At 36.5% G+C, this 106,752-nt stretch overlaps 2 protein-coding genes across 5 annotated transcripts; one reads left to right on the top strand and one right to left on the bottom strand.

Annotated features, from left to right (window-relative positions):
• Positions 1-26,670: 26,670 nt before the first annotated feature.
• LOC145675994 (uncharacterized) lies at positions 26,671-83,525 on the bottom strand. Of its 4 annotated transcripts, none has more exons than XM_081746829.1 (6): positions 83,377-83,525; positions 66,413-66,563; positions 62,492-62,703; positions 48,934-49,085; positions 39,095-39,282; positions 26,671-27,617 (listed from the first exon to the last, which is right to left on the bottom strand). In XM_081746829.1, the coding sequence occupies exons 2-6, from the start codon at positions 66,431-66,433 to the stop codon at positions 26,868-26,870; spliced, it is 1,323 nt and encodes a 440-aa protein (XP_081602955.1). In that variant the 5' UTR covers positions 66,434-66,563; positions 83,377-83,525; the 3' UTR covers positions 26,671-26,867. The 4 variants fall into 4 exon arrangements, with proteins under 4 accessions (XP_081602955.1, XP_081602954.1, XP_081602957.1 ...); XM_081746828.1 differs by having other exon boundaries at positions 83,312-83,467; XM_081746831.1 differs by lacking the exon at positions 66,413-66,563 and having other exon boundaries at positions 83,377-83,516.
• A 2,235-nt stretch (positions 83,526-85,760) lies between these two features.
• On the top strand, positions 85,761-105,345 carry LOC145675367 (uncharacterized). The gene is made up of 5 exons (XM_081745768.1): positions 85,761-85,901; positions 86,868-86,982; positions 96,336-96,390; positions 101,458-101,643; positions 103,508-105,345. Exons 1-5 carry the CDS (start codon positions 85,761-85,763, stop codon positions 103,740-103,742), a joined length of 732 nt encoding a protein of 243 aa, XP_081601894.1. The 3' UTR covers positions 103,743-105,345.
• Positions 105,346-106,752: the final 1,407 nt, after the last annotated feature.

Below are 106,752 nucleotides of genomic sequence, written 5' to 3'. Positions count from 1 at the left end.
GTATTCTTCAGTAAAATTTGGTTTTCCAACAACAACTGTTTAGTTCAGTCATTTGTTGCTACTCTTCAAATAAGCATTTTGTAGAATCAACACCAGCAATAGCGTAAACATTCTTGTCAAATTTAAGAAACTTAATGCTCGGAGTCCCGAAGACTATGTAACACTTACTATTTGAAGTGCTGAATTCAAACTTCCGTACTAATGGAAGTTTTGATGCACAATAAAGACGTCTTTTCAGGGAAAATCCGTCGAGAAAGAAGTGCTCGGGAAATCACCGCAGTTGAACACACAAAGCATCGGAAGTGAATAATTCAACAATAAAACTATTTATTTTACGCTGGAAGGCACTTAATTTCATTTCAGACATTTTGAAGCATTTACTTTGTAAAATATGAATTATATCTTTATTAATTGTTTTAAATTAATTTTAGGAAAAGAACCGTTTTGCAACAAGTACTCGGGAAATTTCCGTAATTGAACACACAAAGTATCGAAAGTGAACTTCAACAATAAAACCATTTATTTTATGTTGAAAAATATTTGTTTCATATCAAGACATTTTGATGAATTATGTCTTCGTTTTAAATGAATATAGCTATTTGGTATTCATATTTGGCGAACGTCACTGAGGCCCCTGGGATGAGTCGATCTACATTTGTTCGTTTGTCTGCCTGTACCACATATACTACAGGGTACCACTTTCGGTCTTTTAAGTTTAAATTTTCACGGTACAAGCCGGAGACTATAAATTTCCTGTATAGATTTTGGCGGCATAAAATTCAAAATAGCGGGTATTCATGCTACAGGGTGCAATTTTCGAACTTTTAAGTTGAAATTTTGAGGGTAGAAGCACGAGACATTTTAAATTTGCTGTATAGATTTTGTCGGCGATCCAATATAAAATTTCAAAATGGCGGCAATTTTTTCAAAACAACAGTGAATTGAAAATTGATGCAAGTTGCGACAATAACAATCTTGAAATGTAAATCATATTTTATCACTTTTACCCCAAAAACATTGAAATATTTCTTAAAAAAAAAAAAAAAAAAAAAAAAAAAAAAAACCCGAAGAACCCCATATGGGCGCAGGTGGGTTTTTTTTTTTTTTTTAAATACCCAGGTTTTTTCAAACCCTTGAAACACATGCTGGAGACATGTGAATGGTACCGTTTGAAAGGCTGAAATCTATAAATTTATTCTGCAGAGAAAGAGATCCTACTATAAATAGGGATGTCTCAAGGAATTTTTGGCTCAGATCCTGTCTCATACGGGAATCTGTGGTATTGTGGGGATAGTCTTAGCACATTTAGTAAATATTTTTTTCTTTACTTTTCAAGATAGAAGCCTGAAAATTTGAACACGCATTCAGTATACCTCTTAGTATTTTTTTTATTGATTTTGAGATCTATGCGTTAACACGGCGGTGGGGGAGGGGGGGGGGAATCCAGAAGCGCTCAAAATTTGAAAAAAAAATAATTCAGAAAACTCCAGATTTGTCTCAAAATTTTCCGCCTCAGGGAGATGATAGGGAAATGTGAATGGTACTGTTTGCAAAACTATTCTATTCTGAAGAGAATGAGGTACAAACCATGATCCTAGAATAAATAGGGATGATGCTGTGGCTGCTTGACTGAAAGTCTATAATTTACATTTAAAAAAGCCATAATTTATAAGGGTTAATCATCCGTCTCCTATAGCCTAAAGAACAGAAGCTTGAAAGGGAAAACTAAAGAAAAAAAAAACGCTTGGTATCGTTCAGGTAGTTGTTTAAAATATATGCATTACAAACAACTGTTTCATCTTAGAGTATGAATCTCAGTCACTCAAGAGTTTCTTCATTAATTTGGCCTTCCAACTTTAAATATATATACAGGGTGGTAGGTAACTCCACCGACAAACTTTGGGAGGCGGTTCCTTATACGAAATGAAAGAAAAAAGTTCTAATAAACATGGGTCGAAAAACGTCTCCTTTCAGAGTTATGAACTACCGAAAATTCGAAATATCACATTTCAAAACATCCTGGCTTAGAAACTATAGGGCCTATCCCAAGCGGTTTAAGGAATTACACAGGAAATGGTATACGCTTTATCTAAATATCCATGTTTCAGAATTCACCGGTACCAGCGAAACGAACGCACCATTAGTACTTAAGGAAGTATCCCTATACTTCAACTTCCTTTCACAGTTCCTTTCACCGATAACGGAAGATGGTAAAACATGGATATTTAGATAAAGAACATACTAGTTCCTGTGTAATTCCTTAAACCGCTTCGGATAGGTCCTATAGTTGCTAAGTTAGGGAGTTTTGAAAAATGATTTTTCGAATTTTCAATGGATCATAACTCTGAAAGGAGGCATTTTTCGGCCCATGTTTATTAGAACTTTTTTCTTTCTCCCCAAAAGTAGTAAGTAAAGAAGTAAGTAAAAACGCATTAACACGTTCGCTGTGGCTCGTGCAATATTTCATTTCTGTGCGATACCGTTTTATGCATTGTATTACCTCTATGCGTTTGTGGTATTTTCGTTTGTACAGATTTTTAACATTACCAGCATCGACGGATAAACGTTGAATCAGACACACGGTGACTCGTATAGCACTGAGATCCGAACTCAGTTTTACACTGCCGCAGAGAACGTGTTAAGAACAAATAATAAATAAACTAAGTCTATTTGATGGGTAACAATAAGAAATTATGTAAAATACAATGAGCTGATCAGTACGGTACTGTATACCTACTTTTGCGCCACCCTGTATATATAAAACCTTTGAAATGTGAAACGGGAAAGATCAACTTCTCTCTCACAATCTCAGAAGTTTTCAGTATCATCTATGAATGGCAGGGGCTGTGGCAAAAGACGCCACATGTTTTTTTTAAATAATAATACAAAAGTCCTTACATGTGCTTTACCAGCATGGAACTTCAAGATGCGAGGAGTTATATAATCATTGTAAATGTTTGTCAACATTATTAAATGGAAACAAGTTTCTCCTGAAACCAAAGATTATTCGTTTATTTTTACAAATCAATTTCGTACGTATTCATTTTGAATTTCTTTATTTGAGTTTAACGTTTCACAATTATGGTTCCAAGTTAAGGGAAACAGTGATTATAATAAATTAGGAAAGTGAGACGAAACGGGGAAACCCCAAGAAAACATACACACGATGTTTGCCCGCCACAAAGTCCATTTGCGAGAGTTGGGTTTGAACTTGAGACTATACACACAAGAAGTAAACACTCTACCACTGAGTCACCGCAGATCCTATTTATTTTGAAGTTACTGAATGAGGACAAGTTTCAACAATTGGTATAAATCTGGTTTATAGTAAAAAGAATTATCAAATGCTTAACAGTGCGTGGAATAATATCCTGTCGTCACAGAATATCTGCAGAAATATCGCGATTTTAGAAGCGACCCTCGTAGAAAGTTGTTTCCCGTGTTCTCAGTAAATCGCACGAATAGAATAAAGAGATCAAGAAATCTCGCATTGATAAAAACAGCAGAGATAGGCGATCAAGAACATCGATATTCCTGGTTCATAACTTTTCGTACCCTGACAACACTTCTCAATACCTTTCTCCCTCTGTGACTCTTCGTATCTCTCTTTCTGTTGTTACTTTGACGTCACACATTGAACACTTGGATTTTATTTATATTTCTGAGTATTATTGGTAATGCAGGGGAATATACCTACTTTTGGGCCACCCTGTACACAATGTTAGAAGAAAATGTACTCCAGCAGCGGTTGTTAGCAGGTCTGTAGCCAGAACACTAAAATAGAGGGCCCAAGAGACTAACTTAAGTTCACTTTACATTCACTCATTAATACATTGAAAAATTTAAGGGGTTATGGTGGTCGCAGGGGCTCAGTTTTTCTCCTGGCCACTTCCTAGCTATGGGATTTGTTTACAAAGACTGCACTGTTCCCAACCAGTGACGACGCCAGAGGGTCGGCAAGCTGCCGTCCCCGACCCCACCTCAGATATGTTGTATGTAATGCAGGTCAAGTAATATAAAAGTGTCCCTTTCCATATAGAGGAAAAAACTAGATGCCCCGAAAATTTATTTGCTTCTCTGTTTGCTCCCCCCTAACCCCAAGAAATTACAGCTGACGTCGTTACTGCTTCCAACACAACAAGAACACGAAGTGGAATCTTAACACTTACATCTATTTTTAGTTAATGCATTATAAAGCAACACATTTTGAACTTGGAATTAGAGATACATAGCCCCTTCTAAAAATTCCGAGGGAACAGATGCTGTGGCCGCGGTGGCAGTGGTAGAACACTGACCTTTGGTGTGTGGGCTTCCTGGTTCGATCCCAGCTCGTACCAAGTGGGTTTTATGGTGGACAAGCACCATGTGAGTGGGTTCTCCCGTTTTATCCCACTTACTTCATTCCACCATTTCATTCATTCTGATTATCACTGTCCTCTTAACCTACGAGGCACAACTGCAGAAGGTGAAACTTGAATTTTTTTGTCCCCTCATACTCTCTATTCTATTGTCTTATAAACAAAAGTTCGCATGTGCAAAAAAAAGTCCAAAATACGAAGGACCCTCTGTGTCCATCTCAAGTGTTCTCAATTCTGTTATCACATAATTAAGAGATATATTTAAAAAATCAACTTTGAAAATACTGGGAGTATTAATGTTTTTAGCAATGAATGTCAGACGAATGCATTCAGGATTCATCACGATGTGAAATGAGAGTCTACGAAGAAATGGGAGGCCCCAGATAAACCTACCACCTTGACAGAAACAACTGTCTTGAAAAATGGAAAACGTGAGATTCTAAAACAAATCAACTTCGTTCTATTATTGAAAGCTTGCATCAATTAATGTGTAGTGAGTGTTATTTGTGTATCATTGTAAAGTACTAATTCAGATATCTCATGAGAATTCTTGTAAATACTCACTTACCTTGTCGGAACATTATTTTTTATTATCTTCATTGGAAATACAATTGTGTTCTCCGATTGGAGGAATATCGTATATCGAATTTGGGAGAGGAATTCACTTTAAATATTTTAGTCCCTTATTTCTTCATTCTTATGTTGATCGAATTGGAGTTCAGCTCCATTCCGTTACAAGAACTATACAAAACATGAACTTTCAGTTTAAGGTGGAATCCGAACCAACTTTATAAGTTCAAATTTCACACCAGGATTCGAACCCGTCATCCCACTAAGAGAGGCGCATGCGTTAGCCACTAAACCTAAGACGACTCGCTGTTGCTATTAGAAACAAAACACCTGGTAAACCTATTTGTTACTCCAGGATAATGCACTGTCATACGGCCAGAATAACCACATATGTGATTCCTTAACTTGGCTGTGAACCACTTTCTGACCCTCCATATTCACCAGACCTTGCCTGTTCTGATTTTCATCATTTTCGCTGTCTCTTTAACAACATTCAGGTATAAGTTTCATGATGAAGCTGCTCTTAGCAACTGACTAACAGAAGCATTGAATCTCTACCTGAACGCTGGCAGTCGGTCATTGACAAAGATGGTGATTACACCATTGAGTGATTATTGATTTACGACGTAATTGTGTATTGTATTATGTTGTTTTGTTGTGTACTCTAGTGTATTTACTAAATAATAAATATATAAGTTAATACTACTTAATATCATAGCATTGTAAAAACAACATGGACTCGAGTTGAGTTTGGGGTTTACCAACCCTTTCACTAGCGAGGCTACAGAATGTGGGATTCGAACCACATGAGCTCACACCGGAAATTAAATATAATGAAAAGTGTTTTAGCTCATTTTAAACCAAAGCTTTTCATCCATACCAGTCATATCCACTACTGTTCCCTTTTAAGTGGGAATGAGAGGAATTGAAAAGCGGAAAATTTATTTCAATGAGGTAACGAGAAAGGCTAATTGTAATATTCAGGAAGTGATTTTGAGCACGCTACTGGAAGAGAACACGTGGTTCAACCAGAAAAGACAATCAACCTCGAAGTCTATGCGATGATTAGAAACTTCAAATACATTACACAATGATACACGATGGGTGTCGGAAAGATATAAATGAAACCCAAGGTGCAACATCCTCTTCACTCTTCTCTCTCCATCGAAATCTTAGTCTTTATTCGATGTCGTCAACATTTATAAATAATTACAACTAAGGGAAAGCTTGGATTAGAACAGAGTTCCTACTGATTTGGAGAAATCTATTTCCCTGACTTTCAGGACAGGTGTCGGATGACGTTGACATATAAATAAGGAAAGAGTAATGGTCAATAATTATATATAAGAACATTTATTCTATAGAGACAAATAATAACCAATTGCTCATGCGTACATTCCACTTACCTCCCATACTGTGATCATTTATGGTTGGCTAAGCTGAAATCGGTGTACAATTAATGTTAGAAAAAATATATTTTATAAAATTTCCCTGATTTCCCTGACCAGTAGGAACCCTGTAGAACAACGATAAAATAACTCATTACTCATAATTATCTGATTTCTCATAAGACAATAAGGGCACCTGATTAGCCTATACTTGTGTGCGACTGGCGTATCCCAAGTGGGTAGGCCAAAAATCATTAAATTATGAAAATTCAACAATTCTTCCTTGTAACAGGAGCTCATAGCTTAGAAGAATTTGTCAGTCAAAGGGTAGCAATGTGTACATCCAAATACCAATTCTAATGTTTTGTCTACTCAAGTGTTTGTGTAAAAAACCTGAAGCATATCGAGTTCGAAGTATCACTACGCATTCACACGGAGCACTGTAAAAAATTCCATCAATCGAATTTAACACTGTCCAGAATTTCCGTCTTTGTTGCAAATTTTACGATGACGCTATACATTCTCTAGAGGGCCGAAAAGACACTTGATGTGATCCTATCTTATCTTTTCTTCCTTGTTGGCTTCTAATAACGGTTTCCGGGAATTGTAGAACTGCTGGTAAACTGTGTAACACAAATACGAAGAGACCTGAGCCGCCAGCATCGAAGACACGATGTTTGATTATGAGAATCGCGTCCTCATTATCTCTTAAATTTGAGCGATTTCATTATGATTGAATTTGGAGAAACAAAGTCTATAAATTTGATGTAATAATCGAAGTAAAAGAATCCAGTTCGTTGTTATCAATGTAGCAAAGTTCTAACCTTTTGCGCACGCCTTCAATGAGTTTGCTCAAACGTACCGATCTACCGATCTCCACGCCGTTAGGGGTGCTAAGGTGATCTTTCATTCTTTCCTGTCTATGGAATACGTGAGTTGACCATCAGTTTTCAAAAGTTATCATAATTTTTACTATGCGTTTGTGTTACCAAGGCAAAAATAATATTTATTGGATCTTAATAGTCTGAACTTTTCGAACGAAAGTTTATTCCCGCCAGGTAGAATAAAACCCAGAAAAAATAAATATTCGGAAGGGTGGGAAGAAATGGCAACGCATAAATGCTTAATTTAAACACGTTTAGCCATGCTTCAGGTTTCTTACCTTTATTTATTCTTTTTCCAAAAATTGGAAAATACGGAGTTTTAATTTTTTCATTAATAGAAATTGGTGATTAGCGAAGTCCATGACATACTATATTGGTTTAAGTGAATATCCAACTAAGAAACTAAGTAAATATCCAACTAAAAGAAAATAAAAGAACAAGCTGAATATTGAATAACAGAACGATGGGGACTCTAAAATAAATTCGCTGGAAAAATTCAATTAACGTATTTAACATCAGGTGAAACAGAAACAAAGATTATCAGGAGCTAGAAGTACTTCAAAATGCAAGTACCTAACAAGTAACGGACCATATGGTTGTCACGCAAATCAGATGCAGACATACGCCATCTGATTGAGCATGAAAAGACACAAAGAACAGAGAAATTTAAGGTGCTAAGGGCCATAGGAAGCGGAGTGAGGAAAGAGGAAACATTGAATGTCGGCAATATTGAAGAAAGTCAGGAATGACGGGAAATGTTAATTTCGTATAAACAGGGAAAGAAAGTCCAACCAAAAGAACGAAGCTAAACATAACAAGGGCATCAAGGACGAAGAAAGATCATAATCAGGGTTGCCATCCGGACCGCAGTGTTGCCAGCGCTGCATAACATTGATATGGAAGATATAGCACAGTATAGCAATTCATGCACAAGGAAAAATATGAGTAATACAAAAGACAATTGAAAAGACTCTGTACACGTACGTAAAAAGGTTTAACAATAGTCGTGAGTGAATAATGTACATGAGGGAGGACAAATATAGACATGAAAGTGAAGGGGGTACACATGATAACACAGAAACGAAAGTGTTTGGGAGCATCGTTCCATGATGATGATGATGATGATCGGTGTTCTGCCCGAAGGCAGGTTTTGGCCTGAAGGTTCCTGGGCTGGATGAACCCATGGTGGTTTGCTATTGCCTTCCATGGGATGATAATGACGTATAAAGGATGGGAGCTACAGTTTAACGAGGGATCCGAACCTTTTGTGTCCCCACCGAGAATCGAACCCGGGACCCCTTGAATACAAAGCGAAGAGCTTAACCACTCATCCATCCGGGACACTATCGGTCCAGTATGGATATTAATAGAGAAAATATTTTGGCCGGCCATCTTGCATATTGTGCCTTATAAGCCGTCGTTGCACAAGGCGAATGTCGGGATGATATATGGTAGCACGGACCAAACCTGCTTGCCTCATCTGTCCTAGTCTCACCGAAAGTGCCGATGTGGCCTCGGAATTAAAGATGTAAACCCCTGATTGTATCCTTGACTAGAAAAAAAATAGACTGGACGAAGACCCGGGTAATTGACGATGCAGTGTATATAGCGTATTCGCTGATTCCGTAGACAAAACCGCAAACGCCGCCTCGCCGTAGGTAGGATATATGTGAGCCAAACTCGGTGGGAGACAAGTGTAGGGACGCCTCCAAAACACGGGGACATTTTTTGTTTCTGTTGTTTCCATGGCAATCGCTATAAGAGCTAACCGAACTTTTTTTTTTTTTTTTCATAAAATACAATGTGCACATTTTTTTCACATGTGTACTCATGGTTTCCCTTCGAGATTGTCCAAGCAGTGATCTTATGAGAGAAGACAAAATCAGATGGCGTGGAACTACAAAATGAAAGAGGTACGAAGTAATTTGTCATGCTATGGGCCACAGGCAACTACGTAGAGGAAGTGAGCAGAGAGTGTGGGACGTAAAAGCGCGAGACACAAGTAGTGTATGTTGTTGTAGAAGTACAAGTGTTGAGCGAAGATTATGTTCTTTGTGTGCCACCACAAACGGCAGTCAGGAAGTGGCATTGGACCGAGTGCGGGGATACTTTGGAAACTGATTTGTACACTTGTTGCGTGTGGTTTTGTTAATGATATATTAGAAAAATACCACACTAGATCAATATTGACCTGCTATTGGAATAGGAGAAGCGAGTGATTTCAACGTAGGTAGAGCACAAAGATTGTGAGACGTTGTCGTCATATATTGAAGCAATTCTGTTTATTATCCAGCACGCACGAGTGCGATTTACTAGGCGCGTCATATGTGTGCAAAATGCGACAATCTATAATTGTGAAGTTGTTAGCAGATGTGTTCGGCATTTCACAAGAAACACCAACGCGGGAGGAACTTATCGTTACAGAGCAGATTAAAACACAGTTGTGGAACGAAGAAAGTGTTGTAGAAGAGTTTAATACATTAGTGATGGATGAAGATAGGACAGATGTTGAGGACATTGAAAGTGATTTCGGTGATGATACAGCGTTAGCAGAAGAAACAATGTTGCAACCAGAACGAAGTCCACCAACCCACCACGAAAGCAGTGGGTCATCATCTTATGCTCCATCTCCACCAAAGAAACAGTTCACAAAATTCCCGGACAACTACTTGGCCGATGCATACAAGATCTGGACCAAGCAGCTGACAGGGCCGGAGCCCCCCCAGCTGTGTCCTCCTGGGTTAGCGATTGATATGTCACCGCGTCTAAAATTCACTAGCGTTATGGCACAAAAACGCAAAATAGAAAATAAAACCGTCTTACAAAAGTTTGAAAAGACACTCACAACACTTGCAAACGCCGGTACTCCTTACAGAAACGCTTAAATAATGCTGTACTCGAGCACTTCATCGCAATGAGACAATGCAATGCAATTATTCACGACCGCACAATACGTATCTGGGCCATGAATATTAAGAAAGAAATTGATCCACACAACACATTATCATTCACAGCGTCCAGATCATGGGTCATGCGCTTCAAACGAAAAAACAAACTGGTTTCGCGCAAGATTACACATTGAGTCGCCGTTGATACTTATGCAGTTCAAGCATCCGCCACAGACTTTGTTAACGAGATCAAGTCTTTCATTGTAGAGCACGAGTTGACTCGAGAGCAGGTCCTTAATACAGATCAGTCGAGATTTGCTAAAGAGTTGCATTCAGGCAGAACCCTTGTCATTAAAGGAAGCAACCCAATCTTTGGTGCCGTAGGTTCAGTTACCGCAACGACGCATTCCTATATGATTATGCCGGTGATTGGGATGGATGGTACATTGCTTCCACACATGTATGTTCTTGTTTCGGAACCCAGTGGTAACTTTCCAGCGCGCATGGTCGCTGAATTCCCCAGTGTGAAAGCATATGGAAGCAGATCAGCGAATATGACCAAAAGGGATTTGCAAATCTTCCTGGAAGAAGTTTTGTGGCCCGATCTTCAGGGCAAGGATCGTGTTTTGCTTTTGGTTGACTCCTGGACTCCAAACAAGGATGACACTCTTTACAACATGACAGTTCCTGACGGTGTTCAATTCTACAAAAAGCTGATTCCTCCGAAATGTACAGGCCTTATACAACCTGCTGATGTGTTCTTCTTTCGTCCATTCAAAAACATGGTGAAGTTAATCACAGATACGTTAGTGTTCTCGAGTATTAATGTGTGGCAACGCGAGAACTTTCTCCGCCTTCAGTCATTTGTTCATTACCAGTTTTCCTCTAGGCGATTCCAAAAGATGATACGCTTTGCGTTTTTCAAATGTGGCTACTCCAATGAACATCCTGGACAGTTTGAAACACCTTCCGCATATATATATATATATATATATATATATATATATATATATTTTAAAGGACTCACAGAGGAATGCTGCAGAGACGCGTGTGAACAGCTTGCTTTCATCCGCTGTGTTCACTGCGAGAAATGTTTGTGTGTTGACCACGCATTCATTCGTGATCTTCACGTCAACTGCAATTAAACTACAAATGGTGCGTACTGTTCTCTATTTTCCTCCATTTGTATTCACGCGGGTGTAATATTCACTCACGATTACGTTAAACCTTTTTACGCACGTTTACAGAGTCTTTTCAATTGTCTTTTGTGTTACTCATATTTTTCCTTGTGCATGAATTGCTTTACTGTGCTATATCTTCCATATCAATGTTATGCAGCGCTGGCAACACTGCGGTCCGGATGGCAACCCTGATTATGATCTTTCTTCGTCCTTGATGCCCTTGTTATGTTTAGCTTCGTTCTTTTGGTTGACTTTCTTTCCCTGTTTACACGAAATTAACATTTCCCGTCATTCCTGACTTTCTTCAATTTTGCCGACATTCAATGTTTCCTCACTCCGCTTCCTATGGCCCTTAGCACCTTAAATTTCTGTTCTTTATGTCCTTTCATGCTCAATCAGATGGCGTATGTCTGCATCTGATTTGCGCGACAACCATATGGTCCCTTACTTGTAAGGATGGAAAGGAACCAGTAAGGTATCACAAAGAGAACAGCGCCAAAAACCCATGGTTACTGAAGAAATATTGAAGAAAATGAGGAACTGTTAGTTGCACGGAAGAAAAAATGGAATGTGTTGTATAAAAATTAGGACAATAGTTTTATTCTTACACTATATCCTCTACTGAAGTCATCTTTTACTGAAATTAAAAACTGTTTATAATACAAATCTGAATGGCTGACTCGACAGCAATTTCAAAAGTGGATTGCGTACGGACTGTTACGTATTGTTTAGCATAATGGTTCTTAACGTGAGCGTTATCGTTTCCAAAGAGCGTGCAGGAGCAAACAGTGGCGATATACTATTTCGAGGGCGTTTGCATTTATATCCTGAGATTTATATCAATTGCGTAATGATGAAAGATATACAACCCACGTAAAAATTCGATTATTATAGCTTTAAAAAGAAGTCGGTCAAAGAAATGGCCGTTTATCTCTTTCTTTTGGAACCCGAGGAGGGCAATCGTATGATTTATAAAATGATATTATATATATATATGAGAAGGAGGGGGAGCGGAGCAATGAAACGGAAAAGATGGCTAATGTAAGACAAATTATTAAACAAAATCTTTTCACTTTATGTACAGGCTGTAACTTAATTCATATAACAAACGTCGGGAAGTGATTTCTGACACCGACATAAACAAAGCAGCTTCTATGAAGATAATATATTCGCACGGTTAGCGAGGACCGAAAGCGTGGGAACAGTTCGAAGCGGTAGATCGGCGTGCAGAGAGACAAACGTACGTTCGTCGGGCACATCACAGATGTTCAACGTGTCCGGCATACACGTGATCATGGATTGGCGAACCCGTTCGAAGATACCTGGGTCATGCGAACAGGTACAGAAGCGTTATGGATACGCTGTTCCAAGTCGTATACATCGTTGACATGACTAGCATAAACTTCAATTTAATGTGTCCTCACAGAAAAAAAAAATATCCAGTGTATTCAGGTCTGCAGACCGGGCAGGTCAATGCACTGAACCAGTACGCCTGATCCAACGTCTTGCGAACTTCTTGTTCAACCGCCGGCAGACATTTACACTGAACTGCACAGCAGCCCCATCATGCATATACCACATGTTCTGGCGAATCGTTACGGAAACATTTTCCAGTAATTCGGGCAATGTATCCTGCAAGAAGGTCAAACATTGTGCTCAAATTCACTCTTCGGGGTAGCATGTATGGGCCAATCAGTTGATGATGGACAATACTACACCATGCATTGAGTCCAAATCGGTGTTGATGATGAGTGACAACCGTTCGATGGGAATATGCATTTAGTCACGTGTGTGTGTTATGCTTGTTGACGATGCCATTCCTTCTAAACGTGGCCTCTTCAGTGAACAGAACTGATGCCTGAAACGGCACGATGGTAGTAGTCTGTTGAATAAACCACTGGAAGAATGCTTCACTGCCTGGAAATCCGCTTCTGTCAGTCCTTGTACCCTTTGTAGGTGGTATGGGTACAAACCATTTCCATTTAACGCACATCATATAGTCATGTGACTAATATGCATTTCACGGCCAAGTTCCCTTGTACTGATACATACCTAGCTCCTTGTCCACAGCTTCGACTATAACACGTGTTCGTACATGAAGGGTAGACCAACATCTATATGGGCAGGTAGTACGGTCGTTGTTTCACACACGCGTCGATAAATTACTGCAAACATCCTGTATGATGGTTGGCATCTCTTAAGAAAACGCTCCTGATAAGAGTCGTGCTGCTTCACATCCATTGCCATCTGCACGACTGTACATGAATAGCATGTCGGTCTGTTCGTGGTTTGAATAACTGACCATATTTTAGTCGAGGACTGACACTTGTCCTATTCAACATTCGCAGTACAATGACCGAACTCTTGTACTGTAGTGTCTTGAACACAAGCGCCACCTCTAGACTTCCTAGACCGCCATCTCTAAGCTTATTAGTTTTCAATATTTACCGCTTGAAACTTACTATTTTCACGCTTTCGGCCCACACTAACTCAGCCAATATGTGTAATATATGTTCATAGGACCTTATTTGCTTATGTCGGTGTCAGAATCACCTCCCGACGTTTGTTACATTGGTTAAATTACACGCTGTGTATTCTTCAAGGCTATTTTTAAGAACTGAAGTCTTTTTCGAGTTCTCAGACTGCTTCATCCAAGTCTTACATTCAGCCATGTGCATGGGTGGATTTGAGTAAGGATGACGAGGGCACTCAGGAGAATCGCATTCATGCAAGAGGGCGCTAGAATCGAGAAAGTTGAGACCCACTGGTTTAGCACATCGATTCAGTTAGTTAGAAAATCAAGTTAGATTCCAGGCCACTCCAGGATGAAAATGATTTGCTATTCTCGACTATTTATTGTTTCCAACTATGGTGATTTATACGAGGTTTGACAATGAGGATCCCGGATTGTTGCTGGTACTCTATAACTGTTAACAACAACAAATTGTTAATTATTTTTACCACGAGACTGCTCCATCTCGTTGTCGTGAGTTTGAATAGTAAGCCCAATTTTGTGACAAACGTAAAGACGTTTTTGATGTGTTTCAACCAGTCATCCAGAGGTGACATGCTGCAGTTAGACCGTCTACGTGATGAATATGCTGCACATCACTCGCGAAATCATCCGGTAGATCTTGATACGTAGATCTGGGGAATGGAAGATTTGTACCTCACTCTGTGACTGAAGAGCAAAAAGCTGTGAGTCGAGTGCCGCACAGATCCGTGGAATTGGATCCTTCTCATTCCTGGATTACATCGTCACAGGCGACGGAACCTGGTCTATCAGTAAAACAATCCATGATAATGTGAACCAGTGTATCTTCGAGGACCGATGTTTAAAAGAGTTCAGATTCTCTTGATCAACCTTCACGTCCTATCAAGCAAGAATATGACAGCATTATCTCACATAATTATCAATTCTGGAACTTCATTACCAAACCTTGTATAGACCGAAGTTATACTGCTAATGCTAGTTCGTAACATCCTAATATCAAAATAACTCAGTTTCATAATTTAAGTTAGGTGAATTTCTGAATTATTAAACACCATGGAAATGTTTATATAATCTGCATAACAACCATATTTTTCTTAAATATACCATTAACCCTTAACGTACCAAGCCCAAATCGTCAACGCTGTGTACCAAACTGGGGTCTTCTAGGGACCCCAAGCATTGTTTTAATTTCTCAACTTATTTTTTTTCTGTGCTTTTTTAGCGAACGTATCACTGATTTAATTATGTAGCAGATATCCCAAAGGGGTGCAGGACACACAAAAATCGAGAATAAATTGGTCCTTATAGTCCCAGAGGATTTCGCTTGGTGTGTTAAGGGTTAAGCTAGTTTCCCCTGAACCATGGAATATTATAGTAGTGTTTTCAGTAAGTTCTCATGGTAATATGAACTCATGGCGCTATGCAACTCATGACAATATGAAGTAGCAGTGTTTTGTCTGTTTCACATTGGATCAACATATATTCAATTCTTAAGATTGGGGTCCCGGGTTCGATCCCCGCCCCCGCCAAGTGAGCTTTGTGGTGGACAAACACCGTGTGCGTGGGTTTTCTCGGGGTTCTCCCGCTTCTTCCCACTTTCTTCATTCCACCATTTCATTCATTACTCATCATCACAGTCTCCTTTAGCCTAACCGGCATAACCGTGGGACGTAAAATTCAAAGATTTCATTTCATTTTTTTTTTCAATTCTTAAGATGTAGTTATGGGAAAGCATAGAAGTTTCTGCAGAGAAATCTGGTGCATAGGAATCTAGTATCATATGCCTCCGTGTCAAACTTAGACCAGAAAAACTGTAGTTGATTTATTGAGAAAAGGTAGTCCGAAACAATATTTACAGATCTGCAAGTAACGAATATTACTGAAGCAATGACTCTCAGTCCCAAGTATTCTCTCGCACCTAAATGGTGAGCGTATAAACTGTTTTTCTCTGTAAAGCAACGATTCCGGAATTGAGTTGTAGTCTTGGAAAAAAATGAAATGAAATGAAATGAAATCTTTGAGTTTTACGTCCCACGGTTATGCCGGTTAGGCTAAAGGAGACGGTGATGATGAGTAATGAAGGAAATAGTGGAATGAAGAAAGTGGGAGGAAACGGAAGAACTCCTAGAAAACCCACGCACACGGTGTTTGTCCACCACAAAGTTCACTTGGCGGGGGAGTTGTAGTCTTGGAAATCGCTAGATCTCTCCCGCGGACTCTTTATTGCAAAAGCATCTAAATCCTGTTGCTTATTTAACGCGTTGGTACATGCTAGTGGAAATCCAGGAAAACAAATTTGTATGACAATGATTTCTTTGATAGATGACTTGCAACATTTCTTCTAAACACTTGCTATGATTCCAATTCATCAAATAACTAATGAACACGTGCTTCTTTTCATATTTTTAGGATTTAATTTCTGGGCTTTTGGTATCCATGACCATTTAACCCGTCATGTTTGAGGGATGACGTTCCTTGGCGAGCACACTATCCGGGGAAAGGGAAGGAAGGAAGGAAGCGGCCTTGGACCTATAAGTTAGGTACCATCCCGACATTTGCCTGATATGAATGAGGAAAACCTCATTCAGGGTGGCTGGCCTGAAAAAGCGCTTTACATTGTTTCGACCAAGTGTCCGCACCGGAAATCGAACCCGGGATCGTCTTTTCACATTTTTGTATACAATGTTGTTTGCAGCAAAAACTGTACTACAAAGAAGGAATGGCGACAGTGCGTCCGAACTCAAACGAACGATTAGAATCTCAAAATAACGGCGCATGCTAGGCCCCAGCAGGGCTCTTGGTTCTGTACTCGGAGTAGTACTGAAAATATACTTTATGAACCACTCAGGTAGTGGAGCGTGGAGAAGTGCCACTATGCCTCGTCGACGTCAAAGGATGCAATATAAATAGACGACTGCGTTGGAATGGAGCTACATAATAGTCTTGGAGGAAACTAGTGAACGTACGGTGCATTTGTGATTGCAACGCCGTAAGCAGCAACGACCGGGAATAAAACGCACAATCAGACATCATGAGATGACATATTTTATGAGGTCGTGACAATCCTCCAGCGCCTTCTAGTCTAACAAGGTACTACCATGACCAAAATAAATGACGCGTCTCTTTATTTTGAAGTTTTTTGAAAATATCTCCGTTTTCTTTATATGTTCGAAATTTCGGAAGGTTTCCCCAGCAGGACAGGTTAATAGCAAACCCGTTTTTAATATTTGTGTTAGATATTAGCTTAAAATAAAGAAATTAGAAGCAAAAAACATTAAATCGACAGAAATCTCGAGAATTACCAACTCTGCTAAAGTGGGAAATTTTCAAGAACACGAGGGAATTCTGCATTTCAACACGAAGCAGCGACATCTATGTCATTGAGAGAAATCTGGATTAAATCTACAAACTAAACTTTTAACGAATATTTCTAGTATGTCTTATTATATGCATTATCTGCAAACTCCAAATATATGAATATATGCTAAGTATTAACATAAAGATAGAGCAAATAGTGGAAATTATCTATGGAAAAGGACGAATTGGTAGGACGATCGTAATGAAATATCGTCTTTACCGGAACAGGCTCAGTTCACGTAAAAAGCAAATAGCTCAGTTAGTTGAAGCAAGGAGTCTGTATGCTGAAGGTAGCGGGTTCGGTCCCCTGGAAATGCCGTTGTCATTTTTATCACTACACTACGGTTAATTTATTTATTTTTTTATGTGGGAAAGAATCAAATTGTAACGTATGTGTAAAACTCATGACGATACCAAAAAAAGAAAAAATGCCGTTGTCGCACTTGCACTAGCGTCCCTAATTTTGTTTGCAAACAGTTTCGTAATTATTTCCCCTGTGCTCACTGCTCACCATATGCTCGCTGGCGCATAACGAATGTTTCCCAGTAAATGTTAATTCTAATTTGGAGAATTTTATAAAGTTTCACAATATTTCTCACTAGATAGTCTTCTATTTACGTGTTTGGATATTTTGATAACAGATGTCCCTATTAAATGTTTAATTTTCCCTAGATGTTTAATTACGGAAAAGTTTTACAATGTATTTGTATTGAATTGAAATTGTTTTGAATTTACTACATAAGGTAAGTAGACCCAAGGAGGAGAACTCAAGTAATTGATATTCTACGTAAAAGCAACCTATTGTAGAATGATGATGCTTCTTACCTTCAGCACATAATCTTTACGTTAGAGAGTCAGACAGAGAAAAATCCTGTTTTTCCTCCTCTATGACCACCCATCTTAAACCTCTACATATCATTGTTCGTCTCACAAAATTTCGGTGCTCCAAAAACATTCATAATAATAATAATAATAATAATAATAATAATAATAATAATAATAATAATAATCCTCAATATGCCATCCTTACATAATGTAAGGATATCTTAGTTTCCTAGTTTAAATCTTAAATATCTTAGTTTAAAATGCTTTCTTTAGTACTTATTTGAGCAACCATGTAGGAGGGGGTACGACTTTTTATTTTGCCCCTCTCATTTCAGTACCCTTCCAACAGAAAGTAATTTTTGATAAGCAGGACAGACAAAATGAATAAGAAATATATTTACAGCATCCTCTCCCCTTTCATGATTGGAATATCACGTAATATTTTTTATTCTACGAAAGATGGCCCTGTGCGGTTAGGGGTAGGTAACTAAAAAAATACCTAATATATAGCGCCCCTTGATTGTAATATTACCGCTTCTTTATTTGTACGAGGGAGCCCCTACACAATCAAGGGTGACAAAAAGAATAGGAAGAGTGTCTATTGATTCCAGTGGTGGATCCAGCACGAACTCCTGGGGGAGGGGAGGGAAAGTGAAACATTCTTTTGATGATGTGAAGCTGTCACAAATTACCACTTAACTAAACTAAACAATAGTGGGGGGAACCGGAACCCAGTCAGTTTAAATTGATGTAAAAGTTTAATTTTTGGCTTCATATTAAAGTTTTGGTTTCAAACGAGAGTTTCAGTCCAAGTGTCAATGATCAAATCTCGTGGGGCTCTTCAGTGTAGGCTAATACGGCCCCCTTATGAGAAAAGGCAAAATTATTAACATGTTTATAACTTTCGAATTTTTCGTCTATTTTAAAGAAATATTTTGCTTCGTATTAAAGTGTTGGTTCCAAATGACAAATTCAGTCCGAGTGGACAATGATCAAATCTCCGGGGGGGGATCTTCAGTATAGGGGGCTACGGCTCCCTTATGGGAAAAGGTAAAAATATGAAAATGCTTATAACTTCCGAATTTTCCGTCTATTTTAAAGAAATTATTGGCTTCATGTTAAAGTCTTGGCTTCAAATGACAATTTCAGTCCGTGTGGACAATGATCAAATCTCGGAGGGCTCTTCCGTTTCGGCTTCTTTATGGGACAAGATTCACGTAGTTGATATTGCAAAATTGTTTTATATATATAAGTGGAAACTTGCACCATTTGGTTAATTTTACCTCTTATGTTTTGCAGATTCATATTCCAAGCAATAGTTACTCCGCAGAGCTAAAAGAAGGCACTTACTAGTTTCATTAAAATGAAATGTCTTTTATGAGAGGAGCAGACGAACGAACAGGCACCCAAACGTTGGTTGAGTCGTACGGTTGAAACTCGTTAAGCTCGCTTCAATTATTATTATTATTATTATTATTATTATTATTATTATTATTATTATTATTATTATTAAAGCTTTTTGCTCCTAATTTAGTTATTTTACTTAATTATTTAACGAATATATTGAAAATTGTCAGAGACACGTATGCAGTAATTTATTTCGGGAGGGGTCCGACTTCAATATTAGGATAAATTATAATAAAATTTTAAAAGATAATCCCCAAAATTAGGCTAAATTTACAGAAAAGTTGGGGTTTTAGAGGGGGTCCGGACCCCCTGGACCCACCCCTAAATGCGTCCTTGTTTGTCAGTAACATTTCCTCATTTTGAAACCCTCAAAAACTTCGGATAGACTATATAAAGGAAAACGAGTTATTTTCGATAAAATATCACTTCAAGGAGACGCGACAGTTTTATTGCACATGGTGGTATCCAACGTTCACAAGGGCAAGAATTCCTTCCCTTTTATTCTTTTGCTATTGTGCTGTATCGAAAGGTCAGGTTTGTAACATATTTGAGTTTGAGTTTTACGTCCCACGGTTATGCCGGTTAGGCTAAAGGAGATTGTAACATATTACTCCTACGAACAAACATGACTGGCAGATAGGAATATTGAATACAACTCCAGAGAAATGCATGCTGAACTTACGTTTATAGCTACGCTTTGGTGATTTGCCCTCAAGGTCAATCGAGTGGTAATTCAGTTCCGTCTCTGTTCTTAAGCCATGTTCGTATTACTTCGAACAGTTTTGATAATGAAAAGCATGCCTCTTAATATAACAGACTTCTTTCGCGTAACAAATCGAAACTCAGTTGGTCAGAGCAACTAGTCTGTAAGAATTAGGTTGTTAGTTAGTTAGGAGCCCAGTGCGAGTAAGGGTTTTTATTACTATTGTTTTTATCTTTTTTATGTGAGGAAAAATCAAATTGTGACATCCCGATATCAAATGTATTTGATTAGGTAACTTTGTCTTAGCTAAACTTTAAACATCAGTAACTGTAGAAATTATTTCACTAACCGATCACTTACTGAACATTTCAAACACGTCAAACCAGTGGCATAACATGAAGGTTAACCTCTCCTCCGCAGTCCTAAGTTATGCGTCCGTACTTTCAAGGGCGGACTAAGGGCCGGGCGACTGCCCGGGGCGCCAGAGAAAGAGGGGCACCAAAACGAGCCTCAAAAAGTAAATTTTATAATGTGCTTTCTACTGACATTTTTGGTTTATATTCTTGTAAAGTAGTGGCAATTATATGATCTTTTTCCATTTCACTATGGAAGAAGAGAGTTTCATAGTACTAAGGGGGCTGTATCGAAAAATTGAGAGATGGCATGTAGAATAAAGAGTGCCGGGAATTAAGTATTGTTTGTTTGTTTGCTTGAGTTTAGCGTTCCACGGTTATGCCTTAATGGGCAAGGGAGATGTGGATACTAATTATAGTGGAATCCGAACCACTTTTATCGTTCAACAGTAATCCACCGGGAATTGGACCCGGTACCACAGAAGGCAGGCGTGCTAGCCACTAGACCAGGGGGGGTGGAGTTGGTATTGTTTATAGCGGGTCATATTCTTTGTGAAGTTTTCCTAGGTAAGGATTTCTTTTTGAAAATGGGTTTAAAACAGGGGCGTCATTTAGGGAGGGCAGGGAGGGGCATTTGCCCCCCCCTGAGTTTGAGATGTATATAGATTTTATCATTAGAATAGTAGTAAATCAGTGAAAAACGCGAAATTTTACTTATATCAAGAGGTCTTGCCCCCCCCCCCCAAAGCAAAATCTGAAATGACGCTCCTGGTTTGAACTATTAAAAACACTATGATAAAATGTAAAATATAGGCTACTACTAGGGGAAGGGCGCCAAAAAGTCACTTTGCCCGTGTGAAAATTTGGCCTGCTCCGCCCCTGCGTACTTTTTGTATACTTTTTGGCCTTGCAGCTTGTGCGGTCCCCACGCCACATTGTTGCGGGGGCGCTATTTACGCCTACCTTTCGAACGTAATTCAATAACGGTTTAAGAAATTCTACCATCAGCGTGGAAACGGGAATATATTTTTCTAATAGTCCCATAGAACTTTCACTCAGAACGCCAGATGCAATTTTTCAGAGTGGGCTCTGGCTAAGTAGAAGGAAGATCTGTTTCCTAAGTAAGTTCCTTTCAGAAAGTTTGCTATTTCTTTAACAGTGATGTAAATAAACATACTCATCGTTATTAGCTCGACACCAAACCATCCTGGACAAATCCCTCTAGAACAATGATCGGCAAAAGTTATTCTGCCTAATTTTATAAGCGACTCAAGGGTGAAACACTTGTTAACGAAAGCAATGTTGTGTATATACTGCCTTGTTTCTGACAAAATATAAAGTCTTTTGTAATCTTTAGACACTTTTCCTATTCTTTTTGTCACCCTTGGTTGTGTAGGGAAGCCTCGAACAAATAAAGAAGAGGTAATATTACAGTTAAGGGGCGCTATAAATATATTAGGTATTTCTTTTGTTACCTAACCATAACGGCCTAGGGTCGTCTTCAGTAGACTAAAAAATGCTACGTGATATTACATTCACGAAGGAGGAAAGGATGCTCTAAATATATTTCTTATTCATTTTGTCTGCCCTGCTTCTCAGAAATTATATACCTTGTGTTGGAGGGTGCTGAAAAGAGAGGAGGGGAAATAAAACGTCGTGCCCCCTCATACATTTTAAATTTTGTGACGTGGTTGCTCAAATTATTACTAAAGAAAGCACATTAAACTAAGATGTCTAAAGTTACAACATTATGTAATGGTGGCATATTCAGGAATAATAATAATAATAATAAATATGAATGTCATTGGAGAGCCGAAATTATGTGACACGAATCATTATAGGTAGAGCTGAGTGGTCATAGGGGAGGAAAAACAGGATTTCTCTCTCTCTGACTCTCTAACGTTAAGATTATGTGCTGAAGGTAAGAAGCATCATCATTCTACAATAGGTTGCTTTTACGTAGAATATCTATTACTTGAGCTCTCCTCCTTCGGGCAACTTTGCTTATGTAGTAAATTCAAAACAATTTCAATTTAATACAAATATTTATAGAGAAAATTAAACATTTAATAGGGAAATCTGTTATCAAAATATCCAAACACGTAGATAGAAGACTATGTAGTGAGGAATTGTGAAACTATAAAATTCTCCAAATTAGAATTAACATTTACTGGAAAACATTCGTTATGCATCAGTGAGCACAGGGGAAATAATTACGAATCTGTTTGCAAACAAAAATTAGACACACTAATGCAAATGCGACGATATTTTCTCTTTTTTTTTTTTTTTTTTTTTTGGTATCGTCATGAGTTTTACACATATGTTACAATTTGATTCTTTCCCAAATAAAAAATAAATAAAATAACCTTAGTGATAAAAATGACAACAGTCCTTCACGGGATTCGAACCGTCTACCTTCGGTATACAAACTCGTTGCTTTATCTAACTGAGCTATTTGCTTTCTTACGTAAGCAAAACCTGTTCTACAGTAAAGACGATTTTTCATTACGATTGGGCTAACAATTCGTGTTTTTCCATAGGTAATTTCCACTATTTGCACTATCTATACGTTAATACTTCATATATTTGGAGTTCGCTGATAATGCATATAAGACATACTAGAAATATTTCGTTAAATTTTTCGTTTGTAGATCTAATCCACGCTTCTCTCACTGACATAGATGTCGCTGCTTCGTGTTGAACTGCAGAATTCCCTCGTGTTCTTGAAAATTTCCCACTTTAGCAGAGTTGGTAATTCTCGAGATTTCTGTCGATTTAATGTTTTTTGCTTCTAATTTCTTTATTTTAAGCTAATATCTAACACAAATATTAAAAACGGGTTTGTTATTAACCTGTCCTGCTGGGGAAACCTTCCGAGATTTCGAACATATAAAGAAAACGGAGATATTTTCAAAAAACTTCAAAATAAAGAGACGCGTCATTTATTTTGCTCATGGTAGTACATTCGCGAAGTGTCCCCTCGGGATTCATGTAAAACTGATTTAAATGCAAAGTTCTCCATGGCTCAATGTGTATTATACTAATTTTAGCGGCCCATATGGGTAATTTGCATATTTATGAGCCTTCATATACCTGCAATTCAATCATACACTACTATAACGCTCAGTCACAAATTTGCTTTTAGTTTCTTAAATGTAACTGAACATGAATGTAGGCATATGCAAAATAAACTGGATCAAGTACTGCTTCTCTGACACGTGTTATCCACACCGGCCGCCATCTTGGATCCACCATATTGCATTCAACTTTCGCTTTTTCAAATGGGAATAGGTGCATGTGATACATCAACTTCATATAAAATTTTCTCGGAAATTCATTGGTGTAGAGAGTTTTACGGTAGCTTGTACCATTTGCGAGATATTAAATGTTAAATCCCTCTAGGCACTTCGCGAATAGACATTGCAGAGTAATATCAGTTACGCTTACGTTTTTGATGTTGACAAATCAAAACAATTTCTAACGGGAAAAGTGCTGTAGGTATAAACAAACTCTCTACAACATTAGTGTCATAATCTTACAACATTTTTGTAAGTGATTGTTATTACTTTCATGTTATACTATAACAAGGAAGTATTGTATTACGAACAAAATGCCTAATCTAAATCTAGATACGACCAGATTTTGGTGAAAATCTACCATATCCTATTTATGTCTGTGTGTATGTACGTTCAGAAAACATTTCGTCAACAATAAATCACGTAAGAGATCACATATACATACGGGGCCCTGCACAACTTTTCAAATGGTTGAATTTGTGAAGTGCTTCACATTTAACATGCAATATCTTGCAAATGGTACAAGCTATCGTAAAATTTACTACACCAATGAATTTCCGAGAAAATTTTGTATGAATTTGATGCATCACATGCACCTATTCCCATTTGAAAAACAGAAAGTTGAATTCAATATGGCAGACCCAAGATGGCGGCTGGTGTGGATAACACGTGTCAGAGAAGCAGTACGTGATCCAATTTGTTTTGCATATGCCCACATTCATGTTCAGTTACATCAAAAGAAACTAAAAGCAATTTTGTGACCAAGCGTTATAGTAGTGTATGAATTCCGGATATATGAAGGCTCATAAATATGCAAATTACCCGTATGGGCCGCTAAAATTACTACAATACACTTTGGGCCGCGGAGAACTTTGCATTTAAATCAATTTTAGACGAATCCTGAGGGGACACTTCGCGAATGTACCTTGTTAGATCACCGCTCGTGGAGCACGGTGGGCTCATTTGCGTCGACTGCTGAACGCTGGACTGAAGGCTCACATTTATTTACGTTGGTTTCAATTGACTCAGAAGTACAAACGCGGCAGCGTATGTCTAGCATGTTTTCGTACAAGTCCCGTTCCAATCCGTACTAAAGTAATGACCGCATACGGATTGAGAGTACAATCTGTTGGGACGAACTGTAGAAAACACAGCGGCCGAACGATATGTGTGATGGTGAGGAGCGCCATTGAGTGGAATTTTTTTTTATAAACTAAAAATAGGAATTAGAAAGGAAGGTTTACGTGGATTGTGACGCCACTTAATGAAAGTCAAGGAATAATAAATACACATTCCTCCTATCACTATATTTCAGGGGGGGGGGGAGAAATTTTAGTTTTCTTTCCTAAAACAGGGTAAATGAAATTTCGTGACTTTTTCGTGACCTTTTCTTTACCAAACAATAACATTTCACATCATTTTCAAGATAAAATTTGGGTGTGAATTAGGCCGTATTTTCATGCATGCGATAGAAGCATGCTTTGCTTGCGATTTGATAGCGTCTAAAGCCGACCATACACGTTTTTGGTGGTGAATTTTGACGTTTTATGAAAGAAAATTTTCCAGTCTATACTTATATTTGTACAGATGAAAAAATCGTGACCCAAAAGCTAAATTTCGTGACTTTTACTTGACTTTCATGACCGTTTTCTCATTTCGTCTGAAAGGAAATTTACAATAACAATAATACTAATAATGCATAAAACAATAAAAATCACGTATGTGTCAATAACTGAAATTCAAGTAGAAATATTAAGTAACAAACGATTTTTTGTTTCATGTGTCTGCGGCAATTCCAAGTGATATTTTTACGTTTTTTTTTTTTTTTCAACCCTACGAAATCGGTTTGAATGGCGGCGTAGTTCACGAGGCGCTGGGTTTTAAAGAACCGTGACTTAAAGGGTTTACTAACTTACAGTATTTATTGAAGATTGCGAATATTAACAACAGGAAGTGCGGAAAGAAAGAGAAGAAGATCTAAATGAAAGATACCATTAACAGTACAGGGTGGATATAAAGTCTGTCCCTGATAACAAACATTAATAACAAGAAAACAAAGAATGATAGAAGCATGCTGTTAAAGTCTCTCCCTGATAACAAACATTAATAACAAGAAAACAAAGAATGATAGAAGCATGCGGTCTGAAAATATCGCTTGTATGATAAATCAAGATTTTATCACAGCTTGTGCTGCCATCTACTGCAGCTAACTGCAGCGCGACAGTCATTTGTTTAAAATTCGTCAGCACAACAGAAAGCGAAGTGTGTGTTGTGGTATTATAAAACAAAATCTCCCGTCACAGTTCAACGAACATTCAGGAGAGAGTATGGACAACAGCCACCAGATGTTAAAAGCATAAAGGGATGATGTAGCACGTTTATTGCAACAGGAAGTGTTTTAGATCGTGATAGAAGAGGTAGACCGAATGTTAGTGAGGAACATGTGGAAACTATGTTGCTTTAACCCCAAGCCCAGGGAAATCCTTGCGTTGTGCATCACGGGAAATGAATATCCCGAAATCAACTCCTGTTAAAAAACGTTACACAAACGCTGGAAGTTATACGCATATAAGGTGCAAATTGTTCATGTGTTAAGACAAGAAGACCGTTCCCGACGCGCAAGTTTCACATGTGACATCGCATGGGCAACTAATGGAGCACATGTGGAAATTCTCTAAATCAAGTTAAAAAAAAAAAAAAAAAAAAACTTTTCGAGTTTTCCTATTATTTGCCGCAAAACTGCAGGCTTCTATCATTCTTAGTTTTCTTTTTATTAAGGTTTGTTAACAGGGAGGGACTTTATATCCACCCTGTATTTACGTGATGAGACTAATGGAAACTCCTGGAAAGAGAACAATCACAATGGGCAACTGGAGGAATCCAACTCAGTATCTCTTGCAATATTTGTTTCTTTAAGAAAGGGAAATATCACATGGTTAATGCAAAAGAAAATTTACATTTACAAGTAACTTTCATTTTGTATTATGATTTAAAATGCTTTCCTTTTGCTCTTTTTTAGAAAATGTATTTGTGCTTCCTATAATACTAAAAATTTCATACACAACGTCAGAACAGAGAAAAAAATATCACAAATCGCCGGCTTTTTCCAATATTCAAAACCAAAACCGCAAGTATAAAGTTCATTCGTCGGTGACCAAGAAATTTAGTCCCAGCTTTCTTCTTCATCCAATGTCGCTGCAACTGTCACTTGCACAGGTGGAGGAGAGGCAGGCTTTGGAGGCGGCTTCGGATTCCTAGAAACCTGTTTGCTTCCCGTTTCGGTAACAGCAGTTCTTCCTCTCGAGTAGTCTCCACCGCCGCGCCTTTGGAATTGATTCGCTCCTCTTGGTTCTTGGCTACCGTAAAACGATTCATCTTTTTCAAACCTATCGTCATGCTCCGTTTCATACCGTCTTCGACCGGTATCATTTCTTGCTCTATCAAAATTCCTAGTTTCATTTCTCGCAGACATATCTGCTCTACTTTTAAACGATATTTTCCTACCCCTATGCTCACTTGTTTCAACAATCAGTGGTTCGGATCCAGCCAGAGAACCATTACCATCTGACACATTATGAGACTGTGGAATAACAGTTTGTATTTCATTGTTGCTTATGGGCTGTGTAGTCGGTGACACAAGTGTATCGTTTTGCTGAACTATATGTTCACCTCCACCCGAACACCTCTCGAGTTGTTTGAACACTGTTGACCCCAAATGGATTTCGTAAAAGCTTTTTAGTTCATTGGAAGATAGTTTTTGAAAATTATTGGCTGCGAAATCCAGGGCTAACAGCAACCAGCAACGACACTGACCACTTAAGTTTTTCGTCATAATCGTCGACCGCACTCGTCTCAGAAGGTCGTCCACTTTTTCCGGGGCACAATTCTTCAAATGAACACCGTTAACTGCCAACTGTAATAAAAGGATAACATAAATTAGACAAACACTATAGATTTCACATGAACTGCTAATAACAAATTATTTGCACAATACCTGACCTTTAATACTTTCACAAGATATTTACGTATGGTCAAATGACAAGTGTACGTGGTTTCGCGTTTAATTACTGGTGGGAATACAAATTTTGCGCTATTAATCAAGTAAGCAATTCAGGTGTTTGTGCTCTAAGAAAAACACAGACTGTGCGTCCAAAAATGACACTGAAAACCATCATTCAGTTAGAAATGTGCCCTATCTGGCCAGGCAATCCCTTCACGGGCTGAAAAACGAAAAAAAATACTATATATATATATATATGAGGCGATCAACTGAAACCTGTTTAGTGGTCATAATTCATTAAATAAATCTTTTATCTCGAGCGGAAACTTGTACACTATCTAGAGCGTCTATGGTTAGCGTGCAGTAAAAATATTGTTCAGAAGTCACCATGAGCGTTGAGACACTTGCCCCACCGTGTCACTAACTTACACATGCTGTCCATGTAAAATATGGACGGCTGACTATCAAACCAATCACGCACAGCATCCTGAATCTCTGACCCATAGATGTAAAAATCACAAGGTGAAAGGTCAGGGCTGTAAAACGGGTGTCGCAACATTTCCCACTTGAATCGTTGAAACAAATCCTGCACAGGACGGGGATAATCAGTGGGTTGTTCAGTGTTCACGCCCCTTTCGAAACATTCTGGCCCAGTCCACCACTGTTGTTTTGGAGACGCATGTATCACCGTACACGGTTGACAACCTTCGGCACTCAGAAACTGGATGACGGCACACTGGTCCTGTTTGGACGGATTGGGGATCTTGAACGCCAATATATATATATACACACAATAACAAAATGAAAAATACTTAATTCTCCTGACCAGATTTGTCTTTCACCAAATGTATAAAACGCTTGAAGTTCACAAGAGACACGTCTTTTATATACATCTGTATATACAGGGTGTTTCAAAACAACACCGACAACATCTGAGAGGTGATTGCTGACACCAAGCTAAGACAAAAAGTATAGACCAACCTGGATGTAGAATTCCGTCATTTCGAAGTTATAGGCTGCCGAAAACATGAAAAAATGAACTTTAAAGGTCTATAGCTCCTAAACTATGGGACCTACCATAGTCGGGTCAAGATTTCACTTAGGAACTAATATGTGCGATATCCAAAAATACATGTTTCAGAATCCTAAGGTACTCACGCTACAATTCTTATAGAAGGAGTTTGGCTACGGGCATATAATCTGATGTACTCGCCAACTACCTCTATAAAAATTGTTGTGGAAGTAGCGCACGATTCTGAAACATGGATTTTTGGATAGCACACATATTAGTTCCTAAGTGAAGTCTTGACCCGATTACGGTAGGTCCCATAATTTTGGAGCTAGGGACCTTTCAAAGTTCCTTTTTTAATTATCACTGTATTGCGAGCGCTGATAATAATTACAAATAATGTGGTTTGTTTCTTGCGGTGACTATTAGCCTTTTACTTACATTATTCCTTTTTTTAATGTTTTCGGCAGCCTATAACTGTAAAAGGAAGGATTTGTGCACCCAGGTTGGTTTATACTATTTGTCTTATCTTGATGTCAGGAATCAACTCCCAAACGTTGTCGGTGGTTTGAAACACCCTGTATATAGAGTGGACCATTATCTTGATACGCCCTTGCAACCTTTAAACTATTACACAAGAGAACTCTGAAATTTTGTACCATGCAAATACCACCAGGGGCACACTGTTTGACATACTCCACCAGGTTAATAATGTTGCCAATTCAACCAGTTATGTTATTACACATTTCAAAGCTACATAGTAAATGAAAAAACCTATAACATCGCATTTGTTATTCAGTGTATCAAACTAAGGATGTTACAGTATATAAGTGTTCAAATTTTTATGGCCTATATAGCAATATTGACGAAACGAAACGAAAGTGAGACGGACGGGGCAATGCACATCCGAAGGACCTTAGTGTGTAATACTATGATCAAAATATGAAGGATTAAGAATGAATAGAAACAAAGTTACAAGAGATTGAACGTTCGACATTTTTCTAAAGCCTTCATCTTGCAAAACTGCTTCCATAAGTACAGCATAGATACATCCAATTGCAAAAATTGTTTTCAATGGATGTGAAGATCATAAAACTATTTACAGCAATTAGATATCTCAAACTGTTCTGGAGTTAAGTAAACATTGGTAGAATTTCCAACACTGCTTAAACTTATGTAATTCCGACTACTTGTTCTAATTACACCTACCAAAAAGTATTGTTGTAATGTTAGAGAAGCGAAATGAATCAAGAATTGTTTTAAAAAGTCCCCGCAAATATGTCATTTTAAGTAATATATAGAATTTTACCATTTTTTTATATACTGTATATCTTCTGAATGATTTGAGATAGCGAATTGCTGTTAACGGCATTATGGTCTTTAGATCTATAGAAAACCACTTCCGTAATTGAATTTGAGACTTATCTAAGCACTTTTTCGAATTAAAGTCCTTTGAAAAACATATAATTTTCAATTTCCTGTAATTTTCGTTGTACTTCCTCTTCTTGTAACACCCTGTATATAAACACCTTACATGAGAAATTTGTAGTGAAAATTCAGCTAACACTTTAACAGCTTGTACCTTACTCTTTTCATCAGAGGTTAAGAATACAATCCACGACATTTCAGTTGAGCGTGCAAAACTTTTCTACGAAAATACACGTGCATAACAATAAAACAAAAATATGGAAGAGAGAAAATAAAAAAGAACACACTCTCTGCAGATCGCAAAATCAGCTTTTAACAACATGTGTCACGTAATCGTACCTTATAAAAACTGATAACGACAGATCAAAGTTCAGTCACTTGTAACTTACTTTTTAAAATCAAAGTCCTTCATAACTCATGAGAAAGAAAGCAAAAAACAGGAAGAAAGGAGAAAATAAGAAGAAACGCGTTTTTTATCAATGATAATATTTATTAACCCTGGGACACTCAAGTGGGTCCAATGGATCCGTAGAGATTTTCGATCCTTGTATTATGGCTATTCTTTTTTTCTAATGGGTATTGACGTTTAATGACGTTTATTTTCTTCTTTTCTGTATTCTTTTATCAATATTTCATCTATTTAAATCACGTGGTACATTTAAAATATATATATAGAATTATGTCCCAAGCGGGTCTACTGGACCTGCGATCACGTTTCATATCTTATATAGGAATAATTCACTTCTACTTGTAGGTGTATCATAAATGGCAGAACACACATCAATGTATTTGTCTGCCTGTTTTAATGAAATCAGGATTAAGAAGTTTGTAAAATTCATGACATTTTATTTATTTATTTATTTTTTAATCATATTGTTGTATTAGGTGTTTCATTTGGATATCAAATTGTTGTCATAATAGACGTTCTAGTCTATGAGATCACAGCAATAGCTATATATTCAGTAAATCCAAGGCTTCAAAGTTTGCTGTTCATTATCTGCCAATGTTTTCTTTGATAATGGCGGGTGGTGGTCTTTCTGAGAACGATATACGTGAGTTCCTATTGACAAAGGAGGAAGAGTTTTCTGGTGATTCGATAGATGGAGAAACTGACTCTGACATACCAGGTGAGTGTTCTACAAGTAAAAATGAATTATCTATTACTACTGATGATGAAATGGCTGCAGAAAATGTGTTCCACTCGAGATTCGAAACAAAAATCTGCCTCATTTATATTTCAAAGGCCAAGCCAGTGCCTTTATTAGCAAAGGTAATCGCTGCTGAATTTTGTAACTCGGAAGCGGTACTGTGGTAGACTACCTTCCAAAAGGGCAAATAGTAACTAGAGATTATTATACAGGCCTACTACGAAAACTGAATGGTAATATTCGACAAAAGCGTCGTTTGAAACTATCAAAAGGCGTCCTTTTCTATCAGGATAATACTCCCAACTACAAGTCGTCGTCGCCTTTACAGCAATTCACAATTGCGGCTTTGAATTGATTACCCAAGCTCTTTATTTGCCCAGTTTGGAAAATTTTGACTTCCATCTGTTCCCAAACCTTCAAATGAGGTTGAAGGATATTCATTTTGACCGATAATGGCCTCATGATGCCATTAGTAACCTTCTGAACACGTAGGACAAAATCTTTTTTACCAGCCGCATAAACGTATTTGAAGGTTGATGGGTAAAGCACATCAATTGCCTGGGGACAATGTTCAAAAGGAGAACTGTTTCTCTTCAGGGTCATTCCATATGAAGTGGTCCAAAAATGAGGAAAATGGTTGCTCGACCATCTCCAAAAATTATAAAACTTTGAGTGTAACGAACCTTGTGTATGAGAAGGTCAATAATGCTATTCACGTTGTCGTATGTACAAGTGTTCCTGAATGGCGGCCATATTTGTTGTCAGTGGAATGCCATTATTTGCATTTGCAAGCGTTTACGAAAACTACAGTTACTCAAGACGTACTTATCAGACTAACTTCAAACAAAAACGAATGTTTAGAGGAGAGACTGAGGTACACGGAGAACATATACTCTTGCTTCTAAATAAATATGCAGGGTTGCAAACCAATACATGAAATCACTAGAAAAAGTACAGAAAATTACACTTTTAAAGGGGCCGTACTTTGGAATGACATAAAGTAAGGGGTTCATAAATTTTGTGCTGAATACTATAGCTTGTAAAGAGTCTGTAGAAATATCCACACCTACGATACTACTGGCACCATAGATTTATGAGGGTCCGAAAGTTGAAGTTTGTGATTTTGATGCCATGTTTGGGGCATAATATCTCAGGAGGGGAAAATGCTGAAAATTGCTTTTTATGCCACAAAGTATTTCTGTATGCGAATAAGCTATTGCAAGAACATCATGACTGATATTACATGGAGAAAAAAGTGAGGACATGGTAAAAATGTGAAGAAAGCACGCGCGTGACGATGGTCGTAGCCTGGAAAAACATTAAATGTTTTGATATATTTCATGCTAGAGCTCAAAAACGCATGGTTCAGTAATTAGCTTGTTTTTTGTGTGTTCAGTTGCGCAAAAGCTTGCGAGTGGCGTTTGTTCCACCTTTCTAGCTCCATGATCATTGCCACGTCTATATCATAAGGGGGTTAGCTCCCCTTGCATCTACGACACCCATTGTCTAACTGGACCGCAGTATTAACTCACTTAGTGTATCAGCAAAGTATCACTGGAATCCAATCCCAGTTACGGAAGTTAATGTGCTCACAACGTTGCATTACACCTATCCTGCTGAAAATGGCTTATTGGTGGAAAATATTTAAAATGGTTGTTGTTTCCCTTCTTTTCTATAGCATTACAGCAATAGCTTTTAGTAGCTATAATTAGAAGTTCTCGCAATGAGACGATTTAAGCAGTGTTGCAAACTTCAGAAATGTTTATCGTATCTCCGAAACGGTTTGAGATATCGAAGTGCTGAAAACGGCAAAATAATTTACACAATTTACACATCTATCACAAACCATACAAGTAACTAGATATGATACTTATCTGAGTATTTTTTCTAAATAAATGCTATCGAAAAATTAAAATTTTCAAGTTCTAGTAACTTCGTTCCTATTCATTCGAAACAAGTTATACCATGACCGTGGTATCCAACACTAAAGTACTTTTGATGTGCATTATCCTGTGCATCTCCGTTATGCTGTATTTGCGTTAGAGGCTTCCGAACTTTGGATGTTTGTGATACTCTAACATCCTCAGTTTGCAATACTGAATAACAAACGTGGTATTTTACGGTTACGTTTGACACGTTGATTTGAAATATGTAGTAATCTGACGTAGTGCCATTTGAATAAATATATCTTTATATTGGGTTGGCAACACTGTTTGTTGAGTCTTTCTGTTTAATACATACAAAGATATCCCCCTTCTTATAGTTGTTTTTTGCAAAGTTGCACGTTTTTCTCTCTTTTGGTTTGTGTGTGGCCAAGATAAATTGTCCACTCTGTAGACGTGATGATGATAATGGAGGTAGAAAGACGGAACAAACGCCACTGAACACAAACAAAAGCGAGCCCAATTGCTGAACCATGCGTAGTTTTTGAGATTTAGCATGAAGCATATCAAAACATTTAAATTTTTCCGGGCTACGACCATCTTCACGCGCGCGCTTTGTTCGCATTTTTACCATGTCCTCACTTTTTTCTCCATGTAATATCTGTCATGATTTTTTTGCAATAGCTTATTTACATACAAAATTACTTAGTGGCCTGAGCAGCAATTTTTAGCACTTTGCCCTCCTGAGATATTACGCCCCAAACATGGCATCAAAATCAAAAATTTCAACTTTCGGACCCCCATAAATCTACGATGCCAGTAGTATTATAAGTGTGGATATTTATGCAGACTCTTTACATGCAATAGTATTCAGCACAAAATTTATGAACCCCTCACTTTATGCCATTCTAAAGTACAGCCCCTTTAAAAGTGTAATTTTCTGTACTTTTTCTAGTGATTTTATGTATTGGTTTGCAACCCTGCATATTTATTTAGAAGCATTAGTATATGTTTTCCGTGTACCTCAGTCTCTTCCTCTAAACATTCATTTTTGTTTCGAGTTCGTTTGATTCATATGTCCTGAGCAATTGTAGTTTTTCGTAAACGCTTGCAAACATATATATATATATATATATACAATTTTGTATAAATATAAAATTGTTGCCTTTGTATTTTAATAAGCCTTCTCTAAAATCAATGCATGTGAATTGTGCTTCCATCTTCCGAGTTCTTTTAAACTTATTTGTTGAGGACGTTTATGTTTGTGGTCAATCCTTTCGACAATGAGATCTCGGAAACTACATGCTCTAGGAAGATGACGTTTTCACTGATCGATTGGAAATTTTGCGTAGATTGTCCAGTTCTAATTGAATATTTAAAAAAAAAACATGGCCATTATTTCTTTATTACATTTTTTAGGGTACACTGGAAGCGTTGAAATTAAAAAAAAAAAAAAAAACTAAAGCATCATATCCTATGCATTATACATTGCAACACCAATTTTGTTGTATATTGGGGTTGTATATGTCTCAGGCGTTTGTTTCATGGCAAATAATAATGAAAAAGGAAGGATAACCATTTCTCGAGTCTAAGATAAATCTTTATTTTTTGGGTGTTTTGCCCAATGAACACCATATTTAACTGACATTATAATTAATTTATATGTAATGTATTTGCTTATTACATACTGCATGCAAGAAGAAAGAAAGAAAACACTGGTCATACATGAATTAGAAACTCCAACCGGAAGTAGGCTCAAATCTTGCAAACGGTACAAGATATTGAGATAAAATAATCGAAAAAATCTCCCCTTTATGATACCCCTTGCCGATTTTTTATCAAGACGTCTTTCACTTGTGTCTGTAAAGGGACATGCACATATATTGTGAGGAATGAGAAGGAGATTTATGCTCATATGCGAATGATGCGCTGTGTAGAGAGCGAAGGTTCAGCTAGTTTTATCTAAAACATTAAAAAAAGACTGCCAAAAATATTTTAGACTAAACTTTTACTGCTATTTACAGTAGCAATTTTTGTTATTATTTTCTATATTCAGTAGTTACTGTTTGTTACTAATGTAGATGTTTTTAAAAAGATTTAAATTAACTCAAATATTTTTGTCCTAAAAGAAACATACATAGGAATATCTTCACAAAAAGTTAACATTCTTTCTCTCACTTCTGATTCTAAATCAAGCATATTAGCCTTGGTCTCTTCACTGCATACACACCAATAGTTTAGTTTACGAAATCTTCAGTAGGATTAGTGCCGTTTTGTGGAAAATCAGCGATTGGGGCGAGAGTATACGACTGCACACCCGTACATATGAGTGAGGTCGACAGACCAGCCGCGAAAAGTGAGAAAATTTTAAAAAGTAAACCCTGCTTTCCCTTGATTTTGAGCAATTTTTATTGTTTTTTCCCTTTCATTTTATATATGTGCACATGCCCACATGTGCACATGTGTTTCATTCCTCTCTTTTTTCTTTCCTTCTTTTCTATTTCCCTTCCGAATTTTGCGTCCCTTACTTCGGCGCCCGGGGCCGTCGCCCGGCTTGCCCCTCCCCCATGGCACGGCACAGCAGGATCTTCGTCACCTTCAATAGCAATTTTTCACTTATATACTACTATTATATTGATAAATTATATATAAATATCTTAAAAACTATTCCTCCCTGATCCCTCTAAATGACGCCCTCTGAATCTCACCCTTTAACTGACTTAGCTTTATTTTTAGTTACTTTAACAATCGTAAAACACATTTACGTCTGTTACTTCCGATGCGAGAAATGGGATTTAGGCGCTCTATTCCAAATAATGCAAGAACTGTACATTTTCAAGAACTGAAGTCTCCTGACATCATAGATCATATGGAATGATCGAAAGATCTTCTCTATCTTTCCTTTTCTATCTCAATTTGTGCTAGTGCTGCCTACTAATATATAATATAAGGCGAGAGTATAGTAGCTACTAAAATACAAACCTTTCTTCAACAGTTGGCAATTTCATGTTTTGCCAAACTCGGTCATAGCGTTAAGAAACACAGGTTTTATTGATTATTGGTATTCTATCTTAGATGTTACATGTTTAATATTTATATAGAATGAGTCTGCGTCATTTATATGTATATTGAGAGATCGGATTTCGTCTGATCGTGCACGGAGAGAAAAGCAAATAAGGGGTGAAGTAATTTCTACATTTGGTGACGAAAATTTTGGGAGTTTCTCCGGAGGGAATGAATTTTCTTCGGGGGGGGGGGAGATTCCCCCCGGGCTACCCCCTGAATTCATCCTTGGATGAATTTAACCAGTGAATATAGTGAATATAGTCTCATAAATCTCCCACCCTTCCTTCATCATTTGCCATAATCGCATTAAAATCGGACTTCAGTTAGAAATTCTAGGCACAAATGAAATCCATGGGTTTTCAAAAATTCACCCTTTATATAAATACAATTGAGTTCAACTTAACGTCAGGTTGTCTAAGAAGTATTGAGACTTTAGAGATCAAAATTGAGTTGAGAGATTTATTGTTAGTTGATAATAACTTTTTAAACAATCACATACCTTCGCTACGCCTCGAAGAATCGCTGTGTGTTAAAAAAGCACAACTTTCACGAGAAGAAAAAAATTCAAACTTAAAATTTTGCTAAATACACGGAAACAATTTTAAAAAAATAATAAAATTGGTTCTGCGTATATTATGACTGGACATTGTTGTAGCTTGCTTCAACAACATTATATTACTAATTTTATATTACTATATATATGGACAACTTCAGCTTTATCATTGATTTTCCATTGACTTCAAATGTTTATGTTTCGTGATTTTTTATTATATTCCTTCCATTTTAGGACAATTTCTTTTTCGAATGTAGAAATGAAATACTTGAGTTTTACGTCCCACGGTTATGCCGGTTAGGCTAAAGGAGACGGTGATGATGAGAGATGAATGAAATGGTGGAATGAAGAAAGTGGGAGGAAACGGGAGAACCCCGAGAAAACCCACGCACACGGTGCTTGTCCACCACAAAGTTCACTTGGCGGGGGCAGGGATCGAACCCGGGACCCCAAGCACCAGAGGTGAACGCTCTACCACTGAGCCACCGCGGCCCCCTCGAATGTAGAATCTACATAGTCTGTTCTATCTTTCAGCTAAATTTCAGACATTTCCCTTTCTTGGCTTTCGAGGTAAGTGGAGGAATTATTCGTTTTTCATTTATTTTCCATTGACATAATTGTTAATGTTACGTGCTTCTTTTGACCACGCTCCATCCATGCATTTCACAGCAATTTGCTTTTGGAATATACAGGGTGGTCCAAAAGTAGGTACACAGTCTCGTATTGATCAACTCATTACTTTTTATATTATTTCTTATTGTTATCCATCAGGTAGACTTAGTTTCTTTATTATTTGTTCTTAATGTGTTTTTACTTACATCTTAAGCTCGGAAGAACCGAAGCAAATAAACATGTAAGCTAGAATATTATACTTGATCAATGCAGGGGTGTATATGTGCTTTTGGGCCACTCTTAATCTCCATAGTGTCTTCTATATTTAAGTTGAATTTCAGCCATCTCCTTCAAAGTCTATTCACATCATTGCAACTGGATAGCCCTTGCCATCTTTAGGCTAATGGTTTTAATAACGTATCTTGCCCATAAACAGTACAAATCTGTTCATGGGCTTGCGAAGCATTTTCACCTTTATTGAAATGAAACTGTAAAATGTAGTGCAGCTTCGCGAAAAGTTCATTTATCCTCATGGTGCAATACTTTACGCCTGATTATAACACTTTTAATCAGTGGTGTATTTAGGGGGACCTATCGGACTCAAGTACCCTTCCCCCTGAAATAAATTTGTTAGTTTTCGCATTCCACGTACAACAATAATCCTTCTTACCATTTCTAAAAATTTCATTCACTTTCCATTTTCTTATGCTCTTTTTTCAAAAATAATAATGTATTCGTCAAATTTCATTCCATGTAAGAACCGCGTTCTTTTTTTCTTCTTTCTTTCGTCCATTCTACTCTTCTGTTACTTTTTCCCAGTTGTTACTTTCTTTCGTTTTTCCTATCATACTTTCGACCGTTGTTAGTTGTGATTCAAGTCGGCCGTCGTTAGTAACACCAAAACTAAGAAGAACTGATATGCGAAACTGGTGTTCCACACCAACTAACACGGATATCAACATAAAGGAATATTTACATCATTTAGTTATAAAGAAAGGTAAATGTTTGAATTAAAGAAAATCAAGATGGAAAATACATAGCCTGGGAAATTAGATAGGCCAAGAGGATGCTTCCTTTCTCTTCTATGAATAGAATAAAAGGTTAGATTCACTACTAAATTTTTGTGTTTATCATATCATATATAAAATTCACCAGTCTGCAATTCCTGTCATTAAAGCTGCAATCAGTATCTTCAGCTTCAACTTATCAACGTTTTCTTTCAGGTAAAAACGGAATGGACTTTTTTCTACAATGAAATCAGTTAAATTGAAATGAGATTACAAATATTCAACGTAAGTTTGCATGAGCGTCATTTCAGATTTGTCTGTGAGGTTAAGATTCTCCACTGACATACGAGTTTCACATTTTTTTCCCTAGTATATTAGTAGACAATCCATTAAAATATATTTAACTCTTAAACTCAAATGAGCAATTGTCCCCGCCCCGTTTCCCCGTGTTGTGCACAGCCTCCTCCCCCCCCCCCCCCGAAACAAAATCTTACATACGCTACTGTTTCCAATACTTCTTGCACATCTACTAGCTTCAAATAGTGTGTCGTCTGTCAAACAGCATTAAGCCTTAAGCACTGTGACTCATATACCCTAAGATTTGGGGCACTAACACCATCTCGTGCGTAAAAGACTCAATACTCTTTTTAGACTACTAGATACATCATGTCACACTAAACATACCAGTGTTGTAAACAGCTCTAGTTCTTGTTCGTCTCCAGACAATAACTGATCCTGATAGTATAGAAGAGGAACAGAGAGTATGGATATCGGGGATCCATCAGCCGTTCGTACGTGATGAAACACTTCACCTAGGAAGGCCACTGCATTCAGGAACTTGGAAGGGTTACGAGCCTGGAGCTGTTCTCTTTCTGAAATAGAACAATAAAAACACAGGATCGATAATGATGCAACCATGTTATCTAGCGGGTAAGTGCGGAAGGAAAGAGAGCTTGCTATGCTAAGAACTACGCATGAACGCATAAACGTATTTTGAAGTAATAAATAAATATAAAAACAGTTTTTGGAGTAATCACTTAAGACAAAAAAAAAAAAAAAAACATTAATCTATGAGGTTTTTTTTTCAGATTGTTATAACCCCCTTCCTCCGCTCCCGATCAATCGGATTTTCCGTTTCAGTGACAGTTTTGAAACTTTCAGAAAGTTTATAAGATACTAATAATCAGTTAATTACTATAAACATATATAACGTAACTGTAATGATCCTCTTAACAACGACATAATTCAAATGTCATTTTCTACTCAATTTGAAAATAAATAAATACCACAGAAAAGAATTGTTAGTTTCTATTTATTCACCTTTTACTTTATTCAAGCAGCTTTCCTCCTAACTTCTTCATAGAACTTCCATTGTTATCATTATCTCTGTGTGTATTACTATATCTTAGATATCTCTGTATCTACACCCTCAGTTTACAGAGCTCCTTAGTTAATGTCTACTGCTTCAACAAATACAATCCATTAATAACGTTCGTTCCAAAGTTCACACAATAAACATTCATACCAAAACGAACGGTAAGGCGGAGACCTGCATTCGAATCCCACTTCAATCGTGCATTTTTTAGTCACTTCTGAATTCGCGCGCCTGACAATTGATTTGATGTAGAATCGGATCCTTTCTTTTTATTCTATGTTTGTCCTATCTGATGAAGTATTTAGCGAAAGAGTTTATATAGTATATTTTATTAGCAAGTGTGACTGTTTTTACTCTTCTTTGATAATAGAAAGATAGTTAACAAATGAAGGAGAACACGCAATAAAGAATATAAGATATAAATTATGTAGGAAATAATAATTAAAATACAAAGTAATGAAGTCTAAAATCGACATAAAATAATAGTAAAAATAGAAAACGGTATTATATAGGAAACTGAGAGAGTAATATAAAGTGTGGGTGTTATATATAATTAAAACCCAAGATACGGTTTTTATGATAGAACGATAATGTGTATGTCCTATTTCTTTCTGAGGAATCTGGAAAAGGTTGAATGTTTTTATACTTAGTGGATACACTATCCTGGAAAATTCTACACTATTCTCAGCAAAATAAAAATTTTGATAATCGTGTATCCAAGAAGAGACTAGTAGAAACTGTATTCAAACACATATATAAGAGAGAACTGTCCCCTAATCCCTGGGAGCAATACGCATGTTTTAAGAAACACATATGTTTTATTTATTTGAAAAAACAATTTTTTTTTCTTAGTTTAACGTCCCATGGTTATGCCGTTTAGGCTAAAGGAGACAGTATGATAAGAAATGGATGAAATGCTGAAAGAAAATGGGAGGAAACGGAAGAACCTCGAGAAAAACCATATACACGGTATTTGTCCACCACAAAGTTCACTTGGCGCGAGATGGGATTGAATCAAGGACCTCATGTACCAGAGGTGAACGCTCTACTACTGAACCACCGCGGCCCCCTTTAGGCTAAAGGAGACGTATTTATAGTTACATATAAAATAATGTGTCACCAACTTTTCCCATAGAAAGAAACGACCTACAGCCAGCTAATTTTATACAGATAGACCTTCACCAGATCTAACCATGTTCAAAGTCCATTTTCCGATTTTTGCCTCGGAGGGTCTAATTTAGGAGGATGTGAAAACGCATTCATAAAAGGAAAGCATATATACCCGGGACGAAGGTTTTAGTAGTGGTGTATCGGAGTTTAGTATTCTTTTCAGCAGCAAGAGCTATATAAGGCGTGCACCTACAGTTAACCGGAGATTCAAACCAACCTGCCGGGAATCGAACGAACCCGACTCTCCCGTTTCCAGTGTGCCTACGTTAATCTCAGCCACGAGGGAATTCCCGATGGATATTAAAAGTCAAATTCATAGTGTTTGGTGTCTTTGTGATTCTTCCGACGCCGTTCATGTTCAACTTCAGTCCACATCATCACCGAGGGTGACGGGAGAAGGGAAGTGGAAAACAACATACACAAAATGACCGATATTAGAGTCGAATCCGTAGTTTTGAAGGTTTCAGACATGAAAAATAGTAATGCTTTCGAGGTTATTTAAGTCCTATTTTAGACCCCATCATCATCGGGGGAAAGGGGTTGGAAATAATAACCAAAATCATCGATAGTAGTTTCGAATAAATAGTTTTTGGGATCGGCAAGCTGATTGGTGACCATCCTGATGACATTTAAGTTTTCGCAGTAGTAAAGCATACGTCAACTGGCTCGAGAACTAACAGGAGAACCGCCGAAGGCCTTGGTTTTTGTTAATTATTTATTTCAGTATTTCGTTATTTATTTATTCGATAGGCGATTATAGATAGATACATATACGACACATCACTGAATAGATGAAAGTTCAACGTTTTATTTTATGCATTAAACATGAGCACCCTTTGTTATGCAGCAAACGTCGAAACGGTAGTCCATTTCTTGTCACACATGAATTAACTCACTGGTCCCTAGTTATTGACTTAATACCGTACCAATTCGATCTCGCAGATGTTGAAGAGTAACGGGCATAGATGGTACATACACATTGTCTTCATGCAACACCACCTCCTCTTGCTCTGCACTACAACCACAGATCTATTGTTTGCATGCTACAGACAGCACACAAGAAGACTTCTCTTGCGGCGCCGCCATTTTGTCGTAAACAAATTACAGCGCCACTGTAGACATTGAATGGAACTACACTTCAAATTATGAAAATTGTAACACCAAGAACGAATGGCCCGAATGAATACAAACTTTACGAAAATGTGTAAACATGTTGTACAAGGAAGTGATTAATATTTCAAACAGATGGCGTCCACATATGGCTGGCAGCGCCCTCTCGTCTGTCATCGGAGTGGTACCACGCAAGGTCAGTGCATGTCGCAAGGAGGCAGTGGATACTGGCTAATCAAAGTGCAAACTCGTAGGCAAGTGTCACTACGCCTTGTCAACTTCAAAGGGCGTAATATACGGAGTTGACTGAGATCGAACGGGGTAGAATGATCGGTCAGCGGGAAGCGTGTTTGTCTAATCGCGAAATTGCTGCTCGTACAGGACATGCTGTGACGACAGTGATGCCTGGATGGAAGCAGTGGACAGAAGGTCATACAAAGCAACGAGCAGGGACTGGACTACGCAATTTGACACGGGATGACATATCTTGTCCGGATGGCCATAACGGACCGGACAAGGACATCTACCTGTTAGCTCAACGCTGGAGCACTGTCACTGGTATTGCCATGTCTGCGTCGACTGTTCGACGTCGTTTCCTGAAGACTGGACTGGTGCTCACATACTGTTGCAACTACTGGAAGTAATAAGGAAAAAAAGAAGGAAAAAGAGAGAAAAAGAGCAAAAGCTATTGATGGAGAAAAAAGGAGTGATTTGTAAAATTCAGTGCAGCGAGTGTGACATATGTTATATTGGGGAAATTGGAAAGAGACTAAGAGAGCGTATAAAACAACATAAGGATGACGTTAGGCTAGAGAGGGACAAAAATGCGGTCTACAAACACGTAAAGGACAAGGGACATTCAGTTAATTGGAATGAAGTAAAAACTCTAGGTCAAGAAGATAGAAGTATAGTTAGGAAATGGAAGGATGCACGGTTTATATAGAAATGGGGGGTAATAAAGCAATGAACTGGAACTCAGGACTGATTATCGACCAATAGGTTGTTACAAAAGCTTAAAGAATAAGATTTGAATACACATATCTATTATGGTTGTTGTATATATATTGCTTGTCTTACACGTGTTTATGTATTTATTAGTCAATATTAGTTATCTATATGTACAGTATGTGTGTATATATGTCTAATTGTATTTTTATATATATATATATATATATATATATATATTGTATATATTGACAACCCGGCTCAATTCGTGCCTGATTTGGGGATGCAAAAATGAATTGAGCTGAGCGCCTTCCACTCACCATCTAGAATGAGTGGGCAAGTTCTCGAATTTATATGCGAGAGGTTTATCATTTACACATACCAATTGGGGATTGAAGTCAAATAATAACACATTGATTTCAATGACTAGATAACATCTGTATTTCGTATTCAGTAAAATGTAATGAATGTGAGTGTCGTGAATTTTAGCACGGATAATCGGAAACTTTGCCAGACGAGTATCGCCTATCGAGCATTGAGCAATTGAATCCTGAATAGGAGAAACACATACCTTTCAGATCTCTTCCAAATGACGTTCGCTGATGGCCTTGGTGTTGACGAGTTGAATCCAGTGTCGCCAAGTTGACACTTCTATGGACAGGCGTTGCTGCTTAGCATTGAGTCTGGTCTCACTCCCAAATGCTCTGGATGAATCGTCGAACTTCTTTAATAAAATACTGGAGCTTCTCGAAAAGCTGAAGCTTCCCTCCAGATCGCGATGACTTCTCTTTTAATAGAACACCTTCATTAGAATTCTCTCAGTCGAATCCCGGTTCTCTGATCTCTCGAATACTCGGATCACTGTCCAGAAGACCTCCTGTCTCTTGGTTTTGTTCAACTCCTCCGTTCTGGAATTCTCTGGCGTCGTCTGCTGCTAGGCACGTGTGACCTCCTTTCGTTTGGAAAAACAACTTCTTTCCTCGTGTCAAGACTCAAAAACTGCAACACTCGACAAACTCCGATTTCCCGATTCTAGGCAATTTCCTCATATCCGTGAATGTGTGAAATGTTCACAAACAGATTACAATTACTTTTCATAATTTACAGAATGTCGCTTATGTACGAGTTAACGCATTACATAGATTGTCTTCCTGCATTCGCAGACTCTCCATTATGCATTTTTGTTTATTGAATTTTCGCTGACAATTAAATAACACATTTGCATCAACTTGCGTTAATCTCGATTCTTAATTGTTGTTTACCTTCACCTCATTATTTTATCAAATCCGATATCCATAAAATAAATAAAAATTGATCAATAAAAATAAAATTATTACACGTGAAATTCTGATTAAATACAGGTACTGCCACAATATGTATGTATATATATGTGTGTATGTGTCTACATTTTTAAGTGTATGCGTAATTATATGTTTATCTGTTTATATATATATTTATGTGTATGTTTATATATTTATATAATTATTTATGTTAATTAATTGTTAGTTTAGATTAGTTGTGCTAAGATCGTTATTTGTGTGTGTGTTATTGACAACAGATAGAAAGCTTCGGTATAGAAATATTCAAATCAGAATACTTGAAGGGGACTGGCCGCTGCCAGGAGCCAATCAGAAGCAGATGTCTCAGCTCTTGTTTGTACATAAGAATGTACATTTTTCCTGTATCTCATAGTGTCTGATGAAGCCAAAGTGTTAGTTGGTGAAACTGTAACACGTATTTTTTATTTGAATATATTGTTTTGCTCAGCAAATAGTTTGTTTGTGTTTAAGTATATACAAAGCAAAGCTTCTACTTACGGAAACTATTACGTTGCAACGGGTCCCCTTGACCAGAAACCACAAACGCAACAGACTAATATGGGCACGCGAACACCGTCACTGGTATGCTGTATGGCGGCAAAATGTTTTCGGACGAGTCAACCTATCCTACAGTGAAGGCCGCATACGCGTACGACGATACCATAGTAAGCGCAATCTGCCAGTTTGAGTTGTTGAGCGTCATAACGCCCAACAAATGCCCAATGCAATCGTGTGCGGCACCATTGCTTACAACACGCGATCACAGCTCATCTGTATTCAGGGTAATCTGAACAGCATCGGTATGTTGATGAAGTTTTAGAGCCCGGGGTGATGCCCTACATACAGGCAACTCCAGATGCTATATTTCAGCAGAACAATGCCAAGCATCATGTAGCGATGAATGCGCACGCTTTCTTCGCTGAACGCCAGGTATTCCTACTTCCCTGGTCTGCCCGGTCGCCTGACATGTTCCCCATCGAGCATGTATGGAATATCGTTGGGCGCAAACATTTCATCACGGTCCTCCACCGGCAAATGTGGATGGCTTGTTGACTCGAGTACAAACCGTGTGGCAGAATATCCTCCAAAAAGACATCCAGCAACTTCCTGATTTCATATCAGGACGTATAGAGGCGCTGATCTAAGCACATGGTGGATCCACACGATATTGATTTCTCAAAGTCACAGGTGATGTACAGTTCTATTATTCTAATCATTTGTGTCTTGTCATGTGCCTATAGCTGGAATAAATTTCGTTGATCTAGCATTTGTCTTTCTGGGTGTTGCAATTTTGTGTAATAGGTAAGGATTTAAAGCCTTGAATTTTCCTCTATCCAGTGGCACATCGTATCTGTGTTTATCTATTGTCGTTAATTAGAAACACAAATTATAGATCTGCTCTTTATTTTTAAGTAGCCCGGTATTTATTTTCACCCATACTGACAGAGGCAACACCGAAAGAACAGCTCTTCCTCATTTATTTCACCCTCTTCCTTACTTGTTTTTTTCGATTTTCAACTTGGGGGGGCGGGGGAGCGATCTTAAAGGAAGATTGAAATGTATAGACAAAAGGAAAGAACAAATACCCCGAGACAATGGATATTAGTATCAAATCCTTAGTTTTTAGAGTCGCTGAGATGAATAATAACATCCGTCGTTGAAGTCCAACTCAAGCGCACATCACCATTACAGATTGGGGTGAAAAATAGAATGACCAAAATGACTGGTACTGGTGTCGAATCCATATTTTCGGGTTGACGAGATGAATGGACATACTTCTGTTGTTGTTTAAGACCAACTTTAGCCCCATCGACATCGAGGAGAGGGTGAGTAAAAAGTAATATCGAATATATATATATATATAAATGAAAGTTATTTACTTTGTACCTTCATACTTTTTTGAACCACGCGACTGATCTCGATCCAATTTTCAACATAGATTAGGTTTGAACCTGGGATGGTTTTTATCATTTCACTTTAATGGTGCAACTCAGGGGAGGGGGAGATATTTGAAAATAATGGAAAATGACCGATATTAGTGTCGAATCCATAGTTTTGGGGGTCGCTGAGATGAACAGTGACACTTTCGATGCCGTTTAAATCCAAATTCACTCCTTTATGTCGAAAATGAAACATATTATCCCCGTACGAAGAATGGGTATTCTGCTAGTAAGAGATATTGGTGTGACATACATAGTTTTCGGGATCAGAAAGCTGACTGGTAGCCGTCCTGATGACATTTAAATATAAATTTAGGCAAAAGGCGGACATGTCATCTAACCCGGCAATTTACAAGGATAACGCAGAAAGTATTGGTTTACGTCATCGAGGTTGCTCTTCCATAATTATTTATTTCACTCATTTCTTTACTTTTCGAATCCACAAACTGTATCCTCCCTTACGAAGAACGGGTATTTCACTTAAGTACAGTAGAGCGTCGATTATCCGAACGTCGGTCAACCGAACGATCGCTTAACAGAACTGTGTACTCGCTCGCACCTGTTACTCTCCCACCCTACCGTCCATCATCCCCCTCACTCCCAAACCAAGTTTCCCACAGTAGTCGCCGCACTGAGCCACCGCTGGCGGAACATTGCTTCTAATGGGGCCTTCATAAGGCGCTGCTGACCGGCCAAGCCGCCAGTCGCTGTGTTTCAACAATCAGCACACTTCTGTCGGTTTGGCACTGGCTGTAGAAGTCCAGTACAGTGCAGTGCAGTGCAGTACAGTACAGTTCGATTATCCGAACAAACCAGTTTTCCGAACACCCATGTCCCCCAATTACTTCGGATAATCGACGCTCTACTGTAATTAAAGGGAATGATTTTGAGAAATCAAATGTTTTTATACTCTCCACCGACCCACACGCGCCAAAGGTACATGCTCTAGCCACTAGACCATCGGTGAGAGTATTCCACTAATCCGGGATATTAGACGCATAGTTATACAATTAACAAAAATATAACCACTTACTGCGTTAAAATACACTTTAGTTATACTAAACCAGAGTTTCTTAACCTGTGGTATGGGTATCACTGGTAATGGTATGTATGACTTACGGTTGTTAACAATTAATATGCTTTGATGGTGCACTACTGGAAAAAGTTGAGAACCCCTGCAGTAAAGTGTTTCAATAATCATTGTTGTTTTCGTCAATAGCTCAAGAAACGCCATTATTATTATTATTATTATTAATTATTATTATTATTATTATTATTATTATTATTATTATTATTATTATTATTATTATTATTATTATTATTATTATTATTATTATTATTATTATTTGGCACTTCTCAGAATTTTATTTTGCAATGAATTAGTAGAAAACAAATCAGATTAAAAGTTTTGTTGTGAGTTTCCGAGAGCAACTAACGAAGACACCAGAGATTGCTGAAACTGTTTATTGCAATTAAAGTGATAGAAATTGTTACACATATTTTTTTTTTATAATTATGAATGTTCTAGTATCGTTACTAATGCAATGTGTCAAAACGTTATCAAATTAAATTAACATTTATGTTTAAAATCTTGGCACTAAACTTCTCGATAGGAGAGTCCATATTCTCATTCACAACAGGATGTTTATCAAACGAAGCTCCGAGTTTTCCTTCTCTTCCCCTTACAAACTCTGAAAGTGAAAGATCGTCATATTTTCTTTCCCGCCGTAAGTAACGACGTAGAGAAATAGATTTCAGTTATGAATTTTAATTTGGTAACTCTAAATTTATCTTTTTGTACCCAGACTTTAATTCTTAACTGATTTTCTAATTCCATTGATGAAAACAACTAATATTTGAAATTTAGAAGGTTCACTATATCTGTGTAACTTTGTTGGAGGAATAGACATACAAAGTAACAAAGAGAAATGCACAGTTGGACCGAGAATCGAATGCAGATCTCGAGGCTACCGTGCCGATGTCTTAACCACTACACTAACTACTCCGCGCCCTCAACATCCATACTTTCTATCACTGATGAAGTCGGTACTGGGTCAATCAGACCTCACAGACTGTATCAGACCTCCATGGGCTTGGACAAAACAGTATCTGTATTATAGAATACCTCTGATGGTTGAATTATATATGATAACTGTAGGAAATAACACATTTTATACCAGAACAATTTCTCTATAAGTGCATACTCAAAAGATGCTGGGTTGTGCAAGGCTGTCCACTGGTAATCGAAATCGACACGTCGTGAACCAAAGGCGCACCGCCAGGCACTAGAACGGCAGGAAGGGCGCACGTACGGGATTTGGGATTTAAAATTTAAATTTCCGGGCTTTAGGCAGCTATGGACATGTTTGCCCGTCAAGTATGAGGGATAACGTCCCTCGGCGAGCACACTATCCGGGGAAAGGGAAGGAAGCGCCCTGGAACCTATATGTTAGGTACCACCCCGTCATTTGCCTGGTATGAATGAAGAAAACCTCATTCAGGATGGCTGGCCTAAAAACGCTTTTTACACCTTTTCGACCGAGTGCCCCCACCGGAAATCGAACCTTGGCGCACGTCCAGATTTGGTGTGATACACATACCTTATTTTTTCCATTTATGATTCGTTGGAACAAATAAATGTACTACTATTAACTGTGTAATTACCTTCGTAATCTTTCTGTAAACAACTTAGAATAACATTTCTAAATTTTATCCCATCAACTTCTAGAAAACCAAGGGCACCGCAGGCAACAGCTGCTCGTGTACCGAACTGACGATCTTCCAGACTTTTCTCATGAAGCTTCTCTGCAATACTTCTGCAAATGGAAGGATGCATTATTAAAGATTTCATATTTCTGGAAATTACTAGCTTACAATATTGTAAATACACAGAAAACACTTATTATCGGACTCCCAACAAATATCTCAAAAGGATACTTTACTACATCCTTTTAATTTGTGTGATTTACGTATAGAGAAAGATACTGCACGTTCAAAGCAGAAAAATGCTACTAAAACATGGCTAATTAAAAGAGAACCAAAGAAGACACTGATCATGTGACTGATAGCTCAAGTAGTGAAAAGGGTGTTTCCAATTTCAAGCAGCACTTACTTCAGGACACCACTACCGATCGCCCTTTATTTAGTGGCTCTGCATTCTGTACGGTTTACACTAAAATTCTGGTGTTGAAAACCCTGACTTTCCATGACTGCGTGAGCAAATTCTCCCTAACTCGTGACGCTGTAAGCACTATAATTCCATCGTTAGGACAAAGAAAGGGAACTTAGTCGGCCTCCATCATCCTCACAGCCGTCCAACGATGTTGTTTCTATTTTTTAAATGCATTACAAAGATGTTTTAATACTGTAAACAGTCCCTATGTGTCAAACTTCCTATATTTGAAATACAATAATCTATATATAAAAAATGAAAGTGACTATGTTTGTTCGTTCTTAACTATTAAACCACCGCACCGATCTCGCTCAAACCTTCGACACAGATGACAATTGGCCCTGGGATGGTTTCTATTATTTCACTTTGACGGTACAACGTACGAGAGGGGGAAGTATATAAAAATAAATAAAACTTAATAACTCTTGAATCACTCGACCCATCTTGATCAAATTTGCCACATAGATGAGGTTCGAGACTGGAAGTGTTTTTATCATTTCACTTTGACGGTGCAACTTAGGGAAGGGGAGAGAAATATATATATATAAAAATGATCCAAAATGACCGATATTAGTGTGGAACCCATAATCTTCTGGGTTGTTGACATTAACAGTGACACTTCCTATTGCAGTTTAAATTCAAATTCAGTCTTGCAACTTGGAGGACGGGGGATATATATAGGAGATCGAAAATGACCGATATTACTGTCGAATCCGGTTCTGGAACCGGGTTTTCGGATCCAGGTCCGACCCGGTTCTGAAAACCGGATCTCCGAGAACCGGTTCCGCCGGAACCGGAACTTTGTGGCCATCCCTATTCTGTACTTGGCAGTAAAATACAGTGTATCAAAAAGGATTTTACAACTTGGAAAACTGATATTGATTTATTTATTTAGCTTACAGGCATGATTTTGGTGTCATTTTGTAACAAAATACATGTTCTTTTCTAACCTTATACCTAAAGAGGTTTAATGTGGCTTCCATTGGTGATGCGGTACATCCCATCTGAAGTCGATTTCTCCTCTACAACGTCTTCAGACGTACAAAGACGACCAGAAGATTTGCTGTGTCGTACCGAACATCCATTTTCAATGAAACACTTATGGCACTGATGATAAATAGTAAGCCTACTGGGAAGATCTTTAGCATACTTTGTACAAAAATTACATTACACAGTTGTTGCAGACTTGGATTCTTCAAAGCAAAATACACAGCTAGCATACTCGGGACCAGTAAAGGCAGCCATCTTTGCTGTAACTGCCGCTAGCACTTGTAGTGGCTTGTTTCTGAACTAGTGTACTACGTGAGTCAAAACTTGGTGTATTTGGCTACAAAATGACAACAAAACCATGTCTGTAAGATTAAGTGAAAAAATCAATCTGAGTTTTCAAAGTTGTAAAATCCCTTTTCATTCAGTCTGTACTTTTCTGTGCTATAATTAAGAATAATCCATAACATTTTTTAAAAAAACATTTGATTTTGATTTGATTTTCAGTTCAGCATCGAGGCTATATGAGACGTGGACCTAGAGCTTAACATGGAATCCGAACCACATGAGCTCCCGCCGGGAATCGAACCTAGGTCTCCCACGCTAAAAGTGCGTACTTTTTTTAAAAAAAAGCTGAAAAATTAAACATATACAAAATTTCTTAGGTAATGAAATTAAATTTCTAGTTTTATGTCCCAAGCTTATGCCCTTTAGGCTAAAGAAAACAGATTATAAATCAAACTAAATCATTATGAAATTAGCGTCAATAACCCGCTTAGCTGGGTTAAAAGTAGAAAAATAGTAACATGTTCCGTTAGTTACTATTCTGAAGCGCTCTCTGATAGACGATACTTTTTGTCTTAAAAATTAAATATTACTATTGTGGCCTGAATTATGATTTAAACGTTATCAGAAGTGTCACTGTTCATCTCGGCGACCCCGAGAACTAACATTCGACACTAATATTGCCAATTTTCGATCATTTTTAAACATCTCCCTCCTCTCCTAAGTTGCACCGTCAAAGTAAAATAATAAAAAAAACATCCCAGGCCCGAACCTCATCTAAGTCACAGACATAGTCACTTTCATTTTTATATATTATATATAGACAATTGGTGGACTTACTTTTGTTGTTACCAAAGCTTAAAAGATCAACTTAAAAGGGCTAATACTTCATGTGATGAGGCTAGACATAAAGGAGAAAGAAAGGCAAAGAGAAGATTTATCATATAAAAGTGCAATGTTTACCAGACTTCTCTAATAGTAAATCTACCCGTTCACCTCTGGTGCTAGCGGTCTCGGGTTCAAAGCCTGCTCACATCAAGGGAACTTTGTGGTGGACAAACACCGTGGTCGTGGGTTTTCTCGGGGTTCTCCCGTTTCCTCCCACTTTCTTCATTCCACCATTTCATTCATCTCTCATCATCACCGTCTCCTTTAGCCTAACCGGCATAACCGTGGGACGTAAAACTCAAAAATTTCATTTCATTTTTAAATCTACCCGTGTCTTTTTTCAACCACTATTGTTATGTTTAATGTCACCAGAGAAAGCACAGGCTTTTAATGTTATTTTCAATTTCAACGAATTTAGAAAAAGCTCGTTAATGAATTCTCTACATCTGTGTATGTATGCGTGTCTGTTATTATCCTTTTTTTTTTTTTTTTCATTCATTTTGAGCCCTCCATTCGATAAAGCATCAAAAACTATCGAATCTGAAAAAAGTGATAGAATTTTCCTGAGATATTGGCCAAAAAAAAGTTCCAATTTCGAGAGATTTAAGGAACCATATCTCGAGAACCATAAGTCATAGATAGATAATATTGAAGTGTTGATCAATACCTAAGAGGATGATGAACGTTTTGATACCAAATAGTAACCGCTAGTCACTGATCATATCTGCATTCTCAGTATATATATATAGTGATAAAAAGTGACAGCTCAATATAGTTAATTCAATAGATCCCCTAATACGCAGGTTCCAAATATGTAAGTGTATTATCTATTAAATTTAATCAAATAAATATACTATACAACTTCATGTAAATTTCAAAAAGATTATTTCCTTTTAAGTTCTGGCAATGCTCTTCGAGTATTCTCAACTAGTTTAATTTTTTGTTTTAATTTTGGCAGAAATCAAGGTTGAAATTTCATTCAGTTTAAATTGCACTGGCTTCCGTTTGCATGATTACCTTATTTTATTCTTAGTATTATTAGCTTTAGCAAGAAGAAAGGTATGCTAAACAATGTTATGCTCTTTGTGAAGAAACATATTACTATCAGAAGACACGTTTGCAAAATTTCTTCCTTCCAGCCATACCTAGAGAAACTAGTCTTTTATTAAACCATCTTGACCAAAGGAAACGAGAATTAAAAGTAATAGTGGATATACTGTAAATGTATGTGCAATTAAGTTATTGTACATGGTTAAAAAAAAAATAGTAGTGGAATCAATGATTACTATTCGACAAAAACAATAATCATTGGAAAAATAAATAAACACAGGATGTTTCAAAATGAATAACGAGGTTTTATGGCTTTGTAGTATTTATTACAATTATAAATAATATATCAAGTGAAAAAACAAATCAAATAGTTCTTGCTACAAGTGTTCAATGTAAACACCATTCATCACACGGCACATATGGAGTCAACAGGCAAGAAAGGCCAATAAACTTTCCGCCGGGATATAGCACAAAACACATTCAATTTAGGGGGCCGCGGTGGCTCAGTGGTAGAGCGTTCACCTCTGGTGCACGAGGTCCTTGGTTCGATCTCAGCTCGCGCCAAGTGAGCTTTGTGGTGGACAAACGCCATGTGCGTGGGTTTTCTCGGGGTTCTCCCGTTTCCTCTCACTTTCTTCATTCCATCATTTCATTAATTTCTCATCTTCACCGTCTCCTTTAGCCTAGCCGTCATAACCGCGGGACCTAAAACTTGAAAGATTTCATTTCATTTTTCACATTCAATTTAAGTAAATCTCGTTGCAACTGTTATCATCTCGTGGGGACTTGCTGACCCCTTAATGCGAGCATTGAATGTTCACATCATTACTTAGGTGAAATGTCTTTTCATCACTGAAGACGATAGGATCCAGAAAATCTTCATCACCATGCAGAACATTTCATCTGCAAAGTTGGGACGTAAGCCGTAGTCTGTAGGCTTTAGACCTTGCAGCAACTGCAAACGATAAAGACGTAGTTGTAAGAGTCTCCTTAAAATGCTCAACAGAGACGGTTGCACTGTAACTACAGATCCACTCTTTACAAAATGTAAAACACAAAAGCTTTCGGCACACTAATAGCGCTTTCTAACGGCAGACAGAGGAAACAGTGAATGTGCATGCGTGCGTACAAAACTCTTTTGAGTTACTCTTTCATTTGAGGTATAATTTATAATTATACTAAATACTAGAAGGCTTTAAAACCCCGATATTCATTTTGAAACACCCGATATTTTAAGAACCCCTTGTGATGTATACAATAAAAAATAAATTACATTTTAAAAGAGCAGTTCACGCTAGAACAAATTAAAACTATTTGAAAACAATAAATATGAAAAAATAACATACCTTTGATTTTTTACAGTAAATAAAAATTCCAGTCAATCATTTTACAGCATAACAAGTTATCATTATCTTCAAAAGACAACAATTATTATGCAGTTAATTTTGAAGGAAACTGTAGACATGAGTCTCGGAACAAAATGGTGCCAGATGAAGAAAGAAAGAAAGAAAACGAGTGCAGGAACGAAGTTACTAATACAAAACGTCACAATATGTACTTCTCACTGAGTATGATGTAGGCATAAAAATAGTAATGTCTAGGATGGCCGGGAATCAAGATAGAAAAGTAATATTGCTTAATATACGTGTTAAAATTTTGATTTTTTAAAGAAACTATTATGTTCATATAAGACATTGAGAGCAGTTTATGCCTGTGCAACAAAAATTTGGAAGATTTGTAAGTGATTATTCTGCCCTTACTGATTACTGTTTACTTTAGTAAGGGTTTGGATCTTTTGTCATTGACGTTTTCGTGTTTTGCTCTAAGGAATTACTCACACTAATACACCAAAATCTTATAAATACAAGACGTAGAAAGTTAAGTGTACCTTTACCCATCTATGAATGTTAAAGATTGTTTCTTTTAGGATTGTATAGGAAACAATATTCAGCAAGAGTTTATTGCCACAGGAGTGATGTAGATGAAGGAACTGAAAGAAACTTTATTAGAAACATGGAGAGGAGGATAAAAATGATAGACAGTCATGATGAGAAGAAAAAAGACGACATAGAGCAGTTTCATAGTTTCTTAGTGCAGAATGGATATAGTGAGGATAGATTGAAGAAGAATAGCAAGAAAGAAGAGGGAAGAAGACAGAAGGAAGGGAGAGAAGACAGAAGAAGAAGAAAAGAAAAGATGGTTCGGGATAGAGAGCATTGACAAAAAGAGGAGTAAGAACATACAGAAGAGGAAGTAGAAGAATGTTAGATGCATTGAAAAGGAGGAAAAGGAAGGTGAGAGAGATTCCACTAAGTGATGAAAGGGTTGTATATTGAATTAAATGCATAGAATGTGATATGAGTTAGATAGGAGAAACAGGAAAGAGGTTAGAAGAAAGGATTAAACAGCACAATGACGACGTGAAATTGAAGAGGGATAGTAATGCTATATATAAACATGTGAAGGAGACAGGACATGAAATAGACTGGGAAGGTGTAGAGAGTCTGGAAAGGGAAAGAAGAAATATTGTAAGAAAATGGAAAGAGGAGAATGGATACGAAAGGAAGAAAGCGGGGAGCTTATGACTGGAATAGTGAACTATGGAAAAGGATACTGAATAAAGCACAGAAGAAAGAACAGGTAACACAGGTGTACTAAAATAGCAAATAGCCAACTAAAAGTTTAAGGTTTACAAAAAGAGAGAGTTGGACCGTAAAAGTTGTAAATATGAAATTAATTAAAAATTGTTAAAAATAAAAGGACGAACCTTATTAATTCCTAGATATGACGTCCTCTCATTTTCTGAGATATGTAAGCTGTAGTTTTAGAAATTGTATTCCAAAATGTGTTTGATGAAGGCAAAGATACTTTGCCGAAACGATAACGATATTATTTATTAGATAATACCAGGTAACCAAGAAAGTTCGTGCGGTTTCAGTACAAAAAAGAAAAGTTCCAGAAAAATGCATTTACCTTATGTTTATTCCACAAAATATCCACCATCCGCTTCTACAACCTTCTCCCATCGTTTTACAAGCCTGTAGATGCCATTTTTGAAGAAAGCTTTTTGCTGGGACTCGAAAAACTGCACCACCGCGTTTCCAATCTCTTCTCGAGTTCTGATTGTCGATTGCGCATATGGTTGTCCATAGACAAAAAAGACGGTAGCTTGATAGAGCAATGTCTAGTGAATACGCTGGATGTGGCAGAAGTTCCCAGCCGAGAGAAGAAATCACCTCCAGGGTCATCTTTGCTGTATAAAGTCTACCGTTGTCTTGCTGGACAAGAACACCCTTCCTATTCACTAGTGCAGGTTGTTTTTTGCAAGCTGTTCGGCTACTCTTTGCAATTGTGCTGAGTACACCTCTTTGATTATGGTTTTACCACTTCCCAAGAACTCATAACGCACAATCCCAGCAGTAGTCCACCATACACACAGCATCACCTTCCGCTGATGAAGAACAGGTTTTGCACATAAAGGCATGGAGTCATTTGACGATAGCCAATGGTTCGAGCGTTTTTTGGTCTCGTACATTGCCCACTTTTCATAACACGTCAAAATGTAGTCCAAAATTGGACTGTTGTTGTTCCTAGTAAGCAAGGAAGAGCAAATGTTCAGTCGTTGGAGACGGTTCGGAGCAGTAAGCACGTGAGGGACTCACTTACTCAGTTTCCACGATTTTCCAAGCTCATGCAAGTGCACACGAATGGTTTCATCGCTTACCCCAAATCGTTGAGCGAGTTCTTGAACGTTTGACTTGAATCCTCTTCAATTGCTGCCTTGAGTTGGTCCAAATCGAGAGATTTTGGTCTGACCGATCGAGGTTTGTCTTCAAGTGTCTCATCGCCGGTCGAAAAGGTCTGAAACCACTTTTGAGCTGTCCGTTCACTAATTTTATTTTCTTCAAACGCTGCATATATTTTCTTGCTACTTCCGCATCTTTTGTGCCCAACTTGAACTCATACAGTAAACAAGTCCTGATTACGACGTTCGACACAGACATGGTTCACAGCCAATACTTGATCTCGAACTGTCGAATGCGACCTGTTATCTAGTTATCCGACGTGCCAATGACTTAGCTTTCAGAAACTGTCACATACAGGTACCCCTGGCGGCAGAAATGATTACTACCCCACGAAAAATAGCGGCAGGTGTAAAAACCGCACGAACTTGCTTGGTTGCCTGGTTATATGCTTTAATCAGAATTTGTTTTTTATTTTATACTAAAAGTTCCAAAGGTAGAATGAATGGCATTCAGATTGTTTGTTATCGTTATGGCAGAGCAAATTAATATGCAACAACTTTACTTTAAGAATCAAAATAAGTACTAAAAAATCCAGAAAATACAAACACAAATTACATTTCTAGTATTGCATATCAATTGTATTTTCTATTTATTTTATTTTATTTTATTTTTATAACGATTCTGAGTTTAATCTCCCATGATTATTCTCTGAGGTTGAGAGAGAAGGTGATAATGAATGAAACGGTGGAATGAAGGAAGTGGAAGAAAGGGGAGAACCCCGAGAAGGTCCAGGAAGTGACGAGGGTTTGGATCGAACCAAGAATCCCACACACCAGAGGTGAGCGTTCTATTAATAAGCCACTGTGTTCCCTTCTATCTGGTTTGCTTTCTGTATCTAGTGACAAAAGAAAAAGCAAAAGGTACAGAATTCTGTAACAAAACTATAAATAACATTAAAACTAAATAGAGAAACAACCTGGCACATTTTTGTTTTTCTTAACTAAGTGATACAACTAATTACATACTATCAATGTGTTTATCCCACCTGAAGCTTGCTACTGCTCTTATCCTCGGTCGCTTTAAGTACAAAAATCATTAACTACGTGTAGTCTCGCATTGCATAGTCGCTAACGTTCTCGTCTTTGGTGTGAGTAGTTCCGGGTTCGATTCCCGGTAAGGACATTCAGTTGAAAAGTTGTAAGAGCGTTTTCAGGCCAGCTATCCTGACTGAGATTTTTTTTCTGAGTTTCTCTCATTCACACCACATAAATGATGAAATGATACTTGACATACAGGCCACTTCTTTACTCCCCCATTTCCTCCTTCCCCGGATAGTATTCTGGCCGAGGGATGCAATTTTTTTGTACCTGATGAACTTAAGCCGTAGATGACGGTAATGCAAAGAAATATGTATAAATAAATAAATAAATAAACTTAGAACTACGTATTTCTTAGTTACGGAATTTTGAATATTACATATTAAAATCAGTTACTTTGAATGCATCAGGAGAAAAATCATTCCGCCGTATGGAACAACTTGGTTCACTACTTTGAAAGCTTAGTGATTAGCACCTATTTAGGCGTTAAAATGTTATTTCTTTAATAAGACTTATTTTTAATGGCGGTCTAATGACAAAATTACACTTGGAACACGTCGCACGGTAAGGCATATGATTGAAAATACAGAGAAACATTACGAACGATATACTAAATACTAAGAAATCCAAATGATTAAAGCTGAGTTGCAGTTTCACTTCACCATTTACTACTTTTGCTGAAACAGAAATATTGCAAACTGGTCGATAAGAAGTTTTTTTTTTTTTTTTTTTTAATGAAACTTTTCCAATAGTATTCTTTTCTCTTAATGTGTGATTAGAATAAATACTTTGCTTTTATGGTCCCTAAACTACAAAAATGCATTTATTTGGTTTATTAAAATAGTAATAACATTATTTCTTATGTCACTCTAGCTATAAATATTACGTCCAATAGTAGAGGCCTGGATGGCTTTCTCCCACTCTTGTAAGCTAGTGTAACTTGCGTTACTTGTTTGTATTAGTTACGTGTAACTGCACAATAAGAGAAACTGTCGTATGTCTACCTGCGTTTGGGAAACTTACCGCAGAAATTGCTACTTTAATAATTCATATCCAAATTGTTTATTTGCCGAGCACATAAGAAGCCATTTTTTTGTTTTGAAACCTACTATTGCATATACAATTGGCCTCCTACATAATTTATCTGCCTGAGTTGAAGTGAGAATTATCTAATAAGTGCTCGGCACATATACGTAAGTTTAGTTTGCAATGTCGCCGAATATTTCAGTGCTGCATTTTATAAAAGAAGTTATTACTTGGGAAAGTCAGTGATTATATTTGGAATTGATATCTTCGACGCTATCTACAATATATATATATATCATTCTATGAACCTGGATTTTTATTGAGAACTGAAACATAAACCAATAAATATCATGAATTATTATGTTCAATTACTGAATTGCATTATGTTCAATCGTCTTCAATAAAAGCAATCCTGTTTGTTCGACTTTACGAGTAACATACAATGGGCGTTTAATACGTCTGTTGTCTGTTCTATGCGTATAATAAGAGAGAGTACAGGTAAGATGGCCGATACATTATAATGTTGATGCGATCTCATACTTTTGTGTTAAGATTCGACTAAACAACTGCAGTAATAAAACGTATAACCCTTTTCAAAATATTACTTTCATTTAATAAAATTATTCGATCTAAAGTAGTTAGTATTTAAGATTGGTTAAGCAGTAAGTGCTAGTGAGTGGTGGGTATTCGTTTTTGAAAAAAAAAAATGAATGATTCAGAGTTTCTTCTTTCTCTTTTCAGTTATCCCTCCCCCCACTACCAATAAAAGCTCTTCTGTGGCTAAATGGAGATAGTTCATTCTTTCCTTTGAAGTTTATTGTAATTTACAGTATATGCCGACGGAAAGGATGTTATTTGCTTATTTTATAGCAAAGTTAATTCGCAACCGTAGTAATTGTTCTTCGTCCACGCTCTTCCTAGCTCAGCCATATCTTTGCGGATCAGAGTGGGCGGTCGCACGAGGTATGAATATTTTACGATAATAATTGCCATCCCTATTTCCCCACTACGCATCCAATTTCAAAACATTCTGCCTTATTGTATTTTACGTCACAAATCTATGCCCTGTCCAAATTTCAAGTTTCTAGCTTAAGCAGTTTAGCCCAGGTGTTGATCAGTCACTCCCTCTCATTTGCCCACTCAAAACTTCTTTCATATTTACATATATTAGCCTTCGGCTAGCTGGGGACTTCAACTCCATACCCCCGCATTTGCTCGGCCTACGGCCTCGCACTTCTCATATCCCTAACACATATCTAACATAAAGCCCCAAAGGGGTATTCCCAGAGCTGGTAAAAATTTAAGCATCTTAGGAACCACTTTGACCTCCTCTTATCTTTATTCAGTTCTAAAAACCAATACATATATTTAAACTAACACACATAAACAATAGTACTTTGGGATAAAGCCATTAAGGGATTTCGGGATAAAGCCATTTTATTATAACAATTGCAACATCTACACTTTTTTCTTATCTTCTAAGGGAAACATCAGAAAACGCTGAAACACGTCTTTCATTACTTTAAATAAGCAGTCCAAGTACCAAACTTCATGTCTCTAACATTCAGAGATTCTAAAATATGGGCATTTTACGATAATCCTCACTCCACTTCTCTTCTCTTTCCCCGTCGAATTTCCAAACGTCCTTCAAAAGGAACCTTACACCACAGATCCTATGCCCTATCCAAATTTCAGGTATTGATGGTTCAGTCAATCAGTCAGGACTTCCTCTTTTATATATAGATTTCATAGTCACTTCAAATGAGTGTATCTCATTTTCTAATCGGTATAGACATACGAAACAAGCAGAATACTTACAATGGAACAGTGAATCAGATTATTTACGATTTATGACATTGAATGAAGCGCCGCTTCAGGGGACAGGAAGAAGGATATGCAAAATTACTAATATTTTCAAGAACGTGCTTTCTCATTTCCTCCGTTTTAACTTTTCCCCTCCTCTTTCACCCGATCCTGTAAAATCAGGGACGCATCGGTAATCCCACAGGCGTAACAAATTATCGAAAAACAAAATACATTCTGTAAAAATTGTGCATCTACAACTCTGCAAATATTATTCATTAGCATGGATTTTAGAAAAAGAAAACATCCATTTCCCCATGCATTTGTTTTACTATAAATATACAATGTCCATTCAACAAATAACCGGAAAAATTCCATAAAAAATACAAAACTTTGACAAAGTTTGTGCTAGAACTATTATCAGATGTGCCTGCCTCATGAACGGGATGTTAGGAATCAGTGAAAGAAGATAGTGGCAGCCTTGAACGTTTACACCAACATGGGGCAGCGGAGTGTCATTAGATTTCCGTTAGCTTAGGGAGTTGAAACCAATCGAAATTCACTGTCGGATGGCGTTGCAATATGGTGAAAGTTGTTTGAGTCGAACACAAGTGTACGAGTGGGCAGAAATTTCAGAGTGTAATAAATTTTGAAGATTCGCCACGCCCATGACGCTCTCTCTGTGCATTCACGGAGAACAACATTGCGAAAGTTGTGAAATCTTCAACACTTGTTACACTCCTGTTGGGAGATTAGAAAGATGTGTTAATTGGATTAATACTGTACGTACCAGATCATTGCAATGTAAAATTGTTGTTAAAAGAAGAGAACGAATGATATAGAGTGTGCTTGTTTATATTGAGTTTTTGAAGCTTTTACAAAGGTATAAAATGTATTGGTTCTTATATCTAAATTACACACACACACACACACATATATATATATATATATATATATATATATATATATATATATATATATATATATATATATATATATATATATATATATATATATATATATATATATATATATATATATATATATATATATATATATATATATATATATATATATATATATATGTGTGTGTGTGTGTGTGTGTGTGTTATAATTTATATCAGTATATGTGGGAATACAAAATGCTATTAAAGTACATGTCCACTGGTATATTTTGATAATGAATTGTTTGCAGTATGGATTTATAACTGATTTATATAAATATGAGAATGTTTATGTGTAGTTAGACGTACCTAGTAAGCCTAACGATAAATACAAAGTTCTTGTTGAATTATCTACTGCACCACGTATAAGAAATTTTGTACATATAACAACCCCGTTTGAACTTATCTCCCCACTCGTACACTTGTGTTCGACTCAACAACTTTCACCATATTGCACTGCCATCCGACGGTGAATTTCGATTGGTTTGAATTCTTCACCTAACAGAAACCTAGTGGTACTTCGCTACTTCACGTTGGTGTAAATCTGCAAGGGTGCCACCACCACAGCACTAGGAAATAAAGAAGCACAAACTTTGTCCAAGTTTTATATTCTTCATACAATCTTTTCGGCTGTTTATTAACTGGACTTTATATATATCTCGGAAAATAAATAAAAGCAGTAACAGGCATGTATTACTAGTAAATAAGAAAACATAAACGTTAATAGAAAAATATGAATAATATATCAATGCATTTCTACCAAAATAACTATCACTTTCTATATTGTTACATGGTTTTCAAAAGGGACAAAAAAAAAAGTGCTAGGAGAAACAGGATCATGACTAGGGATGGCCTTTTTCGAAAAATGTTTTTCGAATTTCGGAAATTTCATTTTTCATTTTTTCGTTTTTCGTTTTTTCGAAAAAAAATTCGATTTTCGTTTTTCGTTTTTTTGAAAAAAATTTTGGTTTTCGTTTTTCGAAAAAATTTTCGTTTATCGAAAAATTTTTGTTTTTCGTTTTTCGAAAAAATTTTCGTTTATCGAAAAAATTTTCGTTTTCCATTTTTCGAAAAATTTTTCATTTTTCGTTTATCGAAAAAATTTTCGTTTTTCGTTTATCGAAAAATTTTTCGTTTATCGTTTTCGAAAAAGCCATTTTCCGAAAAAGTATTTTTCGAAAAATGTGGCCATCCCTAATCATGACACAACTACCAAATACGTACTTCAAGCTTCTTCCATCTTCACATGAGTTCCTTATAAACTCTTCTAAATTCTTCACTTTTGAAAGCATACTATTTTTGTTTTCCAGCGACAAAGAATAAATTTCGGACACCACAAAGTCGAAGTCGCTGTCCCCGCCATATTCGCCTGGGCGCCGTAAACTTGAGTTGCTGTCGCCCGCCAGAAAACCTCGTCCTCTGCTTATTCCTGACATCTGTAATAAATCACAAGAAAATACATTAAAAAAAGATTCCGTTCCGTTGTTTCGCCAGCTTCACAACAATACTAGTTGTGATCCTTTCACTTCTCTATAATTTGACTGATTTGAATTTGAGTCTAGCGTCCCATTCAGCAGTGAGGCTATGTGAGACATGGACTTGTATTTTAACGTGGGATCCGAACTACGTGAGCTCCGCCGGGAATAGAACCCGGATCTTCCACGTCAAAGGCGGTACGATAACCAACAAATCCGAGATTCATGATCGCAGAAGACGCTATCCAATCAGGACTTTCATCAGCTACTTCTTCAAGATCCCGCATTGTATTATTCTCCCATTTTGTTCCCAACTTACCCAAAGGTGTTTTTCACCAGAAGATTTCCAACAAATATTATGCGCACATCATGTAATTCCCTATGAACGACATACAGTAAAACAGCAGCATAATTAGACTTTCGGAAGCTTCCTAATTAATATTGGGCGCCCATACTTGAAAAATGAATAAGAAGCGCTTAAATGATACGGTATATAACTTATTTAAACACATGACACGAAGAACAGTATAAAAGTTGTGCAATTGTTCACACACGTAAATAGCGTTATATTTTAGAAGTTGCGTTGGAAGAATAGATGTGTTTGAGCACTTGCACATATTTTCTATCGTTATTAGTGAAATGTTTTGTAAATAATAGTTACACCATTTAAGTGCTTAGAATTCAAGTATGTATGTCCAAAAGTGAAGACGTGTGAGATTACATTTCACTTTATTGTTTTTCTTCTCAAACTCTGGTGCTTCGAGAATTTTCCCTATGTGAGTAGATTATAAAGAAAAAGTATAGCAGTGGGAGAAGGGTTACTTATGAATACCCCACACAGGATCGAAATAATATAATACAAGATGGCGCACGAAATGTCATACCATTTATTTTGTTCATTACACTTATGTAATATTACAGATGGAATGTTCAAAACTCGTATTCGTATACTTTGGTTTATGGAAAATCCGGTAGATGTCACGAGAGTATCGAAAATTTACTTGGTGCCAAACAGCAGTGTTCAAGATGGCGCATAAGAGCACAGCAGATTGAGTGTTAAACAGAAGGTGAAAGAGGTTTTTTTTTTTTTTTTTTTTTTTTTTTTTTTTTTTTTTTACGAAAACGGTGTTTTTTAGCGACACAAATACTTTTTCGTGCACACTTTCGTACAAAATGAGCTCCACGTAAACAGACTGTTCAGAGATTGTATTGTCAATTTGAAACAACTTGCTCTGTGCTGGAGAAGAATCGGCGGCGCGAACCAACTGCCCGCACCCTTGAAAACATTGAAGCAGTTCGCGTTGCTTTGACACGGAAGTCCTAGCAAATCAACGAGGAGGACGGCTGCTGAGTTAGGAATAACTCGTCGGTCCATACAAAGGATTCTGCACTCTGATCTTCACATGTTCTCTTACAAGATAACACTTGTCATAAATTAACAGCAAAGGACAACCAACGAAGACATCAGTTCGCTTCATGGTTAGTGCAAGAGAATAACGTTCTGCATAACATATGGTTTATTGACGAGGCGTATTTTCGTTTAAATGGTGTACTGAAGAAGCAAAATGATCGTTTCTGGGCAAGTGAACATCCTCACATTCTGCAGGAAAGCGAAAATTATGGAGAGAAGATCAGTGTTGGGCAGCAACTTTATCCCATGGAATTATTGGACCATTTTTCTTTGATGAGACAATACAGAAACATAGATATAAGGACATGTTGGAAAACAGATTAATTCCAGATTAGCAACAGGCCTCTCATTACAAACTCAATGGTTCATGCAAGACGGAGCCCGCCCACACACTGCAAATGTTGTTCTTGATAACGTGTATGACATGTTTGATAGGCGGATAATGTCACATCGGTTTTCTGAGTCTGACGAAAGTGGGAGATAGTGGGCCTCGCATAACCCTGAGATCAATCCAAGTGATTTCTTCTTACAAGGAAGCCTGCAAGTGTAGCTCAACTCAGGGCTCCTATCATGCAGTTGTGCCATCTGATTTTGAGGGCAGGAAAGTTGTGACAACTGTAAAGGTTCGCTTGCAAGAAGTTGTGAAACAAAATGGTAATCACAACGAACACATACTACATTGAACTAAAGTTCCAACCTCATACAATTAATTCTGCATTAATTTTGTAATATTTTCATGATAAATACATGTGTAATGAAAAATAACAAATATGGCATGACATTTCGTGCGCCTCCTTCTATATAGAAATATTCTTTTGGGAATTCTACAAATAAATAGGAAATAGAAATATTGTATATAAGACATTATCTTCAGATAACTTCCGTTCTTTATTAAGTACTGGAACACATGGATTATTATAATTAATTCATACTACTGAAGTGCTATATGCCCGCGTATGTAGTTAGCCAAACATTTACGAAAGTTAACCTCAAAAACATCCTCAAGAAAGGAATAGATGGCTATTTAGAGGAAAACTGATTATAACAAGAACACAATAATGTAAGTTTTTAACTATTAGAAATCTACAGTAGAATGATTCATTACACTATATTATTATACGTTTCAGCTAGATTTCAGGTAATTCCCAATAAAACAGAAATGAAACACAATATAAGTCTTGTATTCATTATACTGACCTAACTGCCTGATCAAACGTTATCATGAAAGACTATCTATCGTGCGAACAATAAATACAGGGTGTTTCAAAACAACACCGACAACATTTGGGAGGTGATTCCTTACACCAAGATAAGACAAAAAGTATAGACCAACCTGGGTGCACAAATGCTTCCTTTCGGAGTTATAGGCTGCCAAAAACATGAAAAAAAGGAACTTTAAAGCTCCATAGCTCCAAAACTATGTGACCTAACGTAGTCAGGTCAAGACTTCACTTATGAACTAGTATGTGTCCTATTCAAATATCCAAGTTTCACAATCCTGCGGTACTTCTGCAACAATTTTTATAGAGGTAGTTCGTAAATATTTCAACTTGTATGCCAGTAGCCGAACTCCCTCTATAAAAATTGTTGCGTGAGTATTGCAGGATTCTAACACATTTATTTTTGGATACCGCACATAATAGTTCCTAAGTGAAGTCTTGACCTGACTACCGTAGGTCCCATAACTCCTTTTGGAGCTATGGACCTTTAAAATTCCTTTTTTGATGTTTTCGGCAGCCCATAACTTTGAAAGGAAGCATTTGTGCACCCAGTTCCTAAATGAAGTCTTAACCCGACTACGGTAGGTCTCCTAGTATTGGAGTTATGGACCTTTAAAATTCTTTATATATATTTTTTCGGCAGCCTATAACTCCGAAAGGAAGCATTTGTGCACCAGGTTGGTCTATACTTTTTGTCTTATCTTGATGTAAGGAATCACCTCTCAAATGTTGCCGGTGTTGTTTTAAAACACCCTGTACAAGTATTATCGGAATCAAGAGAACTAAGAACTTCGAAATGATTCTTCAATGAATGTACTTCATTACGAACTATCACATTCGGAAAAATACTCATGGAGAGTAAATTTAGAATTGACATTCATATTCACGTTTAGGATTACAAATGTCAAACACTTATAGGTAACAAAGTGCAAATTGAACTTTAAAAAAAAGGAAGAAAGAAAGAAAAAGAAAAGAAAGAAAGAAAGAAAAAGGTTTCATCTAAGAGTATCTCTCACCTGTATCTCAGTTAAACAATTACCTGATTCCTTAATAAACTCATACTTTTGACTTCTTAAAGTAACTGGATTTATGTGTTACACATTTTCAACTCATCTGAAAACTTCAGTATTGAAATATCGTACAACTCTTTGCTTCTATCAAGTTTATCCTTGATTCATAGATATATCAATCTACGAGATAAGATAAATAAGCGTTTTCTATATTATTCTAGGAAATCACAAATTTTAAATTACTACTACAAGTTACAGGATAATATCTTTAACTATTTATCAGTACGATAAGATAATTAAATATCAAACTATCAAAATAAAACAAAATTAGAATAAAACAAATATAATTTTATATAAAACTATTAACAGATAATTATTTCAACATAAATTAATGCGTAAAATTCAACAAAATGCAAAATCGTGCGTAAGATAATTAACTGAAATTAATACAATATATATAATACTACTGAAATAGCAGAGTTGACTTGGTCCTTTTTTTTTAATGGTCAAAGGTTAATTTGAGTGTGCTGATTAGATTCAGTTCGGTCTCGACCAGTGTTTCTTCCAGACATGTATTTTTTTGGAGGGAGACATTGCCCCACGGAGCTCTGAGAGTGCCACCCCCCTCCCGGAAGAGACTAAAATAGTACATGTGTAATATTATAATAAATAGAATACCAAAAGTGTGTCCCTCCGGAACATATTTTATGAAAGAATCTCGAAAAGTGACTGCAGCCCGGTCAACTCGAGATCAAAGTTCGATTAATTCTTTTTCCTAACAGAGTGAGAGGCGATGTTTACTGCCATACTAATACTGGAATAACTGACACCAAGAATGAATTTACTTGATTCAATCCAAATAGTGCCACCATCAACTCTGAGTTTGGCTTTTGTATAGTCTCCACATACCTCCAAGCCAACTGCTTCCGCCCCACCTTTTCAAACTTTTTGCCATCTTAGACTCAAGTTTAACCCATCTTCTAAGCATTTATTGAAAGAAACTTGGACTTGAGTTTTCCCGCGGAGCCGGCTTGGAAGTAAATGAAGACGACGCAAAGGCCAAAGACGCGTTTAGTGGTGGCACCATCTGGATTGCATCACACGGATTCATTCTGTCCATCACGTACTTCAGCATTACATCTATGACAGTGAATATCACGCTTCACTATGTGAGGACAAAGAGCTCGTTCGCCTTTGAACTCAAGTCTAACCGGGTTTCGGCCACTTTTCGAGGTCAAGCTCAATCGGATCAGTACCCTCAAATGACATTCGTTCATTAAAAATTGGGAGTTACAGTTGCTCCTTCTACTTTAACCGAAATAATGCACAGCAAGTTGAGCATTAAAAGGTGTTCTCAAAAATAACACAAAATGACCAAAACTCAGTAACTTCTTTTCTGTTTAATGTGCCCTGGGAATTCTTAAGAGATGTTTATTTTCCTGGAATGATTTTGAGGGACGAAGTGTTCTAAAACATTATTACACGTTATTTAATTTAATTCTTTTTCAAAAAAACTATTATCAACAATTACTTTTTTAAATATCGGTGAACACATGCATACTAGCTAAAAATCTGGAGGTAATAGTTACACATAATTAAAACAATCTTTTATCTTAAGATATATCTGTGTGTGTGTGTGTGTGTGTGTGTGTGTCTGTATCTGTGTAATGTATAGATCGGGAGAATACGTACTGAACCAGTCCTTTTTTGCTGATTTTTTAGTTCAAGCAGAGATGCCGCTAAATAATATGGGTCCAAGTATTTGCAAAGTTTGCAGGTGAAATATTTTGTAACACAAGGAAAGAGGATTGCATAAGTAGTTAATTTATGCAAGCGACATACTTCTAATAAGGACGAAATCACGTACAACCAAAATCCCTAAGAAAAGCATTGTGGAGTGTTTCACTTCCTTCTCTGAGGTTTCTTTCTGTAAATGTTAGGACTGTATTAGCGATCCTAGTATTTTTTCTAAATTTTACAGCTTAACCCCTTCAGTGTGGGTGGCGAGTTAACTCGTGTCTTCAAAACGCACCTGCTGTGCGGATGGCGTATATATACGTTTTCGTTTTGCTTTGGCTATTTTGTATTGCGTATGGCGAATATACTTGCCCATAGTATGAATAATGTTATTCCCGACAATATTTAGCGAGTTTGCGCTCACCTAGGAACCTTAAGAGACCACACAGAAAAATTGGGCTTGATCTGTTGAGGCATTCCCAAATTTTGTGTAACCTAACCATATGATGATGATGATGATGACCATAAATACGACAATGACAAGTTATAGTAGCTAATTAGAAGCAACAAAGATCATAATGCCGAAAATTTCATTGTGATTGCTTGAGAGGTTCAAAAGTTATTAAAAGGTAACAAATTCCAAAGTTCTAAAAAAACTACACTTTTTTACAGCGGTTCGCATCTGAAAATTACGCACTGAAGGGGTTAAATGTCTTATATGAGAGAAATAGGTAGTTGATTTATACAGAAGATGTATATACAGTAAAACCTGTCAACTTGGCCACCTCTCTAAGTTTGCCACCTGCTCATCTTGGCCTGGTTCGTCTTGAACTGCATTTTCCCATAAGACGTACTTATTACTCTGTAAATTGGCTACCTGTGTATCTTGGAAGTTGCCCGCGTTGAGGCAATGTTTGCCCTATGATGATAATGATAAATTTACCTGCGTATCCTGGCAATGCAAAATACCGTTTTGTTATGTTTCTTAACTCTTTCGTACTCCCATATGAGAGGCAGATGTTCTGTATTTGTGACTGAAGACAAAGAAGCATGCATTTCCACGATTTATTCTTGGAGGTCAATGGTCAGAACACTACCCTGATAAAGGGGTGGTAAATGAAGATGTGAATAAGAAAAAGCACTTATAGGTATTCAGGAAATGGTTGTATATTTGTTTATCCTGTCTGTTTTGGTAAAACCATTAGCTATATCAGCTCCTTTCACAAGTGGAAAGCTTTAGTAATTCCGGAAAGTTTTCAAGGTTAAAACCTAACCATCTCAATTGTCAATTATTAGCATATGACGGCTTGTCGAAAGGTAGCGGAGGTTTTGAGATATAAATTCCCTTAAGATTTTCTCGAAACATCTTTTCCTCCGAGGGAGACACTTGTAGCTAATTAACAAGCCAGAAAGAATAAAAGAAATACGTCTAGAACGAGTTTACAGATGGTATGTTTCGTCTGTACAACAGAATTGAAGTACATTGGATTTTATCCAATATGAAAACAAAGCAAACAATAATAGGGAACTGGCAATAGAAAAAGAACACTAACAACTGAAAGAAGTCATATGAATTACATATAAATTATTCCATTTATAATTTTGCTTTTCTAGGTTTCAATCTGAATAACTTGGTGTACCAGACTAGTTTTCAGGAAGAGAAAAGACATCTACATATATTAAACATACTGTAGTAGTGTATTGTTATGATTACTCTATATACAGTATTTAAAAGTAGGTGTCATGTCATAGTCAAAACAATACTAGAATCCTATTCTAAAAAATACACCAATCACACTTATTTTCTGTTAAGTTGGCCACTTTTGAATGGAACCGATGGTGGCCAACATACATAGGTTTCACTGTATAAGCAAGGTAACAGTCAAAAAATAATAAAAAGAAATAAATGGCATGTACGATGCAGCCCTCTGCAATAAAAGCATTGTGCAATGTGTTACTTCTTTCTATTCGCATGTGATTTCGACATTTAAATTCGTAAGATACAGTGTGTTAAAAAAAAAAAAAAAAAATGAAAGAAGAGTAACGTTGAAGGAAGTTGGGAACATGCAAGTCATCTGGAAACATCCAAACAGCATAAAAAAGTGCAATTCTACTTTAGATCTAGCTTGTACTGAGAACACAGAAAAAGCTGATTGTTTCCACCCTGCCTTCCTTTACGCACATACCCACCGTCGCTGACCCGCCTGCTCCTTACAGATCCACCCCTCCATCTCTAACCTAATCCAATTAGGTAGAAGGCTTGGTTGTAACAACAAGCTACCCCAAGTTTGTGGGTGCTTCCGCATGCATAGTACGCTATATTTATAGCCATGACAATTATGGTTTCCTAAAATTAACCTGCACTGATGAATGCGATGTCGCTTATAAAGAAAGATTGTTGAAAATATTAACATTATTTTGTGAAAAATACACACTTCCTCTTTTTTTAAAAAAAAAATCACACATTTCTGCATCTTTTTTGCAGTGACATTCTATCTGTAACACAACTGCATAAACTGTACCAATTTTGGCTGTTATCCTATTTTAAATGCACAAGAACTTGTGAAATTACGGAAAGAATATGTATTTTTTTTTTTCGCAAAAGCAATGTATTAATAATCAAAACATAGGAGAATCTAATGTTTTACATGCGTAATGGTGTTACATAACGTGAAGCAAACTCTACGTTACGTAATACGGCATAAGGAAGCCACGTGAACGCAATGTTCCACTGCTAAGCAACTTCTTAATTTCTTCTTACATGCGACAGTAGGTTTGTACCAGGGTTGGTTGGTTTAAACCAAGGTGGTTTAAGCCAGCTGGTTTTTTCAAAAAAACCAACTGGTTTAAACCAAAAAAAAAAAAAAACACAAACGAAAAATGCTTTAAATCGTGTGAACTTCATGGTAACGTCTCCACATATCAAACCATCTGCATTATGTTTATCTACTTTTCACCTTTTAATCAAGGAGTCCCGTGTTCAATTCTCGGTCGAACCACAACCCATGTTTCAAGTGTAAAACCAAGCAGCGATTCGAGGTATCCCTTTAAGCGAAAGTCTTCTCCGTGATAACCTTGGTATTTCATAAGGATGTTAAGCCTAATCATACGAAACGAAACCAAATTATATATTTCTACTTGCCTGAATGCCTGTTGTTTTATAAAGAAGCCAACGTTGCTTAAATATATTGATAGAAATTGGCAAAATTTATCAACTGCCTACGTAGCTTCCATCAGCTTGGATTCGACTTTGTTTTAATTTTATTGAATGATACCTACATACCAAATTTGTAATTTAATACCTCAGTTTTAGCGTAGTGATTATGATACGTTGACCTTAAAATTTTACATACAAATACATTTAAATAACAGGATTTTCCCAATGACTAAGGCGGAAATTTCCCGATTTATATGTAATTCTGCATAATGTTTTTACTTGTGTAACTGTTTATCTTTTTGTCCTTCTGTAATGACTCTTGACATTTATATTAACAACTAAGCCTATGTAAAGATCAGTACAACGTATTTTTATCAGGAGTCCTTCGTGAGTGAGTCGACAATTTCATTTGTGACCAATTAGTCCCGGTTTCGTGTCGAAATGGACAATTTCTATTGGATGTAAGCCGAGAAGAGGTTTCGATTCCGCTTTAAGCTTATATAACCCCTTCCAGCATAATCTTGTTGTTGCATAATAACATCAAGGTGAAACAAACTAATTTCTGCCCATATCTAATATAAATACATAGAGTAAATTATTTAAACAAAAAACCTGTTTTAAACCAAAAAAAAAAGTTTTTTTTTTTTTTTTTTTCAATAAAAACCATGGTTTTTGCCAAACCAGGTTTGTACAGAAGAAATATGATGTGTCTACCCCTTTTACGAATATATATTCACCGTTGCTTACCCGCCTGCTCCCTACGGACGCATCTCAGCGTGGGTCAACCTGGTATACTTCGTTCGCTATCCTCATGTACAGTTGCTGTCCGATGCAATCCGTAGGGGTGGAGGATGTCACCAAATTTACTATGAAGGTTTATTGATAGCTTGTCAAAGGAAAGAAGATGTGGATGACAATTTTCTTGTGCCCAGACTTTCCTTTTTTCGTTCTTTGTTGTTTTCTTTTTCCAAAAATAAACAAACAAACAAATAAATAAATAAATAAATAAAAATAAAAATAAAATAAAATTGAACATAATAGCTTGGAATTTTGTATACGAGCAAACGCTTGCAGAATTGCTAATGCGTATATATAAAAGAATCTTTTAGATTTTACGTTTTGAGAAACTACGAACCATAATTTTGTATAATATTTTCGCTATTATTATTATTATTATTATTAAAGTACTAACTTTGTGCTTTCATAAATCTTTAATTACGTTTTAAATGAGTACATATGAAACTTTTTTTAAATTAAGTACTGACTTTAGGAAACAACCAATTGGAATTATGAAGACCAGGAAGTGAACCTTCACAATTATGACAATGACACAATAAGATGATTTCACACAGATGTTTATTTTTAACTTATATTTTAGCTAAATGCTACTGGATTTTTAAATTTTATGTTGTTTTCATTAGATTCCAGAGTTTTTGCTATTGTTGCTTTAATTCTACAATTAAGCGTAATTTATTGATAAAATGTACAGCATTAGACTAGTGTAGCCCACGAGACGTGAAGTACGTTTTTTAAACTTGAAGACGACATGATAAACATAACAACCCTAATCTCGTTTTCGAGACTAGAATCGACATGAGACGAGACATATCACAAGTTTCGTGGGCAATAGATCTTAGCAAGTTTTTAGATCTCAAACTGTGTATCAGTGCTACTTGATTCACAGTATAAAACTATAAATTGATAAAGTAGTTGTACGAACACAAAGAAAAACATCATTTTTTACAGATAAGCAAGTCATTACACAATATCATTACTCAATCTTTGATAAATGTGTTCCATCAAAAAGATATTCTCGTAACAATCCCATATGGTTCACTAGTAATATAATTAAACTTGTGAAAAGTAAGAAATACCACCATAAAAAATGGAAACGTGGAGGAGTTTTTTCAGAATATCATCACGAAAAATTTTGTAGTATTAGAACTTGCCTTAATAGAGAAATCAACGAAGCTTATAAAAACTATGTACACAATTGTGAACAAAATATACTAGAAAATCCAAAAGCTTTCTGGTTGTATGTAAAAAACAAAACTAGAAAATCAGATCATAGCACTCTTCGATTTGAAAACAATATTTTAAAAGATAACTTAGAAATTGCAAATGCTTTTAAACAGCACTTTCAAAAAATCGTCAGCAACTCATCACCTACCTATGACATACAAAACACTTCAAATCTTGAAACCTCTGAAATAATTGACAACCTAAATTTTCACCCCATACATCTGACCGAAGTAGAAAATGCAATTAAAAATCTCAAGCCTAGAAGCTCCCCTGGCCCGGACGATGTACCTCCATATGTAATAAAAGGATGCGCTGAAATCCTAAAATATCCACTACTAGCTATATTTAATAAATAGCTATCATCATCCCTGTTCCCATCTAAGTGGAAAATTTCGAATATTTTACCAATACCAAAAAGCAACTGCGACAACCATGACGTTCAAAATTATCGGCCCATTGCCTTAATATCTGCCCCAGCTAAGATATTTGAATCTATCGTTTATCAAAGAATTTTTAACCATATTCGTCCTTTAATATCCTCATATCAGCATGGTTTTCTGCCGAAGAGATCTACAACAACTAATCTCGTTGAATTCATACACTTCATTGCGGAGCAAATTGACAGTAGAAATCAAGTTGATGCAATATATACGGATTTCAGTAAAGCTTTTGATACACTGGATCATGATATTTTATTGAACAAGCTTATTTCATTCAACTTCACTCTCGAAGCTAGACAATTCCTAATGTCATACCTCTTTCATCGCAGACAACATATAATTTATAAAAATATAACAACTCCAAGTTTCATTGTAACGTCAGGGGTCCCTCAGGGCTCAAACCTTGGTCCATTATTATTCTTAATCTTTATAAATGATCTCCCAAATGTGCTACCAAATTGTACTAAATTATTATTTGCTGATGATGTAAAACTCTATCGAAGAATTTCCCAGCCCTCCGATGCTCTTGCACTACAAGAAGATCTAAGCGCACTACATACTTGGTGTATATCGAACAAACTTAATCTTAACATTAAAAAATGTAACGTTATTACATTCACTTAGAAAACTAATAATCTCAAATTTAATTACAGTATAAACAACACTCCTGTACAAAGAGTGGACACTGTAACTGATTTAGGGGTCACTATTAGCTCCGACTTTTCCTTCAAAAAGCATATCAATCGCATTGTTAATGAAGCCTACAGAAACCTCGGCTTCGTAATCAGACTTGGCTTTGACTTTTCAAATACTAATGTTCTTAAAACCCTGTTCAATAGTTACGTTAGATCCAAACTTGAGTACTCTTCAATCATATGGCATCCCAACAGTCAGAAAAACAAAACACGTCTTGAAGCGATTCAATCTCGTTTTGTGAGGTACTTAACTTATAAGGAAACCGGACTATATCCTAAATTCGAAAAATATACCGACCTCCTTCGTAAGCACGATATCTCATCTCTCGAAGATAGACGCACCACCCAACTTTTGATTTTCTTAATGAAATTATTGCAAAATAATATAGACTCTGAGTATTTACTATCCCAGTTAGAATTACATGTTCCATGTAAACGCACGCGCCCTAGAAATATTACTTTTCATTTACCTACTGCTAGAACAAATACGCTATACATGTCACCTATTAGGAGAATGTGTTATATTTTTAACTCCTATGCTGAAAGTAATCCTGAACTTGATATATTTACCATAAATGACCGTTCTCTAAGAACTATTGTGCAATCCTATTGAAGATTCATTAATTAAAATGGCCATATCTATAACTGTGTATTTGTAATTATGTAAGTGAATTCATGTATGCTCTAACTATATACAAACTGACTAGGTCACTATCATTAGGTAATATACCTGTTGCGCTCTAACCATAAATAAATAAATAAATAAATGATAAATATGGTCTGAATGTTGTTATATCATTCCCTTCGTGAGCCTCTCGTTACGCTAAAGGGCTCTGATAACTTCTAGATAAAATTTAAAAAAAAAAAGAAAAGAAAAAGAAAACAGAGCATAGATTTTGTACGTTAATTTCCAAAACTAAACGAGATGTTTTCTCGATAATCGAAACAAAACAAGAAACAATTCTTCGAGAAGCTAGACGAGACAAGACGAGACGAGCAAACGTTATTTCTCGTCTCACGTTCTCTGTGGATAGCATTAGACTACACGTTTATTATTCTATTGGTAATAAGATTTGATCTGTGTTACCCAGTAAACTTCGCCGTTTATCATGGCGAATACATCTATTATACTGTAGCCAGGGTTATTGCAGTTTTTCCCATCCTCCCCCCCCCCCCCCCGCAAAAAATCTAGTAGGTATTTTTTGCTAAAACTCACCTATAAACATATAGTTCAAAACTTGGATTGAAATTATAAACCAACCATAATGTAACCATAGTTTTTCCGATAGCGTTTCTCAGTACAAGCCTAGTTTCAGAATTGGTTTTAACTGTGTGTTAACAAAAGATCTCCAGAACAGAATAAGATTTTAAAAAAAATGTGTTTCAGATTCGTGCATAATGACACACAGAGTAAAAAGTGACTGCCTCGACCGGGATCTCCAGCATACCGTGTACATACGTCACCCAGTCCGCTTCCCAGAACAACCAAACACTCTCTCACTCTCGAGGTCGGTGCTCTCATCTCGGATCACGTGTGTTATACCACAGACCCCTGCTGTGATTGGACAATCCTATGTCCATATACCGAGCACCTCACGACGGTTGTGATTTCATATATATTCTGGGAAGCGGGCTGGGTGGCGTAATAGTTAACGCGTCGATACGGTATGCCAAAGATTCCGGGTTCGAGTCTCGATCCAGTCACTTTATCACTGTGTGTTATAGAATTCGCACCTATAGAAGATTCTCGTGCGTGAAAAAATCGGTTGTTTCCTCCTTTCATTGTACCAAAGGGATTAATAAAGCCGGTTTCTGTCATGTCTGACTCCTAACTTGAGGTATTGTATTTGCCGGTATGTTTTGAGGAAAGTGAAAGAAATCACTTCAGTCAGGACGGTTGGCTCTTGAATCCTGAGAATAATAGGGGATTTTATTCCCATTTTATATTACATGGAATTACACTCCCACCCCCCTTTATTACAAAACTGTCTACTTGCTCCTTTCTAGAAATTGAAATATAAAGGAATCCGAAATTCAAAATATATCCCATGAAACGCAGATAGGTCTTCACGGATTCCTTTTATGTTACAAGGGAATTCCATACTTCTAATTCTAATATGTTTAACCCAGAATAGATTGATTTAAATCAGTCTGATTTAAATCACTTGATTTTTTAAAATAAAAATCATTGATTTAAATCAAATTCCGAAATAAATTAATTTAAAGTGGTAATAAGTAAAATTCCGTTTTTGTTCTGTTATTTCGATTATAGAAGATAATAATCATAATACAATGAGACTCAAATGTATGTAAGCATATTATGAAACCGAGTGTCATGCAGAGGATGATTAGGGAAAATCCCGTTTTGAATGGGTAACAGGGAAATCCTGCTTTCTTCACTTTGAACATAGGGTTTATTTTAACAAAAGAGACACTGACCAAAGCTTAAAACTTTACTTTATTTTAAATTATAATTTGTAACTGTTTCGGATATTTAGCATATCCTTCTTCAGACACGATCGAAATTAATGAAAATACAGACATATATATACAGACAGATATATATGTCTGTATTTTCATTAATTTCGATCGTGTCTGAAGAAGGATATGCTAAATATCCGAAACAGTTACAAATTATAATTTAAAATAAAGTAAAGTTTTAAGCTTTGGTCAGTGTCTCTTTTGTTAAAACAATTAATCCAAAGCCATGAATAGTCTTACTATAGGGTTTATATTGTAAATCATTAACTATTTCAACGGGGAAATCACAATCGACATTTAAGACGAAAATTCTTTTGTGTGCGCGTCTGTTTGTTTGTTCTCAGATAATAGGGGCGTATATAGAGGAGTCCGATATTCTCTCCGGACTTTTTTTTTTTTTTTAATAACCTTAAGATTTTGTGCCGCAAGCTAGTTCCGATCTTTTAAAGATATGCCCCTGCCAAATAGGGTTGTTGGGATTTTCCCCAGCCCAAAACTCCCGTGATTTTTTTGGAAGGGGGGGGGGTTAAACCTACAATAAAACCCAAAAGAGTCCACCTCAAAAAATACACTTCAAAACTTGGATTGAAATCATAATCTTAATACGATTATAATTACTTTCTTTAATCATACTTCTCAGTGTAAGCCTAGTTACAAAATTGGCTCAAAAAATGTATTTACCACCAGAACAGAATACTATTGAAAACAAAGAAGGTTTGGGAATCATTCATAATGAATTTTGTTTGTGCTCGATCAAATTCGCTGTAACATTGTTCAACTGTAATCTATTATATAAAAATGAAAAGAATCTTGTTTGTGTGCGCAACACGGGAAAACGGTTAAATCGTGTGGAATAAATTTCTGGATGCAGTTATCACGTACACTTATGTGCAAAATTATTGTCTCATGTCTATAAATACGTTGTTGTAGGAATATAATTTGATAACGAATTCGCCCGGTATTTCTTATAATGTTAGTATGTGTACAATCGGCAAAGACATGTATGTGGAAAATTTCATGTCAAAAGAGTAGTAAATAAGAACAATAAAACGAAACTAAAACGTTCATGTCCATTTAGCAACATTTTGTTTTACTCATTCTAATTTTCGTATTTATAATTCTTTTCCTATGAAATTTACCACAAATACATTTCCCGATTATACACATAATCGGTATTAAAAGTGCCCTGCAAAATCATTATCAAATCATATTCTTACAAGAAGACAATTATAGATATGCGACAATCATTTTGGACATGAGTGTACCTCGAACTAGGTTTTTAATCAATTACTTTGATTAAAATGGGGGAAGGGGGGGTAGAGCGGATGGTCAAAACCTATGCGAAAATCCTAGTACCTCACGATTATGTCAAGTTAGGAAGGTGACAATTTTCATGTAAAATTCCCATTAAAAGCAAGTGGATCCGTGCCCCAGTGTTTTTGAGAGTTTCCATTTTAAATAGGGATGGGGGAGCATTTTCTATAATTTGAAAGCGATTTTACCTGTTGTTTCTGATCGTATCACACGGGGAAACGTTAAGCAGTTTGAAATGAATTTTTGAACATACAATAGTTAGCACCTACCCCGAGCTGAGACTTTACGTAACTTATGTCACTTTGATTCATCGGCGTATCCTAGGAGAAGAAGTAGAGGAAGTTCAAAATTCATGTATATATATAAAAAAAAAAAAAGTATGTAACGGGCACGTCACGTTAGGAAGATGAAATTCGGTATATAAATACCTCATTAAAAATAAGGTGGCACATCACTTCCTGGTCTTGAAAGTTTCAACTTTAAAGGAAGAAAGAGGGTGTTTTCTTTAATTTCTTTCTTCACATTTGAATCGACGATGTCTGTTGCTTGTGGTCGCGTCACGGGAAATGGTTGAACAGTTTGAAATGACTTTTAGAACATAGTACCTATCTCAAGCTGGGATATTATCATATAACTTTCCTTTAAAAGCGTATCCTAAGGGAAAAGGAGGTTTAAAATTCATGCCAGAAATAGAATATTTTACTACATTTTAATTAATATGCGTGTCCTAAGGGGAAAAGGAGGCTCAAACATTTTCCTTGAACGTAATTCTCCCCATGCAAAGAACGGACACTTCAGCTAGTATGGAATCAAAAGTAATGCGGCTACATTTCCTTTGTTTTTGTAACATACTTAGGTATTAATATTAACAGATAAAATGTCTTTCTCTATGTGTCAGTTAATTACAAATCGAGAACGCTTCATCTGACAAAGAAAATTATTAAAGATCCACTTTTATCTTCTCAACACTAACGGTAATCAGATCGTTGAATTAACCATGTAGCAACAAGATCGTGGTTAATTCTTCTTGCATATTTGATGGAGTATGTGAAGAACAGTGATCCATGATTTTTTTTCCACCCTGGTTTAACCCTTAAAATCATAAGGCTTTTTGTAACACAAAATGATGAATCGAGTCCATTGGACGCAACTTGATTTTCCTGTACCATTTTGAATTTTAGGCTTATTTTTATGTAATAAACTTTCCACATGCATCAAGGACTGCACGTTTATTACCTTGACTTTTTCGATTATAGTAAACAAAAATGTACATGAGAGACAAAATATGTTCACCTATAATAGTGAGTCCGTTGGACTCACGTTCTCAGTTTGTGCTACATTTTTTGCAATATATCTATATCTATATATATCTATATATATATATATATATATATATATATATATATATATATATATATATATATATATATATATATATATATATATATAATTATTATTATTATTATTAAAAAAAAGAACTAAAGATACAATTAATCCGTAGTTCCATTCAATATATGCTAATGGGAGCATATGACAGTGGCATCTATAGTGCTTATAGTAAACTAATGAAACTGATTTATTTTCCGAGATGTGTCCAATGGATTCATGTTATCATTTTAAGGGTTAATATAACATGAAAGCAGTGTTATACGGCTTTAAAGTTAACCCAATTTTGCCCAATAAAACCCACTGCGCTGGGCTCTTTTTAAACTGGGTTTTTCACAATCCTGGTTATTCTGGTACTTTCCTGGTTTTGCTACAGTCAGTACTTACTAGCATAGCACTTATTATTGTATTGGCATAGTATTCAATCAGTGTTCAATGGAGACGTTTCTACTTGTTGTGTTACATTGTTGTGGTTACGCTGCAGAAATGTTTACTATATCTGAGTTAAGATGCCTGTTAAAACACTTTGCATTTCTAAATAATTGCTTAACTCCTATTCCATGCACTCTCGAAAGGAAAGAATGGAAAAAAGCTATTTCTTAGTGTGATGAGTTGTGCTATTGTCGAACGCATATTTAATAATAAATTCTTCTGTACATTCTAAAAAATAGTTCAAATTATTTCCTTGCAAATTCACATTCGCAACATAATGTACGATTAATGATACCCGAGTGTTTAGTTTGTAAAGTACCCTGCAAATATGAAACTTCAAAAATCATAGGGGCCGCGGTGACTCAGTGGTGGAGCGTTCCCCTACGGTGCATGGGGTTCTTGCTTCGATCCCACGTCGCGCAAAGTAAGCTTTGTGGTGGACATACACCGCGTGCGTGGGTTTTCTCGGGGTTCTCTCGTTTCATCCCACTTTCTTCATTCCACCATTTCATTCATTTCTCATCATTACCGTCTTTTTTGAATAGCCGGCACAACTATGGGACGTGAAACTTAGATTTCATTTCATTTTTCCAGAAACTTGTGAAACATTTTTTCGTGACTAAATGCTTATCAAGCGTTCATTCAGTGCTCGTGGTCCCGGTTTCTAACCTGAGTAGGAGCTTTACTCAGACACACATCCGAGTAGTTGGTTTACCAATTTCATCAATAGATTCAGACTCCTACAGCCTCCGTTCGAATAAAGATTTTAAAATCCAGTCAAACAGTTTCAGAATAACTAGTTTAATTGATGCTGATGGGTCGCAATAATGGACTTCTTAGGCACCAATAAGTAATCACATTTACATACTCCATTATTTACAACAACTTATTAAAGATAATTACTTACAGATTGATATTTCAGTACTGTAGTTTTCGGTGCATATGCAAAAGAAGAAAAGCTGTGTTGGGAAACAATTTTAAAAAAAATTGACAAATAATAATTTAACAATAAGAGGAAAAATAGCCACTGACCATCAGACCCTTTCCCTTGCAATATACCCTGCTTTCAAAAGATGTAAGGCAACATCGTAGAAACATCGATTGACGGGTTTTGCCAGTGAGAGAGTTGACTGATGGCGTTATCTGAGTGTTGTTTTGTGGTTTCAGAGGAAAGAAACTGAGCCTTTGAAGTTCTGAAACTGTTCATGAAGAAAACGAATGGTATACATTTCTGCGCTGTCTCAGTTAAACAGCATTAGTGCTTTTTAGTGGCAGCCTAGCACAGGTTGGTTTGTGTTTCCTGTTAAACTTCGTTCAGCCCCGGATTGCTTACATCATGGTAAAACAAACAGAACATACTCGAGTGAACCTAACGTGTTTTTCATAATCTGATTGGTGTTAAAATTTTTATAACTGTAGTTCTTAGGGTTAAGTGTTGTATCGCCAGACCAATTTTTGAAAATTTACCGGGTAGATTGGAGAATTTATTTTGAGTTGAGTTGATATTTAGTTTAAGCAGCGAGGCTATATAAGACGTGGATCTACTAACACGGAATCCGAACCTCATGAGCTCCCACTGGGAATCGAACCCCGGTCACCCACATGAGACTTTATTTTGGTTTGTGAGAAAGAGTGAGTGAAAGTCGGCGGAGGGGAATAGTTGGAATAGAAACTGGTAATTGTAGGCTGCTTTTGATGATGTAAGTGGCCTTGTATGTGGAGACTAAAGGGACAAGTTGGCGCACAGGTATACTTGCTATGATTTAATGGCGGGAAAGGCAGTGTGGAATTGCCGTATAAATCTAGATTGTGGCTTATTGTGTTTAAGTTTTATAGAATTATACACAAATAAGGAGCGTCAGTTGTTGAAATTGTGTGAAAGACACGGTGTACTGTTTACAAGTGGAGCGTTACTAGTATGAAACCATCCAAAACCTACCTGTTTTCCAATACCCTCGCTCACGTGCATACTCATCATCGCTGACGCGTCTCCTCCTTTCGGAAGTACCCTCCCGTGTTATATCGTGGACACACCAGCTTCTCTGCTCTGACTCGGTTAGATAGCATTCGTGCTTTTTAGTGGCTAGCAGTTTGTTTTTTTTTTCTCTCTCTCTCTCTGTAGTTTCTGTAGTACTACCGGACGCCCTCTTTATAAAAAAAAAAAATATATAGTAATTTACTATTCCAAATTGCTAAAGTTCACACACCTCTTTTTTGAAGGTATTGTAAGTGAAACTAACCTAGCGTTATGTAACGTAACATAATGTATCTAACTTGATGTAGTACATTTTGCTACTTTTTACGATTTTCTTGTGGTCCGGCGAGGGTTATAGTATACATAAAGCTGCATCAGTTCCCGAAGGAGCAGGACGCTCATACTTTTAGGGATTATTCATTGAGTATCTACGAACTTACAAAGGGGGTAACAAAGCTACTTTTATTTACTTATCGACTGATACGAAAATAAAAAAGAACGTACCTGTACTTTATATCTGCATATGTAGTGCCCTTGTACTTTATCTATGACTGTGGGGGGGGGGTTAACGCATATCGCATGTCTTGTGCACATGGATACTTCTTACTATTGCACTACGTAGAAAATTTATGGTATTTCATGTAGAAGTGATAATAGAACACGGAAGAAACGCGGAGCAGGGGGTTCTCATGTATACTATTACCAATGCGAGTTTCTATGGCATATACTCAAACGTTGTATTTACTTTACCTCTCCTAAAGTGAATCTACACGGAGAGCATTCAGTAAGGAAACTCCAACATGAAATTGTTTAGAAGGTATCAGGAGTGCATTTACTGATGACAGAAGATACATAATGAAATCATGTATGTGGACCTGTAATAGGATAGCACGAAATTTTATTCTTGTTCATTCAAGTTCGGTCAGAAATAGAGCAACATTACAAAATCGGATATTTTACCAATCTTAATCTCTCTCGAACTAACGTCTGTCAAACTTGACATGCCATTATGTTTGTTTTGATGGAACTTTTTTTTTGACAGACTAGCATCAGAAACCTTTTACCATGAAATACATATTAAATGTCTTCCAACGTTATCACATTCAAACAAACATTTGATCAACGATCAAACTACTTTGTACATTATCGGGCAGACTTCAAAAAAGGATTTGAGAACTGTAAAGTACTCGATATGTTTGACAGAAAATATTGTCCAAAATTAAAAGGAATGTTTTTAAAATTTTATTTCACATTTGCTCTATATGAGTTTCTACTGCTTGATCACTTACGTTTCTATACTTCCATACGCTGACAAATTAAAATAGGTAAACAACCTGACGAATATATAACTGACCTTTTGCTATCGGAAAGCAAAACACAAGAGGCACACAATTGTTATGCTCTGTAAGTGGCCAACTGAATTTCTATGTACCGTGTGAAGAGCGTAAATTCCATAGTAAATTCATACGGTTCAGACAGTATTGCCAACACCCTCTTATAATAATAATGGGTGTTGGTATTGCCAAGAAGTTGACACAAAACGTCGCTAAGTAGGAGGAGAAATGACTCCCATGTTCATGAAATGTCGCTAAAATATTATTATTAAAATTAAATATTTCTCTCCCCCCTTATTTATATTGTTGTATATATAATCTGTGAATAGTTCAAGTCTTAATCAGATCTACGCGAAACATATAAGAAAAAATCCAATTAAATGGATCATATGTAATTGAATGAATGAATCATCTCGTTTCTAGTACAATATATATTTTTTTACTTTAAAATCAATTTCACTTTTTCAAGAAATCAAAAATGAGTTTAGAAAAGCGAATGAAACTAAAAGTCCACAAAATCTTGCACCTAAAAATGAAATCTTTGAGTTTTACGTCCCACGTTTATGCCGGTTAGGCTAAAGGAGACGGTGATGATGAGTAATGAAGGAAATGGGTGGAATGAAGAAAGTGGGAGGAAACGGGAGAACCCCGATAAAACCACGATCACGGTGTTTGTCTACCACAAATTTCACTTGGGATCGAACCCGGGACCCCAAGAACCAGAAGTGAACGCTCTACCACTGAGCCACCGCGCCCCCTAATCTTGCACCTACTTCACTTTTACTCACGCTTCTACATATAATCAGTTTGCTATCGGTAATATATAATCTGTGTTTCTAAAGAAGTTTTGCAAATTGAGGGACATTAAAGGTTGGAGTTGGTCTTTGCTAGAGGGTAAGATATGGGTGAATATTTGATTAGGGGTAAAATCGTGTCCCACTAAGCTTTCATTGTATTTTGAACAAACACATGTTATATTTGTCTTTCAGATATTCCTCATGAATTTTCACGACCGTTACAATATGATTTTTGCATTAGCATTTATTCTTTGTGTTTTTTTAAAAAAATTAAGTTTTTACTTAAATGTCATTACCGCAACGTGTCCTCACTAACAAGTTGTCAAAATACATAACTGTTTGTGTCACTTTCCAATATTTTATTTTTTTTAAATAATCGACACATTCAAGAGAATATGCATTGCTCCTCATTACTTCGATGAATAAAATATTTCACCTTTAATTCTATTTATTTTATTGTTTGTAAAATCTCAGTCTCCAGCTTAGTATGTCATTACCGCAGAAAGTTCATAATTGAATTATTTAGCAACTTGGAACTGGCAACATTGAAGAAGTAACAATTGAAGAACGATTTGACATCCTAGTTGTGTGTGATGTACGCCAACAGTTCACGCGTAATGTATATTTCTGAAGATTTATTGTGCTTCAAACTTCTATGTTTGGATGAGTATTTTTATTCAACGTCATTACCACAACGTGTGTTTTCTTTTAAGGATTTTTGTAATCATAAACCTTTTTACGAAGTTACATTATGCTGTAATGCATTATATTTGTCCAACTTACCTCATGGCCGTCATTTAACAATGAACAATGATAATAGGGATTTATTGTGGTTTTGTCATTACCATAACTGTTATTACCGCAACACACATTGCTGTTGCGGCAATGACATAGAAGTGCAATGATGGCCATTGAAGTACATAAACGTGTTTCTACTGTATAGCATATGTATTTATGGTATGCTTTTTCTTAATAAAATACACAAATTATGCAGATCACATCTTTATACTAGAGGGAAGCAAACTACTACGGTTTATGCTATTTAAACTGCCAATTACGGCGTGTGTGAAATAACTAGGAATTTGACAACAAGTCCAGTGACAGTACCAAAATTAAATAGGCGATGGGGAAGCTACAAAAACTTCTTTCGAAAGTAGGGAGCCTAACATCTGTAATATATCAACCAGAAAACATTGAAAATATTGTCTTATTTATTTTATCTGTAGGGCAACTTGTGTCTTAACACCTTCTTAGGGGGCTTAAGCCCCACCTAGCTTCATCTTGTGCTATCACAGTGTAATGTTACATTTGAAACGTTTCATTCGTATTAGGTAGTAGATTTTTTTTTTAAATAGAATTTTGCAGTTTAGTTTTAATTAATATTCTTATGTAAGGTTATACACTAATTTCGTAATAATTTCTTAAAGTATATTAATGGTACTCACAGACTTGCTGTACTATGCTACGTCAAGCATTGACTGTTAAAAGGTGAGCTGCTCGTTATAGAGCAACATTAAAGGAAGATTCAATAAAATGGCAAAAGTACTTGAAGATGGAAAGAGAAAGATAGAAAGAAAGGATTAGTAAGAAGAAGCTAAAACCTGTAAATGAGAGAAGCCCAAGAGAGGAAAAAAGACAACGAAAACCGTGGAGAGAGAGAACCAAAGAAGAAAAAGAAGCAAAGACAAATGTTTATCAAATATTATCAGAGAAACTCCACCAACATCTCCTCCGTCATCAGAATGAATGTAAGTTATTTATTCACATCTATACCTATATGTGAATAAATATTATTACCTATATGATGGACCTATTATTACCTATTACCTATGACACCTATTACCTATTATTACCTATTACCTATTAGTATTATTACCTATGACACAAGTTATTACCTATATGATGGAAAAAATACAGGTAATAACTTAGCATATGCCTACTGAAGTTTAGTTTCCTTGTTCTGTTGTTGTTTAGTGATTTTGGTCGTTTTCTTTTGGAAGGGCAGAAAGAACAAGACATGGGGACCAACATCGAGTTTATATGCGCCTTTAGGGAAGGTAGGGAATGGAAATGGCATTCTATCTGGCGTCAAGGGATGGAAAACCATTAACCTTCTCCTGAGAACAAGTTACAGGGTGGTGAGTACCCGAACAATTATGATTTCACCGCTACCCATCACGAAAATAAAGTAGATGTTTAGAATATGCCTGATAAGATAATGACCAATAAAAATTATTATATTTGAGTTGTTTAATATATTCATAGACCAATGAAACAGGATAACTCAGAATTTACAATAATTGAAGACTCGCTGTAGAAAACAATGTAAGTGTTACATTGAAATTGTTTCACTTATTTTTTTAATATGATTATGCCTTAGTTAGATTTTCATACACAGCTTCATTTTCTTATATGCTAGGTTGTTTTTTTAGAAATAGTATTTTCTATTTTGTGACGCTTGGGCACAATTTACTTTTATCCTGCTACTACAACAAATATTGTTTTTGGCTCTTACATTTTTATCTACAGCGAGTCTTCAATTATGTAATAGCCACAGGAAGACATGCAATATTCTTATAGTTCACTAATTCTCATTTTTGAAAAAGAAAAACTGATGACAGGAAAGTATATTTTGAGATAAAAAAGTCAAAAATTAAATTTGTTCTATGTGCATTCTTTAGATTATAACTGCAAATTCGTTTCTTTTTTTCCAGGGTCGAGTGTTCACAGGGAACACGCAGAAGACAACATGTGAGGAAAGATCCACTGGATATAAAAGAATTAGAGAATTGGAGAAAAATAGAAGGCAAAGAAGAGAAAAGCTAGAAGGTACAAGAACGATATGAACGAACAATAATGACAAAAAGTGAAAATTTATCAGAGTTTAGACCTCGGAAAGAAACTAGAACATCATGTCTTCAGGTCACCGTGAGAGGGAACTAACACTGATAATGGAAGAGACGACATCCTTGAAAACAATTGAAACTCAACACTTAATGGCTCTTTGTGCATAGTCATGTACACTCATGTCCAAAATTATTGTCGCATGTCTATAAATATGTTGTTGTAGGAATATAATTTGATAAGGAATTCCACCCGGTATTTCTTACAATGTTAGTATGTGTATAATCGGCAAAGACATGTATGTGGCAAATTTCATGTCAAAAGAGCAGTAAATAAGAACAATAAAATGAAAATAAAACTTTCTTGTTCATTTACCAACCTTTTGTTTTACTCATTCTAATTTTCGTATTATAATTATTTTCCTATGAAATTTACTACAAGTATACATTTCTCGATTACACACATAGTATCAGTATTAAAAGTATCCTGCAAAATAATTATCAAATTAGGTTTATATTCTTACAAGAAGACAGTTATAGATGTACGACAATCATTTGGGACATGAGTGTACATGGACAAACAGTAAAAAAAAATGATGGAGAATATAGTTACGAAGTTCAGTGCATGAAGTCCGTTGGCAAAAATAGATTCTTTTGACCTCCAAAGCCTGATATTTTGTGGTATGAAAGAGATGATATTGTAGGTTTCAACATATCTGAACCTCAGCATGTAAGCAGGATAAAAGGACATGTTTAAATTGATCCAATTCTGTGGAAAGACTTTTGTGAGTATTACAATTTGTAGTGTACATCAACTGTTGGATTGTGGTTTATTTATATTTGTCATCACCACATATCATTATGTCATTACCACAACATTGTATCGTTACCATAACACTGATGTCATTCCCACAACGGACCAATAGTTTGTAGTTAATATGTAAACAGGTATCAGCTACAGCAAGGTTCTAAATGTACACAACTAACGCATATTTTTGGTATTACGCAATAATTATACTAAATTGTTACTTAATTGTATGGTATATAGATATGTTGGTGTTACTTTTGTGTTCGATTACCGTACTTGCACAGTTATCAGTATTAAATTAGTATTTTTAGTTTGTTTTTCACTAAAATTGTTTATATTACTGTTCAATATATTACAATAGATCTAGCAAGTATAAGAAATAAAAGAAAATTGCAATACATCAATTATGGTGAAGAAAAATGTAAATGTGACTGTAATGACAAAAATTTGTAAGTACTTCTGAAAAATGGATAATTTCTCTGAAATAGGTCGTGTTCCAGCGCTAACCTATACTGACAGGTATCGTAAAACTATGTACTATTATCTGATGTATCTTTGCTTGAAGAAATATTTTTTTTTTTTTTTTTTGAAAACATGACATGTCATTTTTCCCCTAATCTAATATCGGCCCATATATTCACAATCAAAACGGGATTGTGGATAGTGATGGGCAGTGGGAATATTCCCGGGTATTTTCCCTGGCATATAAATTCCCGGGAAGGAATTTATTTCCATTTCTTTATCTTCCAAATTCTAAGAACCGTATGACTAATTGCTTTATTTTCATTTATTATGGTTTACTTCTAGGCTTTAAATAATTTGGAGGTTAAAGAAATAAAATTCGTTGACTGTACTTTATATAACTAATAATATGATTTTTAAGTGCCATTTCCATTTGCACCAAAAAGTAGCAAAGTACTAATTTACAAATGATGAAAAGGACTAGTTTGTAAAGTAATGTAGAAATTATGTAGAAATAGAGATGAAGTACAATTAATACAAACCAGATGCACCGTTAGTAATAGACGTCGGTCCGTCTCCTGTCTCTGACTCGAATATCTGAAGAGGTACTCGAACTTCCCTTACATGTGAATAACCGCATGAAATTCCGAGAAATTAGTAGGAAGAAAGGTCGTGTGTGGCAATGTTACGGCTATATTATAAAGATAAGTCAGTATCTTGCAAATATTGTGAACATAAATATGTATGCGCAAATCTTAATAAATTGGTGAGACATGTATCTTCTGGCAGTTACCCTATCTAATTTGGTTATAACATTTAAAAATTTAATATGTTTATAATATCAGTAGTAGAGTGAAGTTTAAAAAATCCCTTACTTATAAATTTAACTGTTTAGCGGTATAAAAATATGTGGACTTACTATACCATTTTTTTTTCACATATTTACTTTCATAGAACATATTGTAAGTAAATACCGGTACACATTTATGCATACTTCTCTAAATATAATAAAATATTAATAAAGTAACATAGTACCGTTCAGAATATACAATTTAAAGAATCCTCTAGACACAACTGTAATAATATACTACGATAAAAAAAAAAAGAATTTGAAATCATAATATAGTAATAGAATGCAATTTTCTTTCGGATTGTACATAAATTCCCGGAAAAATTCCCATTTTGGGAATCTTCCCAGGGAATATTCGCGAAAAATATCTTCCCGGGAATTTACCCATCACTAATTCTTGAGATATACACTGTGTCTTTTCCAAGCTCGTAAATGCTTGCACTGATTCAAATAAACAGAAAGGGTGTAGAAGACAAGATAAGAAAGAAACATTATGAACTGGTTCGAGTTAATTGCGCTTGATTACAGAAGAACAAGTTAATTGTAGCATAAAAGTCGCTAGATTTATAAAGAAGTCCCCAAATTGTAATTTAAAAATTACCGGAAAAGTCAATAAACGGAATTTTTTTTGTCACTATCCGAAATCCCCTAGATTTAGCGACTTTTTCACTTGCTGTAAAATTTGTGGTATACCCTGTGGGCATTAAAAAATCAACAAAAATGCTTTGAACGTGAACCTTTGAACAATATACTGAAATGACTTTTACACAAAATTGATTCTTACCACATTAGACTTTGATATTTAATAGGTATTGCAGCATACCTTGTTACAAGCTCGCTTTACTTGGGTGTAATTATTGTGGCTATAGCATTTTTGAGTCAAATTCAACTCAAACCACTAGAGAAACCTATCAAGCATTTGCTAAACTGTTCAAACGAAGAAATTTGTTTCAGGAAGAAGGAACAGAAAACTCACTACAATACATCAATGCAGGGGTGCCCACACGGGGGGGGCTATGACGCAAAATGCGTCATTGAAATATTTGGGGGGGGTTAAAAATCTATATAAATATGTTTGAGGGGGTGTAAAAATTAATCGAAAAGATTTTTTTTTCATGGAAGAACACCTACGGATAGACAATTGAGGGGGGTAGGTCATGGACATGAGGGGGGGCACCACTGACTTACATACTTAAAATAAATTTAACACTTACATTTTCTCAAAGTATTCACCACTACACTGTACACACTTTTGCACCCTCGAAAACCACTTTTGGAAGCAGTGTTGCTAGTCTTTTACTTCAAGTGTTGAAAGTTCATTCTCGTAAGCCACTACAGCTTCTTCAGGGATGCAAAATCTCTTCCCACGCATGCGATCTTTGATCCTGAGGAACAGAAAATAATCGCACGGGGCCAGGTCAGAGCTATACGGCGGATGAGTCATAAGTTCGACCTCCGTAGATTCTAAAAACTGAATTGTGATGTTGGCCGTGTGTGCGGATGCGTTGTCATGATGAAGCAGGATCCCACGCAATTCAGTTCTTGGACGCCGTTCCCAAATCTTCTGGAACATTTTTGTTAGGCAAACAGTGGTGTACCACTGAGCAGTAACAGTCCTTTGTTCTTCAAGTGGAACAGTTTCAACATGGCCAGATTTGGAGAAGAAAGTTGCGATCATCTTCTTCCCCACACTTCGCGGTCGCTTCACTTTCGTGGGTGGATTTTCGTCTGGAAAGATCCAAACTGTAGACTGGCGTTTATTTTCAGGGTCAAATTGATAGATCCAAGTCTCATCACCAGTAACAATGTTAGAGACGTGTCGAGAATTGCCTCCATCAAATCTTACAAGCATTTCTTCCTCCATTCCATGTGCTTCTGCTGTTCAGTCAAAGTGTGAGACACCCAACGAGATGAAACCTTCCTGAACCGAAGATGATTATGAAGAATTTTTGTTACTGCTGGCGATCCAATCTTCAATGTAGGTTCAATGTCCTTGAAAGTTGTTCGAGGATTTTCTCGAATCATTTGTTCCACAAAGGCAATGTTTTCATCTGACACAGCTGTTGCCGGACGTCCAGCTCTCTCTTTATCTTTAAGTGATGTCCGGCCTCTTCTGAATTCACCAAACCACCGAAAAATTGTAGCACGGGAAGGTGGAAGGTCCCCAAATGCCCCCTGCAAACGGTCAAGGCTTTGTGTGTCGTTCAAACCACTTTTGAAATCGTAAAGGATTATAGCCCAAAAATGTTCCCTTTTGAGCTCCATTCTAGACAGCTGAATACTGCTCACATCAACAAACAAGTGAAGGCGATACGGCCACGCCGATAAGCGATTCGAGTTGAAACTTGCTTCGCTTCTTCGCTCTGGATACCACTACTGAACGCAATTGTTGGAATTCAAATACTGTGTCACAACAATGCGTACCTCAAAACCTTCGTAGTGACCCTCGTACATTGCGCCAGTGATGCCAATTGAAGGGAAATTTCCCTTGGCACAGGGAAATTTTGAGTAAATTTTTGAGAAAAGGGAAATTGCTTGTAATCTCTCAAACGGGACAAGAATAAACGACCAAAAACGTCATTAGTTTTAATGGCATTTTTGGTCGTTTATTCTTGTCCCGCACTTTATTTCTCAATTAAATTATCACTCCAACTATTATAACAGTTTGGTTTTCCCAATCAGAAGATGTTTTTCCCAACCAGAAAATTGATTGTGAAGAGGATTAATCGATGTAAGAGAAGAAAATCTGCGTGTCGTGAACGTAAATATGTATATATGGGCGAATACTGGGTCATTAGTGTATGTGTGCTGTGTAAGTTTACAAATTTTCAGGTGACTGTGCGCACTGAATTATAAATTCTTAAGAATTCCGCATCTCTAAACTTTGTATTGTGCTTACGAACATTCCTGTGTACAGCCAAAGACAGTAGCAGCTAGAGTTTTCTTTCTAACTGTTCGTGTTCGTTTCAGTAAATATGGGAGTGCTGTTCTTAAGTAAGTACATACCAAATATATACTTAATATTTTCTTTGTACCTTAGGTTACATTAATATTAAAATCTATCATGATATCTAGGATAAAAATTAAATTTACATAATATTTATTTTATATTTTTTATGATTTATTTAGGTTGTCCGTCCTGACCGAGATATTTATAGGGTTTTTCCTCAGTCACCAGGCAAATGCAGAGATTGCACCTTTAACATAAGTCCTGGCCTACACCTTTCCATATCCTTTGCCCTCCTCTATCGCGACGCCTTAAATACCTAAACAATAAATCAAGTTCAAATTCTGCGTAAGCTCAAAGGAAGGCTGTCAGGTATCTGCTTGTATGTGGTTATAAGATTGGGGTGAGGGAGTGGAAGCGAAAACGATTACAAATACTTTTACTAAATACAGTACTTGAACGGTTTGGATAAAGGGAAATTTTGTCCGGGAAAGAGAAATTCTGAAGCTTGTGAAGGGAAAATGGCTCTGAAAGAATGGGCATCACTGCACTGCGCCCCTAATCCACTTCAATCTTGATCCACGCATCTTGTTTGTCTTTCCGAAACAGTACATTGTTATGATGCTTCCACTTTGTCTATTTTACGGCACTGTTGCTATGGATTGAATAACACAATCGTTATTACTCGCCATGCTTCATCGATTCATATTTATCAACTACGGAGCTCTTGTGCTGAGACAAAGTCTTCTGGCGTAAGAAGTGTTGCCATTATTTTTATTCAACCTATGTAGTACTCATCAATATTTTCAAGTTCACCTGATCAAAAATCTCCTCTAAATTTACAAATACTATAGTATTCACTTCACCTTAATAAGCTGGGTAAGAAATATGTCAGTCGCGAAATACAGAATGTAAGTAACAAAATATATGCAAGTATGTGTAAAGGAATAATACCAATGAGCTGGCATGAACAGGGAAACTCTCTTGCGAACCTGACTCCATAAAAAACTCAGTACCGGTAACAATATGGAGCCAGGTTAAACAATCGAGTCTAACGAAGCCGCTTGAATGTAGTCTTTATAATGTAGTATGTTCTATTAATAATAATGATAATATGCAAACTCCTCAACCTGAAAATACAACAAATTTACTATTTTTTCACATTAATCTACAATCGATTAGAAATAAATTACCCGAGTTAGAATTTTTTCTAAAAGAATTTCCCTGTCATGTTCTTTGTGTCAACGAACACTCTGGTTAGTTGAAGACGAAATAGATATGTATATCCCTTCAAATTATAAGTTAGCTAGTGTTTTCACCAGAAAGGTAATGAATCAGGGAGGCGTTGGTGTTTGTGTACGGTTATTAACACTGAGTATCAACCGTTGGATATGCATCACCTATGCAGGGGTGCCCACAAGGGGGGCTATGACGCAAACTGCGTCATTGAAATATTTGGGGGGGGGGTAAAAATCTATATATAAATATGTTTGAGAGGGTGTAAAAATTAATCGAAAAGATGATTTTTCATGGAAGAACACCTACGGATAGGCAACTGAGGGGGGGTGCGTCATGGTCATGAGGGGGGTGGGCACCACTGACCTATGTATTGAAGGAGTGTTCGAAGTAACTGGTATCGTATTTAACAGCTTAAAATTGGTGATTATTTCTTTTTATCGTGTTCCGAATTCGGATCCTAATATATTTATGTTACAGTGGGAAAAACTTGCTTTATATATTGATAAGTACAAACGATTTGATGTAGTGCACATGAGGGATATAAATATAAATGTTCTAATTGATAACACTGTAAAAAAATCATTTTGTGATACTCTCAGGTCGTATGACTATTATTATGTTAATGATCAAGCAACCAGAATGAATTCTTGCATTGATAATGTGATCACTAATGTAAACAGAAGTATGATATCTTGTGGAACTATAGAACCCTGTTTATCAGACCATAGTGGTGGCTTGTCCTACCTATTTTAAATCATACCGTTCCTCCCACTACGACATTTAAGAGGTATAGATTGCTAAGCTTGTCACATATCAGCAGCTTAAGGGATACCCTATATCAAGTAAATTTTTATGATTTGTTAAGCACATGTAATAATTTGTCTACAGTATGGAGTACATTTATAAACACTATCGTCAATATTTATAATGAGTGCTGTCCAATAAAATCTAAAACTGTTCACATAAATAATAAGAAACCTATAACACATTTAACATGGTTTACTCCAAAATTAGCTAACCTTCGAGCTATAATGGTCAACTTACACGCTAAAGCTAAAAATGGTGACAATATTGTTAAATTAAAGTACAATGTGATTAAGAAAAAATACAGAAAAGAAATAAAAATAGCCAAGCAAAAACTTCATGAAGAACACATAGCCAAAGCAAGTAATAAATGCAAAGCTGCCTGGTCAATAATAAAAAAAGAAATTAAGACAGAACATGGAACAAAGTTGCCTAGCATTACACCTAACGAGTTTAATAGCTTCTTTGTAAATAATCAACATGTAACTAATATTTCTAAGAACAATGCTGACAACCTTAACAATGATCTTAATGTGTATCTTAATAGGCAGAGTTTACCACAACTTAACAACCTTAATTTTAAATGGACACAGGTTAGTGCAGATGAAGTTTTAAATATTGTGTCAAAAATGAAAAATACGTACAGTGAAGATTTCTATGGTCTATCTACCTTTATTATAAAGCAAATAATTGATATAATTGCATTTCCTATCACGTACCTTATTAATTGGACACTAAACGACGGCTGTTTTCCTGATAGCCTAAAAGTAACAATAACAGTACCTATATATAAAAAGGGTGATAGAGGTAACCCTGGTAACTACCGCCCTATATCCCTTGTTCCAGTGTTTTCTAAAATAATAGAGTATTGCGTTAAAAAGCAATTATCTCCTTATTTTGAACAAAATTCACTTATTAATGTAGCCCATTTTGGTTTCAGATCAGGGTTATCTACTATTGATGCTGTCGAGACAGTCGTGGACGAAATACTAAATGGTTTTGAATTCGGCTCATATGTGTACTACTCTTATTGATTTAAGTAAAGCTTTTGACACAGTTGTACACGATATCTTACTTACAAAATTACGATTCTATGGAATAAATGACATTGAACTATCTCTTCTTAAGAGTTTCCTCACTAACAGACGGCAAATAGTAAAGTTTAACAATAAGACATCTGATGAGTTAGAAGTTTTGACTGGTGTTCCTCAGGGCTCGGTACTAGGCCCATTTTTATTCTTAGTGTACATGAACGACCTGCCAAGTTGTCTACCGTATAAAACAACAATCTATACTGATGACACTACTTTTATTACAAATGACCATAGCATACTCAATGTAAACATTAAAAATAAAGAAATGTTAAAGGCTTCTTCTCTATGGTTCCAAACAAATAGCTTGGTATTAAACACGACGGATATAGTATACGTAAGACCGTCTGAGTTCCAGAAGGAGCTGGACGCTCATACTTTTAGGGATTAAGGCGGATTTTCATGCCCGCGTTAGAACGGAAGCATCACATGTAGCGTATTCACCGTAAATTATTTTCATTTTCATGCATCCGTGCGTGTATTGCGCCAAATTACTACTCCCTAGCTAATACGCATGCGTAAAATAGAAAGTTTGCGACTTCCGCCATGTTAGTCAGTGAATACAATAGTGTACGCGCGCTACTTCCGTCAGAATTGAACAAATTTCTACTCTGACGCGAGTGTAGCGCGCCATCTCCGATGCGTGATTTCATTGGCTGTTTAGCACAATCGCTCGCAACTCACGGAGGTAAAGGACACATGAAAATCCGCCTTTACTCATTGAGTATCTACGACCCAGATAGCACGAATACTTGCGGCAAATTTTTGCTTCGTTTAGTGGAGCAAACAATCTGAAAGTTTGCGAAGGCAAAATTTCTTAATATTTATTAAAAGCTTTCAATATGATCTGCAAATTTTCACTGATTTGCAAATATAAATTCACCACTGCAATTAACTTGCATCTTTTTTGAAAATATAACATTGAAAGTTTGCCGTCGCCAAGGATCTTGTAAAATAGAGGATCTGCCTTTATATATCTTCATCCTATTAAAAGAATGAAGCCAAAAAACATCCGAGCATCGGCACGTCTAATTGGCTACTCTCGTTACCGCCATATTTGTTGACATAAAACATTGCTATCTTCATAGGAAGACATGTACTGTGTCTGTCGTTTATTTTTAAAGTATTACTTCAGTAGCATACGGCTGTACAAATAGGAGTGAGGAGAAATTATCCGGAATAACCTTTCTCAGGTAAGAAAATCCCTAATTAAAAGATACTCGCTTCTAGCAGTATTGATATTTTGATGTCAGTATTATCTGCTCTTTTTATTATATTTTGAAGATTTTAGTAGTAATTATTTAAATAGACATACTACAATGTTATTATAGCTTCAATTAGGTTGAGTTCTTCATAGATTCAGAAGTACGCTACTGAATGATAGTTCACGTCCTAGTGCAAGTGATATCCATTTAGGTGGTAAGAGAACGTAAGTTACACTTCGTTCCATTAGAAAAATTGTAATCGTCATACTGAAATTATTGTATGTGCTTTTGATTTAAATTTTGTGACAAGCTATGTATCTGAATGGATATGTATATTTACATGTTCTTAGTAGAAGTATGTGTTCCGACTTAACATTCGACAATTCATCACAGTAACTCGGAAACAAGTAATAAAGTTAGTGTTATAAATGAAATAATACAGAGAGAATTAATAAGTACTGAAGTTAACAATAAGTGACAAGAACATGGAGAAGTTTCTAGAACAGTTCCCCGTTTATAGGTTACTAGCTAGGTTCGTTCCTTTCTGTACCAAAATTCAATATTTCATAATATTGCCGAGCGAGTGAAGGCGAGTTAGAGCCCCACAGGGCACGTCGTTTTCTGTCTTTATTACGGCTAAATGGGAAGGGGGTCTAGTGTTCTAGAACCTTGCCAAGAACCTGCGATTTAGAGAGAAGTAGGATTCACTCGAGCAGACGGTTCTACAAAATGGAAAATTTGTAGGTAGAATATGATGTCGAACATGTTTCGTGAAGGAATGAGAATGTGAATACGTTATTACTGTCAGTGCACAGCATATTGAAATGAATTTTGAGTGATAGTGAGATTATTGTAAATGTAAATGTGTTCTTCAACTATCCTTGTTTATGCGTATACCCCCGTCGCTGACGCGCCAGCTACCTGTGCACGTCCCTTCTCGCTGACGATCGGGCTCCACTGTTGCGCTTCTGCCCTGGCTCGTTGAGTAACATTCGTGCTTTTTAGTAGCCACCTAGCACCACGTGGTTCGTATTTTATGCGCTGTAGTTTTTTGCTATGTGTCGACACTATGTACAGAGTCCTCCTGAAGTAGATCTCCAAGTAATTAAGGTTCTAGATTACTGGTCCCCCGTGTAGGTTAGTAGCTGGGTTGATTTCGTTCTGTACTAAAGTTTATACATTTAATTTTCACAGTATTGCCCAGCGAGTGAAGGCGGGTTAGAGCCAGGGTTTGAAAAAACCCGGGCTTTTGTGAAAAAGCCCAACCCACCTGGGCCCAAATGGATTTTTTCGGGTTTTTTCGAAATATTTCAATGTCTTTGGGGTAAAAGTGTTGAAATGTGATTTATATTTGAAGATTGTCATTATCACAACTTGCAACAATTTTCAACTCACTGATGTTTCGAAAAAATTGCCGCCATTTTGAAATTTTACGTTCGATTTGTGAGAAAATCGCTTCAATGGGAAGGGGGACCAGTAATCTAGAACCTTGCCTTCTCATTTAGTGCATACTCTGCGAAAAGACACACACAGCTCCATGCGAGCCGTCTATTTGGGTGGTCCGGGGCTCCAGCATCGGCAAGATTTTTAGTTTGGACCCGGGTTTGAACCCGTTTCTCTTACGTTTAAGTCAAAGTCAGCCGTCTTACCGACTGAGCTAGGGTATCCCCAAATTATCGTTATAGTACCAGTATATTTTACTTATCACAGCAGAGGGGGCCGCGGTGGCTCAGTGGTGGAGCGTTCACCTCTTGTGCTATGGGTCCTGGGTTCGATCCCAGCCCCCGCCATGTGAACTTTGTGGTGGTCAAACACCGTGTGCGTGGGTTTTCTCGGGGTTCTCCCGTTTCCTCCCACTTTCTTCATTCCACTATTTCATTATTCATCATCACCGTCTCCTTTAGCCTAACCGGCATAACCGTGGGACGTAAAACTCAAAGATTTCATTTCATTATCACAGCAAAGCCCTTTATGATAGTGTTCATAAAAGACTTTAACTAGAGGGAAATGAATCAAAAAATATCGATACTCGCCTGAAAACATATAACACGTCTGCGCCGTTGCAAAGCTCTAACCTAACCTGAAAATGTAAGAAATGTGTCAAAATTTGGTAGAACCGTCTGCTCGAATAATGCCAAAAGTAGTAAGAAAGCTGATCTTCCGCAGGTAGCGTCCCCGAATTAGACCTTCAGTTTTTTTAACGTTTTTAACCTTAAACCAGTTTTTAACGTTGTATTGCTATTTATTTGTTATTATTTTAACATATGTTGCCTATAATTAGCTACTCCTCTTTCATTTTCATCGTTCACTGTTAACATTTAATCATAAATAATTCTTGTTTTCATGCTTTCTGTGCTTTATGCTAGTGTAAATTCATCTGTATTATATTACTGCACAAAATTAATTACTTTCTCATGCTTCCCACTAGCGCTTAACAACACTCTACTAATGTAAGTATACTTTTAGATGGGGCGTTGGGAGCGGAGTTTCCTATCAAATACATGTCCGTGGGACAAAAATCCAGAACACATACAAATATACTACCTGTACTAGGTTGCTACACAACGGGATGATTAAATTCGTGAAATATAAACTCCTTTTAGTAGGAAGTGCACTGTTTCTATCTTAAAGAGTGTTTAAATAAGGATTTGTAATGAAATATTCAGACTGACTTCAGGAGAGCTGAGTATAACTACAGCGTGTGCAGGTATATCATAAAACAGCACTATATATAGCAGAATCGACTTAAAAGCACAAACCAACTTGTGTTATGTGGTCATTAAAAACCAAGATTGCTATCTGAGGCAGGCAGGGGAATACTAGCCGTAGTAAGGCTTTGTGTAGGGAGCAGGCGCGTTACTGACCGTGTGTATACACATAAATGGTAGTAGAAAAACGTTTTATGCTTCATGAAAGCATGTGCCCTATAGCCATATGCAACTGGCACAGCTTTGTGAGAGTTGTGTGTTCAATGATCACTTTGTACCAAGAATGCAAATAGGCAACAAAATGTTACTAGCCCAACAAAAAAATCCAACCTACTTGCTCTCATTCCATTAGAAATCGTGGCTATTGTTTAACTTTAGGGAGGCCAGGATTTTAACCGAATATTCCCGATATGCTATTCACATTCGGATAGGTGAGGTTAAATACATTTAATTCAGACAGTTGCCGCGCGAGCATTAGCGAGTAAAGGTGGTTTGGAGTCACACAAGGCACGTTGTTTTTTATCTTCGTTAGTTTCCCCACCCCCCATTACTAAAGATTTACAAAAATAATTTATTTACGTTTAAAATAAATAATAGCGATTTTAAAAACTCGCTCGGGGCGAGTGTTTATTAGCATCAGTGCTTTGTACACTGTCTTTATATAACACTTTATTTCATGTCTTTCTTATGGAGTATTACCTGGTAAACGCCACACTTTTCATTTCGAATTTTGCCTTACTATACATGCAAGAGGTAAGACCCCGATATATTTTTATTACTTGTACGATCTTATTGTGTAATCAAGTAATATATATTTCTTCCGTACATTTTTCAACTGCATGCCCGCATTACATGGAATGGCATCTAAACTTTTGCCCCATTTCACCATATTTGGTTCAGATAATACTCGCTTTTCAGTTCCTGCTCTCCATTTACATTTCCCCTCCATTACTGGAGCATACATGTTCTAAGTTAAGGGTTGGCTTTAGACAAGATTAATGAATTAGTAAGATAGTGGGTTTGAAACTGCCATATTATGCTCTATGTACCTAATATTGCCACAATACCGAATTCATATAGTCCAGAATTTAACTTTTTTTAAAACATAAATTATCATCATACGGTGTTGATCATCATTTTTTTTTTTTTTTTTTTTTTTTTTTTGTTTGTTTTCAAATACATGCATTCCTTTGATATCGAGCGGACCGACCTTCTTTGCGCTTCCCAGACGTGAATAGGTCCAATGCTAGCTTCTAGTAACTACCTAGCCCAAACAGGTAGATATTTTTTGCATAATTGCGCCCAGCATTATCTGTAGAGATGCAACAACACCATCTGTCGGCGAACACTTAAAATAGTCCTATTTTGTGTGTGTACGCAAGGATAAGACTACTTGTATGTTGTGTGATGTGAAGTTAAATTAAAACAGAAACCTACAGCAAAGTTGAGAATTGAGAAGAATCGGGTTATCTTCAATTTCTGAAATATAATGTTTTACATACTCTTCTTCATAAATGAGAAACTTATCAGTGCTCTACGCTAATTCCAATTTTTATTATTGTTATTGCATGAATTTAAAAAGTTCTGAGAAGTTGTGTTTCGCATAAAATTAGTGTAATAAGTTTCAAACCTGAGATATGATTGAATGTCGGAATTAAATGTAGTTTCATTGTCCATGTGTATGAGAAAGCTTCCAGTGAAAGAAGATATCAGTAAAGCACACTGTCATTATATGATAAAGAGGAAGCGGAAAAGATCGATAGATAGGTTAAACTTGATATGTAAGAGAGTTTCCCAAGTAAAGCTATGGTTATACTTTCCAAAATTAGAATATAGAATAACTTATTCAAATCCAAGTCCGCGCATAGTGTAGCAGTAGATTACTTGGGGGGGGGGGGGACAAATAGCAAGACCGGGTAATAATCTGCGTTGTCAGCCTTTTATGGCTAAAGTTCTGTATTTGTAATAACAATTACAACTAACCTGAATAATGTTCCTTTTTCACGTCTTCCAAACTTACATGCAACGTAGAAAATTACAGGAATAGATTTTTAAAAATACAGAATCAGTTTAGTTAAAAAAGAAATTTTCACACCATTGTTGTTACCAAAGAAGAAAAGAAAAGAAATTCTACGTGAAGAGCTGCATAAGAGAAAAAATGTTAAGCCCTATGCCCGATGAAGAGTACCCTTGGGAGTATGGAAATATAGGCTAAAAATACCTGAAATAGGAACATTATTATTATTATTATTATTAAAGTGTGTTCCATAAGCTCAATAACCAATTCCATATTCGTATTGTATAATCTGAATTTTTAATGGTAATTTTGTACATTTTTTAATTGAAGGATACCTAAGAAGAAAGAATTGCGTGAAGCCTGGATTAGGTCTATTCGACGGAAAAACTGGACTCCTAGTGCTGGTAGTGCACTTTGTTCTGTACATTTCCGAGAAGATGACATTGATAGAACGTCCCTCTCTTGTGTGAGAATTCGCGAAAATGCAGTTCCATCTGTATTTCCTGCTTTTCCAAAGTATTTGCAGAAGGTATATTCAGTTTCTTTATTTATTTGAACCTTGATAATTTTATACATTATCATCACTAGAAAGATCAAATATTTCTCTTGACTCCTGGTGAAATTATAGCTAACTGGTTCATAATAGTTTTGCTATCTTAAATATCTTGAACTAGGAAATAAATAACTGAATAAAACAACGTTTATTTTAAAATAATGTGACAGTTTCGCCAACTAACTGAACATATTGGCTTCATCAAACACTGTAAAAAGAAGCATTACTGTACATTTATAACCTAAACTATACGTTGGAGATTTAGGGGAGGGTGCAAGTGAGTTAAGTGTTCCAAGAAAGGGAACGTTTTAGAGATATAAGGAAATTACATAAGTTGCTTGTAGGCTCATTGTGTCCGTATGCTACGTACATAAATGTGATCTGTCACGAACAAAACAACATATTATTACAATGAATATTAAGCCGTTTAAGTAGCTAGGAGTTAAAAGAACTCGTTCAGGATTGGTGCAAAATTCTTTGATTTTTAGTGGTAATGAATGTACTAAATATTACTGGTATTAAGACGCAGACTGGGTTGTGACTTAATTCGCATTGTCTTAAAAGTATATGGGGAGGAGAGGCAGGGTTTTAATACACTGGCTAATTATAATATCCAACGCTGAAGGACGTATCTTAATTGATTTTCTGTATTTTAGTACATGCTTGTCTGTATGTCTGTAAGAGGGTTGGCAAAAAGTTTTATTGAAAAAAGTTTTTTCTTTGGGGTTTAAACTTTTTTTTTTTTTTTTAATATAAATAATTTGCTCTGTGTATTTATATTACATATGGGCAGAGATAAGTTTGTTTCACCTTGGTGTTATTTTGCAACTACCGGGTTATGCTGGAAGGGGTCACATAAGCTTAGAGCGGAGTCCAAACCGTTTCTCGACTTACATCCGAAACAAATTGTCCTCCATTTGAACTCGAAACCGGGACTAATTGGCCACAAATGCGGTACGTTTGCCGACTCACTCACGAAGGACTCCTGATAAAAATACGTTGTACTGATCTTTACATACTTTTAATACATTTGTCTAATTGTCTTTTGAGGACCAGAAGATAAACGTGTGCACAAGTGAAACCATTATAGAAAATTACATATGGACAATTTCAAAATACTGCAGAGTACAGAAGAACTAATTAATTCCAAGTTAGTTCTTGGGGGCCGCGGTCGCTCAGTGGTAGAGCGTTCACCTATGGTGCTAGGGGTCCCGGGTTCGATCCCAGCCCCCGCCAAGTAAACTTTGTAGTGGACCAACACCGTGTGCGTGGGTTTCCTCGGGGCTCTTCCGTTTCCTCCCACTTTCTTCATTCCACCATTTTCATTCATTATTCATCATCAGTCTCCTTTAGCCTAACTGGCATAATCGTGGGACGTAAAACTCAAAGATTTCATTTCCAAACTAGCGGAAAAACGTAATATGAAAAAGCTGCACAAGCTGAAGCGCTGGAGCTAGAGAAACGAAATTTGCTCTGATGATGTATCATGAAGAGTAGTTTATTAAACAATAGCGAAATTTTCAAAACGTTACCCTTTTTAATAAAAAAAAAAAAAAATAAGCACCAAGTATCGGAAGCAATACAACGTAGGTGATTTATTCTGCCACCTGTTGAAGGAATTATGCACTTCACGTTGTGTTTCCATATCATTGCTGCAACAGAGGATAGTTTTTTTTTTTTTCTTTAATGTCACTTGGCACTGTAGCATCCGTGGTCCTCAGATATTTCCTTGTCAATACGTGAGAAATTAACTCTCGCCTTAATTATATCATGTTGATAATCGAATGTTATAGCACAAATGCACAATACTTTGAATTTTCATTTCAGAGAAGGCAGAAGCAGTACTCCAGTTTCCTTGGATGAGAGCGAAAACACTACTCGAGTTTCAGTGGATGAGAGCGAAAGCACTACTCGAGTTTCAATGGATGAGAGCGGAAGTGCTACTCGAGTTTCATTTGAGGAAAGCAGAAGCACTATTAGAGTTACTCTGGATGAGAGAGCATCCTCATCTGGAGGTGGCACTCTAAGCAGCACGCAGTCTCAGCTTCCAACGGAAGAATAGTGATTACGAAATATTTGTAACTATTTGTAAGAAGTAATCCGAACAACTTTGTTCATATATTTTTGAAACTGCATGGTGATAAGTCTGTTTTGTGCATTTAGTTTTTGTTGGGTGCTAATTTTGAAGGAGAGTTACACATAAAGTGAGAGTCGTTTAGCTTGTATGCGTAACGGAAGAACAGTGATTGCGAAATATTTATAACTATTTATAAGAAGTAATCCGGACAATTTAAGAGACTTGTTTATATATGGTTGAAACCGCACACGGTTGATAAATCTGCTTTGTACATTTAGTTTTTGTTAGGTGATAATCAAGGAAAGTTACTCATAATGAAAAGACAGTCGTTTAGCTTGTATGCATATGAAACAAGAGTTAATATTTACCATCGGGGTAGTTATCAACAAAGACGCATTGTACAGTTTCCAGTAATATAACGTTTGTTCATACACGAAATGATTTGCAGCATCTGTGCTGTAGGTAGTCTGCTATATTATGAACTGAAAGATAGGCATCATTCAAATACCTCATTCACACTTTTTTTTTTTTTTGGTGCAAACTTGTAGTTTCTTATATTAAAATTAAACAAAATGGTCGTATGGTATTTTGTGAGCTGGTCAATGGTATCGGCAGAGAAGGGATTTATAAACCTACCAGTTGGTATGACTCAAGCAGCTTGTAACTGCTAAGAAAAGTTACCCCCAAAAATATTTAACTATTTTTCGAAATAAAGTAATTAGTATGGCAAAAGGGTGTATAGTGTGAAGTATTTTTATAATTGAGTATATGGAAAACTGCATGGTACGAATGGATTTTTAGGTACATTGTACTCACCCCACGGACCTGGATTTTTGACAGCATCGACTAAAGCATGAAGACCGCCATATAATAGTTAAAAACCACGATGGAGTGTTTTATAGTTTGTGACCTCAGTTCCAGATAAAAAAATGAGAAGTGGAGAATTTTAACATGTAGCAAAATATTCCTCACCAAATAACTCTCCAACTTCCAACCTCAATTCGCGTCCGAATTTGCACCAAGCAAGGCGAGCATATATAAAACACAACCGGATGTTTTTGTTTCTCAACATAAGATAGTATTTAGCTGAAGTGACGGATTGCATATAAGAATTTTGAAAATTAATCCTTTATCGTGCAGGTGCTATGCAACCAGTTTGTGAGAGTGATGACTGGGTCGCTTCTCGATCAAGTGTGTCTATACGCCAGATATTGACACACGTTTGTTTCTGGATGCATGTTCCGATAGTTTCCGGGTGTGTTCCCGGCGAAAAAGCTTCCGGGTGTGTTCTATTTGGGCTTGATGCGAAATCAGGTTGAAGGTTGCACAGTTAGAAATTTTGATATTTTCTTCCATTTTCGCACAATTTTCAAACTCAAAAAGTTGTGAAGAGGCATCAGATATTGGCATCTGGTACTAAGTATTATTATATATACACAACAATTTGCTTTTCTCAACTTTTTTCTCTAAAACAGTTTTTGTTAATCCCCTTATGCATTCTGTAATATGATCACTGAGTATTGTTATAGTTTGTAGTACATTGTCATTCTAAAGTCAAAATCAAGCAATAAATATATAATGCCCTTTATTTGCCGTATAGTATTTTTTAATGTTTCATCCTAATCTTCTTATAGTTATTTTTACATGCTTGCCCTCACACATTCTAATACGGTTGTGCCATTACTATGATTTTTACTGTCTTTTTTTTTTTTTCGACATGACAATTTAGAAAAGGCTTAATCCTTTGTTCTTGGAGCCATCTGGATGCCGCCATGTTTGTTTATGCATTTGGAAGTGTTTGTTTTCCCTTGTGCATTATCTTCAAGTATAATGTGTTGTTATTGGGTAATTAGCAGTAGCGGTTCGTGGTCTGTAGAAGTACCGGTTGCAATGTCAAAGGTATGTAGTTACGCGCAAGTGTTCCCTCCCCCCAGCATTCTTGAGTCTTATCCAAAAAATATTCAGGAAATATGAAGAGGAAAGTCCTTATAAGCTCCATTTGTATATTGATTAAAGTGTATTCTCTAATATTGAATTAATATATAAGTTATTCCCTTTTTTTTCAAACAACCACTATCAATGTACGTTTATACACTATTTATATACAAAAACTTCTACGTTCATGTTATTGAACAAGAGATAAATCGAATATATAGCATGTGCTGTGAGCCATGAATGATATCGTTAACCCAAAAAGAAGAGTTGAATTGATTTTGAGTTTAACGTCCCGTTCAGCAGCGAGGCTATATGAGACGTGGACCTACTGATTAATGTGGAATCCGAACCACATAAGCTCCCGCCGGGAATCGAACCGGAGTCTCCCACGCCAAAGGCGCGTACGCTAACCGCTTAGCCACGGATGAGCTGCCAAAAAGAAGAAAAAAAGCAAAAAAATGCATATATTCATGCACACAGTTAAACAAAATTATTTAATTAAGTAAACTATGCAATATTTTAGAATGGAAGGTCTTACTTCGTTCTTTTCGAGTTTCAAATTCTTCTATGACTTCATTGAAATCTGAAATGCTGCTCGCCAAGTTTTTCTGAATTGAAAGCATCGCTACTGCAAATATTTTCCGCTTTATTTTCTTTAAGGTACAGAAACACCTCTCTCCTCCGACAATATGCATTTTGTTAGCATTTCTTTGTATGAATATAAGGGACAAAGAGTTCATTTTCAGTAACTACGTATTTTTGTCTGCTGTTCTATTATAAAGAAGCATGAAATATAAGATGTTTTCCTTCGAAAATGAAAAAAAAAAAATAATAATAATAATAATAGTTTAACATTCCAGCAATTTAGGCTAAAGAAGACAGATGAGTATTGAAAGTGAATAATTTGAAATTAATTTTTTATGCTCTCCGCCGGAAATTGAACACAGGATCATGTGCACGAGCGACACACAAATAGTAATTAGACCAGTGGTAAGACATTCTCTTCTTCGATTCTCGATCGCCCCCCCCCCCCCAGAATAGGATATTTTCTTTTTTAAAA

This window comes from Thermobia domestica, chromosome 18 (genome assembly GCF_964235325.1).
Source record: "Thermobia domestica chromosome 18, izTheDome1.hap1.1, whole genome shotgun sequence".
NCBI classification, from domain to species: Eukaryota; Metazoa; Arthropoda; class Insecta; order Zygentoma; family Lepismatidae; genus Thermobia; species Thermobia domestica.
This window is presented reverse-complemented; position numbering and strand designations above follow the sequence as displayed.

Coding starts and splice junctions, on each gene's coding strand:
- LOC145675994 (XM_081746829.1), bottom strand. CDS start 66,433: ATGAGTTTATTAAGGAATCAG. Junction 39,283..48,933: donor TTTACAGAAAGATTACGAAG/GTAATTACACAG, acceptor GTTCTATTTCAG/AAAGAGAACAGCTCCAGGCT. Junction 27,618..39,094: donor TAGAGCTGTTTACAACACTG/GTATGTTTAGTG, acceptor CTTTTATTACAG/TTGGCAGTTAACGGTGTTCA.
- LOC145675367 (XM_081745768.1), top strand. CDS start 85,761: ATGAGAGAAGCCCAAGAGAGGAAAAAAGACAACGAAAACCGTGGAGAG. Junction 86,983..96,335: donor AAGAAGAGAAAAGCTAGAAG/GTACAAGAACGA, acceptor TTACTTCAGTAG/CATACGGCTGTACAAATAGG. Junction 96,391..101,457: donor TCCGGAATAACCTTTCTCAG/GTAAGAAAATCC, acceptor TTTTAATTGAAG/GATACCTAAGAAGAAAGAAT.